This window comes from Eleginops maclovinus, chromosome 22, assembly GCF_036324505.1.
Source record: "Eleginops maclovinus isolate JMC-PN-2008 ecotype Puerto Natales chromosome 22, JC_Emac_rtc_rv5, whole genome shotgun sequence".
Lineage (NCBI taxonomy): Eukaryota > Metazoa > Chordata > Actinopteri > Perciformes > Eleginopidae > Eleginops > Eleginops maclovinus.
Genome location: NC_086370.1, coordinates 1,228,697 through 1,372,875, shown reverse-complemented (window position 1 = coordinate 1,372,875; position 144,179 = coordinate 1,228,697). Strand labels below are relative to the sequence as shown.

The 144,179-nt window shown below is 41.9% G+C and overlaps 5 protein-coding genes and 1 long non-coding RNA gene across 11 annotated transcripts; 1 reads left to right on the top strand and 5 right to left on the bottom strand.

The window, feature by feature from the left end:
- Positions 1 to 18,758: 18,758 nt before the first annotated feature.
- On the bottom strand, positions 18,759 to 26,190 carry LOC134859150 (AT-rich interactive domain-containing protein 1A-like). Its single transcript, XM_063875486.1, has 2 exons — positions 25,983 to 26,190; positions 18,759 to 19,145 (listed from the first exon to the last, which is right to left on the bottom strand). The coding sequence occupies exons 1-2, from the start codon at positions 26,088 to 26,090 to the stop codon at positions 18,759 to 18,761; spliced, it is 495 nt and encodes a 164-aa protein (XP_063731556.1). The 5' UTR covers positions 26,091 to 26,190.
- A 32,794-nt stretch (positions 26,191 to 58,984) lies between these two features.
- On the bottom strand, positions 58,985 to 70,128 carry hells (helicase, lymphoid specific). 2 transcript variants are annotated; one of them, XM_063874500.1, is made up of 23 exons: positions 70,058 to 70,128; positions 69,405 to 69,496; positions 69,100 to 69,218; positions 68,833 to 68,955; positions 68,702 to 68,743; positions 68,579 to 68,606; positions 68,357 to 68,415; positions 68,229 to 68,270; positions 67,849 to 68,076; positions 67,290 to 67,472; positions 67,034 to 67,171; positions 66,412 to 66,608; positions 64,776 to 64,869; positions 63,443 to 63,604; positions 62,756 to 62,898; positions 62,032 to 62,176; positions 61,506 to 61,589; positions 60,946 to 61,065; positions 60,731 to 60,847; positions 60,492 to 60,651; positions 60,242 to 60,338; positions 60,076 to 60,152; positions 58,985 to 59,564 (listed from the first exon to the last, which is right to left on the bottom strand). In XM_063874500.1, exons 2-23 carry the CDS (start codon positions 69,424 to 69,426, stop codon positions 59,476 to 59,478), a joined length of 2,469 nt encoding a protein of 822 aa, XP_063730570.1. In that variant the 5' UTR covers positions 69,427 to 69,496; positions 70,058 to 70,128; the 3' UTR covers positions 58,985 to 59,475. The 2 variants fall into 2 exon arrangements, with proteins under 2 accessions (XP_063730570.1, XP_063730569.1); XM_063874499.1 differs by lacking the exon at positions 70,058 to 70,128 and adding an exon at positions 69,766 to 70,036.
- A 7,939-nt stretch (positions 70,129 to 78,067) lies between these two features.
- On the top strand, positions 78,068 to 80,418 carry LOC134858575 (uncharacterized). Of its 3 annotated transcripts, XR_010164977.1 has the most exons (6): positions 78,068 to 78,131; positions 78,907 to 79,013; positions 79,114 to 79,155; positions 79,512 to 79,741; positions 79,920 to 79,995; positions 80,326 to 80,418. It is a non-coding gene; the product is annotated as an uncharacterized LOC134858575 (long non-coding RNA). The 3 variants fall into 3 exon arrangements; XR_010164976.1 differs by lacking the exon at positions 78,068 to 78,131 and having other exon boundaries at positions 78,725 to 79,013; XR_010164975.1 differs by lacking the exon at positions 78,068 to 78,131 and having other exon boundaries at positions 78,725 to 79,155; positions 79,523 to 79,741.
- Positions 80,419 to 82,554: 2,136 nt separating this feature from the next.
- On the bottom strand, positions 82,555 to 86,815 carry LOC134858564 (uncharacterized). The gene is made up of 5 exons (XM_063874537.1): positions 86,710 to 86,815; positions 86,412 to 86,457; positions 86,237 to 86,319; positions 84,127 to 84,237; positions 82,555 to 83,791 (listed from the first exon to the last, which is right to left on the bottom strand). Exons 1-5 carry the CDS (start codon positions 86,799 to 86,801, stop codon positions 83,500 to 83,502), a joined length of 624 nt encoding a protein of 207 aa, XP_063730607.1. The 5' UTR covers positions 86,802 to 86,815; the 3' UTR covers positions 82,555 to 83,499.
- Positions 86,816 to 89,599: 2,784 nt separating this feature from the next.
- Positions 89,600 to 103,386, bottom strand: LOC134858565 (ras-related protein ORAB-1-like). 3 transcript variants are annotated; one of them, XM_063874538.1, is made up of 6 exons: positions 103,000 to 103,361; positions 95,012 to 95,084; positions 93,765 to 93,860; positions 92,819 to 92,914; positions 91,739 to 91,870; positions 89,600 to 90,605 (listed from the first exon to the last, which is right to left on the bottom strand). In XM_063874538.1, the coding sequence occupies exons 1-6, from the start codon at positions 103,011 to 103,013 to the stop codon at positions 90,405 to 90,407; spliced, it is 612 nt and encodes a 203-aa protein (XP_063730608.1). In that variant the 5' UTR covers positions 103,014 to 103,361; the 3' UTR covers positions 89,600 to 90,404. The 3 variants fall into 3 exon arrangements, with proteins under 3 accessions (XP_063730608.1, XP_063730609.1, XP_063730610.1); XM_063874539.1 differs by lacking the exons at positions 89,600 to 90,605; positions 91,739 to 91,870 and adding an exon at positions 91,881 to 92,286 and having other exon boundaries at positions 92,819 to 92,939; positions 103,000 to 103,386; XM_063874540.1 differs by lacking the exons at positions 89,600 to 90,605; positions 91,739 to 91,870 and adding an exon at positions 91,893 to 92,286 and having other exon boundaries at positions 103,000 to 103,380.
- A 1,193-nt stretch (positions 103,387 to 104,579) lies between these two features.
- Positions 104,580 to 128,120, bottom strand: cep68 (centrosomal protein 68). Its single transcript, XM_063874512.1, has 9 exons — positions 128,117 to 128,120; positions 108,256 to 108,317; positions 107,963 to 108,163; positions 106,834 to 107,646; positions 105,821 to 105,944; positions 105,435 to 105,589; positions 105,224 to 105,346; positions 104,983 to 105,070; positions 104,580 to 104,896 (listed from the first exon to the last, which is right to left on the bottom strand). The coding sequence occupies exons 3-9, from the start codon at positions 108,149 to 108,151 to the stop codon at positions 104,733 to 104,735; spliced, it is 1,656 nt and encodes a 551-aa protein (XP_063730582.1). The 5' UTR covers positions 108,152 to 108,163; positions 108,256 to 108,317; positions 128,117 to 128,120; the 3' UTR covers positions 104,580 to 104,732.
- Positions 128,121 to 144,179: the final 16,059 nt, after the last annotated feature.

Genomic DNA, 144,179 nt, shown 5'->3' with positions numbered 1-144,179 from the left:
CACATTGACAACCACATTATTCTTTTTAAAACCAATTGTTGTATTTTTTTCATCTGACATTCACATAAAAGCAACACCTTACATGCCTTCTGCAAATGTTTGCAAAAAAAAGTTTTTCACCCTATGTTATGTACAACTTTGACATTTTGGATTGTTTTTTGCTGCTAGCCTTTGTTGTTACATTACCAAGAAGTAATGTTGGTTTTTCAATATAACATTTGGTGGCGTAGTTTAAAAAAAGGATATCATTTTGCCATCATCACATTCAGTTTGTGTTTCTGTTTTGTTTTGAGGGACCGTTATTAGTGTATCTTTCTTAATGGAAGAACATTAATGTTTAAAAAAGTCAGCTGTAACAATCTTAATGGAATGTTTCATATCATCCTTTTATGCTTTTATCATGTAAAATCGGGAAAAGGGTAGGGAAAATGCAGGTTTTCCTCTGGTGCTTTTTATTTTTAAGGTGATAAGTTGGAACACCTACACAGTTAGTCGCTCAGTGAAAAAAAAAATGTTAGATGTAACAGCAAATTCTGAACAGAAACAGAGTATTTTATGTTTTTCTATTTTCCCACTTTTAACAGCTGAGTAAATAAAGAAACTGAATGGGAAAATTGGTCAATTCTTCTTTTTTTTTTAACCAAGCAAAACATATTTTGTGTTAACATACCCTTAGTTTGTTCAGGGCACATTTTCTGGACATTTCTTTGTTCCTCTACAGAAAATTATAATATATTGCACTTTCAGGGTGACTTGGACCTAACACATTCAGCCAATTGGAACAGAAGAACACACCAGAATAGGGCTGTTTAGTAAGCAGGATTTGATGGACATATTCCTACACATATAAAATGCAATTCAATGTGGTAGTAATCCAAGTATTCAGAATATGTTACTCAGATTGACTAATGTAACGGAATACGTTACAAATTACATTTTTGGGCATGTATTCTGTATTCTGTAACGGAATACGTTTTGAAAGTATCCTTCCCAACACTGAGTAGAATTCATCTGTTAATAAGCCCAATTTCAATTTTGTCATTTAAAGTTGAAAACATTTTCTAACAAATCTTAGTTAATGAGAAAAAGTCTAATAACGTATAGATGACAAGCATCAAATAGACCCTTCATATTTCCCCTTATTTTAGGCAATCTGAGGCTTCTGTTTAAGGAATGAGCTGCCAACAGAATAAATGAAACCCTACGGAGAACTGTGATGTAGGCTGTTTTTTTCTTAAAGAATATTCAAGTATCAATCATAATGTATTTACATTTGACCCTCCCACTCTCGTTTTCACTTTATTGATTTTAGTCTGAAGTATATCTTGTAGCGATGTTTGTGAAGATGATGAAGAAGTCTCCGGAGACACCAGCTTGTATATAATAAGGTTTATTACAACAGCATAGTATCATACACCAACACGGGCGATGCCAATTGTGGAAGTCCCCCCAAAATCTCTTTGTGCATGCAATTTATAGGAGAAATGTGGGTGTGTGACAAAATGCGACGTTCTATAAGAATGTATACCCAAATAAGGTGAGATATACGTTTGTCTTTTTCTTACTCATCCCTGGAGGCCTTCTGACATATTCCAGAGGTTTGTTATACAACATCCTGTTGTACCACATCAATCTCTGCCCTATCTATGACCTCAGAGAGTAACTAACTGTATATGAACAGATTTAATACACCACATATTCCCCCCTTCAAGACTACACAGAGTCTTGAAACTAAAATAATTATCCATACATGACTACATTTATGATATAGGTAACAATTCCTCCACTACATGCTTTCTACAGCATAATACAGCATTTAACACTACTATAATTTTATGGATATAATCATTTTATGGAGTGGGGGAGCGAAAAACCTGTCCGGGCAGCCATCTTCCCAAGTTACCCTCAAACAATCTAGACAGGGAAATTCTCCCACGGCCCCTCTGCCTTAGGCGACCACACAAAGTACTCCAGACCTATCAAAAGGAGGAACTGTAATTATTTATAACAATATGTGTAGAATGTAACTTAAGCGAATACATATGGAAACCTCAGAAACCAAAATCAAAACGATGTCCAAATTCTGGCTGGTCGACCCATCGCACCTTCCAATGGACCTTTCCCTGCCTAGACCCAATTTCCCTAGGCGTTAAAGAAAAAGAAAACATCTGAGGTCCCAAAATATCTACTCAATACCAGATAACATCATTCCTCAAACAAAGATACAGAGACAATATTATGGACGTTTAAGTATAACTCATACAAATATATGTAAGAAAAAGACACAATAGTGGTTCACACTGCAGCTCCTCTGCAGCAGCGTTGACGACTCTCAGTGTAGGGTCGCTCATATGTCGAATCCGAACACTTTGTCACAACGTCCTTGTTCAGAATCCTTCAGTCCATTTTAATTGTCCATTCTGAGTGTCTGGATCCCTCTAGTGTAAATTCCCCCCTTGTCCTTATGGAAGGAAAGAAAAACAAAAACCAGTATCTTTGCAGAAAACAACAGATGCAAAGTAAAACATCAAACACTGATTATGATGTCAGATTCACAATATCATATTATTAGAGGTTATGATTTCCATATTCCCTCCTAAACCTAGAACCCCCAGTATAACTACCAAATGACAACACTCTAATAGATATAAATGTCATGAGTATATCAGAATCGGACGTTCAATATGGATATTTCTCCAGTAACTTCTCTTCTATCCACACTTCTGCCTCGTCGGCATCTATACTAGCCACCTGTAATAATGGCATCTGAGATGGATCACCAGGCATCACGACACCAAGCCATCTCAGTATCATAGCCTTTGCAAAGGTCAATGACAGTGTACAGAAACAAAACATCACACATAATGATATAAGCACTGCCACCATGACTTGAACCAATACTGCTCCATTCGACCCAGATCCGGGTCATTTCCAGTAATGTTTCTCCACTTTTGAATGGCTCTTGACACATAGGCCCTTGGATTTTCTTCTTGCCCCAGTGGTTCAATAAGAACATTGTCAGGGTGTACATTTGTTGGAAATGTATCTCTCAGTGCTCTCCACACTCAAGCTCTATTTGCCGAAAACAGCTCTGGATCGTTTACAGCAGTTCCCACATATCGGTTAAGTCCATCTCTCTGTAGAATCTCTTCCATAGCTGGAACCCCAAGAAGGTTGGCTAACAATCTCTTAATATCCCCCATGGCGAATTGTGTTCCCACCATGAGCTCATCCATCTTTGAAGTCGACGGATGTGCTCCATTTTGAAGAGTAGGCAACTTCTCCATTATATCTGACATATCCATATTCTGCCAAGGCTTGTACTCCAAATTCTGTCCACGAACTATTACAGGAAGCATCTTCTTAAGTATTCCTTTTCTTGGGCGAAGTGAATATCTTGCATTTGATTCTCGGGAATGTTTTCCTTGCAGCTCCTGCTTCTCCGTCCGCAGTTCTTCTATGCGGCATATCAACTTTCTTTTACGTTCTGATGTAGTGGCTAACTCCAAAGACACTATACTTTCGTCGATCATTTCTTCCATCTGTTTTATAACTTTCTTTCTGTCTTCCTTCCTTGTAGTACTGGATATTGTAGGATCAAATCCTACTGACGTCGAGGGACCCTCGCCCCCTGAATATTCATCGTTGTCTCCAATCTCACATTCACTAGATTCATCATCTCTCGAGTCCTCTTCTGTCTCTGTGTTATCTCCTCTCTTTTCCGCTTTAGCCAGCATCCGCGTGACTGCAGGGTCATATCCGCCCATAGCCTCTTCTTGATCACTCTGGTCATCATCCTCTGACTTTCTTCTCCTGATCCTCACTTTCCCCCCATTTTCCAAATTGGTCGTTTTCTTCTTACTTTTGGCAGTTGGATACATTCTTATACTTGTTTTCGCTCGTCCCATTTCTATTACTTGGTCATCTTCATCTCGGATGCGGTAACCACCCCTTTGGCTGATCACTGGGAGTTGGGGATAGATTTCCTCAATGTTCACCTCCTTCTTATAAGGTGGAGGGCTCTTGATTGGTTTCGTATGCGAAAAAGGTGTATTAATTTCCGCCGCCAGTTTTTGTATTTCTTTTGCATTTTTCCGAATTACTTGCGCGCTTCTATCATACTTTTAACCGTTTCTGTCCCTCGTTTTCAAACAACTGAAGAATGCCGAGCTCTATCTGTCTCTTTTCTTTACGTTGCCTCCCTTTCTTGCCCTTCTTTTGGTCAGTTTTGTAGGTAGAAACGAGCACCTGCATTGTTTTGATTACATCGAGGTTAAGCGTCCCTTCCACTGGCCATGGTTGTTCAATGTCAGGCCAACGTTTGTGCCATTTCTCAGACATCTTTTCAATACCCTTAATTAAAGGATTATTCTTCTGTACTACATCCCCAGGAGTAATTACATTTGGATTGGTAATTTTAATGTTCTTTTTCTTCATTTTGAAAAGTGTTTTACGTTCCCAAATCCTAAATTGACCCTATTGCTGAAACTTCTAAACTACTTAAAGCTATTTAAATCACTTCTCCCTCTGTTTTTATTTATTTTATTATTAATTTTTCCATAAATCATCCACTCAATTAAACCAATCAATCAATCAGTCAATCAAACCAATTAATCAATCAATCAAATCAATCAAACCAATGTTAGGTGTTGTCCACTCAATTCATTACTCGATTGTAATATAGTATTTCAATGGAAAAAGATATAAAAGAATGCCCCACTGTAAGGGACTGAACAGCTTATTCCCATAAAAACAAAGCCACCACAACAAAGCCACTGGTACTACAGTCCGAACCGACAACCAATAATCCACGCCCATGCGCTCCCAACAAAGTCAAGCTCCAAAACTTAACACTCTAATAAATATTTAAAATGCGTGTACTCAGTCCGTTGCCAAGCCTTATTCCAAACCAACTACAGCAGGTATACTCGTGAATGCAAATCCTGCAATTTATTAACCCCAATTTGGTTTAGAACTGTTTAAATACTCATATAATAAAATATATGAAAGTGCACCAAAGGCATATCAGTGATGGTAACTATAAATGAACACACTTGAATATAGTCAAAAAGCAGGTGAAAAGAGTTGTGGACAAGAACTGCACTGGCCTTAATTCAGACTGGATTAATGCTGCACCCTCTGTAGTCAGCAATCCCTAGTCCCTATCGTATCCTGGCCAGGTTTTCACGTCCTCTGCAGCCCCTCTCTGCGTTTCAGCTCCCCCACATACAGATGATAGGGACGAAAGAGGAGACCCCCCTTTCTCAACCAAACTCCAACAGAATAAAATAGAAAAAGAAATTGAAGTTGCAGGTCTCCTTTTGGCAAAGACAAACTCAATAGATAACCAGCATATATATTATAGCAGTATATTACTTCAAAAAGTTACTTTATAGTGCTGCATAGGCATATAAATGTCTCAAACGATCTCTTCATTTTTCTTCAAAATCGTAAATGTCTTTTCTGGGGGCTCATACACTTTAACCAATTTAAATATGTTCCCTTAACAGAGACTCATCATTTGTAGCAGATTCGAAAATGTCCCCCAGAAAGCTCATCAGTTTTAGCCAAATAAAAGTCCTCTGAGAAAAAGTTCATATATATATATATATACATATATTTTTTACTGTTTCAAAATGTCCTCTTCTTGGAGGCTCATATATTTTACTAGTGCGAAATCAAAACTTCTTCTTCAAAGAGGCTCATATGTTTTAACAGTACACAGAATCCTTTTCCTGGATTTTACTGACTCTCTTCTCTCCTCCGTATCTCTCCCTCAAATGTTGGGCTATTTTTAGCCCTTCACACACACAGATGCAGCAGAGCCCAGCTCCGTCCAGCACCCCATAAATTCAGCATTCTTCCAAACACACAGTAGGCATTCAATCCTAACTTTCACCAAGAGCTCTCATTCATACATTTCCCTAAAGCATGCTTTTCCTTGCCGCTCCTATTATCCCTTTATTTCTAAATGTCTGCTACCTTAATAGGTGTAAAATACTCAAATGACTAATCCCAACATTTGTTCGTCAACAAATGCCAAATAGAAACCAATGAATTTCTTATTCTACACCCAGTTCCCAGAACAGATCCAAAAAAATCAACCTAGTAACTTTTCAGGATTTTTAGGCCCATCTAACATCGCCTCTTCTGAGGGCTTCATCCAAATCTGCAGCTCCTTTTTCCTTTTCCTTTCATTTCCTTTATCCTTATTCCTTTCTATATTTTTTACCGTTGACCAATTGCCCTGGGCCCAGGGTTATCTACCTTACCTTCCAAATCTGCCTATCTTTCAAGTCAATTTTCACGCAGTGTCTACTTTACAAATGTCTTACCGTTAAGAAGCTGGGGGCCCATCTTCGTTAATCTTGCACCGTTATGTAGCTCCCTTTTTCGTTGCTAATTAGGCTTATTCTACCCTTTTGCTTTTAACTTCACATCCTTTACTTATACCTATATTCCTTCCCATTCCTGTTTCCCTATTTCTTTTACTTCTATACACTCCCCCCTATTGCGTCGTGCACTATGCAATAAATCCCCAATGTAGAACAGAGTCTCACTCCAACATCAACACAAACATGGCATATACCCACACATCAGTTCGCCCGGTGCGAGCCAGAGCAACACACACACATCCAACCCAACAAATGCTCACCGGACTGTGATGCCTTGGCAGGAGATGTGTTGTACAGTCGCCTAAAGATCGCAAGACGGCCAAGTTCGTGATGCCAAGTCTGAAGTATATCTTGTAGCGATGTTTGTGAAGATGATGAAGAAGTCTCCGGAGACACCAGCTTGTAAATAATAAGGTTTATTACAACAGCATAGTATCAGACACCAACACGGGCGATGCGGGGTTCCCAGAGCCACTTGTTAAATTGTTATTTGTTATTGTAAGCAGGGAGATTTTAAAACAAGCAGTGTTGGGCTTTTTAAACTGTGCTGCTGTGTTTTCTTTGTTTTATTATGATTTATTTGTGGGATTTTAAGCATAACAGATACACATTACACCGCATGCATGAAGCAGCATTAATACAAAGATTCATTCTGTAAAACAAGGTACAATCAAAGAAACCGTTTATCCCCAGCTCCAACCCCCCACCCTATCCCTCCGTTACAGAGAAGTATCAGTGAAATAGAGTATAATGGGTTTTGATACAGGTAATAGTAGTAGTGGTAGTCTAATATAGGCCATGCATGCCTTCACATATACATAGGCATACTTACATACAAGTCATGCATGCTCATATGCTCACAGAGACAAAAAAATAAAATAAAATCAAGAGAGAAAAAAATAAAATTATAATAAATAAATAAAACAAAAACAGCTACTGTGCTACAAGCTACTGTTTATAGGGGGGAATATAACTATTGTTTAGACATCAGGGTCAATGTCTATATGGAGAGACCGGACATGATCTAGGAAAGGTTGTCATGTTTTATAGAATTTCTGTTCTAAGAAACGAAGGGAGTATTTAATTTTTTCCAATCTCATAAAATTAAGTGCATCCTTTATCCATTGAGAGTGAGAGGGGGGGCAAGGGCTTTTCCACCGCAAGAGAATCGCACGCCTTGCTAGCAGTGTGAGAAAGGCAACAAGCTCAGTAAAATAGGACGGCAGTGAGAGGTCACTGGGTAGGACACCAAACGGGGCAAGCAATGGTGAAGGTTGAATGTTGGCAGATGTGATGGCTGAGAGGGAGTCAAAAACGCATGTCCAGAAGGGAACAAGGGTGGGGCAGAACCAGAACATGTGACTGAGATGGGCTGGTCCTTAGTGACACTTGTCACAGTTTGGATCAATGTCGGGGTAGATAAGAGCAAGCCTGCTTTTAGACCAGTGAACTCTATTAATCACTTTGCACTGTAAAACTCCATGGTGAGCACAGACAGACGACGAGTGGACCCAACTCAGGGCATGCTTCCAGGCAGCAGGACCTATATCCTCACCAAGCTCTGCAGACCAAGCAATGCCCAAAGCATCAGAGGTTGTTGTCTGGGTCTTGGGTTAACATCAAGTATGGCATCAGTGAGAGTAGGGAAAGAGAGGGCAGGGAAGCCAGGAAAATGTTTGCGAACAAAATCTTTGACTTGCAAGTATCTAAAGAAATGAGTGGGCTGCAAATTGAAAACCTGAGTGAGTTGGTCGAAAGAAGCAAATATGCCACTAATGTAAAGCTGTTTTATTGACACAATCCCTTGATCTTTCCAGATCAAAAAAGCCTTGTCAATAACGGAGTGAACAGAGGGTTATAGAATGTACTGGGGCCAAGACAGGTATTACCTGTAGCCTAAAGTGCCGCCTGAACTGATTCCAGATTCTAAGGCAGTTTTTCACTACAACACTACTGGAGTGTGCAGATGGTGATGAAGTTAAGGGAAGGCACAACAGGGAATTCAGAGAGGAGGTACTACATGAGGCTTCCTCAACCTGCAGCCATGATGAAGACTGGTTGTTGGTTTGGCGCCAGTGCAATATATTTCTAATGTTTGGAGCCCAATAATAAAGCAGGAAGTTGGGTAGAGCTAGACCGCCGAACTGTTTAGGTTTTTGTAGAATTAATTTTTTGATTCTAGACGTTCTGAATGGTAAGTTTGAGAGGGGATAGGCTGTGGCAGCCACATTAACTGGCATAAGTTCGCTTTTATGCAGATTTAATTTATAACCTGAGATATGCCCAAAGTCTTTCAACACAGTAAGTAAGGGGATAGATTTGTCAAGAAAGAAAGACCAAGAGGTCATCGGCGTACAGGGATACCTTATGATCTATGCTGCCTCTTGAGATGCCCTGTTACGTCTGGGGCACAATAAAATGATAGAACCCAAATGCACGACTCAACACAAAAAGAGTTTTCAAAAAAGGTTTTTTACTAGAGGTAATATTCCATAGTAACAAAAATTCTAAGCATACGCAAACTAGCATGGTGGCAACTCAAAACGATCTGGCACTGGGCACAGAGACAAACACAGCTTAAATATACAAGGTGAACACAGGTGTAAACAATAAGGGCGGGGCAGTTAATCAGGTCAAGGGGAGGGACAACCAAGGAGGGGAAATCAAGCGAGACACAACATGACCTGCATCTGACTGGACCTGAGGGCCACTGCTAGAAGTTCAATGGCAATGGCAAACAATAATGGAGTGGGCAGCCGTGTCAGGTACCACGTTTGAGGGAAAAATAATCAGAATAGTCATTATTTGTGCGGACACAAGCAAGAGGTGATGTATACAAAAGCTTAATCCATGAGATAAATGTATTGCCAAAGCCAAAACGTTTCGAGGTGCAAAACAGGTAGGGCCACTCCACACGGTCAAATGCCTTTTCAGCATCCATTGAAATGACCAGCTCAGGGTTGTCAGAGGTTGTTGGTGAATACAGAATATCAAACAGTCGCCTGATATTGTGAAAGGAATGTCTGTTCTTTACAAACCCTGTTTGGTCTGCGGCGATGATATTTGGAAGGACACACTCTAGACGTCTAGCCAGCATTTTAGCCAGTATTTTGACATCTGTACAAAGAAGAGAGATAGGTCGATAATTACTATAGGACAGAGGGTCTTTATCCTTTTTCAAGATAAGACAGATAGTAGCCTGACGTAGCGTGAGCGGGAGTGTGCCTCTTTTCAGCGATTCATTAAACATGTAGTGGGGACAGTGTATCTGCAAATGTTTTTAAAAATTCGGTAGGGAAACTGTCAGGGCCAGGGCATTTCCCATTCTGCATAAGCATTAATGCACTCCTAAGTTCGGTTATTGACTGCAGCTCTGCTATGTCCTTGGAGAGAGACACTTTCTTTTCCCTAGCAATCTTTGTTTTATAGGCGGAGTAAGATATTATTTCACTTCTTAAGTAAGCTTTACATGATTCCCATATAACTGCTGCAGATACATCTGGATTGGCATTAGTAGATATGAAAAGATCAATACGACTGTTAATTGTGCTAATAAAGTTGGTGTCAGAAAGTAACAGCAAATTAAAGCGCCAGGGAGAGCGGGAAAGAGCTCTGCCTGGGAAGGAGACATCCATGACCACGCATGATCTGAAATTACAATGGGATTGTAGGAATACGACGTCACAGAGGAGAGGAGCTTATTATCAATGAGAAAGAAATCTATTCGTGAGAACGTGCCATGGACAGGTGAGAAAAATGAGAACTGCTTGGTGCTAGGGTTAAAGAAGCGCCAAGTGTCTGAGACGGCATACTGTTCAATGAATAGCTGGATAACTTGAGAGGATTTAGATGGAACACAAGGCCTGCTAGATGAACGATCAAGCGAGGGGTCGAGACAGCAGTTGAAGTCACCACCAAGGATAAGCCGGTGAGAGTTTAGGTCAGGGAGAGAGAAAAAAAAGTTCTTTAAAAAGTTCTCGTTATCCCAATTTGGGCCATACACATTTGCCAACACCAGGTTATTGGCTCCAAGTTTGCCTGTAACAATTACAAAACGTCCGTTAGGGTCTGAAATGACAGTGGACATTGAGAAGGGGATTGATTTATGAATCAGAATAGCCGCCCCACTTGCCTTGCTTGAAAATGAGGAGTGATAAAGTTGCCCCACCCAACCTCTATGAAGTTTAACGTGATCTAATGGCTTAAGGTGAGTCTCTTGTAAAAAGGTTATTTTAGTGTTAAGGGTTTTAAGATGGTTAATCACTCTGTTGCGCTTAGCTGGAGAGTTCAGGCCTCTAACATTCCAACTAGTAAATCGAACAGCACCACTTGGTGCAGAGAAGGAGACCGCACTAGTCATCATATGATGGGATTGACTGTGTGAGTGGAAATGTTGCCTCTATGAGTGTCCCCGCCCATCGCCGCTCCCAGCTCAACGCCAAAGATGGGGAATAAAGCACTTGTCTGGGTCTAACATTGCGGATTACAGTAGCAGTAGCACAGATACAATAGAAAAATACAAATAAACGTACAGTAAAAGAAAGCTTACAAAACAGTGACAAAAACACACCACTCTCCCCCCATGCAACAAACCCCCCCCCCACCCCGAACCCCGTTGCAGCTGCAAGAAACTCACTGATCAGCATCTATTGATACTTCCTCAAATCTATCGCGCTGATCCCACAACTTAGTTAACTTCAAGGAAAACATTGAATCTTCAAAACCTCAAGAAAAACATCAACTAGTGCATTAGGCCTTAGATATTATTTGAACACATGTCTACTATTGAAACCCTATTGAAAATACGACTAAACAGTGGAACATGAATGTCTTACAATAGGCTACAGATAACGTTTCCGTAACGATAACGTCTACCCTGCAAACAACTTCAAATGGCTATAGCGTCACGTTTAGCTACAATCAAGGGCAAGCGTATAGCTAACGTTGATGTCAGAAAACAGGATTCAACTGGAAAGAGCACACCTTGCCTTCGCACATATTTAAGGCATTAACGATACCGTTTATTTTGCATAGGTTTGTATATGGGTTCACTGGCTTACACATTTTGGTTTGAATTCTGGACAAACTTGCCAGCCTCCGAAACAGACTGGATCCATTTCTTCTCGCCACTGGGGAGGGTGATACAGAGTTTGGCTGGATACAGGAGGGCTGGTTTATACCCGCGCTTGTAAAGTTCTGCTATGGAGTTTTTGTATTTCGCTCGTTGCTTCAGAATGTCCGGGCTGTAGTCTTCGTAGAATCGGATCTTGTGCTCCTTGTAGAACAGGTCAGCCCGTCTGCGAGCCTCACGGACGAGCAGGTCCTTAACTTGGAAGCGATGAAGGCGTATGATGACAGGCCGCGGCTTATCTACTGCAGCAGGCTTGGGTGCGAGGCTCCGGTGGGCACGACCGAGCTCAGGGGGTGAAGAGAGGACCTCCGTGCCAAAGACATCCACAAGTAGTTGGGAAAAGAACGCGGTTGGTCGTGACCCCTCAAGCGACTCAGGTAGGCCAATAACCCTGATGTTTTGGCACCTACTGTGTCCCTCCAGGTCGGCTAGCTTCGTTCTGAGCGACACGTTGTCTTGTTGGAGGGTAGCACATGCGTCCTCTAGTTTTTGGAGACGACCCTCCACCTCATTAGAGTTGTCTTCCAAAGAACTGATCCACTGCCCATGATCTGTAACAGTCGAGTGCAAGCCGTCCAGTGTGGTCTTAAATACCTCGAAAGATGACTTAAAATCTGCAGATGAAGTTTTCCTGTGCTCTTCTAACAGAGAGCCAAGTTCCCATAGCGTGACGCTAGCAAGCAAAGAAGATGCATCTTTATCTTGCTTGCCCTTTGTTTTAGACATAGTCAAGACGTAAGAAATAGTCGGTACAGTTAAACTAGTCTTTTGCGAACCTAAAAATCCTTAAAAGGAGAGGCTTAAAAGATAAACTAAACTAAAAGTCGTGGGAGTCTGCCTATGGGTCTACTCAGCACACCTCATACCGGAAGTCCCGTGCTGCTGTGTTTTAATCTATCTGAAGTCTTGGTGTGTTGGTTCCCCTCCCCATTGTCCTTTATCTTTAAGAGTCACGTGAGGGACAATAAGCTAACGTACTTAGCATACCTAGTTAGCATTACTCCTTTAACAGAAAGAATTCAGAGGAAGTAAAGTTTTTTAAATAAATAGTTAAATAAAGACACATCCTGTAACAACTGATAGAATACACAGTGATGATTGTTACAATGAACAGTTAATTTAGACTAAAGCACTCTATTTTTTAATAGGAAGTATAACGTAGAAAACCTTAGTAGAGGAGCAGATGAGGTCAACTTAAAGAAATTATACCGGAAGTAATGGTCAGAGAGGCTAAACCAGTCAGGAAGTAGCCTATAAAGACGGGGTCAGAGATAAAACAGCGCCCCTGCTGGAGGGATTAATATGTGTCTCCAGCACCATTTTAGAAATAAAATAGAACCCTCTGGTGGAGGTATTGAATAGTATACATCGAACATCCTAGGAACGAAATAGCACCCTCTGGTTGATATACTGGATTATTACAAATGAGAATTACAATAGCACACTCTAGTGGGCATATCGCAGAGTGTTAAAATGCAATACACATAAGACATATTGGTTAGATCAATACCTACACTAGTGTTTAATGATAGATATTGCACATGACACATACTTCGACGTACCTTTCCGAGAACCAGCACCTTATCGTGGTGGAGAGGTTTGTGTGCCCCGCTGAACCTGGGGGCTGTGTTGTCTTTGTGTTCCTGGTAGGGTCTCCCATGGCAAATTGGTCTCAGGTAAGGGGCCAGACTAAGATTGGTTCAAAAAGACCTCATGACAAACAAACTTGGAAGCGAGGATACCCGGCCCGGAGGAAGCCCGGGGTCCTCCTTCTATAGCCAGGCCCAGAAGGAGGACTCGTCAGCGAGCGTCTGGTGGCCGGGCTTGCCATGGAGCCCGGCCGGGCACAGCCCGAAAAAGCAACGTGGGCAACACCTCCGCTTCTCCGTCCCGCGGGCTCACCACCTACGGGAAACAACAATGGGGTCGGGTGCGCTGCCAGAAGGGTGGCAGTGAAAGCAGAGGGTCTCAACGGATTAGACTCAGGCGACAGAAGCTGGTTTTGGGGATGTGGAATGTCACCTCTCTGGGGGGGAAGGAGCCGGAGCTTGTGCGGGAGGTGGAGCGTTACCAGTTGGATCTGGTGGGGCTCACCTCTACGCACAGCGTTGGCTCTGGAACCTTACTTCTGGATAGGGGTTGGACTCTATTCTTCTCCAGTGTTGCCCAATGTGTGAGGCGCTGAGCGGGTGTGGGGATACTCACAAGCCCCCGGTTGAGTGCCGCTTTGTTGGAGTTTACCCCAGTGGAGGGTCGCCTCCCTACGCCTGCGGGTCATGGGGGGGAAAACTCTGACTGTTGTGTGTGCTTATGCACCAAACAGCAGTTCAGAGTATTCGGCCTTCTTGGAGACCCTGAAAGAAGTCCTATATGGGGCTCCTGAAGGGGACTCCTTAGTCTTGCTGGGAGACTTCAACGCACACGTGGGTAACGATGGAGACACTTGGAGGGGCGTGATTGGGAGGAACGGCCCCCCTGATCTGAACCGAAGTGGTGGTTTGTTACTGGACTTCTGTGCTAGTCATGGATTGGTCATAACAAACACCATGTTCGAACATAAGGATGCTCATAAGTGTACGTGGTACCAGAGCAGCCTAGGCAGAAGGTCAATGACCGACTTTGTTATCGTATCATCGGACCTGAGGCCGCATGTTTTGGACACTCGGGTAAAGAGAGGGGCGGAGTTGTCAACTGATTGTTATGTCTCGTCAAATCTGTTAGTTATATTTATTTATTATGTCTGTCATTTCATGTTTAATCTACTATTTATGTCATACCAAGTGAGGTGTATTCACGTCATGTCTAGTCAAGCCCCTGTGTTTCATGTTGTGTCTCGTTTTCCATTTCCTGTTTTATTTTGTACTTACCTTGTTTCTCATTGCAGGCCCTGTTACTTTCTGTCTTTGTGTGTTTTCCCGCCATTCTCAGCGTCTGCCCCGCCCCTGATTGTTGTCACCTGTTGCCCTCATGTTTCTGCCTCCCCTCCCCAGCTGTGGCTTGTGTCGTGATTAGTGTCTTTGTATTTATTCCTGCTTTCCCGTGTGTTCTCTGTCAGTTCGTTGTCGTCTTTCATGTATTTCAAGTCAAGCGTTTTTCATGTCTTGGATTTCCCTATCGTCTTCATGTGTTCAAGTCAAGTGTTTTTCATGCCCTGGATTTATCGTCTTCATGTGTTCAAGTCAAGTGTTTTTTATGTCCTGGATTTTTCCTAACTTCGTATTTATGTAAAACAGCTTTTGGAATAAAGCTCGCCTTTCGTTTGTACCCATACCTGCCTCCCTTTGTTGCTGCACTTGGGTTCTATTTCCCCAAACCCTGACACTGATCACCATCTGGTGGTGAGTTGGGTCGAGTGGCGGGGGAAGCCTCTGGACAGACCTGGTAAACCCAAACGTGTAGTGCAGGTGAACTGGGAACGTCTGGAGGAGTCCCAAGTCCAGGAGGCCTTCAACTCACACCTCCGGCGGAGCTTTTCAGGCATCCCTGTGGAGGCTGGGGACATTGAACCAGAGTGGGCAGTGTTCAAAGCCTCCATTGCTGAAGCTGCGGCGGGGAGCTGTGGTCTCAAGGTTTTAGGTGCCTCAAGGGGCGGTAACCCTTGAACCTCCTGGTGGACACCGGTGGTCAGGGAAGCCGTCCGACTGAAGAAGGAGGCCTTCCGGGATATGTTATCCCTGGGTACTCCTGACGAAGTTGCAAGGTTTTGACGGGCCCGAAGGGCAGCAGCCTCAGCCGTGGCCGAGGCAAAGCAGCGGGTGTGGGAGAAGTTCGGAGAAGCCATGGAGAAGGACTTTCGGTCGGCACCAAAGTTGTTCTGGAAAACCGTCCAACACCTCAGGAGGGGGAAGCAGGGAACCATCCAAGCTGTGTACAGTAAGGATGGGACGCTGTTGACCTCAACTGATAGTGTGTTAAGGCGGTGGAAGGAACACTTTGAGGAACTCCTGAATCCGACAACTCCGCCCTCTATGTCACATCTTGTGAGCCCAAATGGTGTTGTCATGTAAATTAACTGTGATGTTTCTCACACACAGAGGAGACTCAGGAGTCATCTGTCTGTAAGTGTTCTGAACTAATGTTGATGGCTACTAAAATAACGAAGGGAGACGTCCGTTCATTTCAGATGTTTACTAAAATAAAGAACTTAACATATTTACAGCGAGTGGTTGGCTTGAATTGTCAGCATCCTTAACAACATAAAACAATGGCCGCTGTACGACCTACAACACTGCGTATGTGACGTAACACGCACAATGTCCCATGGGTAATGAAGTCCATTTCAAGTCCATTTCCTAAGTATATCCCAACTTAAATGACCTAAAGTCCCTTTTTAATCTAATCCTATATCTGAAACATGAACTGTTATTCTTAACACTTACTTATAAATTGACTAACTTATTAAATGTTGCTTTTAACTAGCCTATTCCTTTTAAATCATCTGTTCTAAATAAATTCTCTTCCTAACAAATAAATTCACAACAGTAAGCATTAGGAAGAGAAGAGAAACAGTTTAAAGAACGGGAATTACTTATAAGAAAGTGCTGTTAAAAGAAGTTTAGCAATTTTTAATATGTAAAAGTGTTAACACTAGTAATTATGAAAATAAATACAGGAATGAATCATATGACTACACTTGAATCATTTACATCTTAGTGATCTGTTAATATGCTCTGCTGGGTTGTACAGGTTAAGTTACAGGGATTTTAACTTTTTGAAAAAGCATTGGAATGTTTTTATTGTAGAAGAAAAGAAAATGCCAGAAAACAGAGGCCGTACAAAGATAATGTGTGGGAATATGGTTTTTGGACGTGAATATTTAAATTATTGGAGAAAATAGTTCCTTTAAAGGAGTTAAGTCAAATGCATTTGAGAGATATATTATTAGAAGACATTAATTTAGTTGATTACAGTAGATGCCATTTAATACACAAGACAGAAGACATGTTTATTTGAAAAAGTGAAAATTAAGTGGATTTATTTAACCAGTGTGTTGAGCTTCATCGGGTAAAGTGAGCTGCAGCCTCTGCAATCTGGTGACAGACCCCCACTCTCCTGAGTAATGCGAAAGACCATCCCCCACGGAGATTTCCTAACTATTCAACAGAGAAGGAAGGCTACAGCAAGGCTGTTCCCAGAACTGCATCAGTCTGCATCTCCACCTGGGTCAGCTACAAGCATGCGTCATGCTGACTGACAGAGATCTACTCATCACCAGTCCCTCTGATAAGAGCACAGAGGTCCAAATCAACAAGGGTTGATTCAGAGCACAGATTCTGATGGACAATAATGAGACACATGAAAACGGGGTTCCCCCCCCCCCCCCCATGAAAGACGTCCAGTGACGGTGATTGAGCAGACTAATGCTGAAATGAAAATCAGTACAAGGAGAGAAGCTTGATGTGGAATGCAGGTCCAAAATGTCAAAGACTGTCAATAACCAGACACAGAGGAAGGGGAGAAAAGGTCAATAGGCAGAATGTGCGGAGGACGGGGGTCATCAAGCCAGAGGGCAGAGGTGGCAGGAAGGGGAGTTCGAATGGGTGAGTTTGTGCAAACATATTCACTCACACACACACATACGTGGAACACATTTAAAGAATTTGAATTGGCTTTTTAAATTTAAGATCAAATATCGAGTGTTTTATTACATAAGATTTTATGGATTGGTAAATGATCATTGAAAAGAGGCAGTTTATAAAGTGAATGAGTAAATAAATCTGAAACAAATTATTGGAAAAAGGGGGAAATTATAGAGATGAGCAAGATCCACTATACTTTTGGTAGAAACTGTTCAGGAGTCAGGAGAACAGGGTAGGAACATTTTAATCATGTTAACCTATTATTATTTCAGAGCCTTTATCAGGGGCGGCTCCAGAAAATTATTGTTGGGGGGGCAATGGGGGGGTCTGATTTTTTATAGGAGGTGCTAGTGAATTCTGACATAACGAACACCAAACACCACTGTTCCCGGGCTAATACACTACATTGAAATGCACGTTACTAAATGTTTATATACAACAAACACAAGCATATTTAATTACTTGTATTTAATGAATCAACAAACAAGCAAGCACAAGAATACAATTTAAATCCTAGCCACCACAGAGAACATCTGTGGATTTACTAGTGGAACAGAATTGTAGCAGTGTGTAGTGCAACACAGTATACTCTTACCACTGTCTCACTGAATCTTTTGTCTCACCTCTGATCTCCTCTTTACTATCTCTTCACTCCTGTGTTCCTCTCTTTTCCTCTCTAAACTCATCTTCACTATCTCTCCTCCTCTGTTCTCCTCTCCTTCACTCTCAACTTCTGTCTTCATCTCTTCTTCTCTCAACTCCTCTGTTCTCCTCTCCTTCACTCTCCACTGCTGTCTTCATCTCTTCTTCTCTCAATTCCTCTGTTCTCCTCTCCTTCACTCTCCACTTCTGTCTTCCTCTCTTCTTCTCTCAACTCCTCTGTTCTCCTCTCCTTCACTCTCCTTTCGTTTCCGGTGTGAGTGTGAGTGTGAGCGAGCGGTGGTGGGGTGAGTGGCGCGGAGTTTTGAATTGGTTTCTGTCCTTTTTTCGGGTTTTCCCTGGTTTCTCCGTCTGTTCTATGTGCATGGTCAGGTAAGCTTTATTAATATTTTACTGTGTTGGCCGAGCGATCAGTGGTTGTGTCAGGTAGTTTTCGGGAGGAATGGCGTCCCCCGAGACGCCGCCTCCGTCTATCCGGCAGGGAGTAAGGATAGTCCCGCCGGATAGTAGCGTTACTGTGGAGGAGGTTCTGTTGGCTGTCGGTGAGCAGGTAGGTCATGATAACTTATCGTTTGCGTCTAGAATGAACAAAGCAGTGGTTGTGTTCCTGAACGAGGAGCCCCGTGTGTATCAGCTGGTAGAGAGCGGAGTGTTTATCAGGGACTTATTCGTGCAGGTCTCCCCGCTGTCAGTTCCCTCCACGCGGATCACCGTGTCCGGTGTTCCGCCGTTCATACCGAACGAGTTGTTAGAGAGCGAGCTCCGTAGGTTTGGCAAGTTTGCCAGTGGATTTAAAACGGTGAGTTTGGGATGTAAGGATCCCAAACTGAAGCACGTACTGTCCCTGAGGCGGCAGGTGTTCATGTTCTTGGACTCGCCGACACAAACACTGGACGTGTCGTTCAGAGTGAAGCACGGTGACGGTTGTATATGGTGTACGCCAGCTCGGGACAGTTCAAGTGTTTTGAGTGTGGAGATGTGGACACAAACGCTTTACGTGTCCGCATAGACAGCAGGGGGCGGCTCACTCCGCTGACGCGGCGGGCGGCTCCGCTGAGTCCGCGGTCGGGTCCGCGGCTGGCGGCTCCGGAGTTGGGTCCGCGGCCGGCGGGTCCGGTGCTGGGTCCGCGGCCGGCGGGTCCGGTGCTGGGTCCGCTGCTGGCGGGTCCGGTGCTGGCGCCGCGGGCGCGGATGCGGATCCCGGTGCGGAGGGTGTGGAAGCCGGTGCCACTGGTTCACTTTCTGAGGAGGATCACTTGGATAGGGAGGAACAGAGTCGGCCTGACAAGCAACAGGCTTCTGTGACTGCAGAGAACCTGAGCAGTTCACAGTCTGCAGGCACTGAAGCAGCTTCCACAAGTTTTGTAGGCACAGATCCCACTGTAAACACCAATGAAGAACAGGGTATGTTAAATAGTCAGGCATCCTGTGAAGGAGAGGACATGGAGTATGACTCTGAGTCAGATACAGTATCCATAGGTGAAACTTCGATCAGAACACAGATCTCTATTCTTAGAGGAAATAAATCAATTTCTGGATGTAACATTTAAAAAGTCTATTAGATTAAATGACTACTTCGGTGATACTGAAAAGTTTATCAGATCTGTTGGCGTTCTGCAAAGACTGGTCGGTTTTGACCTCTTGGATGAGAAGAAACGTTTTCGCCTCAAAAAGCATATCACAACTTTGAGGAAAGCAAAAAAAGGCAAAACTGCTAAAAAGATTAAAAGTAAAATGATCATGTATCACACGGTGGTTTTCTCTTTTCAATTGTTTTCTGTTTTGTTCATCTTATCCGTTTCTTTTTCTCTGACCTCTATGGGGAGCCTCAAGATAGGATCTTTGAACATCAATGGTGGGAGAGACAGACAAAAAAGGGCATTAATTTCTGAAGTCGCTACTCAAAAAAGGGTTGATGTGTTGTTTTTGCAAGAGACACATACTAATCCAGCAGACGAGACAGATTGGGGTTTATGGTGGGATGGTTCGTGCACCTTTAGCCATGGCACCAACCTTAGGGCAGGGGTAGCTGTTCTGCTTAGGAAAAATGTCGATGTAACTGTACTATCATCTACTGAAGGGTGAAGGGCAGGCTGTTGATTGTAAGGGCAGAAATAGAGGGCTCTGTGGTCTGCTTTGTAAACATATATGCTCCAAATCAAGGCACAGATAGAGTGGTTTTTTTCACCCTGCTAAAAAACGAGGTAAGAAAGTACCATCAGGATCAATTTATCATTGGTGGGGATTTCAACTGCACGCTAGACTTCACTGTAGACAGGACAAGTGAAGAACCTCACCCACAGTCATCTCAGAGCCTTCACAGCATCATCACACACCTGGATCTGTTAGACACATGGAGGGTCAAACATCCACTAACCAGACAATACACATGGGTGAGGGTCGGCAATGGCAGGGTGAGTGCAGCTAGACTGGATAGGATTTACATCTCCAAAAGTCTCAGCTCCAGATTAGTCCACAGCAATATAAGTCCAGTTGGTTTCACTGATCACCACTTTGTCAGTATAGATTTGATCCTTTCACCAGGCGAAAGGGTTAAGTCCTACTGGTCTTTTAAACAACAGACTTCTGCAGGACCGTATTTTCTGTCAAAGTTTTGAGCGTTTTTGGCAGCAGTGGAAAACCAGGAAAGCGGATTTTGTTTCTTTGAAGCTGTGGTGGGAAGTTGGGAAGGCCCAAATTCGCGTTTTTTGCCAGCAGTATACCTCCCACTCGACTGCTAATATAAAGGCAGCAGTTCAGGAGCTTGAAATAAGTATTAGGAACATTGAAGAGGGGTTACATAGACATTCGGATCCCACCACGGGTCATCTGCTGCAGGAGAAGAGATTGGAGTTGAGCTTATTCCTGCAGGAGAGAGTAAAGGGAGCTCTTGTTAGGTCTCGTTTCCTCCAGCTAAAGGACATGGATGGCCCAAGCTCTTTCTTTTTTAATCTGGAGAGATCGGTGGCACAGAGGAAACAGATGACCTGCCTTAAGCTTCCTGGAGGCAGAGTGACCACCAGTCCGGGGGAGATGAGGACCCATGCAGTGAGTTTCTACGCTGACCTCTTTGGGGCAGAACAGTGCGGCATGGAGTGCCGCGAGGAGCTCCTGGAGGGGCTTCCTCAGCTCATCCCGGGTGAGAAAGCTGCTCTGGACTCTGAGCTGACCCTGGAGGAGTTGACAGTCGCTGTTAATCAGATGGCATCAGGACGGGCACCGGGAATTGATGGTCTCTCCACTGACTTTTACCAGCGGTTCTGGAATACTCTTGGACCTGATTTGCACAGTGTTTTATTGGAGTGTTTTAGAACAGGATCTCTTCCTGTCTCCTGTCAGCGAGCTGTGCTTTCCCTGCTTCCCAAGAAAGGAGACCTGGCCTTACTTAAAAACTGGAGGCCGGTTGCTCTCCTCTGCACGGACTATAAGGTGCTTTCCAGAGCCTTATCGAACAGACTCAAGGACATCCTGGGAATACTTGTACAGACAGACCAAAGCTATTGTGTTCCTGACAGGAAAATTATGGACAACATTTTCCTAATTCGTGATGTTATTGATGTGTGCAGATCCCAGAATGTGAATTTTGGTATTGTTGCTTTGGACCAGGAGAAAGCCTTTGATAGGGTGGATCACTGTTATTTATTTTCTGCACTCAGGGCTTTTGGCATTGGTGATGGTTTTCTGGCCTGGATTGGTTTATTGTATAATGGTGCTCAATGTATGGTGAAAATGGGGGCAGGGCTGAGTCGGCCAATCCCTGTGCAGCGAGGGATAAGACAGGGTTGTCCTCTCTCCGGTCAACTATATACCCTAGCTATTGAGCCCTTGCTGTGCATGTTGAGAGGTCGGCTCAGTGGTCTCTCACTGCCTGGGTCCTCTGATCTTGATCGTCCACTTACCGTTTCTGCTTACGCAGATGATGTTAATATTTTTGTCTCCAGCCAGGGGGATATTAAATGTTTGCAGGATACCCTGTCCCTGTACGAAAAGGCCTCATCTGCTCGGGTGAACTGGGCAAAGAGTGAGGCTTTGTTGGTGGGACAGTGGAGAGATCAGACAGTGCCCAGTCTGCCTGGAGGTCTTGAGTGGGGGAAGGAGGGCCTGAAGGTGTTGGGAGTATTTTTGGGCACTGAGGGGTTTCAGAACAAGAACTGGGAGGGAGTTAAGGAGAAAGTGTGCGCTCGGTTGTCTAAATGGAAATGGTTGCTACCCCAGTTGTCATATAGGGGAAGAGTTTTGGTTGCAAATAACTTGGTCGCCTCGACTCTTTGGCATAGACTTATTGCTCTGACACCACCGAGAGGCCTGATGGAGGACATTCAGCGAGTCATCCTGGACTTCTTCTGGTCTGGCCGGCACTGGATCCGAGCAGCAGCCCTCTACCTGCCTGTGGCTGAAGGGGGGCAGGGACTCATCAATATCCAGGCAAAAATAGCCTCTTTTAGACTCAGACTGCACAAAGACTGCTGTACAATTGTGGCCCAAGCTGGTTTGATACAGCTCGTTTGCTGCTGAAGAGAGCCGGGCGATTGGGCTACGACAAACAGCTTTTCCTTTTAAAATCTGAGGATGTGGACTTAACTGGACTGACACCTTTTTATAGTTCGGTATTACAGGCATGGCAGATTTTTAAGGCCACACGTACCAAAATGAGACTCCGGGCATGTGGCTGTTTGAGGAACCTTTGTTTTTTAATACTCTTATACAGACTCAAACACTGCAGTCTGCCAGCCTGCGAGCCTATTTTAGAGAGGCTGGCTGCACCAAACTGGGCCATCTGATGAAGATGACGGCAACATCGGTGGATATCTTGAGACAGAGAAGCAACATCACCTCCATCAGGGTCATCAACAGAGTGGTGGAGGAAGTCTGTGCTGCCCTGCCACAACCCCTGAGGGTTTTTGCACAAGACCACAATGTGTGTGACCAGTGGACCGAAGGGGAGGAGTATAGTTTCCCCTCTCTGTCTGTCACCCCCAGTTGTGGGGGAGTGGCAGGAGGGAGGTGGTCAGCTGCTGTCGCTCACAACCCCGCACCTGGAGAAGTTACAGGACGCAGGGAAGAAGGCAATATATCAGATCTGCTGCAAGGTTCTGAGCCTGCGCTCTTTGGCAGGGATGAAGGAGTCGAGGTGGACTGGTTTTTTTGGTCCAGATGTTTCCCCGAAGGGCAGCTGGCGGTCTCTGTACAAGCTGCCCGTTGAAAAACGGACAGCAGACCTCCAGTGGAGGATTGTACATGGAGCAATAGCTACGAACAGATACAGAGCGCACCTGGATCCAGAGTTGGGGGAGGAGTGCATCTTCTGTTCTCAGAACGAGACCCTTGAACACTTATTTATTCAGTGTCCTCGTTTGTCTGCTCTGTTTGAGCTGTTAGAAAGGTGGTTTCGGGTCTAGGGGAGATTTTTGCTTTTGATTTGTTTATTTTTGGCCCGAAGTACTGTGCAAAAAAGAAGGATGTACACTCATTGGTGAACTTTGTATCTGGCGTTGCTAAGTTGGCCATCTGGCTGACTCGCAGGAACCAGGCCCAGAGTGTTGGCAGTGTGGAGCCAGTGCTGGTCCTGAAGGGTCTGCTGAAGGCCAGACTGAGGGTGGAACATGCGTATTATCGGATGATGGACAATGTGCATGGTTTCGGTCATGTATGGGCTGTTGGGGGGGTTTTGTGCTCTGTGGGGGGGGACGGAGAGCTGAATGTAAGTTTCTGATTGGAGAAACAGGTTCTGTGTCTGGTTGACAGGTTTGCTTGTATTTATTTTTTTGTTTTTGTGTGGTTTTTGTTGCTCTTGAATGAAGATGTGATGGTGAGCTGTTGTCTCTTTTGCTATGGTGCAATAAAGGGACTTTAAAAACCAAAAACCTCTGTTCTCCTCTCCTTCACTCTCCACTGCTGTCTTCCTCTCTTCTGCTCTCAACTCCTCTCTCCTCCTCATCTGTTCTCCTCTCCTTCACTCTCCACTTCTGTCTTCTTCTCTCAACTCCTCTGTTCTCCTCTCCTTCACTCTCCACTTCTGTCTTCTTCTCTCAACTCCTCTGTTCTCCTCTCCTTCACTCTCCACTTCTGTCTTCTTCTCTCAACTCCTCTGTTCTCCTCTCCTTCACTCTCCACTGCTGTCTTCCTCTCTTCTGCTCTCAACTCCTCTCTCCTCCTCATCTGGACTCCACTGAAACTGCTGAAACAACCACACAGACAGACACACAGGCTAAATACTACACTTACAGTTGACATAATATGAGGCAAACAATAAGTACCGGTAACATTTTTAAAATCTGTCAAAAAAGAATTGTGTACTCACTGGTCACTCACAACAGAACGATCCGCCTGTTGTTGTGATTGGCTGCAAAGCGGTTAATCACTGCCTCGACATCAAGTGCTTTGGCCCTGCTTGAACTAATTGCCAGGACACCCAGATTGCTGGTACGAGCATCTCCGCTTTTGTTCCTCAGGTAGGTTTTCAAACGCCTTAAGCAGGAGAAGCTCCTCTCACATGAAGCTGATGTGACAGGCAGTGTCATAGAGATACAGACAAGCTTGAACAGGTCAACGAATGCATCCTTGTATGGCCTCAAAAGCACCAGCACATCATGGGTGGTGCTGACAACGTCCCCCCTTTGGTTTTTCCTCTCAATCAGTCTTTTTAACTGGTGAAGTTCTGCTGAGAGGTTTTCAATCAATACGCCATAATGTTCAGCCATGGGCAAAAGAGTATCTTTGTCCAAGAATGTCTCGTGTTTTGGGTTAAGAGCTGCTGCTCCTTTTAGAACGTGACAGCTGTCAGAGGAAAACCGCCTGTCCAATTCACTGATTAATCGATTGATTACAGGGAAATAGCAGTGGTTCTGATAGTCTTCTGAGGTTTCCAGCGGCTCTTTTGATCCTGTTTGGCTGTTCACCACAAAGTCCTGCAGGTGGTGGGGCTGTTTTTTTCTCCTTACCTGTGGGCGCTGCATGTCAATGCCAACTGTCTCACACATATCACTGGCACACTCCCAGATTTCAGTCCATGTTTCAGCATTGCGTTTGTCATTGAGGGTATCAACAACTGCAAAGACCAGATCAATGGCAGATGCCAGCTCCAAATCTGTGGCCTGTAGATGATCAGATAAGTTCTTTGTGAGCTTGAATATGCTCTCAAGCATACAGATGTGCACAACAAATTGTGCATCAATCAGTCCAATCAGTGATCTTGCTTCAGTAGCTCTATGAGCATTCGTCTGGTTGCTCACATCCACAAGAGTTGCTAAGAGAGCAGGGAGAGTTCTTTTTATTGCCCACAGTGTAGAATATTGGCAGGCCCACCTGGTATCTGATAGTCTTTTCAATTCCACTGTGCGTTTGGTGGGCTCAAGTTCTTGTTGCTTCTCCATGAACACCTTGTGAGTCACTGTCCCAGAAAAGAAGTTGTACAACATCTTGACCGTTGCAAAGCATTCTGCAACTGGTTTCACATTATGTACACAGTCAACTAAAACCAAGTTTAATCTGTGTGCATAGCAATGGATGTAAAGCGCATGTGGCACTTCTTGGCGAAACTTTTCCTGGACACCATTGTTGCACCCGGACATGACAGAGGCCCCATCATAGCACTGTGCAATGCATGCATGTTTGTCTATGCTACACTTAGCCAGTGTTTGTTTAACTGATTTGTGTAAAGACTCTGCATCCAGGCCCTCTGCAGAAATAAAGTCCAGAAACTCTTCATGAATCATATCATTGTTTAGATATCGCAGAGCAACAGATAGCTGCTCTTTTTGCTCACATCCTTTGTTTCATCCACCATTAAAGCAAAATGCTCTCCCAGCTTAACCTCGTTGCTCACTTGTTCCCTCACCATGCTGGCCATAACATCAATCAGCTCATCCTGGATATCATGATGCATATATTTGGCATTCCCAGGTCCACTGGGACAATTTCTTGAGACAATGGTGTCAAACTTTCCCAGCAGATTTAACAGTTCAATAAAATTACCTCTGTTTGTGGACTGCTGATCTTCCCTGTGCCCTCTCTGTGCAATTGTTTGACAAGCAGTAAACCGCAGTGATTCTATGACTGCTCTCATGTACTGCCTGTTTTCTTGTACTGTTTTCTCATGTCCAGCATCAAGTTTAGTCATAATCCTTGAACCATTTTTCATCCTTGCCTTAAACTCACACCAGCCTTCCATTGCTAGTTTATGAGAAACACTTGCATGGTGTTTTGTTAGTTTCTCACCTCCTTTCCTCCAGTTTCTGAAGCCAGCGTGGGTGAAGCTCTTTTCTGAGTGACCAGATGTCCGAGCATGGTGGGGAAAATGCCGACAGGCAAAACAGAAAGCAGCATCAACTGACACCGAGTATTCCAGCCACGCGTATTGTTTAAACCAAGACTGGCAAAAACTTCTTAAAGTTAGCTGGGAGCAAAATGCCCGACACGGGTAGGACTTCAGCTGAGGCTGCCTTGGTCCCTCTGCTGGGTCTTGGCTTAAATCCACAGGGCCAGGTTTCCCGCCACCCAAGATCGGAGCTACGGCTGTCGGTAAAGCTCTCCCTTCACTCCCCGAATCTTGCCCGACATTTTCAGGGATGTTATCGGCCTCCGAGTCTGATGCCGCCGCCTCCTGCGCCGCCTCCGCCGCCTCCTCTGCCGCCGCCCTCGCCCCCGCCGACTCCATTACCGCCGCTTCTTCATCCGCCTCTTCATCCTCACTGTCCATGTCCACTCTGTCCTCCTCCATCGTACTGTGCATCCGCAAATCACCGCCGCCACCACCATCATCCACTCTCATCCGCTTTCTGGAAATTAACGTTACAAAACGGTCCATTTTGCTCTGTCACTCGCTAATCTGCTCTGTCGTTAACTAGCCGCTATGCGTCAACCGCCACCAACATGAACGTCAAACGCACGTCTGCGTGCAAACTGCCAATCAAATCGCACTACACATACTAAAAAGATACAGACGCTTCTGTAATACGGACCACTACAGCAACGTTATAAACAATTGTTGTCGGACGGTTACCTATGATTGTTATGTCTCGGTGGTGTCTTAATTTTTCCTTTATTTGGATTATAGTTTGTAATGCTTATATGTTTCGAGGGCAGGGGGGGCAAATGGGGGGGCAAAGCCTTTGACTGGAGGGTCTTAAGACCCTGCTTGCCCCCCCCCAGCGCCGCCATTGGCCTTTATTGAGGTGTGACTTTGGTAAAGTTAAATTGTGGGAGTTTAGATCTACAGAAGGAGGGAGAGATTTAGTACACACTTGATCTCAGATATGATATTTAAATGAAACAAACTTGTCAGAGTGATAACTCCAACATTAGAGTACAGACCATGTAAAATATAATTAACCACGTGAATGGAAACCATTATTAAAGTCACTCCTATTTTAAAAATTCTTATTGATTGAAGGTGTAATTATAACATGTCAAAGCTCTCATAGTTTCACACATTACTTTCCCGATTAAAGACTTGAAATATTTTTCAAGAAGAGTAGAATTGATAATTAATAATGGAGGATATTAAGAGAATCGAGCAGAGTCATACAGATCCTAATAATGTTTTGATTTAAGATAGTGAATATGTGAAGAGTATTGGAAATTAGATCTATTAGATATTTTTGTATGAATTAGGTGGTGATAAAGATCCAGTGGGAGAAAAAGGAAGTGATGACTTAGTAATTACTTAATTTAACATGAGGGAAGCAGTTTTTGTTAATGTAATCTAAGTAAAGTATATTGAAGTAAGCAGGGACTGAGATTCTTTAGAAGGTTTCAGACAAGGTGCAACACCAGATGTGTGCAATATCTCAACAGTTTTGACATTATATATTGTGGGAATGAAGCTGACGCCTTAGAAGGTCAAAAGGCAGTGACCTACACATCTGGCATATGTTCATTGGACAGGTTAATATAAGTAGATTGGAATGTGCGTACTTCCGGGATGTCTCTCTACATAACCACGACATTGTCCTAATAGAATGATAAGACATATCTTAAAAATAGTAGTAATTAAAAGGAAACTTATGAGTCTTTTTGTAAATGAAGAATATGACGGAATAATTAAAGACTCTGCAGAGCATGAAGTGACCATAAGACTGAGACCAAATCACCTTTGACCTGGACTGACAGTGTTATTTCACAACAGCACTGTTGATGACTGACTCTGGGTTGAACCTGACCAGACCCGACTGTGTGAGTGAGAATGAATGTTTGCATCTGATCAATGCAATTGCATGAGTTTAGAGAGGAACCGAGACTAGCTGAGCATGTTCTGAACTAACACAAGCTAAATCCAGAGATTTTGTTTCTTCCAGGACTGATGGATGGAGAGAGACACTCTTTAACGGGAGAGTTTGATGTTTAAACAATAATGATTTGAAGGGTCTGAATAATGAGTGATGTGTTTTTTAACTTTTGCTTAACTGAAGTTCTTTTTCTTGACCAGGTTTTTGTTACACCTCTTTGTTAAGATGTGTGAAAAGGGGGAGAGGCAACATGTTTGCTCAAATTAAAATTCCATGATTAACAATTCCATGTTTTTTTAGAAATAATGATATTGTTTCCATTTTCTTTACATTTTTTACAGGAAAAGCAGAATCAGTTGCCGAGAGGCTTCTGACAGATACAATTCCAGAGTGGAACCAATGAAAGAAGTTCACCTGTGATAATGATATTGAATTTGTAAATGGGTTTTTTTTAACAGATATGATACCTTGGGTTAGTAAGTGTGGAGATAATGAGAATAGTTAAAGTTAAGCTAAACATATGATGTGATGAAACGTGAACTAAGTTAGTCAGCGCCCTTTCTCTAGTAGAGACTGAGAAGTATCAAAGGTTCAAATGTTTTGTTTGTCATATGCACAGCAGATACAGCGTATAGGTTGACAATGTAAATCTTATATCCCAGGCTCCTCCAGCTACTCGATATACATGGTCCAGGTAAGATGAATAAAATAGTGGAAAAGAAAGGGTACTGCTCAACTACAGACAGGTTGAGATTATGAGTATAAGGAGGGTGATAAACACAACAATAGTTTCACAGATGTAATCTAAGTTCCTAGGAAAAATGTGATGACATTATGTTGGAATTCTGAATTCATGTTCCAGCTCTCTAACTTCTAAACACTAACAGGTAGAAGCAGTTTTGTCTGGTGCTTAAGGAGGGATTTCTGCACACGATTCAGGCAGAGATTGACATGGGGTTGGTGAATGGAGTTTGGCACAAGAGAAAGCTGATACATCTAAAGAGGTTATGTGATTGGCAGGAAGGGAAGCCTTGGGTAATTGATTCTGATCCAGAAGTATATTTCATCCACACCTTTTCAGGAACAACAGCCAGGAAATTCATTGATTCTGGCTGCATCATGGTTTTACTGGGTCTTATTCTATCTACACAGTCAGTGTTTCCTTCTCCAGAAATGAGAGTAGTTGTTAACATATTGCATTTTGACTTAAATAGGGATTTTAAAATGTAGGAATAATTTAGATACTTATTGGAAATTCAAAGCTAATTGCAATATGTAACATAATTTACCGAAAGAAGTTGGAGTTTCATTTTGTTTGTAATTATGGCACAAGCCAATAACGTTTTGAAGTTACGTTAGACCATAAGGAGTTTTCAATGACAGGAACAAATGTTGCATAATAGATAATACTAGATGGGGGTTGGAAATGATGAGCATAACATTCATAATTTACTTATTTAGTGTTTTGAAACAGATAAGAAACATACAGGTTGTTTCAACGATCTACAGGATGGTTTGAATGAGTGCTCGAAGTATGTTGATTATGTGACTGGTTGGGATAAAAAGAAGAGAAAGCTTGCAGTTACAAACTTGGGTAAAAGAAAGTGTTATCTCCTGAGAAACATGAAATAAGAGAAACGGGTAAATGACAAAGTGTGTGTTTGGTACTGTGAAAGCATGAAATGGTATTGGATGATCTATTCAAAGCAAGGGGAGAAACAACTTCATTTCATCTAATATTAGGAGTTGAGGTTCCTGGAAAAGATCCTGTGGGTTCGGTTTTTATAGAAATAGCCCAAGCGGAGGTAGTCCCTGATCTTACCCCTGAAGAACCAGCAGATTCGAATTCTTCCCTGATTGCAGTCCCTAATACAGGAACAGCGCAGGCTTACTCACAGGATAATAATAGACTGGTGACATATTTGAGTACATCGACTGTGCAGAAGGTTAGAGCGGTGGAAACAGGGTATGAAGACACTAATGCATGGTTAGATTGGGTTGTATATTGGGTAGAACAAAGTAGGATGTCAAACTGTATGGCATGTGCTGCTGCAAGGCCCATTCTCGGTACTGTGCCTTTCCCTCTAAATGCTTACAACGACCCAAGAGGACAATTGTGCATGTATAAGCTCTATGAACAAAAATCCCCAGTAGGCTGTACTGATATTGCATTAATGTACCCCATCATAAAAGTAAACTATATTCCACCTGTTTTCACTCCCTATGAGGGACTTTATGATTGTATTGTGACGAACCACACGAAAGGCACTAATATGGGAACATTCGATGGTGAAATTCCACAACAGCAATAACCAGCCAGGGCCTTCATTCAGGAATTGCTGTGGCTAACATGCAATACCCCAGGGCAGAAAAAGCTTGCACAGCACCCCAAGACCAGCAGAATGAAAAGGTAAATTCCAGGAGGGAGTTTTATTTCTTCAGTTTATTTTGACTATATTGGGGTGCCCCGGGGAGATCCAGATGAGTTTAAAGCAAGAAATCAGATAACCGCAGGGTTTGAATCGATATTTCTCTGGCCTACAATCAAGAACAATGTTGAATGGACTAATTACATTTGCTATAACCAGCAAAATAGGGTGGCCTTAGATATGTTTTTGTCTAATAAAGGGGGTGTTTGCAGACTATTTGGAATCTTGTGCTGTATTTTCATCCCAAATAACACTTCCCCAGATGGATCATTAACCAGAGCGTTAAAAGGACTTACCGCCCTGATCATCAAGCTAGTAGACAATAGCGGAGAAGAGGACCCCTTTGTAGGAACGTTAGAAAGAATGTTTGGTAAATGTTAGACTCCGATAATGGGTGCAATGCTATCCATTGCAGGAATGGCTACAATCTTGGTACTATGTGGATGTTGTTGCGTTCCATGTATTCGCACTTTAGCGAACCCATTGATCACCCCGGTCCTCTCTAGTGAGCAAAATCAAGGTCAATTTCTCTTGAGAAAACAGTTACATTTGTTAATTGAGGAGCAGGATGATCCGATGTCTTATTCAGACCATGAGGAAGATGAGTTTGTCTAAAAGAAGTGCCTTATAATATCTTATTATTATATAAATGAAATGCTCTATAAACTACTCCTAGTATATGATTAATCACATATTACAACTTGGTATTATAGTAGAGTTGATTTCTGTTATGATTTACACACAGTTCATTTATTTTTTACATGATCATATTGAATAAATGCGTTTACACAGGACTAGAATCGAAAATGATTTGTTTACCTCATTAGAAGATATGAAAGGAGGGAATTGAAGGTTTTACGCATTTAGGAAATTGCTGCTATTTTTTTAGGTGCCATTCCAGGATTTCAACCACAAGTATTCAATAATAAAGGATTGTATGATCATGTATACATTTTAACGATACAATCCTGTATTATGAAATATTAAAATGAAGAACATATTGATTATAGTATAGTTTACACACCTTAAAACTGTGTAAGGAGGGATTGTTAGAAATAATCAATATATTGAAGCGGAACATTAAAAGATAATTCAATGTTTCTGGACGGATCATATTTGTCCAATTCTGGTAGTATTACCGGATGTTGTTTTTAGCCTCAGATAGCATATAGCTAATATTGTATTGTATATACGAGTGGAGGGAGAAGAACGCGTGGAGTTACATACTAAACTCACCGCCTCTACCTCTCACTCATTGATGCTGCAATAATACTATTGCGTGTTTAATAACTGATAAACCTCAGAAGGATTGCATAATAGAATATCGTAGGTGAGAGCTTCAGGACATCACTAGCAAGATGGCGACAGTGACGTCATAAGAGGACCCGCCCCCGACGACGTCAGCCTATAGAAGAGACCGGAGAACCCCATGTGACAAGCGGCCCAAAGGATCCAGCCCCCCCCGCTACCAACCAATGAGAGCACGAGGACACGTGTACCGGACTATTGAGCCACAGCTGTGAAACTTTTGTAAAACCTACTGCTGCATCCTTTTATTAAATACTCTTTTTAAAACTTATAAGAGGAGCTTCACTTCGTTTCTTTTAAATCTTTCAAAAGAACATTTCTTACACTAGCTAACGCTATTAGTTAGTTACGTTAGCTTTTGCTAATTCTTTACTTTAGTGCTGGCGTCATCAGTCATAATTTAACCCGCTTGCTTGCTTGTACCGTAGGAGTCCATAATCCTTCTGTCCTTACAAATTTCAGCTGACAAATGTAGAAGGAAGTGGAAATACCGGAAGGACAGATACAGGAGGGAAAGGAATGAGGAGAGAGAGAGGAAAAGGTCAGGGTCAACAGGAGGCAGTCGGAGGTGGAAGTACATGTCCATCCTCGGCTTCCTGGAGCCATACGTCCAGGATAGGGACACGGAGAGCAACTACAGGCAGGATGAGGGTGCCAATGTGGAGGCTCTCCTAGAGTCTCTAGTTACACCAGTAGAGGTAATGTAGCATACTACAGGTGCTGATCAATATGAAGGTGCTGAATGCTATTAGGTCTGTTTAAGAATTGTAAGGTTATTTTGTCAAAGGAATTGATTATTATTATTATTATTATTATTAATATTTTTATTATTATTATTATTATTATTATTATTATTATTATTATTAGCAATAGCAGTATACTACTAATAATAACTTTATGTTATTATTCATTATTTAAAAATGTCTGATTTGTCCCCCACAGACAGGAGATCGAAAGTATGCAACAGTCAGAGTCCCTGTCCCTGACCCAAACCCAGGCCACACAGCCTGGATCAGCCAGTGATGAGGACGAGACCACCTGTATCGAGTTTGAGTCAAGACCAAGACCTTAAAGTGTCGAGTCTGAGTCAAGACCAAGACTTTGGGATTTTGGGGTGGTCGAGACCAAGTCAAGACCGAGTGCTTCAGTGGCAGTGAACGGAGCATACCCCCCAGAGTCCTGTTAAATTTCTCAGTCCCTCCGTTCCCCATGGGGTGGTAGGCTGTAGTGTGTGACTTGGAGACACCCGATAGTTTAAGCAGTTCTGCGATGAGCTCACTCTCAAAGTTGGCTCCGTGATCTGTATGTATGCGCCCCGCAAACCCATACACACAGAAGACATTATCCCACAACTTCTTAGCAACTTGTTTTGCTTGTTGGTTTGTGCAGGGAAAGGCATGGGCTAACTTTGTGAAGTGATCTGTCAGGACAAGAACATCTACTGAACGCTGCTTGCTATCTTCCGCACTCCAGAAATCCAAACACACTAGTTCCATAGGAGCGGTGGTCCTGATACTTTCAAGCGGAGCTCTGGCAGAAGGATCCGGTGTCTTGGCCAGGATGCACCTCTGGCAGCACTTCACATAGTCCTTAATTAGGCCAGAAGAAGCGTTGTCTTGTCAGGTAAATCGTTCTTGCCTGCCCTTGATGTCCGGCCAAGTCATGTACACCACGCAAGGCCTTGTATACCAGACTTTGGGGCAAGACAAACTGACGCCTCTTCTGTTTGCTCAAGGGATCCTTGGTGACTCTATAGAGCACTCCATCAATGACATTAAGTCTCTCCCACTGCTTGATGAGTACCAGAGCACTTGTGTCCAGACCGTCTCTCTCCCGCCTTGAGGGTCTTCTCTGTCGACTCAGAAAAGGCATGACTTTTTGTTTGTCATATGCACAGCAGATACAGCGTATAGGTTGACAATGTAAATCTTATATCCCAGGCTCCTCCAGCTACTCGATATACATGGTCCAGGTAAGATGAATAAAATAGTGGAAAAGAAAGGGTACTGCTCAACTACAGACAGGTTGAGATTATGAGTATAAGGAGGGTGATAAACACAACAATAGTTTCACAGATGTAATCTAAGTTCCTAGGAAAAATGTGATGACATTATGTTGGAATTCTGAATTCATGTTCCAGCTCTCTAACTTCTAAACACTAACAGGTAGAAGCAGTTTTGTCTGGTGCTTAAGGAGGGATTTCTGCACACGATTCAGGCAGAGATTGACATGGGGTTGGTGAATGGAGTTTGGCACAAGAGAAAGCTGATACATCTAAAGAGGTTATGTGATTGGCAGGAAGGGAAGCCTTGGGTAATTGATTCTGATCCAGAAGTATATTTCATCCACACCTTTTCAGGAACAACAGCCAGGAAATTCATTGATTCTGGCTGCATCATGGTTTTACTGGGTCTTATTCTATCTACACAGTCAGTGTTTCCTTCTCCAGAAATGAGAGTAGTTGTTAACATATTGCATTTTGACTTAAATAGGGATTTTAAAATGTAGGAATAATTTAGATACTTATTGGAAATTCAAAGCTAATTGCAATATGTAACATAATTTACCGAAAGAAGTTGGAGTTTCATTTTGTTTGTAATTATGGCACAAGCCAATAACGTTTTGAAGTTACGTTAGACCATAAGGAGTTTTCAATGACAGGAACAAATGTTGCATAATAGATAATACTAGATGGGGGTTGGAAATGATGAGCATAACATTCATAATTTACTTATTTAGTGTTTTGAAACAGATAAGAAACATACAGGTTGTTTCAACGATCTACAGGATGGTTTGAATGAGTGCTCGAAGTATGTTGATTATGTGACTGGTTGGGATAAAAAGAAGAGAAAGCTTGCAGTTACAAACTTGGGTAAAAGAAAGTGTTATCTCCTGAGAAACATGAAATAAGAGAAACGGGTAAATGACAAAGTGTGTGTTTGGTACTGTGAAAGCATGAAATGGTATTGGATGATCTATTCAAAGCAAGGGGAGAAACAACTTCATTTCATCTAATATTAGGAGTTGAGGTTCCTGGAAAAGATCCTGTGGGTTCGGTTTTTATAGAAATAGCCCAAGCGGAGGTAGTCCTGATCTTACCCCTGAAGAACCAGCAGATTCGAATTCTTCCCTGATTGCAGTCCCTAATACAGGAACAGCGCAGGCTTACTCACAGGATAATAATAGACTGGTGACATATTTGAGTACATCGACTGTGCAGAAGGTTAGAGCGGTGGAAACAGGGTATGAAGACACTAATGCATGGTTAGATTGGGTTGTATATTGGGTAGAACAAAGTAGGTAGTATTACCGGATGTTGTTTTTAGCCTCAGATAGCATATAGCTAATATTGTATTGTATATACGAGTGGAGGGAGAAGAACGCGTGGAGTTACATACTAAACTCACCGCCTCTACCTCTCACTCATTGATGCTGCAATAATACTATTGCGTGTTTAATAACTGATAAACCTCAGAAGGATTGCATAATAGAATATCGTAGGTGAGAGCTTCAGGACATCACTAGCAAGATGGCGACAGTGACGTCATAAGAGGACCCGCCCCCGACGACGTCAGCCTATAGAAGAGACCGGAGAACCCCATGTGACAAGCGGCCCAAAGGATCCAGCCCCCCCGCTACCAACCAATGAGAGCACGAGGACACGTGTACCGGACTATTGAGCCACAGCTGTGAAACTTTTGTAAAACCTACTGCTGCATCCTTTTATTAAATACTCTTTTTAAAACTTATAAGAGGAGCTTCACTTCGTTTCTTTTAAATCTTTCAAAAGAACATTTCTTACACTAGCTAACGCTATTAGTTAGTTACGTTAGCTTTTGCTAATTCTTTACTTTAGTGCTGGCGTCATCAGTCATAATTTAACCCGCTTGCTTGCTTGTACCGTAGGAGTCCATAATCCTTCTGTCCTTACAAATTTCAGCTGACAAATGTAGAAGGAAGTGGAAAATACCGGAAGGACAGATACAGGAGGGAAAGGAATGAGGAGAGAGAGAGGAAAAGGTCAGGGTCAACAGGAGGCAGTCGGAGGTGGAAGTACATGTCCATCCTCGGCTTCCTGGAGCCATACGTCCAGGATAGGGACACGGAGAGCAACTACAGGCAGGATGAGGGTGCCAATGTGGAGGCTCTCCTAGAGTCTCTAGTTACACCAGTAGAGGTAATGTAGCATACTACAGGTGCTGATCAATATGAAGGTGCTGAATGCTATTAGGTCTGTTTAAGAATTGTAAGGTTATTTTGTCAAAGGAATTGATTATTATTATTATTATTATTATTAATATTTTTTATTATTATTATTATTATTATTATTATTATTATTATTAGCAATAGCAGTATACTACTAATAATAACTTTATGTTATTATTCATTATTTAAAAATGTCTGATTTGTCCCCCACAGACAGGAGATCGAAAGTATGCAACAGTCAGAGTCCCTGTCCCTGACCCAAACCCAGGCCACACAGCCTGGATCAGCCAGTGATGAGGACGAGACCACCTGTATCGAGTTTGAGTCAAGACCAAGACCTTAAAGTGTCGAGTCTGAGTCAAGACCAAGACTTTGGGATTTTGGGGTGGTCGAGACCAAGTCAAGACCGAGTGCTTCAGTGGCAGTGAACGGAGCATACCCCCCAGAGTCCTGTTAAATTTCTCAGTCCCTCCGTTCCCCATGGGGTGGTAGGCTGTAGTGTGTGACTTGGAGACACCCGATAGTTTAAGCAGTTCTGCGATGAGCTCACTCTCAAAGTTGGCTCCTTGATCTGTATGTATGCGCCCCGCAAACCCATACACACAGAAGACATTATCCCACAACTTCTTAGCAACTTGTTTTGCTTGTTGGTTTGTGCAGGGAAAGGCATGGGCTAACTTTGTGAAGTGATCTGTCAGGACAAGAACATCTACTGAACGCTGCTTGCTATCTTCCGCACTCCAGAAATCCAAACACACTAGTTCCATAGGAGCGGTGGTCCTGATACTTTCAAGCGGAGCTCTGGCAGAAGGATCCGGTGTCTTGGCCAGGATGCACCTCTGGCAGCACTTCACATAGTCCTTAATTAGGCCAGAAGAAGCGTTGTCTTGTCAGGTAAATCGTTCTTGCCTGCCCTTGATGTCCGGCCAAGTCATGTACACCACGCAAGGCCTTGTATACCAGACTTTGGGGCAAGACAAACTGACGCCTCTTCTGTTTGCTCAAGGGATCCTTGGTGACTCTATAGAGCACTCCATCAATGACATTAAGTCTCTCCCACTGCTTGATGAGTACCAGAGCACTTGTGTCCAGACCGTCTCTCTCCCGCCTTGAGGGTCTTCTCTGTCGACTCAGAAAAGGCATGACTCTAGAGATGGCGCCGAGGATGGCTGCCGTGTCTCGAGCTCCTCACCAACTCCACATCTTAGTGTTTTTATTGTTTTACTTTGTTGGTTGTTTTTAACTTTTTTTTGCAACATGCAAACCGCCCAAGCGAGCCCTATCATCCAATATGATAGAGAACAACTTTTACACATCAGGTCGCTGGTGGACAGCAATAATCCACGACGACCTGCAAACAATGGAGAGTCTCCGTGTTTACCTGCTGGAGCTCTACCTGTGGAGCGCAGGAGGAAGAGACCACGAGGTCCCGGGCCGGGGTCCTGGTCAGGCTGAGGAAACGTGAAAACAGGCCTCCTCTACCGAGTTTACTTCTGGCAAATGTCCAATCCCTGGATAATAAGCTGGACGAACTCCGTAGCAGGGTGGCATTTCAACGGGACATTAAGACCTGTAATGTTTTGGTTTTCACGGAGACTTGGCTCGACCCCACGATACCGGACGCCGCCATTGCTCCACACGGATTCTCCATTCATCGCCAGGACCGGACAATAAACTCAGGGAAGAGCAAGGGAGGAGGTGTCTGCTTCATGATTAACAACAACTGGTGCTCAGATGTGGAGATCATTTCTTCGGACTGTTCTCCCAGCCTAGAGCACATCATGATCGGATGCCGGCCTTTTTATCTGCCGAGGAGTTCACATCTGTTGTTCTAACAGCAGTGTATGTTCCGCCGCACGCTGACAACAACACAGCGCTGGAGGAGCTGTATGGGATTATCGACAGGACAGAGACTTCTCGGCCAGAGGCCGCATTTTATTGTGGCCGGGGATTTTAACAGAGCCAACATGAAGAAAGTCCTGCCGAAATACTATCAGCACGTCAGCTGCCCCACGCGCGGTGGAAATACACTGGACCATGTTTACACTCCTTTCCGGCATGGATATAAAGCCCTCCCCCGCCCCCCCTTTCGGCAAGTCAGACCACATATCTCTTCTTCTGCTCCCCGTTTACCGGCAGAGACTGAAGAGGGACCGACCTGTGACAAGGACAGTGCAGCGTTGGTCCGAGCAGTCTGACTCTGCTCTCCGCCACTGCTTTGGCATCACGGAGTGGTGTGTGTTTGAGGAGGACGATATAAACACACACACTGACGCGGTCATTTGCTACATCGGCAAATGCAACGATGACGTCGTGCCGCGGATTACTGTACGGACATTCCCAAATGAGAAGCCCTGGATAAACGGCGAGGTCCGAGCTAAACTTAAAGCACGGGCCATCGCGCACAGCGGCGGTGATTTGGATATACGGAATTCCAGGTAGCACCCGGACTATTAGCGGCAAGCAATCGGGAAAGGGTGGATCGAACTACAAGGCCCCAAACCCAAAATATGTGGTCTGGACTAAAAAATAACTACACAAAAGACAACGAATGGGCTGAGGAATGTCTCATCTCTCCCAAAAACGAACACATTTTATCCCCTTTGAAAAGCCCCCCGGCGTGGGGGCACAAAAGCCCCGATCCCTGCCCCCTGGTTTTAACCATGCAATGTGTGAGACTCAAAAGGTCAACCACACGGGGCCCGGGACCTGATGGCATCCCTTGGCCGTGCCTCAAGGTGTGTGCAGTTCAGCTGGCAGATGTGTTCACGAAAATTTCAATAGTCCCCTCTCCAGTCGAACCCCACATGTTTTAAAGATCCATCATTTCCCCTTCCCCAAAAAAAACAAAACCCATCTGCCTAAATACTACCGCCCATTGCACTCACCTCCATCATCAGAAGTCTTTGAGGGGGTTAGTCAAAATTTTTTATCACCTCCTCCCTCCCTGTTTTCATGGACCCCCTGCAGTTTGCCTCAGACAAACAGGCCACGGTGATTGCCATTCCCCCCCCTCACATTTTCCCTCTCCCACCGGGACCAAAAGGAAACCTTATGTAAAATGCTTTTCATTGCTACATTTCACATTCAACACCATTTGGGCCCTCCAACCATCTTTAACTCAGGGCCCTTTTGGCTCAACACGCCCTCTGTGACTGGACTGAGCTTTCCTAGGGCAACCCAGCAGTGCGATGGGGAACATCACATCCTCCACCTGACCCTCAACACCGACCCCCTCAGGGTTTGTGCTCAGCCCTCCCCTCCCCTTTTCCGCAGCGCTGCCCACCACCTCCACCCATCATAAAATTTTGCTACCACACGCCCGCATCGCCTGATCACAACCGCGAGACGGCGTACGAGAGGAGTCAAGCCCTACATCTTGGTGCCAGGAACAAAAACCCCATCTCAACGCACAAAAAAAAGGGACTGTTTGGGGGACACGGAAGGGGCAGAGAAAAAAAACCATCACCTTTCCGGGACTCCTGTGAGAGAGCACAGTTTTTCAGGTTCCTGGGGTAAACCAGTGAGACCTACAGGACACATCACACCGGGGGTCATATCCAAACCTCACAGCGCTCTTTTTTTCCCCCGCGGGCGCGAAGTTCAACAGGACTCCAGGATACCTGAACTTCTACGGGTTTCACCATCGAGAGTATCCTGCTGTGCATAAAACCCCGCCTGGTACATTTCCCGCCCTAAAACCGAAACTCTACAGGGGGTGGTGAAATGCTCACAACAACCACCGGGACGGACGCCATCCCAGGGGACCCCTACACCCAGCGGTGAAAGAAGCCGTAAAAAATATTAAAGGACCCCCTTTCACCCCAGAAAACAATCTTTGTCTGCTGCCGTCCGGCAACGGTACCCCCCCCAAAACCCACCCAAAGACCACCAGACTCAAGCCAGTTTTTATAACACCAATAAACTAAAAAAACCCGGGCTCTGTGAATGCAACTCACATCTGTTTATAGTACACACATACATATATATATAAAATTATCAAAATTTCTCCATCTATCTTTTTTAAGTACACAATCTATAAAATTATACATACCTGCCATATACATCTGCATACTTAATATATCATCTCCCCTACCCCTCATTCCACATGAAAAGTTTTTAAATACCTAATGTTTTCCAAAATTGTAATATTCACATCCAAATCTTTATTTGTTAATATTGAAAAAATTTTCTTTCTCTTTTTGCACTATTTTATTTTTTTATTGGCACCAGTATGTTGGTTGGAGGAGCCCCGCCCATAAATTTCATTGCCAACATTACGCTGTATCTGCTGTGCATATGACAAATAAAACCTTGAAACCTAAAACCCTCAAGCTTTTGGGCTTTTTGGGAGCTCTTCCGGGGAAAGGCGGGTAGCAACCCTGCCCTGGGGAACAAGGGTTAAAAGGGCTGGATAAACTCTGTCGCCCTGGACTCGCACTCACCCTGTCATAGAATAAAGGGACAGCTTTTACAATGTTGTTACCAGGGGCGGGGAAAAAGGGGACGGGTCACAGCCCCCTTTTTTGACCTCTCCGCCCTGAACGACCTTTAAAAGCAAAAAAAACCCTGAACTCCATTTTTCCTCCAATCACAATTCGGCAAGAATGCCATAGACCTTAACAAGTCAACGCCCAACTGTCGGCAAACGGTCCCGACTGAAGCATCAGCCACTACGTTTTTCCCTTTGCAATAAGTTTAAAACAAAAGTAAAAGGGAGGTTTTTTGCGACCCATGTTTTTTCGCAGGCTCGATTTTGGGCTTATCTTATTATGGGGAGTAATTTTTGTCCCCAAACTGTAAGGAAATGCCCCAGCCAAGGGCTAAAAATTTTGTACAACACCTCCACTCAACGCCAAAAACCAACCTATGGATAATTCTTCGAAATGCTCATTTTTTTTACTTGGGCGAAAGCTAGGGAGGGGCTTTACTTTAAAACCAGCTCACTTTTTACAAACACTGCCCAACCCGCCAAAACATCTTGACAGAATCAGGGACTTAAAACGGGATGTGAAAGGGACCACACAGTCCACCAATTTTTCTTTAAGACGTCAAAGGCGATTCACACTCTAGTCCATCACGTTTCAGTTTTCCTGAATTTTTCCTGCCTTCACATTCATTTTCACTTTCCCTCTCTTTTTTGTCCACAGCGAGCAAAGTGGTTTGGGCAAGGGAAAGGCAATTAGGATGAAGTCTGTAGAAAAACCATCCCAAAAGGATTTTATCCCCTTTAACGGGGGGGGGACATCCTCATTTTCCCCTGAGATCAGACTTCGAATAGGGAAGACTTCCATTTTGCGGATCCACGCCCCGCCCCATCTTGAAAAGACCCAAAACTTACAGCGACGCCGGGGACCTTCTAGACTCAACTTAGTTTTGTCTCGCAGGCTGGAAACACCTCCACCCCTGTGGCCCCCTTTTTCATGAGCAAAACAACAAGTCACCAAATAACAAATAACTCGAATTCTTTCCCCAAAATATACTCACATCATGCCATAAATGGGGCGGGACTTTGCACAGTCCCGCCATCCTGTTATACTCATGGAAGCCTAGCGGTTGGGGTAAGGGCTGTGTATTTTTTCCCCTTTTCACCAGGGGACTTTTGAGAAGGGGGGGAGTTAAGTCCACGGCTGAAAAGGGTTTCCCCCCAAGCACCAAGCAGTCTGACGATTAAAGGGGGGCGTCCTTGAGTTTTCTGGGGCTTCAACCCCCGGGGAAAATCGTGCAGACCTCAATTTTCCGTCCTTTTTTTCCATACCATCACCATGGTGAGCTCTCACTCACAGATTTCCAATGTCCCTGCTCTTCCATTCTGCAAACTTGACAGTTTCTGTATAGCAGGGGTACTCTCCCCAAGGGAAAAAGGGCGAGGGGCGATCCGAAAAGGGTCGAAAGCGTGGCCAAACCCCTTTTCCCCAAACCGCAGTCCTTTTCATGCTTGGAGAAGACATCTTTAACCCGGCTTGGGACAACTCTCCTTCCCTTTGGGGCTAGATACAAGGTTTGTATGCAATTTGAAAGGGGCCAACAGCCTCTTTCGAGACCTAAGGAAAGTTGGTGATGTGTTTGCCGGGGACACCTTGCCCAAACTAAGCCGGGAGGAGCTAAAACTTCTACAGCTAAGGCAGGGGGACCTCCCCATTTTCCCCAGTTCCCTTCGCGAATGGTCTATCAACTTTGGGACCTTCATGGGACCCCCCTTTCCCCCCACAGAGGTGTCACGATCCGGCAACCATGATGTTACGGGCAGGCCCGGATGGGGTCGGCTCAACTATCACTTGTTTCCGTGACATGGAGAACTTTTAGTAGCTTACCCAAAAAGGTTTTCTTGCTTTGCTAGGAAGTGACGACTGCTTCAGCTTGACGGGCCAATTTTTGTCGGGTACTCCTCACCCCTCCAAGGATTTTTTGCCTGGGGTCCAAGAACTTTTTCACACTCGGGGGAAGGGGAAAAAAAAACGAAAACGGAGATAACCCCAGTAATCATCACTTTTCTTCAACTTGCGCTGAGAAACTGTTCACTTTTGTGCCAAAAGGGGAATCATCTCCGGCCGGCACCACAAAACGGAACGATCACCTCCCCATACACCTTCAGTTAAACTTCGTACCATTTCGGTTTGTGAGTTTTCCTCCACACCCAACTAAAACCACTTCCTGAGCCCTCGTCTTGGTTTTTTGACAATACTTTTTTTACTCACATCTTTTCCACGCTTTTTCACTGAAATACAGGCCATGGGAAATAATCAACATTCCCTGCATCTGGGAAAAATTATTCACTTTACTGGGGCATGAATAGCTATCATAGGGTCAACTATACTGTTCGTCTATTATTGCACACCACCGGGGCTGCACCGCACAACTTTACATAAAACTTTCAAAAATTTACTGTCCTTCCCAGGGGGTTTTTTTTCCTCACCCACACTCCCCTCTCCAAAGCGGGCCATCATTTAAAGGGTGCTGCTCTCGAGGGGAATTGGGCCGGCCTCCCCCGGGAGTGTAACTCTGACAGTCCCCTTTTTGATATGACCCGGCTTTAAAAAAAACAACAAGGCCTCCCCCGGGATGTGCTAGAGTGGGGTGTTTCCCTAGACTTGCATACCTTGCATGTTTTCCTGGCAGACCGTGCTGCCTATCATTGGGGGTTTTTTAGCCTCGCGGCGTTCTAGCCAGCCCCGCTGTTCTGAGCAGTGTGCCAAGCAGCCAAACAAATCTTTAGGCAATTACCATCAAAATGAGGAGCAGATTGACATTTCCTCACCCGGACAGGGCAACACTGAAGGCTAGATAGACACCCTTCAGACAAGTGTTTTTAACATGTTGCCACAGTCTTTCTCGCTGGGCGGTTTTTGGGCTGGGTTCAGCTGTTTTTCATCATTTTTATTTGTAACGGTCAAAATCTCCTTATTTCACCAGCGCCACTTTCGGCGCTTTTAAAAGCAACCTGCGCCAGGGGGGATCTGGGCAAAATTTACAAACATCATGGTTTCTTCTCACGGGGATATCAATATGTCCCCATGTCGCTCAAGCCCTCCCCTGCTCAAAAAGCTTTTTTAAACATCCAGTCCGACAGGGGCCTTCCTGGCTACAGGGACCATGCTTTTGAAATCTAAAGGGGGATACCAACATGACACACCACCAAAAGCTGTTTTCATAGTCATTTTTAACTTTTGGGTTTCCCGGGGGCTTTAATACGGATGCTACGGGGCGTTATTTCACAATGTCTCTGGCTTTGCCCATTAACTATCAAAACCCTGATTTGCTCACTCCACTGTTGCCCCTTCCCATACGGGCCATGACTCCTCCCACTCATGCCCTGAAGGCTTTCACCCTCTCCTCCGTACACAGGGGGGCTCCTCACTCACTGCAAATAACTTTACACCAGTCAGGTAAGTGAGTCAAAGCGCGACTGGCCCCCCTAGTTCTGAACCCTGCTTTAAAGCCTTTATTTCCCTTTACTCTCCTTCCTTTTAAATGACTATATAGACTGCCCAAATTGCTGGGCGATGGGGGCGTAGATCATCAAAGCTGGGCCCCTCCTGTTTGGGATGGCCGAAAGGAAAAGGGAGGTCTGTCTAAGGACGGGGGGCTAGGGAGACGGGGGAGGTGATCTGGGAACCTCCCTTGCCCGGAAAAATAATGGGCGTGTAACGGCGCTGGCGACATCAGCGCCTGGACTGCAACGAAGAATTTCAGCTGTGCCCCCTCCCCAAAAAAGTTAAACACGGGGCACCCCTCCCCAAACCATGTGAGGGGCCTCACAAGTGCTGCTAAACAGTACACTTAAAATAAAAGTTTGCTAAAAAAAATCAAACTTCGCAAAAAACACCAACACAACACCAAAAAAATTTAAAGACCATTTGGATAAAAAAAATTAAATTTTTAAAAAACCCCCCTTTTTTTTTCCCCCCCCAAAACAAAGTTTAAAAAAGGAAATTAAAAAATTTTTTTAAAAAACTGTTTAAAAAAAAACAAAAAAAAACTTTTTAAGATTTTCCAAAAAATCTACAAAGAAGGGCCCCCCCATTTTTTTCCCCCCCAAAACCCCCTCCCCCAAGTCCTTCCCCCCCATAAAAAAAAAAAAAAAAAAAAAACTGTTTTTTTTTTTAAAAAGGAGGTCCCCAAATCAGTAGATTTACCCCCCCTTTTTTTTCCCCGGGGAAAATGAAGGGCCCCCCCTTCAAAAAAAAAACGGGGTTCCCCCTTTTTTGGTTGTAAAAACAAATTTTTCCGGAAACAAAAAAAAAAAAAGTTTGGGACAAAATAAAAATTTAATTAAATTGGGGGAAAAAAAATAAAAAATAAAACGGAGGGAAAAAAAAAAAATTTTTTTTAAAATTAATTTCATGTTTTTTTTATTTAAAACCCCCTGGGCTACCCAAAAATTGGGGAGGGGGCCCCTTTCGAGACGAGACCCCAAAAACAAGTCAAATTTTTTAAACCATGGGTCTAAAGGAAATTGGAAAAAAACCTTTTTCATACTTTAATTACTAAAATACTGTGGGGGGCCTACAGAATGTACAGGGGAGTTTTTAAAACACAAATTTTAGAATCATATCAAGAGAAGCAGGCCATTTCGAGTTATGGAGGAAATATATAGGGCTGAACGATTAATTGCATTTGCGATAATATCGCGATATGACAAAACGACATTTTCCAAGCGCAAAGGCTGCGATTTGACTGGTCATGTGATCTGGTCACGTGATTTGCGAGCGAACCAAGCGGAGCCGAGCGAAGCCGAGCAGGCAGGGAAAGAAGTCAACGCTGCGCTTGAACCTGTTGCACAATGGCCTCAGGCTCGTCAGAAGAGTGCACGGCTGGAAGTTTGGTACCAAAGAGGGGCGGCACGTCAGTTGTGTGGAATTATTTTGGCTTTAAAAAGGAAGATGCTGCGCAACGTCAGGTATTGTGCAGAACGTGCCTCGCTACTGTTGCTACCTCACGAGGTAACACTACAAACCTTTATCAACACTTTAAAAAAAACCACAAAGGTTTCAAGGTTTCAAGGTTTTATTTGTCATATGCACAGCAGATACAACGTATATGTTGGCAATGAAAATCTTATGTCCGATGCTCCTCCAACAACTCAACATACATGGTGCAAAAGATAAATAAAATAGTGCAAAAAGAGAGAAGAATATTTACAATAACAACAATAAAGATTTGAGGATGTGAAATATATACATATGTGGAATACATTGAAAGTATTTAAACACTTTACTCTGTGGAATGAGGAGGTATGGACAGATGCATATATTACGTATAACAGATGTATATGGCAGATATGTATAATATATAGATATGTGTACTATAAACAGATATGTATGGCAGATGTGTATAATATATATATATATATATATATATGTATGTGTGTACTATAAACAGATGTGAGTAGACATTCACACAGCTCAGGAGTTCAGCAGTCTTATAGCCTGTGGTATAAAACTGTCTCTGAGTCTGGTGGTCTTGGTCCGGATGCTGCGGTACCGTCTGCCAGACGGCAGCAGACAGAACAGATTGTTGCTGGGGTGATGGGGGTCCTTTAATATCCTACCAGCCTTCTTCCTACACTGCTGGGTGTAGAGGTCCTCCATGGATGGCAGCTCTGTCCTGGTGATGTGCTGAGCAGTTTTCACCACCCTCTGTAGAGTCTTACGGTTGAGGGCGGTGCAACTGCCATACCAGGCGGTGATGCAGCCAGTCAGGATACTCTCGATGGTGCACCTGTAGAAGTTGCAGAGTATCCTGGAGTCCATGTTGAACTTTCGCAGCCTGCGGAGGAAGAAGAGCCGCTGTCGAGCCATCTTGGATATGACCCTGGTGTGATGTGTCCATGTCAGGTCCTCACTGATGTTTACCCCCGAGGAACCTGAAGCTGCTGACTCTCTCCACAGGAGTCCCGTCGATGGTGATGGGTGTGTGTGCCTCTCTCTGCCTCTTCCTGTAGTCCACAATCAGCTCCTTTGTTTTGCTGACGTTGAGATGGAGGTTGTTGTCCTGGCACCAAGATGTCAGGGCTCTGACCTCCTCTCTGTACGCCGTCTCGTCGCCGTCTGTGATCAGGCCGATGACGGTCGTGTCGTCAGCAAACTTGATGATGGTGTTGGAGCTGTGTGTGGCCACGCAGTCGTGCGTGAACAGGGAGTAGAGGAGAGGGCTGAGCACACAACCCTGAGGGGCTCCGGTGTTGAGGGTCAAGGTGGAGGATGTGATGTTCCCCATCCGCACTGCCTGGGATCTGCCCGTCAGGAAGCTCATGATCCAGTCACAGAGGGCGCTGTTGAGCCCAAGGTCCCTGAGCTTAATGATGAGCTTGGAGGGCACAATGGTGTTGAATGCTGAACTGTAGTCAATGAACAGCATTCTCACATAAGTGTTCCTCTGTTCCAGGTGGGAGAGGGCAGTGTGGAGGGTGAGGGAGATGGCATCATCCGTGGACCTGTTTGCTCTGTAGGCAAACTGCAGGGGGTCCAGTGAGTCAGGGAGGGAGGAGGTGATAAAAGTTTTGACTAACCGCTCAAAGCACTTCATGATGATGGAGGTGAGTGCAACTGGGCGGTAGTCATTGAGGCAGATGGGTTTTGTCTTTTTGGGGACAGGGACAATGATGGACTCTTTAAAACATGTGGGGACTACAGACTGGAGCAGTGACCTATTGAAAATGTCTGTGAACACATCTGCCAGCTGAACTGCACACACCTTGAGAGCACGGCCAGGGATGCCATCAGGTCCAGGAGCCCTGTGTGCGTTGATCCTTTTCAGAGATCTACACACATCTGCACTGGTTAAAACCAGTGAGCAGGGATCCTGGGCCTTTTGTGCCTCCACAGCCGGGGGCTTCTCAAAGCGTGCATAAAATGTGTTCAGTTCATCTGGGAGAGATGCAGACACTTCCTCAGCACCACTCGTTGTCCTTTTGTAGTCTGTTATTGTTTTTAGTCCAGACCACATATTTCTGGCGTTGGAGCCCTTGTAGTTCGACTCCACCTTGTCCCTGTATTGTCTTTTCGCACTGCTAATAGCTCTCCGGAGTGCATACCTGGAATTCCTGTACTCATCCAAATCACCGCCGCTGTGCGCGATGGCCCGTGCTTTAAGTTTAGCTCGGACCTCGCCGTTTATCCAGGGCTTCTCATTTGGGAATGTCCGTACAGTAATCCGCGGCACGACGTCATCGATGCATTTGCCGATGTAGCAAATGACCGCGTCAGTGTGTGTGTTTATATCGTCCTCCTCAAACACACACCACTCCGTGATGCCAAAGCAGTGGCGGAGAGCAGAGTCAGACTGCTCGGACCAACGCTGCACTGTTCTTGTCACAGGTCGGTCCCTCTTCAGTCTCTGCCGGTAAACGGGGAGCAGAAGAAGAGATATGTGGTCTGACTTGCCGAAGGGGGGGCGGGGGAGGGCTTTATATCCATGCCGGAAAGGAGTGTAAACATGGTCCAGTGTATTTCCACCGCGCGTGGGGCAGCTGACGTGCTGATAGTATTTCGGCAGGACTTTCTTCATGTTGGCTCTGTTAAAATCCCCGGCCACAATAAATGCGGCATCTGGCCGAGAAGTCTCTGTCCTGTCGATAATCCCATACAGCTCCTCCAGCGCTGTGTTGTTGTCAGCGTGCGGCGGAACATACACTGCTGTTAGAACAACAGATGTGAACTCCCTCGGCAGATAAAAAGGCCGGCATCCGATCATGATGTGCTCTAGGCTGGGAGAACAGTCCGAAGAAATGATCTCCACATCTGAGCACCAGTTGTTGTTAATCATGAAGCAGACACCTCCTCCCTTGCTCTTCCCTGAGTTTATTGTCCGGTCCTGGCGATGAATGGAGAATCCGTGTGGAGCAATGGCGGCGTCCGGTATCGTGGGGTCGAGCCAAGTCTCCGTGAAAACCAAAACATTACAGGTCTTAATGTCCCGTTGAAATGCCACCCTGCTACGGAGTTCGTCCAGCTTATTATCCAGGGATTGGACATTTGCCAGAAGTAAACTCGGTAGAGGAGGCCTGTTTTCACGTTTCCTCAGCCTGACCAGGACCCCGGCCCGGGAACCTCGTGGTCTCTTCCTCCTGCGCTCCACAGGTAGAGCTCCAGCAGGTAAACACGGAGACTCTCCATTGTTTGCAGGTCGTCGTGGATTATTGCTGTCCACCAGCGACCTGATGTGTAAAAGTTGTTCTCTATCATATTGGATGATAGGGCTCGCTTGGGCGGTTTGCATGTTGCAAAAAAAGTTAAAAACAACCAACAAAGTAAAACAATAAAAACACTAAGATGTGGAGTTGTTGAGGAGCTCGAGACACGGCAGCCATCCTCGGCGCCATCTTACTACAAAGCCATGTATGATAGTTGCATGGCTAGAATGCCAACGACCAGTGCTACAACTTCAAGTACCAGCCGACAGGGATAGGTGACCTTGCTGTTTGAAGGTATTACTCCTTATGAACAGAATTCGAAACGGCACGCGGAAATAACGGAGTTCATAGCGAAAGACATGATGCCCATTAGTGTAGTGGCCAATCCTGGGTTTGCGGCTTTGGTGAGAACACTGCATAAGCGGTACAGAATGCCCTCACGCACACATTTTAGCCAGGTTGCCATACCGGAGCTATACAAAAAATGCAGACAGAGAGTTGCAGCCGAGCTGAAAACAGTGGAGTTTTTTGCGACAACAACTGATCTGTGGTCGAGCCGTACGTCGGAGCCATATCAGAGTCTAACGGTGCATTACATTGACGAAGACTTGAATCTCAAAGCTCGCTGCCTTCAAGCATCGAACTTCCCGGACAACCACACAGGGCAAAATATTGCAGCCGGCCTGAGAGAGGGGCTTGCCAGCTGGGATCTACAGGAAGAAAACCACATCTGCATAACGACGGACAACGCATCGAATATGGTGATGGCAGCACAGCTAAATGGATGGACCAGACTGCAGTGTTTTGGGCACCGATTACATCTTGCCATCGGTATGTAAATTATCATCATGACGTATGTCGGCATATGTGTGCGTGATTGTGTGAGCAGAGGAGAGACTGTGTGTGTGTGTGTGTGTGTGTGTGTGTGTGTGTGTGTGTGTGTGTGTGTGTGTGTGTGTGTGTGTGTGTGTGTGTGTGTGTGTGTGTGTGTGTGTGTGTGTGTAAATGTGAATTTAAGAGGTGGAGGGAGAGAATGTGAATGTGTGTATTTATTCCAAAGTTGATAACCTTAATCATACAAGTCAAATTGTATAATTTACACTGTTCTTATATTATTTTGTACACAGGATATGCACTCAAAGATGACAGAGTGTCAAGAGCATTAGGGCTGTGCAAGAAGGTGGTGGGGCACTTCTCTCACAGTTGGAAGAAGAAGGTGGCAATGACTGAAGCACAGAGGGAGCTCAAACTCCCTGAGCACAGCCTCATCACTGAATGCCCAACAAGATGGGGATCCAAAGAAATAATGGTTGCCAGGGTGCTAGAGCAGCTCAAAGCCATTTCTCAGGTATTGTCAGGTGACCGATATGCACGCTCCCTCATCCCATCCTGGTAGGATGTTCAGGTGTTGGAGTCTGTTCACAGTGCACTGCATCCTCTCCTGGACTTTACAGATGCTCTCTCTGGAGAGGAGTATGTGAGCATCTCCTACCTCAAACCAGCTCTTCACCTTCTGGCCACATCAGTCTTGGCTGAAGATCAAGAGGACACTGACCTGACTAGGTCAATCAAAACCAAGGTCCTGGCATACCTCAATGATAAGTACAGTGACCCCAGCATCCAAGAGCGTTTGGATGTTGCATCCTTCCTGGACCCCAGGTTCAAAACCCAATACATCACGCAGACAACATTCCCACTATTAAGACCCGACTCAAGACTGAAATGCTGGAATCAGCAAGGCGTGCATATAGCCAGGTTAGTAATAATTATGTATCTATGATATCAAAAACACACTTCATATTTATTTATTTGTAATCTAACTTCAATACTAATTGCTGTGTTTTTTTTTTTTTTTTTTCATCTGATAGGAGAAGAGGTCTCGTACTGAAACCACTCCGAGGCCTCAAGGTGCACAGCCCTCTGGCGAAAAGGAGAAGAAGTCTCTTGGCAGCTTCTTCAAGATTGCCGTGGCCTCTTCTGCTTCTCTTATGCAACTTGAAGATGTCGCTGAGGCAGAGTTAAACACTTACCTCATGACCCCTGCCATTGATGGAGAAGATGACCCCTTGGCCTGGTGGAAGAAAAAAAAATCTGTGAGGTCCTGAGAACGACACAGAACAATCTTTCTGGCTGACTGCCATACTCATTTTGCACTTTAGTATGTTGTGTGCTGCTGTTACTGAGTGAATATCACATTTCCATTAGTGTTCAAAACGTTTTTTTCCCTTCTTTTAATAAGAACATTCACTAGTTTATTTTGTGTTGATTGGGAGTTTGATTTACCTAAAAGATGTTCAAGTTCCTGCACTTTAGTATGTGTGATGTTACTGACTGGAGATTGTGGTGTATTAAATCTGTTCATACATACAGCTAGTTAAATCGGTTCACAATACAGCTAGTTACTCTCCGAGGTCATGAAGAGTGCAGAGAAGACGTTGTTCAGGGGCCAGATGGTGGGCTGTCGGATGTTGTATAATAACCTCCGAAGTACGTTAGGAAGCCAAGATGAACGGACACATGTCACTTAGTGAGGCATACATTGTTATTGATTACTTCCCGTGAGCACACACACTTTGGATGTTCACATACATGTTTCTCCTATAAATTGCATGCACAAAGACAGTTCGGAGGGACTTCCACAATTGGCTCTGGGAACCTCGCATCGCCCGTGTTGGTGTATGATACTATGCTGTTGTAATAAACCTTATTAAAGCTGGTGTCTCCGGTGACTTCTTCTTCATCTTCACAAATATCGCTACAAGATATACTTCAGAATTGGCGTCACGAACTTGGCCGTCTTGCGATCTTCAGGCGACTCTACAACACATCTCCTGCCAAGGCATCACAGTCCGGTGAGCATTTGTTGGGTTGGATGTGATGTGTTGCTCTGGCTCGCACCGGGCGAAATGATGTGTGGGTATATGCCATGTTTGTGTTGATGTTGGAGTGAGACTCCGTTCTAAATTGGGGATTTATTGCGTAGTGCACAACGCAATAGGGGGGAGTGTATTGAAGTAAAAGAAATAGGGAAACAGGAATGGGAAGGAATATAGGTATAAGTAAAGGATGTGAAGTTAAAAGCAAAAGGGTAGAATAAGCCTAATTAGTAACGAAAAAGGGAGCTACATAACAGTGCAAGATTAACGAAGATGGGCCCCCAGCTTCTTAACGGTAAGACATTTGTAAAGTAGACACTGTGTGAAAATTGACTTTGAAAGATAGTCATATTTGGAAGGTAAGGTAGATAACCCTGGGCCCAGGGCAATTGGTCAACGGTAAAAATATAGAAAGGAATAAGGATAAAGGAAATAAAAGGAAAAGGAAAAAGGAGCCGCGGATTTGGATGAAGCCCTCAGAAGAGGCGATGTTAGATGGGCCTAAAAATCCTGAAAAGTTACTAGGTTGATTTTTTGGGTCTGTTCTGGGAACTGGGTGTAGAATAAGAAAATTCATTGGTTTCTATTTGGCATTTGTTGACGAACAAATGTTGGGATTAGTCATTTGAGTATTTTACACCTATTAAGGTAGCAGACATTTAGAAATAAAGGGATAATAGGAGCGGCAAGGAAAAGCATGCTATAGGGAAATGTATGAATGAGCGCTCTTGGTGAAAGTTAGGATTGACTGCCTACTGTGTGTTTGGAAGAATGCTGAATTTATGGGGTGCTGGACGGAGCTGGGCTCTGCTGCATCTGTGTGTGTGAAGGGCTAAAAATAGCCCAACATTTGAGGGAGAGATACGGAGGAGAGAAGAGAGTCAGTAAAATCCAGGAAAAGGATTCTGTGTACTGTTAAAACATATGAGCCTCTTTGAAGAAGATGTTTTGACGTCGCACTAGTAAAAGATATGAGCCTCCAAGAAGAGGACATTTTGAAACAGTAAAAAATATATGTAAATATATATATGAACTTTTTCTCAGAGGACTTTTATTTGGCTAAAACTGATGAGCTTTCTGGGGAACATTTTCGAATCTGCTACAAATGATGAGTCTCTGTTAAGGGAACATTTTTAAACTGGTTAAAGTGTATGAGCCCCCAGAAAAGACGTTCATGATTTTGAAGAAAAATGAAGAGATCGTTTGAGATATTTATATGCCTATGCAGCACTATAAAGTAACTTTTTGAAGTAATATACAGATGCTGGTTATCTATTGAGTTTGTCTTTGCCAAACGGAGACCTGCAACTTCAATTTCTTGTTTCTATTTTATTCTGTTTGAGTTTGGTTGAGAAAGGGGGGTCTCCTCCTTCCTCCCCATCATCTGTATGTGGGGAAGCTGAAACGCAGAGAGGGGCTGCAGAGGACGTGAAAACCTGGCCAGGATACGATAGGGACTGAGGATTGCTGACTACAGAGGGTGCAGCATTAATCCAGTCTGAATCCAGGCCAGTGCAGTTCTTATCCACAGCTCTTCTATACCTGCTTTTTGACTATATTCAAGTGTGTTCATTTACAGTTAAACATCACTGATATGCCTTTGGTGTACTTTCATATATTTTATTATATGAGTATTTAAACACTTCTAAACTGAATTGGGGTTAATAAATTGCAGGATTTGCATTCACGAGTATACCTGCTGTAGTTGGTTTGGAATAAGGCTTGGCAACAGACTGAGTACACGCATTTTAAATATTTATTAGAGTGTTAAGTTTTGGAGCTTGACTTTGTTGGGAGCGCATGGGCGTGGATTATTGGTTGTCGGTTCGGACTGTGGTACCAGTGTCTTTGTTGTGGTGGCTTTGTTTTTATGGAAATAAGCTGTTCAGTCCCTTACAGTGGGTCATTCTTTTATATCTTTTTCCATTGAAATATTATATTACAATCGAGTAATGAATTGAGTGCACAACACCTACCACTGATTGATTGGTTGATTGAATTTGTCGATTGATTGATTGATTTGATTGATCGATTGATTAGTTAGTTGATTAATTGATTGATTTTGTCGATTGATTGATTGATTTGGTAGATTGATTTGGTGGATTGATTGATTTGATTGATTGATTTGGTTGATTGATTAATTGGTTTGATTGGTGGATTGATTGATTGATTGATTGATTAATTAATTGATTGCTTGATTTGGTAGATTGATTGATTGATTGATTGGTTTAATCGAGTGGATGATTTATGGAAAAATTAATAATAAAATAAATAAACAGAGAGGGAGAAGTGATTTAAATAGCTTTAAGTAGTTTAGAAGTTTCAGCAATAGGGTCAATTTAGGATTTGGGAACGTAAAACACTTGTCAAAATGAAGAAAAAGAACATTAAAACTACCAATCCAAATGTAATTACTCCTGGGGATGTAGTACAGAAGAATAATCCTTTAATTAAGGGTATTGAAAAGAGGTCCGAGAAATGGCACAAACGTTGGCCTGATATTGAACAACCATGGCCAGTGGAAGGGACGCTTAACATTGATGTAATCAATACAATGCAAGTGCTCGTTTCTACCTACAAAACTGACCAAAAGCAGGTAAAGAAAGGGAGAGAAGATTTGGAAACATTAACTTTCAATATGTCCCTGCAGAACCAGGGTGTTTGGAGCGTAAAAAATCAGAGATTCCACAGGACTGTGAAACTGCCCCAGAAGGTTCTGGAGATCCAGTTAGACAAAAGAATACAAGACCAGTTCGAAGTAAAGTCAAACCCAGACGCTACGAAGAAGAAGGCTGAAGTAACGAGGGGGATAGAGTCTGGTGTGGACAGTAGTAAGGAGACTTTTGGAGTTGGAGAACAGATGAGAGAGGAGAATGATGTTGATTCATCTGTGACAGCTCAGGAGGTTAGTCTAGATCTGGAAGAGGAGTTTGCTGATTTCAATAGGTTACTAGAAGATAGGACTGATCAATATCATACAGTATAAAAGAGAGACGCGACATGGAAAGCATATGGATTCGATTCTTCAGTGTTACAAATGAAAGATAAGTGGGCAAGTAGGAACTTATGGTTCCAGCAGTTGACTCATTCCATAAGATCGGTTAGAGGATTTAATTGTCCATGTGTGGTAAGAGTTCCTCCACCAGGCACATGGTTTTCAATTTTAGAGACAGTGCCTCAACCTTTAACTGCTAAATGTCAATCTTATGCCTTATCGTGGTTGTTGTATAAGCAGTACTCAGGAACAGATATGGTGATGGCATTGTCAAGGAATTTATTTTGGCCCAGATCAGATTGTTTTTGGTTCAGAGATTTACCTTACATGGATCTGCTTGCTCAGCTGGAAAATAGGTTAACAACGGTCCCTGAGGCAATGGAGGTAAACCCTGGGAGGGCCAGCGCCTGTTTTTGTTCAAACAAAACTTATGATGGACCAGGCATGTTTATGGGAATATCTGACTGCGATGAGTATTTGATGACCTTGGAAAGGCGTGACCGTACGGTTAGCAATGAACAGTATGAGGTGAAATTCTATGTCCTACACCGTGAACAGCATAGGACGGTGCTGGTGAAGGATCAGCTCTGGCCTGGTAATGTGACTATAGGACATTTCAAAGACCTTTGGTGGGTCTGCGGCGAGAAGGCATATATATTTCTGCCGTATGGGTGGACAGGATGTTGTTACATGGCAACATTGAAACTTCCATATGAGATCTTTTCTATGCAAAAGGAGGGAATACATGATAGGAATCAATCTAATAGTCTCTCCAAAGGTAGAAAGAAAAGGGAGTGGGCACAATTTCATAATTTGGAATCCTACCATTGGAGGATCAGTATAGGAGAAAAATGGGGTATAGGTCTACTTCCATGGTATGGGGTGACATTTTTGGCGGATCACTAGATAATATCACTTATACCTTGCAGGGGTTTGCTAATGAAACCATAAGGGGATTTGACTTCTTATCCAATACTCAAAAGAGCCATAGGTTGACATTGTTAAAGCATGATATGGCGCTGGACTATACTTTGGCCAAACAAGGTGGCCTATGTGTGGCGTTGAATTTAACCGGAGACGCTTGTTACACTTTAATTCCAGATAGTTCGGAAAATATAACTAGTGTGATAGACGCATTGAAGCATATAAGGGATGCGTTTGGCCCATCACAAGGAGCAGGATGGTCTGCAAATGCTTGGTTGCAAGACAAATTCTGACCGCTAGGAGCAGTATTGATCCAAGTCATAGTGGCAGTTCTCATATCATTATGTGGGATGTTTTGTTTCTGTACGCTGTTATTGACCTTCGCAAAGGCTATGATACTGAGATGGGTTGGTGTTGTAATGCCTGGTGATCCATCTCAGATGCCATTATTACAGGTGGCTAGTATAGATGTCGACGAGGCAGAAGTGTGGATAGAAGGAAAGGTACTGGAGAAATATCCATATTGAACGTCCGATTTTGATATACTCATGACATTTATATCTATTAGAGTGTTGTCATGTGGTAGTTATACTGGGGGATTTAGGTTTAGGGGAATATGGAATTCATAACCTCTAATAATATGATATCGTGAATCTGACATTATCATCAGTGTTTGATGTTTTACTTTGCATCTGTTGTTTTCTGCAAAGATACTGGTTTTTGTTTTTCTTTCCTTCCATACGGACAAGGGGGGAATTTACACTGGAGGGATCCAGACACTTGAAATGTACAATTAAAATGGACTGAAGGATTCTGAACAAGGACGTTGTGACAAAGGGTTCGGATTCGACATATGAGCGGCCCTACACTGAGAGTCGTCAACGCTGCTGCAGAGGAGCTGCAGTGTGAACCACTATTGTGTCTTTTTCTTACATATATTTGTATGAGTTATACTTAAACGTCCATAATATTGTCTCTGTATCTTTGTTTGAGGAATGATGTTATCTGATATTGAGTAGTATATTGGGACCTCAGATGTTTTCTTTTTCTTTAACGCCTAGGGAAATTGGGTCTAGGCAGGGAAAGGTCCATTGGAAGGTGCGATGGGTCGACCAGCCAGAATTTGGACAGTGTTTTGATTTTAGTTTCTGAGGTTCCATATGTATGTTTGCTTAAGTTATATTCTACACATATTGTTATAAATAATTAGATTTCCTCCTTTTGATGGGTCTGGAGTACTTTGTGTGGTCGCCTAAGACAGAGGGGCCGTGGGAGAATTTCCTGTCTAGATTGTTTGAGGGTAACTTGGGAAGATGGCTGTCGGACGGGTTTTTCGCTCCCCCACTCCATAAAATTATTATATCCATAAAATTATAGTATAAGTTAAAGTTGTGCTGTAGAAAGCATGTAGTGGAGGAATTGTTACCTATATCAAAATTGTAGTCATGTCTGGTTTATTGTTTTAGTTTCGAGACTCTGTGTCGTCTCGAAGGGGGGAATATGTGGTGTATTAAATCTGTTCATACATACAGCTAGTTACTCTCTGAGGTCATGAAAAGTGCAGAGAAGACATTGTTCAGGGGCCAGATGGTGGGCAATCGGATGTTGTATAATAACCTCCGAAGTACGTTAGGAAGCCAAGATGAACGGACACATGTCACTTAGTGAGGCATACATTGTTATTGATTACTTCCCGTGAGCACACACACTTTGGATGTTCACATACATGTTTCTCCTATAAATTGCATGCACAAAGACTGTTCGGGGGGACTTCCACAATTGGCTCTGGGAACCTGGTATTGCCCGTGTTGGGGTATGATACAATGCTGTTGTAATAAACCTTATTATATACAAGCTGGTGTCTCCGGAGACTTCTTCATCATCTTCACAAAACATCGCTACAAAATATACTTCAAGATCAGTAATCTTTATTTTTTTATATTTATATCTGACTGTATATTTTATTCATTTATTTATAGACTGTCCTGTTCAGACAGTGTTTAAGAAGTGCAGTCCACATGTTTACATCATGTTTCATGAAACGTGAAAAGTTAGACATGTTTAAGAGGTAAAGCCACAGATTTGTTTCCTTTATTGTTGTAATCTGTGCTTTAAATACATCTGATATCGTTTATGAAACAGATTGATTTATTGCTTGTGTTTGTTGAAAAATACATGAGAAGAAGAAAAAATAATCGCATATTAAATCGCAATTGCAATATTGAGGGAAAAATATCGCAATTACATTATTTTCCAAAATTTTTCAGCCCTAGAAATATATAACTCGTGCCATTTTCAGCTCAGCAAAGTACCATGACCTAGTAACTGTAACGTTAACTGTGGTTAAAAATATTTTAAAAAATACCTGTTGTAATGTTACTTAGCTTCAATGCAAATAATAACTAGCAAAGGACCCCACTACACCCTGTCCTTACTGCAAGTTCGCCAAGATGCATTGTGGTTGCGCACATTGAAAAGATCTGATCTTTGTTCCCAATTGAAAGGTTTTCTGTGTTGCTAAGCTGTGTTGTGCCTTGCTCAGCTAACATTAACGTTAGCTAGCTGTTCAGTTCCATCAATGGCATCCGTTGCAAAGCTTAGCTACATAACTTACAAAAGAAACACATTTCCTGAGATACATATAAACCACCAGTAAATGCAGGTTGTACTTTAAATTTGAGAGAAAAAAAATCACAGCTAGGACTTTGCTCGGTAGAACAAAAGTAATAGCGTATTTTAGCCCTTTAGTTCTAATGTTGTTCAATCCAGGCTTCTTTTCTATAATTTTTGTGGTTTGAGGAAGCAAATTTGATGACACTGATGCTCACTCATCTTGGCGTATATATAAATACATATTTATTTCTCTCTATCTATTTCTATATAGATATATAGATATAATAGTTAAAGAAATTAATGAGTATAGCAATAATATATATAATATCCGCAAATTCTGAGCAAAAGTGCACCATAAACCTGACAGCGAAATCAGAACCGCGAATATCCCATATCATAGCAACCAAAACGCCGGTGTTGGGCGCTTTCAGAATAAGGCTGGCGTTTAAACGCCTTGGTGGACACACAGCCTTAGTTTCAGTGAAGGGGAATCTTATGTCATAAAAGCTCCTGTAGGTGTAACAATATGTCTTAGCGGAAAATTGCAAACACTTGTGAAAAGTATATAAAAGTACACATTTGTGGATTTTTATTACATTTAAAACAAGTAGTTATGATTGGACAAGTAACATAAACTTAACACAAGTAAGGATATTTGTGCTTAGTATATTAATCCTTTGATGTAACAATGCTTCTTGGCAATTTATAATCTTTGTGCAATTTTTATGTGGATTTCTTTTTCCCCTTTATATAAAACGTTTAACGCTTATGTGCTTATTGAAAAATATTTTGTGGATAGATATTAACAGACAAATCCCAAACTATATTTTATAAATCCTTCTGCATGCATTTATTGGATTTGATACTCATCTGACCGCATAGCGATAGTTAAAGCGCAATTGCCAAGACGTAAATGTAACTTCATCTCGGAAATGGTACAGCAAAATTCTACCGGGAAAGAGGTGCTTTGAGACGAAAATTATATTCGGCTGAAAAAAAAACAACAAAAAAAGGCAAATAATGTTTTCTTTTATTTTTTAAAAGGCACATGTGTTGTTAACCTACAGGAAAGTGCTTTGATTAAAACATTGTTAAAGATCTGTTATGATTGGCCAAAACAAAATACAGGACTAGACCAACAGCTTTGTCTTGTGAAAAAGATGCACAGACCTTATGAACAGTTGTACTGCTTTTAACAAAAGTAAGTTTCTTCTGATATTGTTGATGAACTGCACGCAAAAATAGCACAACTGTACCTTTTCTTTTTCCTCTTTTCACATGCAAATGGTCAAAAGTCATTGGCAGTCATCAAAATCCCAAATGAGAGTTATTAAAGGGTAGTGGTTTACAAAAAAGGCCACGAGTGAAGACTATCAAGGCGGTAAAAAAGGAAAACAATACACGATACAATGTCTGCAGATAGTAGTCTTAGGAAGGGACGGCGGTTGAGAGCCATCTAGGCGCAGCTTTAGTTTTTTTTTTTCTACTTGCAGGTGTTCTCAGATCAAAGGGATCTCTGAGGAGTTTTCAGTACCCATCACTCTGAACACTCCCACCTTCTCTTTCTTCATGCTCCCCTTCCCTTTGTCTGAAAGTACAGAGAACATCTTTACTTCAGCTCACTAGAAAAATAGTGGCTAAGACAGTCAATTAAAGGACAATGCAATTAACATGACACATTTAAAAAGGTTCACGTCACCCTTCTCAGCAACATTAAAGTCTTTACACATGGCTGCTAAGAAACACCACATCAGGTCTTCTTTTGAAACTGATCAGCACAAACAAAAGTTGGCAGTACTAATTTTTCCACTACATAGTGCGGCACAGCTCTCCCCGCCAGACAGTCTGTATTTACTAATTATTGACAATTTTCAATGTAGTTGTGAGTGTAAGATAATAGATTTAACATTTTATCATATTGTTCATCTTAGTGTAGTCTAACCCTAACAGCAGTTTGATATATTCAACTTATAATTGAACCTTGTGCCTACAGAAGTGTTTTGCACGATCATATAGTAATATCACTGTACAAGTTGTACACGTTATCTTCTGAAATACCTAAGATTTAGTGGAACCGATGTAGTGGTGTTTCGCCTTACCCAGCATGTCGCTGCGATCCAGTAGAAGCTCCAGGTCCTTGTTGCTGATCACCTCCCCCCTCGATGCTTTCACCTTCCTGATCAAAGGGGGACAGACAAACGTTACTCTACACTGTTGAGAGCTCTTGTTTCTCCTTCACATCATCTTAACATTGGAGTGTCTTACTTCTCCGTGCCTCTGGCTCTGAGGAGCTCCCTCAGTTCATCCAGATCAATGCAGCCCTTACTCTGGTTCAGCTCCGCCTTCGCACCTTTGAACTTATCTGCAGAGAAGAAACATCATTAAAGTGGACATTCATACATTTCAGAACTCAGTGCAGTGCTTGCAGTTACAGTATGTGCAGTATATGCAGCAATAGGAATGTACTGCTGCAGTGCCCAAGATGTGGGCAGCACATGAAGGTCAAGCCACTCACTCTTGTGAATGACCATCTGCTCCAGCTTCCTCTTGGCTGAGGCCTTCTCCAGGATCTTCTCATCGATGGTGTTGGCCGTCACCAGCCGGTACACCAATACTGGTTTGGTTTGTCCGATTCTGTGGCAGCGGTCCTGGGCCTGAAGGTCAGCCTGAGGGTTCTGAGAGGGGATGGAAGCATCAGCACACACCAACACTCACACACGTGTTAAGGAGAAATGGACATCATTCTGCACCCACCCAGTCACTGTCGAAGATAATAACAGTGTCAGCAGTGGTCAGGTTGATCCCAAGTCCTCCCGCTCTGGTGCTCAGCAGGAACAGAAATACCCCTGGATCTTTGGAGAACTTGGTCATCTGGGGAGAAAAGGGTCGGATATATAGTAATGACAGAAACACCATCCCTATTAGCTGAATATAAATGCTAAACAATACAAAGAGCATTTTACACTCACATTTTCATCTCTTTCAGAGTATGACATATTGCCATCAAGCCGGCTGTACTGGTATCCCCGCAGATAGCAGTAATCCATCAAAAGATCCAAGATGGACGTCATCTGACTGAAAATCAGAACCTGGAGGCACACAATCAATCAATCCCATGTACCACATAAAAAACACATGTGGGGTTGGGCGATATATAGAACATACACTATTTACCACGGCTTGTTTTACACACACACCTTTTTTTTCTTCAATGAAAGGGCGTTGGGGGACTCGCACCACCAGTCGTTTTATTGACTATTTATGAACTACTCAAAGTTTGTTTATTTTCACTATTTATATTTATATTTAAGGCTAGAATATTGACATCCCTTGGAAGTGATGCTGAACTTAACGTAAATGGCATCTTTTCTTTTGTACCAGGAGCATAAACACAGACTGCAGCTGTGAACTTCATGAATATATGCGGCACATGTTCGACAAAAGGTATTATTTGTGGTAGATATGGTCATTAGTTAATCTGAAGCACTTAATTAATGTTCCACTGTGTACTGGTGTCCTCCTGCTTCACCTTATGTCCCCGTGTCTTCAATGCAGGCAGCAGTCTGTCCAGTATGAGGAACTTCCCGGAACTCTGCACCAGTTGCTCGTCGATCTGCAGCAGAATAGAATAGGAGGATGAAACCCTCTTTATTAGTTACATACATGCAAACAGCACAGCACACAGTAAAATTGGTCCTCTGCATTTAACCCATCCTAGTTCTAGGAGCAGTGGGCAGCTATTGTGCAGCACCCAGGGGGCAATGGGGAAGGGGGATTGGAGGTGTCCGGTGCCTTGCTCAAGGGCACCACAGGCTAGGCATAGGAGGTGAACTCCGGGTAGCAGTCCACTTTCCATATTTCAAGTCTGTTCGGGGACTTGAACCAGCGACCCTACGATTCCAAGTCCAAGCCCCTACTGACTGAGCCATTGCTGGACAAATGTGAAGCATGCACAGTATGTGAAGTAACATCAGTAATATCCCTGATAATACATTCTGTTTGTTTATAAATAACAGTCTGTCAGTTCCTTTGGTAGTACTCCAACGTAACATTACCTTGAACTGCTGTGTGGCGGGGTCCAGGGGATACTCCACCAGGTAAGGGTGGTTACAGCATTTCTTTAGCAGCATAAGAATGTTCTGCACCTTCAGGTTGATCAGCGTATCGTGCGAGCTTTGGACCTCCGGCACTGGAACGGAACTGGAGGAGAGGAGAGGGTTAGACTGTGACCCTCAGCCTGCTCTGTAGTTCATGAAATCAGAAAGTGTTACTGCAGTAACTTTGAGGATTGCGAGCAGAAACAAGCCTCGAATGGAGAAAGAACCGTTCAGCTCCAAAGCCCCGCCAGGCGGTTCTCGCCACAATCCCACAGTTAGAGATACTGTCCATGTGAAGTTACTATCGCAGTACGTTGTGACACCACTCAAAGGCCAAGCATACAGCCGATGCAGAGTTGGGTTATACAAATATGGTAGTGTATGTAGCATAAGATGAAGTATGAAATAAAAACTGTAGGCTTAGTTTGTGGCTACAGCTACAGGCTGATTACCTTAAATGAAATGCATCTTTGTTGCAATAACAATAAACAGTTTGTATTAAGCAATCTATTTGTCCACTTCCATCTTGATAAGAGCTTTAAAAACCTGAAAAAAAAGATCCCATTAACAAACAGAAAATAATTGTTATATTATAGATCAACGGAAATAAGTGACACCACAAAAAGGTAAGAAATCGGATATATTTTTATTATAATCCCGCGAGTGTCTCGGCAGTGCTTACCAATGCTCCAGCTCCTTGCGGATCATTTCCAGATATTTCTCCAGGTCATGAGGTGTGCATCCATCCTCTTCTTGATAGTCTACTACTTTCCGACAGATACGCCTTGGCCTGCCACTTTTAGCCAGGATGACAGGAGCCTCCACCTGCACGCATACACCCAGAGAGCAGACATAACTGGTTACTAACCATGCACACATTTATAACGCATTTTTGTAAAAAGACCTGGTCATATTAACGCACGGTGTCGAAAGGCTGTGAACATGTGTGACGTAAAAGTCCGCTTTTTTTGTTTCTGTGTCTTTTCTGGCTGTTCACAAGTAAATTTATACAGCCCAATTAGTACAAGCTTCGGAACATCTCCAATATTCCATATATCATCCAACCCTATACACAACAAACGGTGACGGAGGTCTGGCTCCGGGAAACTCAATATTAGTAAGGCCATTGCCTTCAGTGAACATATCCCTAATTTGCTGCGAACTAGAACCCTCCTGTGGACAGCGTGCAAATTGTTTTTAAACTATTTAACCAACAATTTTCAGCACTATTAAGTGTAATACTAGTATGCAATTAGCTTTGCCAACCGGGTTCTTAATAGTTGTTTTTCTATAAAAATAAGCCAGACTTGTATACGCCAGCCCACAGTAGCTTTGGGGACTGAACACAGACTAATACACTTGCACACACCTTTTCCTGGCCCAGCAATTTGACAATGGTTTTGTTGACCACAGCGGTATAAAAGGCTTCCTGTTTGTCCGTCAGAGGAGCGTAAACAAGGATCTCCTTCTTAGGTGGAACATCCAGCGTCACGTCGGACTTCAGCCTCCTCAACAGGAACGGAGTCAGAATCTGAAACAAGGGTAAACCTTTAGAAAGCTCACAAACCCTATACCAAGTGTATCATCTATCAATCTGAATGCAGAAAAATGCAACGATAAGTAATGGGATGGATCTTATATCAGAGAATAATGAATGATTGTGTCTTGAGGACAGGAAAGAATCAGAACAACCATAATGTTTGTGCTTTACTCCTCATGTTGCTCGCTCCACATTACGGCTTGATGCACTTTATCATTGTTAGAGATGCCGATGTTTAGAATAAAAATGTTGCCGATGTTTTACTATGTAACCTGTAAGAGTACTGTTACATAATGACCATTACTACAGCCTATCCCTTTAAGAGAGAGAGTGGGTGATACATGTGGCGCGTGCATGTGTAGGGCGAGGGAGAAGTTGAGCGAGTGTAGGCAGACCCACAGTCACAGTTCTTATCCTTCAAAATGATGCCGACTTCAGATTTTCTCCGTCAGATTTTAAAACCACGACGCTAACGCAACTTCTCCCGGTCACCGTGCAAAACATAAATAGCGGCGACTGCCATCTGTGCATGTCGCCTTATTTACCGGTGGTGGTATATAAGAGCTAACAATGCCGATGTATCGACGCATCCCTATTCTTTGCGTTTAGATAGTTAACCTCGAAAAGTAGGCTGGTCCTCACTAGAAACTCAAGATTTAAGAAAATATCCATACACTTGAGTATAGCCATATCATGCTCTGATTGGATAAAATTGTAATTATTTTCTCAGATTTTATGCAAATGGAGGTCCAGTTGTTGAACTATGATGGTTTTCCTTAAAATGAAAATAGAAAAAGGCAATCAACGTCTTTGCTTACAGAATGTAAACATTAATGGTGACCCGTGCATGATGGTACGTATGGTATTGGCAGATTGCGGTTAAAACACAGCCCTTTCAGCAACATTTGTATTCATGAAGATCCTCTGCAGGACGATGTTTCTCTGCTCAACAGAACAGATCCCAGCGCTGTTTAACACTGGTAATCTGTCAATTAAATACTTTTTCACAATAACATAATAACAAATTACAGAGGATGTATACATGCAGAGCAGTTTAACACCAGCTCTATTAAATGTAACAACCCACTAATGAATACATTAGTGCAAGTGTAATAGTCTTCCATTGGTTATAGTTAGTGTAGGCATGGTTTGGAGGACTCACCTGGTGCAACATGCTCAGGATATTCTGCTCGCGCTCAGTAGCCACCACGGTCTCTGCTTCACCAATGGAGTCGATGTCAAACCATGACTCGAAGCTGCAGAGCAAAGTCAACAAGAGGTTAACCTGACAAATCACTTCCAAATGAACAACAGCAGAACTTTGACTCTGAGGCCGATGTAAGCTCTATTTTCTCTAAGAGGATACCGATCATTTCCGTGGGAGAAATGTTACACAACGTGAAAACTTTGGCTGTAGTGTTGCTGCCGAGTCAGGCAGTGTGTCTCTGTGCTCAGATTGAAATACAAACTCTTAATTCAAAGGAAGTGTTATGAAGTGCAGAGAGACAGTTCGTGTTATTTTAGAAACACTTTTTTTTCCTGGCGCAAGAGGGGGATAATTAACAACAAAATTAGCAAAGGCCAAATTGTTATTCTAATATTGGTATCGACCTTCAGAAAATTGCATGCAGTGCATCGCTCATTAGTTTGGATGATGTATGTATGCCAGCGCTGCCATCACTTGATGCATACATGTGTAAATGGAAAGCACTTTCAGTGGCCAGCAGTCCATTTACCATCTAACAAGAAGTCAGAATTCTGCTGCAGGCCGTTTTTAGCCTCCATGGCTCTTAATGAAGTGTGACAAGTGTCAAAGTATTATCCAGCAGCACTGTTGGATCGATGAAGCAACATTTGACTTAGAGTAGGGCTGCACGATTATGGACAAAATGATAATCACGATTATTTTAATCAATATTGAGATCACGATTAATTATCACGATTATTTGTTAAATTTTAACCAAAACATTTTTTATTGACACATCATTATTACTGCTTTCACATCCAGGTGTTACATTCCTGCTAATGTACACATTTGTGCATCAAAATAAAATAGGTCTATATCTCGTCCACTACTGCGTTTTCGTTTTAAAACGAAAACGTGACCATTCACGCATACTGGGCATGCGCGTGCTGGTTGCAGTTGCAGCATTATAAAATGCAGAATTTACCTGCACAACAACTGCTACCACAGACAACAAGGTAAACAGTGCTTTTACTTCGTTATCCATGTTTACCACTGGTAGTCAAGGCTGATCCGACCCGATACCCAGCTGATCCGACCCGATACCCAGCTGATTTGAATTTTTCCGGGTAAGGAAGGGTCACATGGTAGGAGCGTGACGAATCAGAGAAGGATACTCGTGATCGATAAGACCCAATCAGAAAGCGCTCATGGGTGCCTACGTTAGCGTTTCCAAAAGTCTGCGTTTCTGCCTGTCCACACTAACCAGCAGCCCCGGGGCCAGCAGCGTTTCCAAAAGCCTCCGTTATAAAACGAAAACCCAGTATTGTGTATTGTATTGTATACAAGGCTTGTTTTCTCCATCACTCGCTAGAAGCGCTAGACTGGCTTTGGAAAAAAACGTTGATACTGAGCGTTCTATGAACTGAAGCACATATTTAAAATATTTTGATCGTGGGAAGCCAAAATCGTGATCGTGATTAAAATTCGATTAATTATGCAGCCCTAACTTAGAGACTTCTTTCAGAGTCCTACTCAATTTGTCTACAGAAGTCAGCAACATTAAATCAAATCCAGGAACATGGTGAAGAGTTCTTTAATGCACATACTGTACCTCTTGAGGTCGTCAAAGACCTCTGGCAGCAGGAAGTTGAGAAGCGACCAGAGCTCAGCCAGGTTGTTCTGCAGTGGCGTGCCGGTCAGCAGCAGCTTGTTGTCCGTAGGTAGCAGCTTCAATTCCCGCACCAGCCGACAGTTGAGGTTTTTGATCCTGTGGCCTTCATCCACTATCAGGTACTTCCACTGGAAGCGCTGCAGCAGAACAGACATGGCTTCTTATACAATGCTCAAGAGAAGCAGAATACCAAGAGCCTAAGTGCGTTTTCGGAGGGGCAATCGGCCTCTCAATGTAATAGTTTAGTAAATGTAACAATTCTATCGCAAATACATGTTGTGAAACAAGTATACTGCTGCCACGCCCCCCCAATTCAAAAAGCTTGTTTTAATTGAGCAGCAGTCCCAAATATACACACAACGAGAAGTATGGTTGCAGCTTAAATGTAGATCTATGGAAAAATGATTTGGTGCTTGTTGTTAATGCATTCAATATTGTTTTGTTCAATGAACTTTTCAAGCAGGGAGAACAAAACTATGACTATAATATTTTTGCACATCTTGTCCCTATAAAACATGCATGACTGTCAAATGTAATAAGCATTTATTCACAGCAATCCCACCTGTAGGTGTTTTCTATCTATCATGGCAATCTCAAAGGAGGTGACGACCACAGGACAAATACTAAGGGTCCCCTGGGGCCTGCGGATCTGCTTTAGCAGCTGGGCCCTTCCTGGCCCGTGGAAAAGCAGCACAGACACCTGGCAAACACATTGACAGTAAACTACAGCACTTATTAACATACATCCTGTCAAACCTACCATCAGGGTTAGTTGCAATTCAATTTCATATTTCACTTGTGTTTTACGTGTCTCCTACCTCTGGAGTGAATCGCCTGAATTCGTTGATCCAGTTGGGAAGAGTGGAGAGAGGGGCCACCACAAGGAAGGGGCCTGTCACTTTTTTTTCTATCATCATGGCAATGTGAGCGATGCATTGGATGGTCTTCCCCAGTCCCATCTCATCTGCAAGGATCCCGTTAATGCCGTTTTCCCACAGCATCTGATGGAGGGAGCATAATGAATAGCTTAATTATACTATAATATGAGGCTGTACAGAGGTACGGGGTCAGTATGCTACGTGTCCTAAAATGCATCTTGGTTTTGTTACTAATAATAGACTACCAACTTTCCCAAGAAAGAAATTGATTGATGCAGAAAGCAATTTATGGGGAAAAAACGTTACACAGACAAGCCGAAATGTATTCTTTGCTACGAATGCCCAAAGAATATCCTTTATGGCACTTGGTATGCTAAGCTTAGTCACTGCGATAAAAAGACGAGTCTCATTCTCATCCAAGCGCGTGACTCGCTTTATCACAACCAATCGGAAAGGTCTTACGTACTAACTGGAAAAAAAAAACATCTCAACAACTCACCCTGAGCCACTCGATGCCTTCGATCTGGTAAGACCTCATGACCCCCCCGATCAAGAGCTGTGGCTGCTGGGCAGGAACCGGCTGGCCATTCACTTTCCTGTGAGGATCCATTAGATGCTGGGCATTGTCCCGCACCCTCTCAGACAGACGGTTCTTGATGTCCTGGTTTGAGTCACTTATCATCTCAATATCCTCCGCTTGTAGTTTCTTCTGGGCCTGAATCTTGTCCTGTTATCACATGTTTGGTTAACACATGCATGTCCGGATCTGATGTATTCAATGAATCTGGGTTTTTTTTCTACATCAAATTCTACACTTTATGGATCACTAAAATATCTTGACAGGAGCAGAAAAAAGTAAAATCAATAAGCCACTATTACCGCTTCCTCCACTTTTGTTTTCTTAGCTTGCGACATGATTTCCTGGAGGGCAAAAATGAAGCATAACCATTGAGAGCAGATCAGTAAATGAGAAATGTGCAGAGGAGACAAGTGGAATAAGAACTTACTTCTTTTGAAATAACATCTGCTATTTTGTAGTCTTCATCCCTCCTCCTCTTCTTTTTATCTTATTCAATAGAACATTTTGTCAAACACACGTGCATTCATATGTATGCATATCTGAATTTCAAGTTTATAAAACGATATCAAATAAACTGTCAAATTGTTAAGATCAGTATTTATTGGAAAACAATCATTTATGTAAAAGTACATATCAAAGAACCACTCACCTTTCTCAGGTTCTGCACCGTTTGTGTTCTGCATTTAAAAAGACAAATCTCTATGAATAAGATTAGAAACGTTTTTTTTTTTATTCTAAACTTAAATATTTTTCAGGAAAATTTCCCTTTTACCTTCTTGGCCCTCTTATCAGTTTTCTCCTTCCTGACATTTTCCTGCAATGAGTTAACATTAGAGCAGTGAAAGAGAGTGACGCAAACACAATTACTGCAGGAGTCTAACATGTGCCGTTCACACAGCGCACCTCATTCTGCTGCTGCTCCATTTTAGTCAGCAGGAATTTAGAGTAGATGTTGCTTTTCTGAAGCAAATGCTGCAGTCTCTTGAAGCGCACGTCATGAGGATTCGTCTCCCGTGATACCCGGGCCTTTTGAAGAAATCATCATACATTAATGAGTTTGAATAGCAGTTCTTCACTGTACCTTTCTATGATCATCACCAAATTTGATTGTTCTTCTACAAACACATTTAACACAGCTAAAGTTGTTTGTTAAGGAAATAAACAACACACCTCTTCCATCATCTTCTTTTCCTTCTTCTCCCCCTCCTCCATCAGCTGCTTCTCCTCTTCCTCCATTTCTTTTGTGATGGCAACTTCAGAAGTCATATTCTCATATTTCACATTGACATCTACAAAGTAAGAGCAGTGATAATGAGCACATTTCAGGAAAAATACCATATCTTTGCAAAGTTGATCAACTTTCATTAGTTCCTGCATCACTTGTCGACTTTCAAGCAGTTGGTCTAAATTGTATCAGGTCAACAAAAGGAAAGAAAGCCCTTTGGGGCCAAAGATGTGGCTCCCTTGTGACTGACCGTTTGCAGCTCCAGTCTCCATTGCTGTGCCCAGCGGCTCCTCGGGCTCATCAGGTTTGGGGCAGTGAGGGGACCCACTTCGGCTTTCTTCCCTTGGGAACAGGAAGAACACCTCAAAACTCAGGCAGCTCTTAGAAGAGTGTAGACCTCCACAGTCAGTGAGCACAATATGATAAAGAGCTGCATACAACACGACAACTTTCAGCCCCAACAAAGGAGAAACTGATGCCCCCGAATGCTTTCAGTGTTCAGAGCTTCGTGCAGGACAGGAAGACCCTGCATGGTCACACTGATGCATTGTTTAACACATAATTCCTTCACACAACAACATGTTACACTGACAGACATGAAGTACACTTACCCGCTCATGTTTCCACCAGCGAAGCACACGTTTAATAGGTACCGTAAAAAAACGGACGTAATATGATTTGCTCTACTCAAATTGAGTAACTTGTTACTACTTACACAACAATACTATGGTGTCAGATAAAGCTGGCTATAAATGTGGTGTCCGGGAGTACAATGCCGCAGTTATCAATAAAGAAATGTTATCTTCGGTTTGTCAGACTTGTAAGGCCCCTCTGCCTAAATATCAGCGCGTGTCACAAAAACGGAAAGCATCCATAAACAAGCAACTACAATCCGGTCAGTACCTTTCACAATAAAACTTCTTACGTCAGCTTTACGAGGGAGAGCTCGAACGGTAGACAGGTTTATCTTTTACTTGCTATTATTACTTCCGCCATTTTCTTCAGCAGTGTCACACACTTTTGTACTTTTATTACAGGCGGGGCTTCTGTATTTCGCGCCATGTAGGACGAGACTACCTCTTGTCAAATAGGGTGGTGTGTGATTAAAGTGTAGATATTGCAGTATTTAAGACGTAAATAACATGATTGCAGGATTGGATAAAGCCAGTGATAAACTTTTATAAACTAAGAGTGAAGTCATATTTACAGGTTACATAGAATTCCATGCACAACGAGAAATATTAACTAGACAACAACCCCTCTGACCGGAAATATGTACCAGCCCTAATCTGATATTTCCCGCAAAGGGCGGTTGCCGGCCATTGTTTGTTACCTTTATAGTCTTTTTTCATTCAAGGAACTTGAAATATATGAACATCACACACATACACACACACACACACTATATATATATATGTAATTGTTCCTCATGTAAATTACATACATTCCAAGAATAGTCTATATCAATTTTATAGATTGTAATAGTCACAGTATGTAAAAAATGTTATGAAACGTCCTTAAATGTATTATTAAACAATTGCTTTCTTTGCAATTTATTTCAGATAATAATAATAATATGTTAGTAATTGTCCATCAGCGTTAAAATATTGTTAACCAGTTTAATACTCTTTTCAACATGTTTTTTATAAGTTTCACTTACAAAGAAATGTATAATTGTACATTTAAATGCAAATGTATTTATATCTTTTATATGATGAACATTTCTGGATTTTCTTTTTGATATCCTGTTTCTCACTGTTAAAATAAAGTATATGTAGTGGGGTGCTTGTGAATGCTGCTCAAGACCTGACCCCTCCCCCAACCTCTCCCCTAATTTGAGCAGGGTATAAAATGCACCTGCTAGCTGGTTTCCTTTCTTTCCTTTGGCTCTGCTTTCATAGTCGATGGAACAGGTAGGCTGTCTCTCTCCACATATGCATAAATTAGTGTCAGTTACTGCTAGCATTTGTTGCTCACTTGCTGTTTCCTTGCAGTTTTGTCCTGCATTCCTCCTTTTGTGAGTAGAGCCAGAAATAAATTGTTGTGGTAGATCATTAACCTTTTTTTGAACTATTGCTTTTAGGTTCACCTGCTGCTGTTTTATTTATCCCCTTTAACCTTTTTCGTTTATACTGTTTTGTTTATCCCCTTTAACCTTTTGGCTTATACTGTTTTGTTTATGCCATTTTTGCTTGTATTGTTTGGGTTGTTTTGTCTTTATAATTGTTTTAGCTTCAGTTATTTTGTGTTTAACCACCTGGAATCATTTTTATTTGTTAACCTTGTTTCTTTTGCTTTTAGTCAGCGACGCGAAACAATTTTGAAAGTGGGGATGCAATGAAAAAAGAGCATGTTTTAGGGCTCTCTTCTACAGTGATCGCTTCATTGCGGTCTGAACACCATGCTTATCTTTTATCCTCTGAAGATTCCTTTGCTGCATCTATGATAATCTGATAAAACGTTGAGATTAATCCAGCAGCTCCTTAATGATTCAGAACTGTCTTTTCCAAAGATTTTAGTGAGGGAGGATTTACAGAGTTCTGTGTCTTTTGTTATGAAGCTTCTTATTTGAAGGTACTTGAAAAAATGTTTAGGCTCAATGCTAAACTTTTGCTTGATCTCAGTAAATCTTAAAAGATTATCATTCTCATACAGATCTGAAATCTTACTGATACCTCTGCCTGCCCATAACTTAAAACCAAGGTCTTTAGTACCTGGCGTGAAGTTTCTGTTCCCTCAGATAGGTGAGAATTGGAATAGTGGGGCATTTTCCCCAAGATAACTTAACACCTCGTGCCATACTATCAGTGTATTTCTGACAAAGGGGTTCGCGGTGTGCTTTTTCAGAGTGGCTAAAGTTGCAGAGTAAAGGTAGAGGTGTAAGGGGATTTTATAAGTAGTGGTTTCCTCCATCTTTATCCAGTACAGCGGTGACTGACGTTCAAACCAATATGAGGCTGCTCTTAGTTGGGCAGCCTTATAATATCCCTGTAGGAAAGGGAGTTTTAACCCGCCTCTGTCATACGGTAACTACAACAGGGTCATGCGTAGTCTTGAACGTCTACCGTTCCAAATAAAATTACAAAAAAGTTTTTTCATTTTAACAAAAAAATTAACAGGGAGAGCAAGTGGGATGGATTGGAAAAGGTACAGGAACTTAGGAAGAATATTCATCTTCAGAACATTAATACGTCCTATCATAGAAAGTGGCAAATATTTCCATCTGTTAATAGATTCTTCTGACTCAATTATCGGGTTATTGTTAGCTGGTATAATGGACTCTATCGTAGGTGTGATTTTAACTCCAAGATATGTAAAGCTGTCTGTAATTTTCCTAAAAGGAGTACTTAGTGGTGGATTCAGTCTCTCAGACTTTTTCAGAAAGAGAATTGTAGATTTAGATGCATTAACTTTGTAACCTGAGAAGCTGCCATATGTTCCTCTTAAAGTTAATAAAACGGATATAGATTGTTTTAAGTCTATCAAAAAAATAACTACATCATCTGCAAACAATCCTATTTTGGTCTCAATATTATTCATTTTGATACCAGTTATTTGAGTGTTGTTTCTAATCGCAATCACTAAAGGTTCAATGGCCATAACTAAAAGAAGAGGAGACAAAGGACATCCCAGTCTTGTACCTCTGGAAAGAGAGAACTGTTTGGATACCATATAGTTGGTCATCACTGAAGCCGTTGAGTCATGGTACAAGATTTGAATCCACTTGAGAAAATAGCTGCCTATTCCAAAACGGTTTAACTCCTCAAATAGGTATTCATGCTCGACCCTATCAAAGGCTTTTTCCGCATCGAGTCCTATCACAGCCATATCAGGTGTTTCTTTCTTGGCATGTATAATATTTATTAACCTATGAATATTGTGAGAGCCCTGTCTTCCTTCAATAAAACCATTTTGATTTAGTGCAATAATAGCTGGTAAGTGTTTTTCTAACCTTCTGGCAAGAACTTTGGCTATTATTTTCGCATCATTGTTAATCAAAGAGATAGGACGGTAGGATTCACACTTCGTGGGGGGCTTCCCGGTTTTAATATTAAAGTTATAAGTGCGTTCCGCAATGATGGCGGCAGCCCCCCCTCTCGTGATTCTTCGCACATGTTCAGTAAAGGAATCAACAGCATGTGTTTGAAGTTTTTGTAGATTTCAATAGGAATACCATCCGGTCCTGGTGCTTTCCCTCCCTTCATACTGTATATGGCGTCTGACAGTTCAGATGCACCAATTGTTACAAGTTCCTTTAAGTAAAAGTTCCTTTTACGCGCTCTCTGTCAGGACTGGTATTTCTATCTGATCTAGGAAGCTGTGGATTTTACGAGATGCAGCCGGACTTTCTGACATATACAATTTAGAATAGAATGCCTGGAAAGAACTATTAATGTCTTGTGGATTAGTAATTGTTGTCCCCTCCTCTGACTTAATTTCTAAAATCTTTTTTTGAGCTTTCATTCTGCATTGATTTTAAACGCCAGGCCAAAAGCTTCTCTGCCTTCTCTCCTTGGTCGTAGAACGTTTGTTTCAGTTTTATTATGCTATTTAATGCCTTATTTGAGGACAACTCATTATACCGTGCTCTTAGAATGGCCAGTCTCTGTCTAGTTTTGGTTGTATCATTAAGGTTAATTTCTATCTCAAGTTCCTTAATATCTTGTTCCAACTCAAACAGTATGAGTTTCTGTTTATTAGAGATACTGCTTGTATAACTGATCATTTGCCGTAGTGTATAGGCCTTAAACGCCTCTCACCTCGTAGACACTGATGTTTGAGTAGTGTTCACTATAAAGTAAACATCAATATTGGTTCCAACAAATTTTAAGAACTCCTTATCATGTAGCTATCGTGGGCTTAATCGCCACACAGTAGGACCCTTTGTAGCTGCCTTTACAGTGTAATTAACTAGTAGTAGCGCATGATCTGAAATGACAATACTTGTATACACTGAGTCATACACATTGGCTATCATAGGCTTAGAAATGAGGAAGTAGTCTATGCGGCAATAAGAGTTATGGGTAGTAGAATGACATGAATATTCCCGTCTGGAAGGATTCCTATTTCTCCAGATATCACAAAGATTTAACTCGCTCATAAAGTGTTGTATTACCTTCCTACTCTGCATATGTGAGGTGTCCACAGCTGATGACTTATTCAGTTTAGGATTAAGGGTACAGTTGAAGTCTCCTGCCACACAGATGTGGCCATGTAATGTTGACAAAGTTAGAAACAGGCTGTTATAAAACTGTGCATCATCACTGTTAGGACCATATAGACATACTAAATGAATGTCTTTTAGTAAAGAGCCCTGGATGATTACAAATCTGCTTGCATTGTCTTGTATGGTATTATAAACCGTTAATGGAACAGAAGAGTGTACCAGTATGGCCACCCCTCTGGCTTGAGAGGAGAATGAGGCAGATGACTTGACCCTGCCACCTTCTCTTTAATGGAATATATTCACTGGAAAGTAAATGAGTTTCTTGAATAAAAGCTATCTGTGTTTTAAGCTGCTTCAACCTAGACATTACTTGCTTTAATTTCACCAACTTCCTAAGACTCCTAACGTTCCATGAAATTATATTTATTTTAGTATGACCACTCATGATGAAGACAGTGAACTAAGCTTATGCAACCACCTTATTAACCATGCCTTATAATAACGTAACAAGTGTGCCTTCAGAACAAACAAATACAACAGGAAACAATAACAAGGGCCTCTCCGAAACGAGGCAACAACTAAGCCTAGGCTAAACCCTGTGCGACTAAACACGCACATCCACCCTCCCTCCCAATTCCCGAATCCCGATTACACCAAAGTCGGATCCTCTTGAGGAGCAGTAAGCAACCAGTAGCTGGTATTATGAAAGGGAAAAAAAATACAAGAAAGAAAAGTGTCGGGGCTTGTTCCGACGATACGCATATTTATATTATGGATGGAAAATACAATGTTCATTTGTGACCCTGTATAGTTAGTCTGTCATTAGTAGCCTGAGAGGACAAATAACGTCTAACCTCCAAGCTCGTAGTGTACTTTAAAGCTTACCAGGACAGTTTCAACGATCAACATCGGGCTACTTTCAGTCAGTCAGTGGCGGCTGGTGGAGTTTTCTCCAGGGGGGGCTATAACTCCAAAATGTATATATATTAAAAAAAAAGCATGCATACATGTACTAAGGTATCAAACGAGTGTGTTTACATAAATGAAAACAACAAAAACAACATTATAGATAGATAGAAGTGCAAAGAGAAACAAGTGCGATATATAGAGTATGTACAGTATATGCAGTTAAGAGTGATTATGTAAAGATAAGGGCAGTATAAAGAGGTGGGAATAATTGGCATAGTATAAACAGATGTAGTATGAACAAATATACAGATGTGCTATATTACTATACAGAGGTCCAATATACATATATAATAAATATCTATCTATCTCTCTATCTATCTCTATATATTTAAATAATATATAACATGGACAATACACATACTTTATGACAGAAGGCTGTGACGTCAGCCCCGCCGCCAAATCCAGCTGCATTCAGCTCAGGGCGCAGGAGAGGTGCGCCCCAACAGCGTCTTATCTCTTGTATTGAAGAGGAGCTACTGCGCATTTACAACTTTTAACGAGAGTCTATGGGCAAAGATTCCTGCGCCCCAGGGCGGAAATACGTCACCAATCAGACAATGTCAACGAACGAAACAACTTTACTCATCATTAACTATGAAATATTTATATTGCACATCTAAAAACATATATACATATATTTCGAAATATTTTTATTTTATTATTTCATTTTTATTTCATTTTTTTTATGTCTTATTCAAGGAAATGTGGTGAGAGGTGAGTGGTGGGGCGGCGCCATAGCGCCCTCTATTGGCCAGCCGCCACTGGTCAGAGTTCTCTGAAAGGCCTAGGTGCTGCGTTTCAGCTGATGACTTTTTCTGCACGTCCTGATTGGTGTTCACCTTCTTCATCTTTTGGATGAATTCCTCAGCGTGTGATGGGGAAGTGAAGTAATGCTAGCTATTGTCGTGTATAATTCGCAGTTTTGCCGGGAACATAAGTCCATATTCCTTACGCATTTGGCGCAGACTCTGTTTCACCCCATCGAAAAGTTTCCGTTGTCTTTGGACTTCAGTGGAAAGATCCGTGAAAAACATCGCTACCCTCAACAGTGATATCGCCTTTCAGACGTGCTGCTTTCATTACTCGATCTCTGTCTCTGTCAGGAATCTCACCAAAAGAATCCGTGGTGGAGCTCTATCCGAAGTTTTGATCCTAAAATTGAGCCTTGCGCGACTCCACATGTATGGAAGTTTTTCTGTGCCATCAGAGTTTGAATATGAATTTCTAATTCTGAAGTTTTTCTGCATCAAAATTAGACGTTGAATTTTTTAAAAACCATCAAATTTCTAGCACCGGGTTTTTTTTTCGCCACTTATTTTTTTCAATGTTAAAATAAATTCAGTGTTAAAAAAATCAATGTCTAAAATATACGACGGAGTATTAGGGCCACATATGAAGAAAAAAAATATTTTTGCCGTGACGAGATTAAAGTCGACACGGCGACTTTAAAGTCGACATGTTGACTTTAAAGTCGACACGGCGACTTTAAAGTCAACACGTCGACTTTAAAGTCGAAATGTCGAGAATAAAGTTGAAATGTCATGTCGACTTTAATCTCGACGTGTCGAGATAAAACTCGAAATGTCGAGAATAAAGTTGAAATTAGTTGGGAGACATAGCAACCGCTCCCACAGGTCCTGCACTGAATCCGAAATGGCTTGTGTAGATCATTTGGTGAAATTATACTTCCGAATTGGATTTAACAATAAAGAGATCCTCGCTGTTTTAGCGCAGAACCACAGTGTGGTGATTAGTGTAAGAACCATGCGTGACTCAAACTGCACCTGTGGAGCGGTTGCTTTCTCTCTGAATAGTTTTCAGTGTCAATTGACATAAAATCGAGATTATTCTCGACATGTCGAGATTAAACTCGACATAATATTTCAACTTTATTCTCGACATTTCGAGTTTAATGTCGACATGTTGACTTTAAAGTCGCCGTGTCGACTTTAAAGTCGCCATGTCGACTTTAATCTCGTCACGGCAAAAATATTTTTTTTCTTCATATGTGGCCCTAATACTCCGTCGTATTTTTACGACGGAGTATTAGGGCCACATATGAAGAAAAAAAATATTTTTGCCGTGACGAGATTAAAGTCGGCACGGCGACTTTAAAGTCAACATGTCGACATTAAACTCGAAATGTCGAGAATAAAGTTGAAATATTATGTCGAGTTTAATCTCGACATGTCGAGAATAATCTCGATTTTATGTCAATTGACACTGAAAACTATTCAGAGAGAAAGCAACCGCTCCACAGGTGCAGTTTGAGTCACGCATGGTTCTTACACTAATCACCACACTGTGGTTCTGCGCTAAAACAGCGAGGATCTCTTTATTGTTAAATCCAATTCGGAAGTATAATTTGACCAAATGATCTACACAAGCCATTTCGGATTCAGTGCAGGACCTGTGGGAGTGGTTGCTATGTCTCCCAACTAATTTCAACTATAATCTCGACATTTCGAGTTTAATGTCGACATGTTGACTTTAAAGTCGCCGTGTCGACTTTAAAGTCGCCGTGTCGACTTTAAAGTCGCCGTGTCGAGATTAAAGTCGCCATGTCGACTTTAATCTCGACACGGCAAAAATATTTTTTTTCTTCATATGTGGCCCTAATACTCCGTCGTACTAAAATATTCAGTTTTTCAAAATTCGACATGTAAAAAAAATTCAACATCTCAAAAAATTCAGTGTGAAAAGAACCAGACTCAACATCCGGGTAACCAGGGAGAAGCAATCGATCCCTGTCTCAATTCAAGTTACGCACCATTGGTCATGTGACACCAACACAGGTAGGACAGATCAGCCATGTCTACCAACGCGGGAGATGATGCTTCGGTGAGTGAGTTTACTTTATTTGCCATTTATAATCGTAAAATTGAGTAATAGATATTACTCAAGACGTTGCACATTAACCGGATTTATTGAATAATATCTACACTTAACTTTTAATGAGGTGGCGCCGCATTCGTGAAAACTGCGTTAGTAACTAGTTAACGGTATGTGAGCATGGTTTACTCTTGGTTGAGGCAGCGAGTATGACGACTGACAGTGCATTCAACCGTGACAGTGTTAACCTGTGACAGCATATCGTGGTTGCTGTAAGTCAGTGATGGCAGCTGTTGACAAACAGCTACAAGCAACAAATGTTGCTTGTAATGTATGAAACAAACCAGTCTATAACCACCACTCCTCCTATTAAGCTGGCCTACTCTTACTGCTTTACCTGTATATGGCCCAGCCTGCTCACCAGGTATCCGGAGCTGCGATCACCAGGGCTTCCTGCAGTGGCCCAATTTGTTATAGGTTTTTATTTGTATTTTATGTTTGTACCGTTGAGAGTTGAAGAGAGATTAAAGGCACAGTCAAGCATGTTGAATAATCCTATATCTGATTTTCTTTGCCTGTAGAAAAAGATTATTTGGTTGTATAACTTGTATAACATTTTTGTATAATCCATACAGAGGAGGCATACATTAAGTGTCCTCTTTTTTGGAAATCAAAATATGGTCACCCTAATTAATGTCCAGTAACATTAGCTGTTAAAACATAATCTTTGTGCTGCTGGTTTGTAATACCCTTCTTACTATTTCTGTGTTGTTTGTGATGACAGGGCAGTCATGGTGATAATATTTTGCGATCAGCCCACCGCTTAGTTCAATTACTCAGTTCGTCTGGTCAAGGTGCAGCCAGTGGTGGCATCACAAATCAACATAACAGGTTTAGTATTAAACTTTAATTCATGTACATATGGCTTATTTTATTTATACATTGTAGATGTATTGATGATTAATACATGTTCTTGGATACAATCCTGCAGAGAACAGAGACAGACAGAATCACTTCAAACGGAAATGACCAGGTGAAGAGAACTTTGTTTATTCTGAATGAAGCCCTATGTATACACATTTTACACGCTGTTGATTTGTACAGGCAAAATCAAACTAATGATAGTATTGTGTTGAATGCTCTGTTTCCTACCAATATTGCAGACCTTTAAATCTAAGTTAGTAAACCCTGGAAGAAAGCATCTGATGTTTTGTGTCCATCTATATTATATCTATCTCTATATCTGTTTCATTCATTCAAGGCTAATGTTACATTTGTTTATGAAATGAAAAAATAAATATTGATAATAATAAAGGTGCTCTTCTAATGTAATTACAAAAAACAGATGAGGTTGTAGTTCATGTTTTTTTTCTTTTTTTTTTTCTATAGGTCCTTTCCAGGTATTTTCACCAGGGGCAGAGGGAAGAGGCGCTTTCCCACAGCAAGTCCTGTTCCTGCCAAGAGATCTAAACCATTGGATGTGGTTTTCTATTTGTTGCCAAAGCAATGTGAAAAAACCCCAAAAGAGCAGGAGCAATTAGTCCATATGCGTGCAGGACTGGGCCGTAGGACTGGGCCGTAGGACTGCTCGTTTAGATGAAAGCACAACACATGAAGAGGTGATAACATGCAATTAGTTATTTGGGCTAGTTGTAATGTATATTGTATTCAGGCTGTGAAGTTACAATGGTTTGCTAGTTTGTAATGCAGTTTCATTTATGCTATATCTGATTTGAATGATGAGTTTTGACACTCTTTTTGGAGAAGATGACACTTGTATCCATTTTTTCCTTACAGTTATGTGATGCCCTCAAAGTTTTATTCCCAAAATTGGGAACAGTTACTGGTGGATGGCTGCTATACAAATCTTCAGGTGGGCCAACATAAGTTTGTGTGTTTGTGTTATTTGTTCTAATTAGCAATGGTCTTTGTTTTACATACTGTGCAGTTGTAACACAAATAATTGTATGAGGGTAGGGCAGGAAAAGAGGTGATGCATGAAAGCAATGTAATTGAGGAAGAGCAAGCAGCAATGCCTGGACCATCCAGAAGTTCTGCAGCTGTTGAAGATGGTAGGTGCTGTTTAGGCTTAGCAGTGGTATAGGGAAGGATACACTGTTTGAATGTTAAATAATTTGTTGCTATCTTTACAGTCAAGCATAGATAATGAAACAACCACATTTCTATTTTGTATTCACATTAGGCTGGTTAACTGTCAGTGACCCCACCAAGGCCATATCTCAGTGTGCTGAAAGTTTCCGACGTATTCATGAAGCAAAGAGTCCCTTACTTCTCAGCATGGACATTAAGAGAAAGGCCCTGCTGAGCAGGACATGGCACTTGTCTCCTTCTATAAGCGACCTAATGTGGAGTGGGGACGACCCCTGAATTGTAGACTTGAAGTTAGCTCCAGTTACAAGTTGCAGTTGTCCAGAACTAACTTAAGTATTTACTTTATTCTGTCAAACTTTACATTGTGTTACAGGAGATACTGCTATTGGACATGGTGTAACTAGGTTCTTTTTCTCCACATGCATGGAGAAGCTGAGGTCAGGCTTTTGCATACATTTTGGTATGTATGTAATGGAATACCCCCAAATGCAAACTGTATTACCATATTTTTTACTTTTCTGTCCAGAAAGGTTTATGGTATTTTGATAGGTTTGCTTTATCCTGAATGTTCAAAGGTTTCTTCTAAATGTAAAATGCCTGTATTGATGATATCTAGGGTTCACCATCCATCACAAAACTGAAATGCATTTTCAGTATTCACTATTCACTCTCACATTGATCTTTGTACTCTGGAAAGAGGCCTATTACTTTTCTTTGTTGTTCTTAATTCATATTCATAAGTTATACACAGCTTTTTGAAGGAGAGCCTGGCCATTTAGTTCCCTCAGCCTCTCACTTTCTCGTGGAAAGTGACATGTTCATGGTGGCGGGTAGAATGATAGGCCACTCCTTTCTTCATGGAGCCCCATGCCTGCAGGGACTCAGCCCTGCTGTTAATCATGTCTTGCTTGGTGGCAGTCCCGAAACTGCAACAGTGACACTTGAGGACTGTCCAGATCTGGACATTAGAGAAACCATCAGGCTTGTATGTTTGATTAAAAAAGGTTTTTCTTTCAGTAATATGTTATGTACAATGTGGCACCCTTTTATTGTGTCCATTGTCCTTTATGAATGACATTTATGTGACTTATTGTCTTGAAGCTTGAGGGGGATCCACACTGTCAGATAAGGATAAACAAAGTGTCCAGGACTTGGCCTATGCGTGGGACCTCCCTTCCCTAACTGACAACAGGAGGTGGCTTTTTGAAAAGCTATTGATACACGCAGTGAGTGAAAGATTGAGAAATGTGTCGGGAAAAAAAAGTTACTATTCATGTTTTTTAATATTATTTTTTTATCTTGTGGGTTATGTTTGGGTTATAAATGCACATTGATAAGGTTTTATAAAAAATGGTCAGACAAAATTAAAATGCTGCACTTTTTCCTGATTAATGATTCCAAAGTTTAGTGGGTGGTCTGCAGGACAGCAGTATGATTATTTCCTCATTCACCAGTGGAATGCAGCGTAATAATTGTATTAAAATAGAATTCTTATTTTTATATTTTACCCTTCAAGCTTGCTTTTAGATAAAGGAATTTTATGGGTTCTATTCTCTCTGTCTTATTACTACTAAAAGGTAATAGGACGTGTCACGAGGCAAATTAAGCAGCTGAGACGAGGTATTAAAGAAACCCCTATGTGGACACTGGTGACCCAAAGACCTGACACAGTGGCCTTGCTTTTTCCTAAAGACACTTCGGTGAATGTCAGCGCTGAGGTTAATTTGAATTACTCTGGTCTTGTAGCGTTGCATTCATAGTAAATATTATGGTTCATACCTGGTCGGCATCTATTACTGTCTGCAATAGAATCAAAAATAATCTCAAATTGTCTCAAGGGTTTGACTAATCTTCTATTCAATGTAAACTGTTAGTGCCATAGTTGGCTATTTATCCTGATGACTAATCATCCATTTGAATCTACTCCATAGCAATACCAACTGAATTGACCAAACTGGTCAAATTTTGGACCGGATGGGAGGTCCTACCACTAAGTCTCTCTCTGGAAGTCGTTGAGGGAAGATACCTCACAGCCTCCACCTGCTTTGAGACCTTGCGCATCCCAGGGCTTTACAAGGACTACACGTCTTTTAAACATGACATCCTGGCATGTATTTGCTCTTGCCATACAGGATTTGGTGGTAAATGTAGATGTTTTTATGCTTGTTAGCTTTCAAGTGTTCAGATCCATCTGACAGTATGGAATTGTTGTATTTTGTAGAACTGTAACTTAAACTGTAACCCACAGATTTCACACCATGCCATACTCTGGTTTGACACATCTGATGTTGAAAATACAGTTTTTAAGAGGTGGATTTACACATTCCATTTTCACAATGCTACATAGTTGAAATTTATTAAGATCGTTTAGTAAAATGTTGATGTTTTTCTTATTAGCAGTCAAGTGTTCAGATTCATCTGACAGTATGGAGTTATTGTATTTGTAGAACTGAAACTCACATATTTCAGACCATGTATTGGGAGACACAGTTGAAATTTCTTTGTATATCAAAACATCTCAAGCTCAGTTTTCATAGAAAAATGTGGCATGTTACGTTACATGCAGGTTATGATTGGCAGCTTAATGTATTCCTTGTAACAATCTGCAGGAGTTTAAAGTGCACTTAACTGTACTTTTCACTGATGGAACTGAAAGGAACGAAAGTCTGCAAAAACATTAAATGACGACGATGAAGTGGAAGAGGAAAAAGCTGCAGGTCCGTGGCTGGTCTTAAACTGGACTGAGCTGAGAGAAAGCCTGCAGAGCACAGTCCCATAGATCCAAAAGATCCTCTGCCGATGTTCACTTGTTACAGCGCAGGAAAGCATAGAGATTTGTGAACACTCAAAAGTGATCTGTTTCATTTTGAAAAGTCAGCTTTTTGAAAACCAACATGGCTCAGTTCAAAATTTTGTTTCAAAACAAAACTCCTCATCTCTTCCCCGTACACATAACTCAAAACTTAAGTCTATCTGATCAGTTCTTTTCAGAGATCAAGAAATTGCTGTAAATCTCACTGCCATTGGACTGGGATGCAGCTCTTGGCTGAACTGCAGCTCTTAAAGCTGTCAGTTGTCCATCGGTCAGTGGGCATGCTGTGTGTGGAACGACGACACTGAAGTGGACATCACAAAGAAGTCCACTGTTTTCCCACTCAATGTCAGGAATATCAATGCCCTACAAATGGAGAGCACTTTAAAATACTATGTGTTCTTAGCTTCAAATTCAACAGCTTAAACATGAAAACCAAATGATTCATTCAAATCACATATTTGTACGTGCCTCTGCGTTATCTGGTCCTTGAACTGGGTAATGTCTGCGACTCAGCTCCCACAGCTGGTTGGGGGTCATGTTGCTCTCTGTTCTGAGCGGATGGTTGTCCCAACCATTCTGGAATGTATCCAAGTCATCCTGCAGGCGTGGGAGGAAAACAAAGTGGCAGCAGAAGAGGTGTGTTTGATTGCCGATGGTGAGGAAGCCCTCTTCTTCAAGGTAGTGCAGGACATCATAGATGCAATGAACAGCTGTCCACAGGTCTCTCCACAGCCGCTCAATCCTTCATTTTAATTCAAAAAAATAATATTTACAAATGTATTTATTTTTCAAATCCAAAATTAGTGCACAACAATTAAAATGTAAATACCCAACCTATTTAATAGCTAAAACTCTGCCTTTGAATTTCTTTTTTATTTTGTATTTATGCATAACCAACTATATTTGGAATTAGATCTTGTTTCATACATACTGCATGTTATTACACCTTATGCAAATGTGACAAATAATAGTACATCATGGTCCTCTTACTAGCAGCTGTATGCGCACATAGTACCACTACATGGTATCAGTGAGGGGGCAACTTCCAATTAGCAGTATCTATTCTATTGAACAAACCGTTGGTTGTGAACACTCTTGCCAGATATAAAGCTGCTCCTTCCAGTGCCACGGACTGTAAACATGAAGCGTGCAACGTCCACGTTTTCCACGCCTTGATCTCCACGTACCCTAAAGGAGACACAAAACCCTTTCAAAGATCATATGAAAAGTTGGTTACAGTTAATTGCTAGTTAATACAAATGTACATTGAGAGTGGTTGAAGCATCTGGGAGTAAAATTCTGAAAATAAAATGTAAAACATTTTTAATCATTCCATTTCCCCATTCCCAATCTCTCTAACTAAAAGGTAGGAAACAGGGATAATACATATAGGCTTTATGTAGCCACATACAGTGGTATGCAAAAGTGTGGGCACCCCTTAGGAAAACCACTGCATCAGTTTGTCACTTGCTGAGCTTTTGAAGCAGCAACTTCATTTTAACATATGTTATACCTTATGGTAACAGAAACATCTCAGTAGTGAAATAACTTTTATTGGTCAAACAGAAACATGTTTATGTGCATTCAAACAAAAATAGGCATGTGCATAAATTTGGGCACCCCTAAGAAATAATTCCATTAATATTTAGTATTGCCTCCTTTTGCTGCAATAACGGCCTGTAGACGCCTCCTGTAGCCACAGACAAGTCCCTTAAGCCTGGCAGGTGGTATTTTGGCCCATTCTTCCACACAAAACGTCTCCAGTTCAGTCAGGTTTCTTGGCCTCCGTGCATGGACAGCCTTCTTCAAATAAATCCATACATTTTCAATGATGTTAAGGTCTGGGGACTGGGATGGCCATTCCAGAACATTGTACCTGTGCTTCTGCATGAATTCCTTGGTGGATTTTGATCGGTGCTTAGGATCATTGTCCTGCTGAAAAATCCAACCCCGGCGTAGCTTCAACTTTGTGACTGACTCTAGAACATTCTTGTCAAGAATCTCCTGGTACTGTAAGGAATTCATGTGGCCCTCAACTTTAACAAGTTTTCCAGTACCTGTGCTAGCCACACAGCCCCATAACATGATAGATCCTCCACCAAATTTTACAGTGGGCAACAAGTTCTTTTCATTGAATGCAGTGTGTTTTTTTCGCCATGCATACCTGTTCATGTTATGACCAAATAACTCAATCTTGGTCTCATCTGACCACAGTATTTTGTTCCAAAATGCTTCTGGCTTGTCCAGATGTGCTTTTGCATACCTCATGCGACTCTTCTTGTGATTAACACTCAGGAAAGGCTTTTTGCACATCACCCTTCCAATGAGCTCTTCCTGGTGCAAAGTATGCTGGATTGTGGAACGGTGAACAACTACACCATCAGCAGCCAGATGTTGTTGTAGTTCTCTGGAGGTGGTCTGTGGCTTCTCTGTGACCATTTTCACCATCCTTCGCCTGTGCCTTTCCCCTATTTTTGTCGGCCTACCACATCTTTCCTTCACACGGACTGTTCCTGTGGCCTTCCATTTCACAACTACGTTTCTGACTGTGGAGACAGACAGTTTAAACCTGTCAGATAATTTTTTGTACCCTTCTCCTAATTTATAATGTTGGATTATCTTAGCTTTCAGGTCAGTGGAGAGTTGTTTTGAGGTCCCCATCTTGCCACTCCCTAAGAAAGAACCTAGGCCAGGCACAGCCAGCTATTACCTATGTTAAATAGCCTTTTTCATGATTGGTTCCACCTGTCTTTGTAATTGAAGGTCTAATGAGCTAATCAAAGCAATTTTGTGCAGCAACCTGTCAGCTATAAATCCGTACAGGTGTTGAAATGAATGCTATTTATAAGGGTGCCCAAACTTTTGCACATCCCATTTTTTGCATTTTATTTTATTATAATAAAACTATGTAATGCTACCCTAAGAATTTTGGTCTGGAAAACACTAAAACGTCTACATCTTTGTAGGAAAACAAATGTTGTTGCTGTGATCTTCTATTATAAAGGAAAAGCAAATTGTCATGAAATCTCAGAGGGGTGCCCAAACTTTTGCATACCACTGTAAGTGTAATGAACAATGCTTATCTTTGACCTGGAATTTTTCCCACCATACAACTCATCTCCCAGACATAGCTATACTGTCGCTACTGTTATAGTGTAAAATCTCCTAGTTTATAATATTCATTCACCTGAGAGGAACACCAAACTTGTCGACAGATTCCTGGAAGAATGCCAGGGCCATGTTGTTTGAGGCTGCACCAAGATACATTATCTGCAGCACAAATACAATTACATGTCTATTAGGCACTGAAGTATTTAATAATTATAGAAATATGTGTACTTTGTCCGAACAATTGTGCTAACCTTGCGAGAAAACCCATCAATGCCTCCAAAGACAACAATGTTGTAGCTGAAAGATTGAAAAATGAATTTGTCAACTGAACATCCTGCAAGTAAAACAAAAAAGAAGTTCAACACACAGTTGCTGAATGTCATTCACAAGGTGTGCGTCATTTTACAGTAAGAGGTTAGCTGTTACGGTGCATATACAGTAACATAGAAGCAGTATAAAAATATGTGGACACTGATAACAACTTAATACTTTAAAAACACACTTTAAACTAATACATTTTGTCAAAAAGATTGCTTAATATGAATTTACCGAATCAATTTATGGTTCGTATCAATGTGCATCAAAGACTGGGGTCCTGGTACTGAGTAGGTCCGTCTAGCTACACACCCTACATGGAGCATTCGTTTTATGACACTAATTGTGTCAACACGGTGCATGGATGCTCTGACACGGTTATACTGCACCCTCAGTTCTCTGGCTTGCAGGAGGGCCTTCATCCTGAGATATCCAGAGTTAGGCTGCCTAGATTTAATCTCTCTCACACACTCATCTAACTCTTCATCTGTCATAGGGCTGTAGAGTGCCTTTACTGAGAGATCAGACTCAGCCATGCGTCGGTATACTGTACGTCTGGACACCCCCAAGAGTTAAGCAATACACGGAACAGACAAATTAAGTTCCAGAAGTTTGCTAAGGTAGTCTGAGTCACCCAGCTGGTCCTTGCTCAAACTGCACAACTGCAATGTGTTGCTCCCTTTTGTGTTTTTCCAAGTTGATGAGACTGTGTAGCTGTGTCAGTGCATCTAAAATAGCTGGACAAACAGTTACTTGACTGGACACAGCATTTAAAAACACAAGTTCTTGTGTGCAAGTGAACTCTAAGAAGTCCAGGTCCAGAGGCATGCGTCCCAGAATATGTTCTAATCGAGAGCGAAGTCTTTCTAAAAGATGATTAAGCAGTTGTTCCTGGGAGAGAAAACAAACAAAATAGAAAATTAACAATAGAAAAGCAAATCCATGACTGTAACACGATGTTTGCAAAGTGCAATTTTGTGATAACAACTGCTTCATCAGATACTTTATAAGTTCAAAAACCGATGCCTGCATGACAATGATTGCACAATAACTCCTGTTATACCATAGCGTGAAAGAGACGATCAGTTATGAAAGGAGAGACCCTGCTGCCACCATCCGATCCTCCCTCGCTCACGTCCTAAGGACAGAGTAAAGTCTCCTGGACATATGTGTATTCTGTTCTTTGAGCTCTTCCTTTCTTCATTTATAGTATGGGAAAATATGGAAAATGGGATATTTGTGCAGCTTCTGGTGAGCAGGCTGGGCCATATACAGGTAAAGCAGTAAGAGTAGGCCAGCTTAATAGGAGGAGTGGTGGTTATAGACTGGTTTGTTTCATACATTACAAGCAACATCTGTTGCTTGTAGCTGTTTGTCAACAGCTGCCATCACTGACTTACAGTCGTCATACTCGCTGCCTCAACCAAGAGTAAACCATGCTCACATACCGTTAACTAGTTACTAACGCAGTTTTCACGAATGCGGCGCCACCTCATTAAAAGTTAAGTGTAGATATTATTCAATAAATCCAGTTAATGTGCAACGTCTTGAGTAATATCGATTACTCAATTTTACGAACATAAATGGCAAATAAAGTAAACTCACTCACCGAAGCACCATCTCCCGCGTTGGTAGACATGGCTGATCTGTCCTACCTGTGTTGGTGTCACATGACCAATGGTGCGTAACTTGATTGGCTTCCGTTGGATGAATTGAGACAGGGATCGATTGCTTCTCCCTGGTTACCCGGATGTTGAGTCTGGTTCTTTTTACACTGAATTTTTTGATGTTGAATTTTTTTATACTGAATTTTTTGAGATGTTGAATTTTTTTTACATGTCGAATTTTGAAAAACTGAATATTTTGGACATTGAATTTTTTAACACTGAATTTATTTTAACATTGAAAAAAAAGAGAGGCGAAAAAAAACCCGGTGCTAGAAATTTGATGGTTTTTAAAATTCAACGTTTAATTTTGATGCAAAAAAACTTCAGTATTAGAAATTGATATTCAAACTCTGATGGCACAGAAAAACTTCCATACACATGTTATTGGAAGTTTGTCAGATTTTGCTTTGCCCAACTCTACATATTGCAGTTTATTCTTCAGATAACTCTTAACCCACTCATTAGCTCGGCCCCTAATGCCATGATGTTCTAGTTTTTTTAGGAGGATATTATGATTAACTGTATCAAAAGCTTTCTTGAGGTTAATAAATATTACAGTTGTAATAAAAATAAATATTTATTACAGCTGTAATATTTATTAACCTCAAAGGATATATCTATCTATCTATTCCGCTATCCCTCTGTTTCAGCCCTGTTTTCGAAAGTGCTGATTCTGTGACTGTCACTTTAAGTTTGAGCTGAGCTGAAGCTGAGCAAGCGGTCCGTGCATTAAAGTGGATTGATGACAGGCCTTTTATATCGTTGAGTTGTGTATTGAAGAGTTTATCACTGTAGTAGTCTATTTAGGTTTCTGTAAAACTAGAATCTGGAGCAATGTGTGTGTGTCGAAGCAGTTATCTTTTTGAGGATTTTCATTTACGAAATCTAGGTCTTTAGCTTGTTCACCAAAAGCCATTTGGACTTTTTGGGATTGAGTGGTTCATACTGAGTTTCCGTGCTAAATACATAGTGTAATGAGTCATCATATAAAAATGTATGGAAGAAACAGATGAAAAACAATCAGAAGATAAAAGAGATAACTAAACATAATTATTTTATTTTCGTTTGGTTGATATAAACGTGGTCCCATCCATCCTATCCAGTGGTTCCCAACCAGTGCCGTAGAATCTCACTTAATAAAGGACTCATCTGTTTAATGTTCGTCATATATAAGTCTGAATCTTCTATAAATAATCTGGATAGCAGTAGCTTGAACCTAAAACTTGCATAGAAATGTAGTTCAAGGTAGAATATTTGACTTAAGCTGTGAATGATGCTTTAGAGAAAAGTTGGTTTTCAGAAGTCGGACCACTATGAGCTTAAAATTCTCATGCGTGTCCACAAAAACAAATCCATGGCCATGTTATGGTGACCTGGCCCTGATTTAAAGACAAATTACAGAAGTGTTTCACATTGTTCTTCATGCAGGAAACACTATTCCAGGAGTTCCTTTCAAATGTAATTAATTTCATTTGCCTTTATTATGAAACCAAGAGAACATTGTATTTTATATATGCCTACGGCCATTTGCAAACAGACCCTGTGTAATTGGCAAAATATATGCCAAAAGAATTTAGAATAATTCAAAACTGTTTTTCTACACACCTCACCAAAAATAGCAGACAGGTCCTCATATTTCATACAGTCTGGTAGTACAATATTTATTTCACTTGAAGAGTTAAAGGTTGAGCTACAAACTTCAAGTTGTCTTTAGCCACAAAATGTAAGATTTAATAATGCAACGAACATTACAGAACTGGCAAATCAGATCAAATACATATTTATACAGACACTCGTATGTATATATGTAGACACGCACACTGCTGCACTAGACTGCAGATGGTGGACAGAGACGCAGTGGACTGAAGGACACAGCAACATAATCATCGAAAAAAAGAGAAACTTATCGAAGTGATTCATTACCAACAGTAGGAGGAATGCAGATAAACACACTGTTCTCATAAGCCTGCATTCAGGGGGCCTACAAAAAAAAGTAGTCTCTGAGCGGGGGGGGGGGGTAGTGATCAATAACAGGACAGTGTGACAGTAAGAACGATGCTTTATTTATTTTTGGTAGTGAGGCTATACTATGTACAGTACAAATATGGAAACTTCCTCTTGTTCTGCTCACAGAGACATGTCAATCGTCCCTGTCCTGTCTATTGGGGGAGGGACACAGTGGAGTTTGAGGGCATGGCAGACAGTCTGACAGGCCTGCAGATAAAGGAGGACAAGGGGGGAGAAGTGCAAGTGGTTTCTCTCTCAGCAGCATCCTCCTGACGATGGTTTGACCGAAGTTCCGGGGGTAAGCTTTTCGTTGGGCTTGTCCCCTCCTCCAGCTGTGGCCCCAGGGCCCATCCTCTTCTTTATTTCGGCAGCCATGGTCATGAAGGCCTGCTCCACATTGGTGGCGTTCTTGGCGCTTGTTTCCAAAAAGGGGATGCCCAGAGAGTCTGCAAACTCCTGCACACAGCAGAGGAGCACATATTGTGGATAGACATTAGGCTCTTCACTTACTGTATTATTTCATTAGTGAACAGTAATAACACATTGAAACACTACATGACCCTCCATGATAGCAAAAACAGGTAGGAAAACCTAAGCTTTAGCCTATAGTTCACCCTGAGGTGCATTCTGATTTCAATGACATGTTGTGTGTTGCTAAAAGTCCTGTACTATGTATTTGCATACAGTGGCAAGGAAAAAGTAAGTGAACCCTTTGGAATAACCTTTATTAATGTATACAATTGTTCTAAAATATGGTCTAATCCTCACCTAAACTACAATAATCAACAAACACAATCTGCTTTTTACTAATACCACACAAATGATTATACTGTTCTTGTCTATATTGAAAAAATCATTCAAACATTCAGAGTGTAGGTTGGGAAAAATATGTGAACTCCTAGACTTAGAAGTGTGTGTGTGTGTGTGTGTGTGTGTGTGTGTGTGTGTGTGTGTGTGTGTGTGTGTGTATGTGTATGTGTGTGTGTGTGTGTGTGTGTGTTCATGACTCATTTGTGCATAAAACAAGGAAATTCCAAAGGGTTCCCATACTTTTCCTTGCCACTGTATGTATGTTTGGCTGTAGTAGAGAGCCGTGTGTACCTCCAAACCCTCTGTCCCTCTTCTAGGCTCACTTAAAGGCCTCCTATTATGCTATATTTGAACAATATATTGTAGGGCAATATCTATACAAAACATGTCCGAAGTGTTTTGCTCAAAATACCAAACAGAACCCCCATTGCAGCATGCCTTACCCCCCTCTATTTCAGCCCTGTTCCTGAAGTGCTGATTCCGTGACTGTCGCTTTAAATGAACTAGCTGCCTCTGACCACGCCCCTTTGAGTGCCATGATCTCTCCTCTGAATAGAGTTTTCTACCGGGAGAAACTCAGCAAAACGCTGCCGTGATTAAACGCCATATTATGTTCAAACCAAATCCAGCATTATTTCTGAAACACTTTTCAGTGTTTACCACTAGAACAGAGACATTATATGTATTATATACACAACAACTCTAAGTGTCACACACACACACATACGCGAGGGGATTTAGCTCGCGACTGTATATGGGGACACTGGGTGAAGCTTTACCTTGGCTGTTGTGTAGTCCACAACCTTCTTTGTCGTCAGGTCACACTTGTTCCCAACCAATAGCTTGTTGACATTTTCACTGGCATAGCGATCGATCTCCTGCAGCCACTGTTTGACGTTGTTGAAGGACTCCTAATAATAATAATACATTTTTATTTATAGAGCGCTTTTCTAAAAACTTAAGACACTTTACAGAGGTACAATTCATGAAAAACATAATTCAAACAACACACTTAATACATTTAAAACATGCCATTAAATTACAGATTAAAAGCAGTTTTGAAAAAGGAGAGATTTTAACGTGGTGAGGTCGGGGCAGTCAAGGATGTTTTTTGGGAGTGGGTTCCAGAGGGAGGGGCAGGTCCCGATCTTGGTCCTATAAGGAAGTGAGAAGAGGTTGGCGTCTGAGGAGTTGAGGCTGCGGGAAGGAGTGTGGAGTTGGAGCAGGTCTGTGAGGTAGGAGTGGGGGCCTGTTGATGGAGGGCTTTGTAGGTGAGGAGAAGGATCTTGATGTGGATGCGTTGTGGGACGGGGAGCCAGAGGAGGTTCTGCAGGACAGGGGTGATGTGGTCACGGGAGCGGTGTGGGTGAGGAACAGGGATCAGTTCAACTTTAGAACTGAGCAACTAGACGTGGCAGGACTGTTTGTGGCTCTATAGGCCACCACAGGGCTGCATGTGTGAACAGTAATAACGAACCCCCCCATAGAGGGCCTTTGTGCAGATTGAGGAGAGGATCAATGATTTGAGGGAAGTGAACAGAAGCTTCATTCTCATATAGAAAGACCAAGACACTTCATTTATCCCATCAGGAAAATGTAGCTTTTCACTCTGTTAGTTATATATGCATTTCACACGGTCATTGTACAGGGTTCCTAAGAGACCCCCCAACATGAGGAAGGGTGGGTTTGCGTTTACGTGCATTAGATATCATCAATGGGGTAGGTTAATAGTAGGACGTTCAAACATTAGTAAACTAGGACGCTTCCACTTTGCATGGCAGATATGTGGTGGCTAATACTGAAATTCATACATGGATCTAAATGGATAGAGTAGACGTACGAGGAGCTGAGGTACTGACCTGGTCTGTGACATCGTACACTACGATGATCCCATGAGCCCCTCTGTAGTAGCTGGAGGTGATGGTGCGAAACCTCTCCTGACCCGCCGTGTCCCACTTTAAAAGGAAAACATGAGTACAGCTTTGACAGGTGACAAAGACAAAAGCAATACAATTATTATCACGACACAGCATTTTAAAGTTGTTTATATTTATATTTATCATCTCATCGGTCACACAGATTCAAGTATTCAAGTGCTTCTTAACAGTCATATTATTTTTAGAGGCTCTCTGCTGCTCCTGGCACATTAAGCTCCTCCACTGAAAGCCCTGATAGTAACACAACGTAGCATTTATAGTTCATCTCATTGATTCACTCCCTACAAAAACACCTGCACATACAGACTGTGCTGTTGCTCACTAGAACACTTAATGTGGATCATCTAATGCCCATGTCCTCCTGTTGTAAAGAATGTAACAAGCTATTTTAGAAATTGTGTTGGTAATTCACCCCATTCACACAGAGCAGTACTTTAGCTCTAAGGAGCTACCTTTCCCACGCATTCATACACCATTGGCCATGCCATCGGGGTTAAGTATCTTGCCCAACAATACATTGACAAGGTGACTCCTCAGGCTGGGATCGAACCCACAACCTTCTGGTTGAAAGACAACCGCAGCCACAGTCGCCCAAATGAAATAAACAATTTATCTGAGCTGTTTTTAATAACTGTTTTTTCTTCTTGAGGCTGGGAGCTACAAACATGGCTAACATCATTAAGTATTGAGAAATTGACTTATACATTGTGTTTTTGGTCTTCATATGTGGTTGTTGACAATATTAAAAGAAAAAATGAAGGCAGAATTAACCTTCAATTTTGTACATGTGTGCAAAAGTGAACAATGATTCTCATCTCCGAGTGACTCACGGAAGAACACAGTGAAGAGTAATCAGCAGGATACTTACAATCTGAAGTTTAATAGTCTTTCCATCTAGTTCTATGGTTCGTATTTTGAAGTCCACACCAATAGTGCTAATGTAACTCTCCGTGTACGTGTCATCCTGCAGAGAAACAGTCGGAGTTAGATGGTATATACTCATACACACATACGATTTCAACATTTGTGGAATATGCAAAGATTAATGGACACTACTTAAAGGACATGATAAATGAATGCGTACCGACTATTCAGTGATTATTAACAGCTGGCAACTCCACCCCCACCCCAACTACTCTCTGTATTTTAATAATTATGTTTAATTTGGTTTGAAATGAAATAATTGTTTTCCTTGTTTTCAGATTTATTTATTGATGTATTTGAATAATCCAAGAAGTATGGATCTTTTTGTTTACAGTAAATTGTTGTAAAGGGGTGATAAGTGATCATGAAATAATAAACAATAAAATCATGTTGTTGAAATGGAAATAATGCATTTCAATTTTTTCTGCATAGGCTCAGCTCTGCCTGGTGTGTGTGTCCACCCAAATCAGAAGTATTTAATAAATATTGCAAGTGATATCGCCATGGCAATACTCAACAATGTTATCGCACGTTGCATGTTTTTCTGATATCATGTAGGCCCAACACACACACACACACACACACACACACACACACACACACACACACACACACACACACACACACACACACACACACACACACACACACACACACACACACACACACACACACACACACACACACACACACACACACACACACACACACACACACACACACAGTGTGGATAACATGAAGGAGCAGCATGATACACAGTGCATTAACTACTTAGGGGCAAGTTGATGTTTTAATTTGCACATGTAGTAATCACATCAATAACTGTGTGTCTTAACTCGATGAGAATCACAGTGAAACCCACAGCGTATAGGATTGGGAGACCACTAGAGTTATCACAGTTTAAGAAGACTGCAATGCAACATGGAAAACTTGAGAGTTCTCCATCCCTATGTATTATGAAGATATGACAGTTTCAGGTAATTATACAAAGATGAAGACATAGTTATGAATATAACATACAGCCTCCTTCAACACACTGGCCTATGAGATGGCTTTTTTATATATTGATGTCAAACTGAAAGCAGCTTTCAACAGTAGCATATAGTCACTGCATATTTTAAAATACTGTAAGACTGAATCCAGCTTAAGGAAAATGCATTTAATAAAAACAAACTGTTTGTGGAAACTTACTGCAAATCGGAGAAGAAGGCAAGACTTTCCAACACCAGAGTCACCAATCAGGAGCAGCTTAAATAAATAGTCACTGCGTGGGAAAGGTAAAAAAGAACTTTAGCCAGAGGATATTCAGAAATTTGAGTGAGCAAAAGATTTCCAAGGAGTTTGAAACTAAAAACACAGAATATTGTGAAATGTTGATGCAAGATACAAATCAGGATTTTCCTTATGATTTAAAAGCACTTCAAAATAACCATACCAAATGAACAATAAAATACGGCAACATATTTGGGTGTCATTAACAGACCTCAGCTCCTCCTGGACACACCACACTTGATACAAATACAATCTGATATCACAGCAAAAACTGGACAATTAGGAGCGTTTGGAATAATATGACAGAACATGGAACACTCAATTTAATTATAAACTAAGGAAATATTTGGACTGCAAGGCATTGGAAGAAACTTTTCTCTTGATAATCAGATCAGGGGCCTCATTTATAAAGCTTTGCATAGGATTCACGTGAAAAGATGGCTTGCGTACGAACAAAGGAAGTGAATACGCACAAAATATTATGATTTATAAAACACTGCGCACGCATGTCCCATGTCCTATGTTTCCCTTCATAAATCACAGTCAACTTGAAATGCAGCGCAGCTTTTGCGGGCTTCACGTAACCCCCATATTTGCCTATAAATACTCAAAGAAACGCCCCGTATTAAAATTCAGAAATATAATATTCATTTAGACTGTCTGCCTGATGACAATCGCAGGAAATGCCGACAGAACAGCTAAAAACCCATTTCACACCGAGTAAGATTTTGGTTACTGTTGGGGAGGTGCAGACAAGTGAATCATATCGTTTGGTGAACACAGTTTGAAGATAACAAAGAGTTGTACAATGTTGAGCACTCTGAACATCGTGTTGTGTTTTTGTGTGAACTCAGGAGTATGAAACAGGCATTTGTTTAATCATTTCAAAATTGGCTTTTGTCAATTTTTGCAAATGAATTATTAATATCTGATGCACGAGGTAATATTTAGATTTATGGTATTATTTTTCCATGTTTCTCTCCATTCTTGCCAATGGTGTCACAGTTTCTCATTCCTCCTGTTTCTGTGTATGCATTTTTTATAGATCACAAAGATTCATGCCACGATTATAAATGAGGCCCCAGGACTGGACCAAAATCTCCCCTGAAATCAGTTCTTGGTTCACATATTCAGGTTCAAGCCTTGCTGAGCAGTACTGTAAACTATTTAGTCGAGTTGCCTCTGAGTGAATTTCAGTTTCCTCTAGTAAACAGTGATGCAGTAATTATATAGGGCTGTTGTAGTGAAAAGTAAGAAGGAACAAAAGCAGTAATGCCCCTCCTAGCAATAACAGTTTACCTTCTTGTGTTATTATTTTCTTACCTTTAAAATAAAACGGAATCTGAGGAATATTAGGAGAGATATCATAGTGGACTACATTGAACTACTTTAAACGACTGCCATAGTTAGCCTGGGATCACACATGCTCTTCAGCATTAGTGTCAGTGCATCGTTTCGCTGGGTGTAATCCTGCAGTGAAAGGAAACATTGAAGACATTAAACCCTGCTGAGCTCAGGGGCCTCATTTATAAAATTGGCGTATGCCAATTTCTAAGCAATCTTTGCGATTTATACAAAACAAACTTGACGGTAAATGTGCAGTCCTCCACGCACACTCTGACCCATGCATACGCACAAAAACGGGAGAGATGAGAAACTGCGAGACCGCTGGCTGAAGGAAGAATGGAGGGAAACGTGAAATAATAACAAATCGTGAGTGCACACAAAAACATAAATTTGAGAAACAAATAAATACGGATGTTATTAATAACCCCCCCTCAAATATGTTCTGTTACATGTTATGAAATGTATTCTCATAAATGATGCGTTACGTTTAAACTGACCCCGTTTTGGTTACGAGTGCATGGTTTTACTATATAGAGTAATTGTTTGAAAATGCGGCATTTCCTGCGATCGGCATCACGTAGTCAGTCTAAACGAATATTCATATGGGGCGTTTTTTTGACTATTTATAAGCAAACATGGGCGTTATGTAGGGTTGGGTATCGTTTGAAATTTATCAATTCCGATTCTGATTCTGCTTATTGATTCCGGTTCTTATCGATTCCCCGTTTCGATTCCAAAATGGTAAAAAAAGAGGTCAAATGTTTAGATAACAAAAATATCTTTATTCTTTTAAGCGTGAACTGAAAATTTCACAAACTAAACAGTATATACTAAATGCATATAATACAAATGTGGACAACACAATGGAAAGCAGAAGCGGTTGAACCATTTATGGATAATAATGTTTTGAGCTGCATGTTGTGTGTTTATAGGAAACCTACTGACATAAATCATACAAGTCACATTCGAGAAAAATAAAAGTCCGTCCGAGCAGCAATAGGGGCCAAATGCTAGAACTAAAGTGCATTCAGTGCACAGCACCTAGCTGCCTGCAACCAAATAAACAAAGTCAATAAAACAGAGGGTATGTTAAAGATGTATGCAACTCAACAGTTCTTGTTAAGAAAAATCAGCATATCAGCCTTTTCTGGTAGTATGCGTGATCTTTCTGGGCAAATAGTGTCTCCGGCAGTGGAGAAAACCCTCTCGGGTTGAGGAAGCCTGCACACACAAATATGAAAAGGCCACCTCTGATAGCAAAGGATATATACCAGGCAGGAATCAACTCATTGGTTAAGCTCTCTCTGGAGGGAGGCGTGTACTTCGGATTTAGGGCCTTGGTCATTTCCCTGCAAAAAACGATTCAACATAACAGTATCTGTTATTGTACAAGTACCCTACAATCCCACAAAATTTTTTTTAACCTTGCATACCTAAACGAGGGAGATTCGACCACAGAGAAGGGATGAAGCTCTTTTACTACAAATGCCGTTACCGCTCTGTGACACTCCTCCGTTTTTTCTTTGGTCAGCTTTCCTTTTAATGCTAAAGAGAACGGTGTGTCGCGGTCAGCTCTACCTGTCTCTACTGGACATAGCGGGGTGCTACTAGTGCTAGCTGTTGATAGCATACTTGGGCTCGGAGACCGCAAGACATCAAAGACGGTACATTCTTTGATATCGATGCCGTGCTGTCTTAAATGTTTGCTCAAATTCGAAGTGCAACCTGACGAACAGCTAATTAACTTCCCACAGGCATTGCACTGTGGCTTGTCGTTGTCTTTTTGAGCGTAGTGAAGCCACACTTTGGAGCGCTTACCGCGTTCCATCTTTGATAGTGTTGCTGTGACTGGGCCATGCTGCATGCTGGTATCTAAACAAATCACACGTTGCGTTGATGCATGACGTAGTCACGTTAAGTATACAGGTCCTGTCAGATAACCTAGGTCCGTGCATATATGTAGCCTTTCTTTGTAATACTAACGGGTTACCGCGTTTAAGAACCGTTAAGCAGAACCAAAATTATATTTTTTTTATGGGTACCCGGTACCCAGCATTTTGTTATAGGTTCTCATTTGGAACCGAGTTTCGGTACCCAACCCTAGCGTTATGTGAACTCCATAAAAGCTGCGCCGCATTTCGAGTTGATTGTGACTTATAAAGGGAAACTGGTGTAGGACGTGCGTGCACAGTGTTTTATAAATCGGAATATTTTTGTGAGTATTTACTTGCTTTGTCCTACGTACGCCACCTACCCACCTGAATCATACGCAAAGCTTTAGAAATTAGGCCCCAGGGCTTTTCTCAGAAAGAAGTGCAGGAAGCCATCTGATGATTAGTCTGGACATGAAGTCAGAGTGGAGACACATGTTGTAGCCTACCTCTACCACCCAAAGCTCAGATGATTATACGCTTAATACTTATTATTATTGGAACAACAAATTCACTTGAACTTTGATCACAGAAACCTAGTTCCCGTTTTGAAGCCTGGGCCAGACCTCTTGCCCCCCAAAGTCCGAGCCCCTAAGGTTGGACTTTGCCAACAAGATGAGGATGGAAAGAGTAGGATGGGACACCACACTTGTGTACAGCGGGACGCCACACTTTAAGACGGCAAAGAAGCCCTAGTTTGTGCTACTATAAACATTTAGTTTACAATTCCTTATTGAATCAGAAAACCAAAATATCAACCATTAGTTGTTCGCAGAGAGCCCCAAACTCCTCATATCTGTTCAGAAACCGGAGAAAAGTTATACATGTACAAACCACTGATTCTCTCGGACATGGCGAATACAGTTACTGCTTTATTTACGTCTGTTGACTTTGTTGTGAGTGTGGACAGAGCAGCTACTAAGTTAGCTTATCTGGACCGATCTCCATTCAGAAATCCCGCATTTTAAAACAGTTTAGCCTGCTGTCTTGTCTGCACACTTGTCAAAGCCTTAATTCTTGGCTTTTGCTATTCGGTATCAGTATGTTGTTATTGCTGCAATTATTATAAAACGTGTAGTACAATTAAATCCCAGCAAAATATGTTAATATTGCTGTACTTAGTATCTACAATAGCATTTAAATGATGCGAGTAAACGCAACTGACAGCCTCGGTGAAACTGGAGCGATTACAGCGATGAGATTAGAGCAAATATTGTGTATCTGCCAGTGTTCAGCCTTTTTCTGTTTCTTCCTTTTCTTACTGATCATCTGCACCACATGTAGGCCTGTCGCAATCATCAATTAATCGTACGATAAATTAATATGAGCTCCATAATTTTGCCGGCCTCGATAAGTCCCATTTGCATACTTGTTTGTTTTCCTCATGTCTCTCACGTGGACCCTCTTATCAGTCACTCTGTCCCTGTGTGGGGAGGCGGGGCCCCGCCTCTTGCGCATACCACAAAGTGCAGCATGGCAGCCCCGTGAGGAGTAGCAAGCCAGAGAAAACACTAGTTGAGATTTGGAGGAATAAAAACAAAGATGGAATTGGTTTCATCAAGCAGAACACGACAGCTGCAGTGTGGGAGCACATCGGATTCAAACCGTGGTGAACCACTTAACCTAAACGAGCCATTTGTTGTAAAACAGTAGCGCCAATATAACAAACATGCATCTGCACCTAAAGCATAATCATCCGATGCAGTTTTCCCAGCTGGGAAAAAAACTACAACTGAAGCTACAGAGTCTCAGTCTTCCCGACAGTCCACAATCACTGGGGCATTTAGTCGTCTTTTTGTTTACAAAGGTCCTAACTGGACTGGCAGTTTTTAGCCTGTTAAGGAATGTATCAGTCTTTAAGTCTGAGCCTAATGTTTAATATTTATTGGTGCAATTTTGTCTACAGAGACGTGATAATCCATTTTATTTAATGTTTCAGTTGTGTGTGGTTGTTATTTGAGTGCTTTTTTTTCTTATCAGCAACAGGGTCTATTTTATATATTGTTTTTGGTTGTGTGTGTTTTTTATTCAAGTGCAATTTTTGCTAACAGAATTTATTTATTTTGGATATTTAAAATGTCTTCTTATTCCAATGTTAAATATTCTTTAGAAATAAAAGTGCACTGATCTTTGAAAGGGTGTACTTGCATTATTATGCCATTATGTTATAATAGTTGAAAAATGTTCTCAAAACGACAATATTATTGTTTATCGCACTTATTTCTGGGACAATTTATCGTCCAGCAAAATGTGTTGTCGTGACAGGCCTAACCACATCACTTCTAAAAAGTCCAAGAGAAACAGTGCCATGGTGAAATAATAAATAAGACTCTTTTTTTCTTTCATTTTCAAGGACATCTCCTGCATGTTATGACTCAAGGTATGAGTCCTGAGCAAGCCCATGCACATCTTGAGTTGAAGTAAAGCAGAATTTGCAGCGTCCTGGTATGAACAGGATGCTAGTGTCCTGGTTACAAGTAATTGGCTATTACCAATAATAGCATTAAACTAACACTCAAAGCATGTAGTCAAAGTAGTAATAGTAGGAACTGGCACTTGGCAGTGAACCTAATAAATTGCACCATGAGTAAAGGACAATCAGTACGTACCACTTCATTATTATTGATTTTACCTTTGTTTAGTTGGGGGAGGTCCAATGAGAGCAATACTCTGTTTTTTGGATGGCATTTGCACAGTTGCACATTCCCGCTACCACAGAGCAGCTCCACGTGAGCCTCCTGGGTATGAGCCTTGTTCAAGGGCACTTTAGTAGAACATGGTAGTCTGAGTATTATCCTGCCACCAGGACTGTCTCAGTTTCTCGCCATCTCATTCTAATGCAGTCCAGTAAAGTCCAACAGAACTCTTACATTCATACCAAAAACATATTTGAACTAGCCTAAAAGTCAACTTTTCCTATCTTGCTAAATACAAAATGTGTATCTAACTTCAAACCCACCAATTACAATTCACACTCTTCAACTCTATTCTATATGACCTCCACTTTTACAGAAACATCCAAAGCATGCCATAGATGAAAAGTTCTTGTAGGCAAATAATGCTTATTTGGCCATTTTCAACTATAAGTCGAAGAGGGAACAAAAATAAATCTCTATGCGAGTTGTCGCGTCAGCAGGAGGATCCCTTACACTTCATAGGGAGCCTGTGCCTGTGTATTATTATCACTCAAAAAAAAATATTATTTGTGTTACCTTTTGAGTCACATGTTCATAAACTGTGTGTTTGGTGATGTAAGTAATGTTATACTGTGTTGAGGGAAAAAAATGAACAAAATGTTCAGTGTGTGTTTTTGCTGCTTGTTCCGACACATTAAGAATCCTTACTCTCTTCTGCAGTTTGCATTGTCACCAACAGGCTTCTTTCTGGGCTGTGACACGTATGGGATTTGAATGTGTTAAATTTAACATATCAAAGGCTCATGATTACAGTTTTATAATGTATTTTATTTTTAGCAAAAATGACTGATGTTACTCATTACAATGTTTCTAAGCCCCGGATCTTTAACAATAAAATATGTTAATAATTATAATATATCGTAAACATGCTACGACTAGTTGACTAATAACTATAACTGATGACTACTGGTCGACTAGGAAAGTCAAGGGAAGCCCTATGTAAGTATCTAATTAACGCAAATATACAAAAGCAAAGTTATGGGATAAAGATGCCTCTTTTTTATTTGGACAGTGAGACTCTCATTGAGTGAGGTCTTGGACCTTGCCTTGGAGAAGTCTACTCTTTACCAAGGAAGTTAAACATTAATACAAGATCAAGCAGTCGACATAGGAGAATGGGGATCAAATACGAGCAGAAAAAAAATAACTATAATGTTTGTAGACTTAATGGTAGTACTGTGTAACATCTTGCCAAAGAAGGAAAAACGACTCTATTTCAACATCCAAACCCAAAGACAGCTAAATAAGTGATTGCTCAACTGAGCTGTGGTGAAATCCAGGCTGTCCTATAGCATGTGACCTACACATGACTGAGAGCTGCCTCAGCACAGAGCACATGACTTTCACTGAGTCATGATCAGCACAGAAACACTTACCTTACTACTTCAAATGGCTACCAGCCACTCAATATATTACAATTATCATGTTGACTAGTAAGGGAAGAATTTCCGAGCCACTTGCACATTTTACCAGCATTTGGCTTGTTCCTAATGCTGTGCCCTGCTGGGCGTAAACAGCAGATGACTGCTGCAGCTGTAAGTTAACGTGTAGCAGCAGGAAACTCAAGTGACACACACATACCATTACAACCATCGCCAAAAGGTAATTTCCACTAGGCTAGGGTACATTCAATCAGCATGTTCTAGCAAGGTGATGTCACTGTCAATAGTCTCTTTAATATCTATTTCACTTGAATGTCCTGTAAACTGAACGTTACACATATCTATCCACTGATCAATTTTAACATCAACATCCCACCATATTCCATAGCCATGTTCAAAGTATCTCAGACTGGCAGAAGTAGATATGAAGGCTAATGTCAGCTGATCTTAGCCGCTAACTTAGTTCAGCTGCTAATATGAAGTTATTTTTGCACGCTAGTTTGTTATCGCAGAGGTAAGCTCTCACACAGTGTTCTCAGTCTGATACTTACTATTCGGGATTCATTGTGGACGCGGTGTATAGTGTCTCCCTGTCTGCCGTGAAACAGCTAGCTCACACTGCTCAAGAAACACAGCCGGCTAGTTGTTTCTCGTTAAAACTCCAAAATGGCTGCACCTCCAAACAGGAAACGGCTACCATCAGCTAGCTGGTGAGCCGAGTACGAACTATCACAGATCCTTCAGGTGGTTTTACGGTGCCGTGGGGGACTGGGACCGTTAACACGGCATACAGCTGTACAGCTAACGGTAACCAACTGTCTGTCTCTCTAACAACCGGTGTGTCGTTACCGCAACAGAACTGTCACCGGGAGGGATTACGTCATTAGTGAAACGTGGCAAAGAGCAGTCCGCTAGTGCCTGCGGTGTCTGAACACAACTTCCGGTCAAACCCTTCAGCATAAAGCAAGAGACAACACTGTTATTTCCATTTCCGGTCCTTCAATTTGCATCCCGTTCCCTGCAGGCGTCACTTCCCTGTTCATTACATCCCAGAGGATGTATGTTTATGGACACTAGCATTAGTCTTTTCATTATTGAACATACATTACCACAATAAATGTGATCAACGAAATAGTTGTTCTAATGAATAACATATTATTGTCAGTATTATTGTAATAGCTGCCATCAGTGTAACTCATTTAATATCTATTATTTCATTAGGAATTCACAATTTTTAGTGTTTAAATAAAGGACTTGAGTCCTGCCCATTGGGGCAGATGTGTTTGAATAAATATTTTGAGATTAACAGTTTTTAAAAAAACACATAGAACACAGATACACGCTACCAATGTAACCATTCAAATTGTTTGACAGTGTTTTGAGTAGCGACATTAAAGCACAAAAGTTGTTACCCTTCATAACTGTAAGAGCCATTTCAACGAAGTTTGGATTCAATTCGTCACAATGTTATCTTATTCACTGTGTGCCATAGGGTGTCGCTGTACTATTAGCTAGGACACAGGTATTTAATGTGTGTGTTGTCACAGGAGTGGCAGTGTCTGACCCCGGAATGGCAAATGGTAGCTTTTGCTCTTGCCACTAAAACATATCAAGGGAGTTACATCTTTCTGCTTTGACTGTTATTGTTGATTTATTCACAATTTGCGCTTACGTAAGTTACAATCTTCTTCTGTCCTGCCTGGTGGATCATTTGTCAATACTGTGAGCACCACAAACTAAATCCAATTTATATTGTGGTGGAGGCTGTGTTCCTGGAAAGAACAGAGCGTTTGACGTGATCATTTAACATTAGAACACACAGGACTGAAAAGACTGACAACAGACCATGTGGCTGTGTGAAATGTTGGACTAGCTGATAATAAAACATAAGGAAGTCATTGATCAGACATACAGCTTGGTTTCTCCAAAACTGAAAATCAGTGCCGACTTAGCAGTAATTAGGTGTTAGAAAGTGTTACTTTGAATTAGTCAACACCAGATAGATTGCATGATGTTATTTTGTCTTTGAATGATGATTCAATCAAAAAACAGTTTGAAAATGTCAATCACATTTACATTACAAGAGACATATCATTACCATGGTGGAAGTCAATATGATTAAGAAAAAACATAATAGAATATTTCTTTAATGTTATATCATTCAATGTGATCAGTTGGGTTTAAACACAACATTTTTTTATTTACCAAGCGGTTACATAAGATGCCAACATGTTCAAATGAGAGCTTATAAGTAAATTAGATACAAAAATAAGTGCAACAAATCTTATGACAGAGAGGAGGCAGCCTCCTCTACTTTGATCTGAGTGTTCTGCTGGTTCTGATGGCTAAGGCTGTCCATGGCAGATAGGATAGAGCAGAGGAGTAGCTGTGTGCGGCTCTCAAGAGCTCCACAGTGGCTCTTTATCAGCTGCAGGGTTTCTTTTAAAACTGGAAACAGAAAGACTTAGTGAGTAATGAAATGCTGAAAGGGAGTGAGAGTTCAGAGTGTGCATGGTACCAGCTGACAGACTGACATGGAGACATGTTGTCGATGCAGCGAAGGAGGAGCTGACCGCTGTGCAGCACGCTGGAGGTCGCAGACTGCTGGACACTCACTGCTCTCTGAAACACACACACACACACACACACACACACACACACACACCCCATGTGAGCCCAGCAGAAAGGGCTCCTGGCAGTCAGAGAGCACTTTCTTCCCCACAATGTGCCAAGCAATGCAGACAGCCACTGTAGTGCACTGTGGAGCAGGCTCACCTGGTACTCAGCCAGAGAGGACTTGACACCGGCAATATCCACAGTGGACACAGTCTGCAGCTCCTTCTGCTCTGACACTTCATGCAGCTGCTTGATGAGCTGCTCCAGCTGCCAGCAGAAGACCTGAAACATAAAAAACACTGAATCCAAACACCAAGGCAATATTTTCAGGAATACTGCAGTGGCACTCTTAAACAGCCAGTGTCTCTACCTGGATCTGATGCATCAGGGAGTCACTGGGATCCTCCTGCTTCTCCTGGCTGCCAGGCAGCCCCCTGACACTGGATGGACAGGCTCCCCCACCCCCCCTTGCAGGCTCTACCCAGGCTCCAGAAGGGCTCCTCACTTTAGAGTCCCTGTGGTCAGCTGCTCATGGACATGATTTTGGGGTAGAGACAGAAATGTCAGAGATAAACTGGATTCAATCTTTCAAGGGATCACACCAGCAGCTCGGACAACTTGTGTCAGGGATGTTAGTTGTGGTGGGGTAGTTCAGATCTAAACTTTATTTAGATCTAAACTTTACTTAGATCTGAACTACCGAGAGAGACAGAAAGACAGACAGACAGAAAGACAAACAGATAGACAGCAGACTACCTGCGGCTCGCTTCTCCTCTTCTTGTGTGTACTGCTGCACTTCCTGTGTATCGGGCGGGGTGACGGGGGAGAAGTTGGAGCCCCCCCACTGCACAGACTCCCAGCTGGCGGTGACCTCCCTCACCTTCACACACAAGCAAAACATTTAATCTTTAGCTGATAAATGTAGATTCAAGCTGATTAGATCAGATTTAGATTAATCAACATTAAATCTGTAAAATAGTAAACAGTTGGTATCTGATCCAAGAATTAGTAGCCGTGTTAGCTCTAATGTAATGAGAGTTTCGTGCGGCTCAATTGTTTTTCCCCAGGTCTATTTAAAACTCAATGTTTGCCAATGTTACCATAGCCTAAATATTAGTCGGCCAGAAAGACCAATTATAACATCCTGCAGTGTCTAAATAGAGTGCAGAGTGAGACCTTTAAAAGAACATTTGTCAGCCATGTTCAGAGGCCTTAACAAATCTTTACCCTTCAGTCATCCATGATGTCTGTATTTTTTGCTGTTGCAATATAGGACTGTTGTTACATTTTTATACTCTTACTATATATATATTTTTATTTATTTATTTTTAAAATGTGTTTTTAGCTCATCTTTATAAGTTTCAAATGACTTGCAAATTAGTCACTATTTTATATCTACTTGCACTACTTCTTTTGTTCAATTGTTTAGGTCTTATACAACCCACATTTATTTTTTATTGTATTCTATAAACAACTGAACACTTTTCTCTGTGTTGGAATTCAACAGACATTGGACGAGCTACTATACATGTAGAGATAAAGATGTAAGAAAAATGTGGAGTGGTCTCTTCATTTTTTCCGGAGCTGTATATATTGTTGCCTTGCTGGAGGACCTGGGACTTCAGAGTTTCATTGCCATACCTACACTGCAGCTACTGTGCATATGGCAATAGAGCGTTTGAATCTTGAAAATAACACAGATGGTCAGCATTGTGAGGAAGCAGCTGGTTGAACCAGATGCAGGTCAGTGATCTCAGAGTGTGTCCCACCTGTCGGGGCAGCAGCTGCAGACCCTCCAACTGCTCTGGAAGAGGACAGAAGTCCTCGTCCAGCTCCTCAAATGCACACCTGGACAGTGCACATTGCTGATTGGGACTGCAGTACAAGTCTGCAAGGGAGAGCAATGTACCGGAGGCTTTGAGCCCCTGTAAGCTAGGAGACCTGTACCCTCCACTGAGAGACAGACTGGAAGAACTACATAGGAGGTCCTGCTCTATGCCTGAGTCCTGCGGATTGAGAGTGTGTTCCTGGAGCTTGGGGGTATCCCCCTCACAGAGCGGCTGTACCGCTCTCAGAGGGTAGCTGTAGTCCAGCAGCGCTTGGTACTCCCTGTTAGGGTCCCAGCTCACGGTCTGCCTGTCCGGAGATGGAGGCAGAGCTTGGGGGATTGCACAGGCCCAGTACTCCGCCTGAAAGGGAGACACAGGATATCCTCCAGAAGGGCTCAGTTTGTCCCCCCCCCAATTCATCCTGGACTCCCTTGAGCGAGGGCTGTATGTAGGATGCAAGACGGCGGAGGTCAGCTGCGGGCGCACAGGTGGGTTCAGTCTCTGGACTTCCAGGTTGGATCTGGAGAGGCTCAGCTGAGTGGATCTGCTGCCAGGGGGAGGTGACTGCCGGTCCCTGAGTTCTGAAACAACCAGGGGTGAGGCAAGGTCTCTCCTCCAGAGTGAGGGAGGGGACATGTCCCTATAAGATCGGCTGAAGCTGTTTGGGCTCAGCTTCTCCTTCACTCTGGTGCAGGACGTCCTGTCAGTGAGCTGCTGCTGGTCTTCAGTTCTGCTGACAGCCAGCGGGTTCTCCTAAAGGCACAGACAGTCGTCATCTGTATAGCTGTATTCACACTGATTACACTTTTTCACTGGCTTTGCCTCACAGTGAGTCCACAATGTCATCATTCATTAGAGAAGGTAAAATGTCTCATATTAACACAAAACAATAAGACAATATTACAACAAATTTTGGCCACTGAATAAAATCATAACAAGCAAGAGAAGTTTTAGGTATGATTTTTAGACCTATACAGGAGATCACATTTCATTTATAGTCCTCATAATAAGCATAAGTCTTTGGTTAGATGCAGCTTCGCTTAAGGGATAGATGAAATGTCTACTACACCTGGTCTGTGTGCTTCTTTAGGATGGACGGATGTTGTTGTGCAGAGAACAGAGGCGTGCTCTTGACATACTGTCTGTCTGCCGCCACTGCAACACGTGTTTGTTGTGAAGAAGGTCTGGAGCATCTTCTGCTCTGTTCACACTCTGGGAGAAGCACCCCCCATCTCTGGCTGCACCCCTTAGCTTCCATTGGAGAGAGGAACTGTAGGAAGGTCCTGTCAACTTAGGGAATAAAACAACCTAAATCATTAAAAAAAGTTTGGATGTGTTTATTTTTGAGTTTCAAGTGCGCACCTTGAAGGAACAGCTGGTTTGTGTCCGTGTGTCATGTTGCAGGGTGGAGCCCCACAGGAGCCCTGTGAATCAGGAGAGGAGATGTCAGCATGTTTACACAGGTCTATAACTTAGATACACCCCACAGCCAACATTTCTCATTGATTTATCAATAAGAGAGTATTGAAAGACAACATGCTTTTATTGTTGTCAAATCCACATTACTTTGAAGATTAACATGTAACTGGACAACAGAAACAGAACTCATTAGAATATGTGACTAATGTCTTTTATGGTTCATTTTCTGGTTCATTAGTCAAATATCCTAATAAGTTCTGTTAATAGTCAAAGTAATGTGGATTTGACAACAATAAAAGCATGGCGACCCTTCATTCTCCACCTCTCTGCTTATGCATGTGTAAGGGCTAATATGACACAGTTACTTAAATATAGTTAAGTCTGATCATAGAATGTAAAGGACCAAACACTATATAAAAAAAGAGGAAGGTAATAGAACAGGAATCTGTACTACAGTGGCTGCATTCACTCTGGATTAAGCACAAAGAGCAGCCAACTGAGTCTTCTTCCTGTAACCTTAAACTTTTTGTCTTTGGAAAGTTTTCTATCTCCATAACATAAATACAGTATGCACATTTTTCATAAACAATTCTGTATATATGTTAGGGCGTTATGCCAAAGTTCCATGAAATCAGACAAGCCCCATAGGAGGAAGATAGCAGCTTAGATATTTCTACCTTTTTGTAATCATTTGGTTAACCATGAGCCTCAGGATTTTGCTCATTTCCGACATGTTATAACAGTAAAGACAGACAAACTTAACCTAAAAAAACCCAATAATCTCTAATAACTAGGCCTGTAAATAGGACAACAGAAAATACCACTTAAAAATATAATAGCAACTTAAAAGGTGTTAACTCAACCTTCCGACCTGCCACAATGACAAAATAAAGAACATATTCTGTAGTGTGGTTCGGCTAAACTACATGGGAAAACAATGGGTAATTAAAGGTCCCCTATTATGCTACTTTTTAGGTCCATATATGTATTTTGTTGCTCCACTATGACATGTTTACATGCTTCAATGTTGAAAAGGCGCTTTATTTTCCTCACACTGCCTGTGCATAAATGACCACTTTTCACTCCGTCTGAAAACGCTCTGAGGAGCCCATGCCCCCACCTTTGCAAAAGTGCACTCTGCTCTGATTGGTTAGCTGGTCACTCTGTTGTGATTGGTCAACCGCTTAGAGATTTGTCAAGTGTCCCTCCCCTGAATAAAACTGTGAAAAAAATGGCATCGCTTGTTGTGCCGTACCAGTTTATTACTGTTAGGGAATATTTTGTGTAAACTTGTAAATCTTTAGCTCATTTGCATCTCTTCTCTCTGTCCTCCTCTGACCTGGCTCTACGGCCCTGCAGGTGCTGTTATCTTCATTAAGGAGGGGCAGCCTGGGCTTCCGAAGCCTTGTTCTTCCCACAGTGGGTACAAAATTAAGCTCACCTAAGATTGGCTGTATTGTTTAGGGACAGCTAGCGCCAGTTTATCTGGACACAGATGCTCCGGCAAACACCTTATCTGTGACCTAGATGACGGTTTAAGTCAAACGTATTGTCTGAGCTTGTTTAGTCTGGCGTTTGAAGAAGGTTGATTATCCATTTGGAACTAGTTAAAACCTCTTCCTATTGTCGAGATCTTCCGAATTGGTTTGGCGACCGCTGTGGCAACTCGTGTCTACAGTAAATGTCTTGTCAATTCTCCGGCCGTAACTCCAATAAATAAATAAACCCAACAGTGTTTTGCCATCAGGTTCCTGCTCTCCAGTGTCTCTCTGAGTTTCGTCTCCATTGCTTCAGAAGTTTCCACCACAATTACAAATAAATAATGATGGATTATCAGTAATCATTTCAAAGTGACACAAAGACATCGGATTAACCTTCAGCAGCGTTTGTATGCCCTTGAACACAACTTTTGATCACAAACAGCAAAGGTAAGATGTGTTTAGTTATGGCTCTGTAAAGTGAAGCAGTTTTCTTGCTCTTTCTTGGCTGCTAGTTCAGTGAGTTTTGGTCGTACAGTGATGAGACGTATACTAATGGAATCTGTGGAATGTGATGATATGTGGTTTGTGCAGATAGCATAAAGTAAAAAAATCGCCGTAGCTCACTCTGTGTTATGTAGTGTTAGCTCATTTTCGTTCAGTGCTGATTTAGACCATTGGTGTTGGAATTATGTTTTGTTTTGGTAAAAATGGTTCATATGGTCTGGTCGCTGAGTTTCTTCCCGTTAAGTGGGTATCCCACATCAATAGGTTGTTAAATGTTAACATGCCCTGAGATGCTGTTTTTTACAAGTTGCTGCATCTGGGCTTAAGACGCGTTGTGAATGAAAAACCATCACAGTATTTCTGCACAATTTAGGTAAAGTTAGTGTGCATACAGCCTAAAAGCTTGGTAGCGTAGCGTTGATAGTGTTAGAAATAATCAATATATTAGAGCGGAACTTTAAAAGATAATTCACTGTTTCTGGACGGATCATATTTGTCCATTTCCGGTAGTATTACAGGATGTTGTTTTTAGCCTCAGATAGCATAAAGCTAATATTGTTTTGTATATATGAGTAGAGGGAGAAGGACCAGTGGAGTTGCATACTAAACACACCGCCTCTACCTCTCACTCATTGATGCTGCAATGATACAGTTGCCTGTTTAATAACTGATAAACCTCCTAAGAATTGCATAATAGACTATCGTAGATGACAGCTCCAGGACTTCGCTAACAAGATGGCGACGGTGACGTCATAAGAGGACCCGCCCCCGACGACGTCAGCCTATAGAGGAGGATCCAGCCCCCAACCAACCAACCAACCAACCAATGAGAGCACGACAGCGGGGCGCGTCTGATTTTGAAGTTGTTTATTGTATGGTCGGAAAGGGGTGGTTCTATAAAACATGTTAGGATTGTGAAATCGAGCTCTCTTTTGTTCCGGACCGCCAGACAGTAACTACTGATGAGCTCCACTCAGTCAGTGGCCTGTGGACGCGTGTCCCGGGCTATTGAGCCACAGCTGTGAAACTTACGTAAAACCTACTACTGCATCCTTTTATTAAACACTCCTTTTATAACTTTTAAGGGAGTTTTGCTTTCTTTATTTTAAACCGCCTCCTGGGCTTCAAATAAAAGCGAACATTTCTTACAATAGCTTTAGCTTGCAACTTTGCCAAGGCAAGCAGTGTGCAAATACAGTGAAATGTCGAGAACAGAACCATCATTTGGGTTTTTCCTCCAGGGGAATAATGGTAAAAATAAACGCAAGCCACTTGTTCTTCACATCTTCTTCCTTAGGTATGGCAAACAAATAAAGTTTTGGTTTGCAGCGAAAGAGGCAGCTTCTCCTCGCCATTTTCAGGCTCCTCTGCTCGGGTCGGCTTTACGGAGCAGCTCGCACTGCTATGGGCTTATTCATTTCCGTATCACGGTGAGGTCAGTGTGATATGGAACTGAACCAGGAAGTAAAGAAAGGAATCCAATCGAAGCGTTTCAGGCAGGGGGGAGGGATATGGGAGAGAATCTCGCTCTGGCCTGAACTTTGGGATTTTAGCTTTTGCAGACCTATTACATGCACACACACATAACATGTTAAAAGGTTGAATGGTTTTCCCACTTTCTTCACCAGGTGCAGTTTTGTTGCCATGTTGCTGAAGGTGCAATATCACAGTGTAAAGAAGTACATCAAATTGCACACAGGTTTTACACATTTGGAATTCATCAGTGAAGGTAGCCTAAGATATATATTGTCATAATATAGCTGTCTATATGTGTTGTAATATTTCAGACACGTTTTAATGTTAAAAGCATGATGATTAGTCCTTCATTCTGTGCTGTTTAAGGCTTCAGGTGACTTTATCTGGTTACACTTGCTCCTTCCTCAGTCAAAATCAAGTTTGGGCTTCCTGATGCAGCTCAACTTGACATTTTTGATGACACCAACACAGCAGTAGATGAAGATATTCTTCTTGAGCTGTTGGAGGCCCATCCAGACTTATGCCTGACAGTACGTGAACGGATTTCAGATGAAGGTAGGTGTCATCATAAAATCTTTAAAATAAATTTGGGCTCGTTAGTGCAGCTGACCTTGACCTTTCCTTGTGAAATGGGTAAGACAAGGTTGGGTTATACGGTACTTATTTGATGTGACGTCTATCACTACATACTATACAATTATTGTAATAATTCAAGCTACCAACTGGATTGATGAATCATCTGAATAAAGTACCATTGGGTTACCTAAAAATCTTATATTAAAATTTAAGTTAATCAAAAGGTCTCTTGTAAAGGTTTATCTCCTTTAGCTCATTCAACACCATCCTCCTCGGATTCACTCGGATCTTCCCTCACGGGTACCATGTCACTTTCTTCAAGTGACAGTGACCTAAGAGAACAGGGCATTCCTACAGGCCGAAGTAGATCCAGCAGAGAAGACATGGACAGTTCTGTGTCAGAGACTGCAAAAGAGGTAATTGAGAGTCTCGAGATAACGTAATTTATATTGTCACACAAAATTTAAATTATCACTTATCAAAGCATGTGCTTCCAGACTCACTCCAAAGAAAATGTTATTGATTTGCCCTCTCCCAGATTTGTTAGTTTTCGCATCACTGCTGGTTTTTGACATCCCTCTGGACTTTTACCCTTACTGTGCGTTCAAACCACGCTACAAAAGCTGTAACATAGCTAAAAACTCTTTTTGAAAATGTACTTTGTCTCATGTCACTCAAAGCGCTCAAACATGAAGCATTTGAATGCATGTACTGTACATGTCCTAAACTGCGCCATATCTAATCTGCATAAAGTTGAGCAGTTTTCAACTGATATAGAAATAGAAAATGAATAACCACTGTCGTTCTTGTTGCGTTTGCGTCTCTTGGTCTGAATGCATAGTTAGTCTATACAAACATGTTGTGGTAGGCCTATGTATTTGTTCCAACGACTTAAACTGATGCACAGAATTGAACACTTAAAACTTTTCTTCCTTTTATGTGAGTAGGTGGTAGAAACAGCCTTGCTTAGGAAGCCCGGAGGAGAGGATGTTCTTGAAGAGTGCAAGTCAGAAAATTCACTGAGGCACCGTACCCGGAGAAAGCTTGTCAACATATTGGCGAGTGATATGATTGAAAGACATGGGTAAGATTTGAAAATGTTAATGGAAAGAATTGAAAGGAAGGGCCACACTCGTATACTGATATATTGTGGCTTTTGTCTTGTACTATAGAGGTAAAACTTACTTGAAACTAGTTATGAGTGAAAGATTGACTGCTGTCTTTGCTCTATAGAAGGATTCCTTCCCCTACGCAGGAGAAGTATGCCCTGGGAGTTATCAGACTATTTCCCTCACTGAAGGATCCCATTTCTCCAAAAGGCTATGTAAGTTTTACAATTCTATTTCGTCTCATTTTGTTTTTGATATTGACTTTAGTGTCATAGAACCACAATGGAAACAGTGTATGTTAAACTTGTTCAAGATACAAAACAACCATCATAGCTATAAGGTCCTGGTTGGAAAATACTGGATATTGTACATTCATTTGACAATAGAAAATCTATTACTTAAGTTATTTTGTTTCCACATGCTGAATCTGTTCTTGCTCGAAGATCTTTTGTGATGTTCATTTATTCATTTCGATGTAACAGGAGCATTTCTATGATGGGGAAAAAGGCACTGGATTTTTAGCGTGGCGTCTCAAGACCATGTCCAGGAATACAGAAAAACGGCCAGCTAAGGAAACCTCAGTGCCTCAAGAACAAGGGCCAAAGCGCCGAAGATCCGGGACCACACTGCCTCAGCAGCTTGATGGAGATGCCTGCAGGGAGGCTATTTCATTTCTTGTTCATTCTCCTGACGAAGCAAGTGTATTTCTGAAGATGAAGATGACATTCCAACATCGCAAAGACCTAGTGCATGACCCACAATGAACTGCAGATATCTTCAAAACATTTCCACGCTTCTTAGATGTCAAAGGATTAGTGAGTTGCACATTTCTATCATTTTAAACTGTAGCCTTTAATCTCCAGTGTTATGCTCAGTTAGACGTCAGCATGAAGTCCGCAGTAACTCTAATTGATCTACCTGGCCTGCTGACTATATTCTATCTTCAAAGATCTTTGTTCTGATTTACAGTGGTTTCAGAAAGTTCTGAATAGCATACCATGTATCGATATGATCAAAATCACTTGCAACATGAGGTCTATACTGAGCACTGGCCTGATATGCCTGTGTATGATCAATAGGTGAGTCAAGACTTCCTGCTGCTGTTTGGTGCTGAAACAGCCTCCAAGATGCTTGAGAAGTGGGACACGTCATTCAAGCCCAAGGTCATCAAAGAGGCCAAAGAGCTGACTCAGTCAACTGAGCTGGGCCGACTTCTAAAAGCTGCTGAGAAACACGATGCAAATGGTAAGCTTTACGGCATACTTGGTTGACATTAAAAATAGCTTGTTTCATCTGTTCCTATTAGAAGTTAATATCTGCCTTGCTATTCTCCTGATAGACTGGGACCGTGACATGGCTTCTCTGCTGCTGCTTCTCCATCTATTGCCACCCACAGCTGGACGGAAGAGGAGAACCAAAATAAGTCCTAGTGTTGCAGTGGACAAAATGGTGCACTTTCACAAGGTACAGTGGGGCAAAAAAGTATTTAGCCAGCCACCAATTGTGCAAGTTCTCCCATTTAAAAAGATGAGAGAGGCCTGTAATTTTCATCATAGGTATACCTCAACTATGAGAGATAGAATGAGAAAAAAAAATCCAGGAAATCACATTGTAGGATTTTTAAAGAATTTATTTTCAAATGATTGTGGAAAATAAGTATTTGGTCAATAACAAAAGTTCATCTCAATACTTTGTTATATACCCTTTGTTGGCAATGACAGAGGTCAAACGTTTTCTGTAAGTCTTCACAAGGTTTCCACACACTGTTGCTGGTATTTTGGCCCATTCCTCCATGCAGATCTCCTCTAAAGCAGTGATGTTTTGGGGCTGTCGCTGGGCAAAACAGACTTTCAACTCCCTCCAAAGATTTTCTATGGGGTTGAGATCTGGAGACTGGCTAGGCCACTCCAGGACCTTGAAATGCTTCTTACGAAGCCACTCCTTCGTTGCCCTGGCGGTGTGTTTGGGATCATTGTCATGCTGAAAGACCCAGCCACGCTTCATCTTCAGTGCCCTTGCTGATGGAAGGAGGTTTTCACTCAAAATCTCATGATACATGGCCCCATTCATTCTTTCCTTTACACGGATCAGTCGTCCTGGTCCCTTTGCAGAAAAACAGCCCCAAAGCATGATGTTTCCACCCCCATGCTTCACAGTAGGTATGGTGTTCTTTGGATGCAACTCTGCATTCTTTCTCCTCCAAACACGACGAGTTGAGTTTTTACCAAAAAGTTCTATTTTGGTTTCATCTGACCATATGACATTCTCCCAGTCCTCTTCTGGATCATCCAAATGCCCTCTAGCAAACTTCAGACGGGCCTGGACATGTACTGGCTTAAGCAGGGGGACACGTCTGGAACTGCAGGATTTAAGTCCCTGGCGGCGTAGTGTGTTACTGATGGTAGCCTCTGTTACTTTGGTCCCAGCTCTCTGCAGGTCATTCACTAGGTCCCCCCGTGTGGTTCTGGGATTTTTGCTCACCGTTCTTGTGATCATTTTGACCCCACGGGGTGAGATCTTGCGTGGAGCCCCAGATGGAGGGAGATCAGTGGTCTTGTATGTCTTCCATTTTCTAATAATTGCTCCCACAGTTGATTTCTTCACACCAAGATGCTTACCTATTGCAGATTCAGTTTTCCCAGCCTGGTGCAGGTCTACAATTTTGTCTCTGGTCTCCTTTGACAGCTCTTTGGTCTTGGCCATAGTGGAGTTTGGAGTATGACTGTTTGAGGTTGTGGACAGGTGTCTTTTATACTGATAACGAGTTCAGAAAGGTGCCATTAATACAGGTAACGGGTGGAGGACAGAGGAGCCTCTTAAAGAAGAAGTTACAGGTCTGTGAGAGCCAGAAATCTTGCTTGTTTGTAGGTGACCAAATACTTATTTTACCGAGGAATTTACCAATTAATTCATTAAAAATCAGTCAATGTGATTTTCTGGATTTTTTTTTCTCATTCTGTCTCTCATAGTTGAGGTATACCTATGATGAAAATTACAGGCCTCTCTCATCTTTTTAAATGGGAGAACTTGCACAATTGGTGGCTGACTAAATACTCTGTTGCCCCACTGTATAGTACATGTGACATGTTCTTAAATCCCACAATACACTTTGTTCTGCTGTATGCATTTCATTGCTCTTACTCTCCAGTTGCTGCTTTTGAGCTTGTTCTTTCCAAATGAATGATTAAATGCAGGCAAATTATTTTGGGGGGAATGACCTTTCAGTAAGGAACATCAACCCAAGGGGGCAGAAATTGAAGCGTCACTTTAAGGTGCTCATGTTTATTTCATTTGTTTCTAGTCATGCTGCAGTATTGATGAACACCTGCAAGAAAGAGAGGGTAAACAACCATACATCCTCGCTGTTGGCCGAACCCGGAATAGGATTGAAATCTTCTATATCGCCGTTGACAAACAGCTCATCCCCTGCCAAGCCACCGGCTCACTGAGTGCCTTTGATGAACTGTTTGAATCCCACTATGTGTTCAACCTGTCTTATGATGAGTCCCTGGTCCAGCTCTACACTTTCCTGCAGACGACAATCTCGGAGTCATTTCAGGCGGATTTTGACAGTGTACAAGATGATACTACAGAAGTTGCTGGAACAAGTGTCATGCAGAACCCAGAAGCTGGGAGTTTTGAAAACAGTGAATCAGGTCAAGGGATCAAACACAATACTAACAATATTTGTTCTAGAATGGTTGCTAAACATCATGGTAGTGGTATAGCAAGAAGTGTAGTGTCAGGAATTGTCAGTGATTTGGAAGAACTTGCTGGTGGACTACATTCTCAAGTTAAGTAAAAAAGTACTGTCTGTTGTGCCTATAGATAATCCTGTAAGATCGACATTGGAAAAAGTTTTTGATCATTTTGAAAACCCATTTGAGAGCTATAATAATGAAACTAATAGGAACAAGTATTTCACTGATAAATGGGGGATTGTGGAGCCAGTGGAAAAATGTTTAGGAGTTTGTTATGTTACAAGGCGAAACAAAAATACAGGTACTTATGATCAAGTCCCAGTGAAAGACAGTTTTGTTTATGTTCCCATTTTGGAAACGATCAAATTTATCTGTCGCAATTCCTATATTTGTGAACTGCTTGCTAAACCATGTGTATCAAAAGAAGACAGCTATGAAGACTTTTGTGATGGAAGTTACTTTAAGTCACATCCATTGTTTTCAAAACAACAGACGACTTTACCAATTCAGCTTTATTACGATGACTTCGAGACTGCTAATCCACTGGGTTCTAAACGTGGTGTTCACAAAATTGGTGCTCTTTATTTTGTCCTTAGAAATCTCCCTCCAAAATTAAATTCTGCATTGATGAACATTCATTTGGTGGCATTGTTTCATGCAGAAGATGTGAAAAAATATGGCTTTGATCTTATTTTACAGCCTCTGATTAATGACATTAAAATATTGGAGAGTCATTGCATTGATTTGCCATTCTCATCTGAAAAGATACATGGCACTATATGTCAGATTACTGGGGACAACTTGGGGATGCATGGAATTATGGGTTTTGTAGAGTCTTTCAGTGGACGTTACTTCTGTCGTTTATGTTTGATAGAAAAAGATGATGCTCAGATGGTTTACAATGGGGATGACCCAAAGATTTTTGAAATGCACTGCAGTGAGTAGCAGTCAGATCAACAAAAGCTGCATGTGTTTGGTTTAAAGAAGAATTCCTCACTGAACAACTTACATTATTTCATGTTTGTGAGAATTTTTCCATGAATATCATGCATAATATTCTCAAGGGGGTGGCCCATTTTGAGATCAAATTACTGTTGGGAGTATCTTTCAGAAAATATTTTGTCAAAAAAAGGAATTTTGTCACAAATCTATTTTTTTGATTATGGCTACTTAGAGCGGAAAAATCGTCCGACAAGGGTAAATCTGGAAAGTAGTGGCAACAATATAGGACTCAACTCCATACAAACTCTTTGTCTATTAAGGAACCTTACTTTATTTTTTGGTGATGCTGTGCCAGAAGGAAATCAAAATGGGACCTTGCTATTGCTTTTACTACAAATAGTGAGCATTGTATTCTCTCCGTCTGTTACACAAGGCATGACTGTGCTTTTAAAACATTTAATAATGGAACATCATGACTTGTTCATACAGTTGTATCCGGGTAGAAATCTAATTCCAAAACATCATTTTATGATACATTATCCAGCTTGTATCAGAAAAATTGGACCCTTAATACATATGTGGAGTATGAGATTCGAGGCCAAACATAGGGTATTCTCTTAAAAACTTCAAGAACATCACAGTGTCACTTGCCAGAAAACATCAGATTGCCATAGCTTACAATTGGGAGACTTGTCCTATAAAGCATGTTGAGTATGGACCCTTAAAATCATTTGATGTCACCGATGAGGAATATAGTCAAATAATCGCCTAATCCATGTCTGCTGTAGCAGAAGACACCTTTTCTACTAACTGGGTTACGATCAGTGGGGTAGAGTACAGGGCTGGACTCGTGATTTGTTGTGGCACTGAACATGAAATGCCTGTGTTTTGCAGAATAGAAAAGGTACTTTTGGTCAATAGTGTGATCTACGTCATAGTTAACAAACTTGTGGTCGAACATTTCAATGAGCATTTTCATGCATATTATGTTATTGAAACTGATGAAAAAGATATTATTAAAGAAGACAGTCTTGAAATGTATACGCCCTTTGATCTACAAAATGCATATGGTGTTGATGGCATGTACATTGTTCCATTATTTTGTTTGTAAATGTTCAAATTGTCCATGGTGCTTGGATTTGGCTTGCATTTATTCTTTATTAAAAAATGATGAATTGATCATTTGTTCATGCTTTGTTTCTTGTATGTGAGGTTATTCAAGAAGCATTTTCAGAACAGTGAATATAATACAATTGTTCTAAATGCACTGTAATGTCATTAGTTAGATAGCAAATCATATAAATCAACACATTAAGATTAAGAGAGCAACAAAATGTAGAGTTAAAATACACTTTACAGTGTCATGAAATAACACCGCATGAAATCAACACACTTAAGGGTAAGGAAATAACACTATTAAGAGTGAAAATGACACTTAAGTGTGTCATAAACTAACACTGTGAATGTTATGGATTAACACCCATAGTAATAATAGTCAACACAATCCAGTGTGAAAATGAACACTTCAATGTGTCAAAACATAACACTATGAGTGTCATTTTTTAACACTTCAATGTAGTTAAAATATTAACACTTTCCAAAGTGATGATTTAACTCCGAAAAAGAGTGGATTATATAAACTCGAAGAAAGTGTTGAATTTAACATTATGGGAGTTGAAATAACACTGAGGATTTTGCTGTGCAGGCGCCATTTTAACTACAACAACAATGGGGAGCGTGAGCACTACCCCAAGACTCAGCCCGGTCCCTAACTCGGTGATATCTCGAATTCAAGAGCCGTTTGACAGAAGAAGTTTGACGGACAAACTTCAGGTGAAAGAGCTGGGCCCAGATCAACCTGATATTGTCATCAAACAGCAGCAGGCTAGTGACAAAGGGAAGCCGTATATGCGAGGCTTCTCTCGTAGCTGGTACACAAGAAAGGCTTGGCTAGCGGGATGCAGTCATGCTAATGCCTTATTTTGCTTTCCTTGCTTGATTTTTAAAACAACTTGGGGGACAGATGTAGCATGGACAACAACTGGAGTGAGGGATATGAAGCACCTGTCTGAGAAAGTGAGGAAGCATGAGAACACCAGGGCACACATGGACAATTCTATGAAGCTAGCCATGGTAGGCACAGTGAACATTGCTATGCAGCTGGACGACGGCCACAGGATTGCCGTGAGGAAATACAATGAGGAGGGGGATAAAAACCGGCATATTTTTGGCAAAATAATCGATTGTGTCAAGTTTAGTGGTGCTTTTGAGTTGGCTTTGCGTGGGCATAACGACACAGAATCTTCAGTCAACCCTGGTAATTTCAGGGGATTGGTGGATTTAGTTTCCTCCCTGGACACTGCTGGAGGAGCACTTGAAGACTGCCACCGTGTTTAAAGGCACAAAGACGGTTCAAAACGAGCCGTTGGACAGCATGTTGTCGGTGCTGAGGGATTACATTCTGCAGGAGGTAAACAGCGCTGATTTTATCGCCATTCAAGTCGACGAGACGATGGACGTATCCACCTACTGCCCGCTGGTGCTTGTGCTACGCTACATCGACGCTAAAAGTGTACTACAAGAGCGGTTTTTCGAGTTCATTACTATCCAGAACTCGACTGCTGACACAATCGCTACAGCGCTTCTCGAGAGGCTAAGCACCATACTCCCAAATGGACAAAAGGCCAAAGTTATCGCCCAAGCTCACGAAGGGGCTTCTGTTATGAGGGAGCCACTGGCGGAATGCAGCGTAAGGTAATGCCAGTGTACGGGAATGCACACTACGTGCACTGCTATGCGCATCAGCTGAACCTAATAATGCAGCAGGCAACATCACACATCCCCAGGATCTGCACTTTCTTTTCAGACATTGGTGGATTTTCTGCCTTCTTCTCCAGGTCACCCAAGCGAACCGCAGTGCTCGACCAAGTGGCGCACAGACTCCCCAGAGCTTCTACAACACGGTGGAACTTCCAGTCTCACAGTACGAACAAAAGGATGACCAGGACCTCCTGAAGTGTTTCCAGAGCATCAGGGAAGACTCTGTGAACTTTGATCCTGCAACTGTCAGTGAGGCTGGGGGCTTTGTGAGGATGCTTGAAGACGAGGCTTTCTGTTTTTGGCCGGAATTGTTCCACAGGATCATGCCACACGTGGACATGCTATTCAACCAGCTGCAGAAGAGCAACATCGACGCCGTCCTTCATTAAAGTTCACAGACAGTATGCAAACAATCAGGTAAATAATTATATTTTGGCTGACAAAGCTTTTAGAAAAAATCAGTTCCTCACTTCCAACAGTCTAAATGTGCCATCAAAGTGAATGAATGTCATGCATCACATCAGATTTATATTTGTTTTAGTATTTAAAAAGGAAAGAGAAGAGACTCTCAGATTTAGATAATAATGCAGGTAAAGTAGTTAGTAAACACAGTTTGTAGTAACAGGGTTGTATCAGGTGTCCACCAGGCCTAGTTCTTATTGATTCAAGGTTAATTTAGACGTAGTTGTTATTCATACTATACACAGGACGAGTGCACATCAGAATGAAATGATATTGCATCTGGCTCATGAGTGTTATATAAATACGTTTTGTTTTTTAACTGACAAAAGTAAAAAATAAATGGTTTGAAGTTAATTATATACATATACTTTAAACAACAATGAGTATATTGCACACAATGAATATAATTGCACATTAATAAGTTTGATGGCAAGTTAGCAACCTAAACTTTATCTTTTGGACCAGGGCCTCCATTTCCTCTCTGAGTGCATCTGAGCAGCCGCAGGAGCCCATCAAGAGACGGAGGATGCTGGGAGCAGGAGAACAACAGAGGCTGGCTACAGAGGTAAGTTGTGATATGGCAGTGTTTGCCCTAGAATATTTTTCAGTGATGGTGGTATGTAGCCAAAATAAAACCTAAACCGACACTGCACACAGGGTAGCATATTGCCACAATGGTGGAATGATGCAGCAGGCAGTCTGCAATGTATATGTTGGCATTCATATTTTTGTAGATTCCAGGTTTGTCAGAGCAGTTACAAAAAGGATAAGGCATCCTCACATGTAACAGAACATATGTGGTTAATTTATTAAAATGCCACTCTAAACCTGGCTTTTTTGTGGAAACCAATAGAGAGTTAAAGATCAGGAGATGGAAACATGCTGTGAAGTACAATTAGGAGTAATGCTGTTAAAACCTTAGTAGTCATATACTTGACTTGGAAATAGGCATTTGTTCAGCATCACTTTCACAGCTTTATTGCAATTTCAGATAATGATATATCTTTTACAGGTTTGTGATACCATCCTGATGCACACCAAGGAGCGGTTCTCCTTCACCCAGCACCTCATCAGCGCAACACTGTTGCATGGAGAGATGTTCCCACAACACAGTGTGAAGTTCCCTGAAGCAGCACTTGAAACGACAGTGCACACATACCCCATACAAGCAAGGCCAAGCTCAAAACGGAACTGTCCCTCATTTATGATAACAGTGAGTTCAATGCTTGCAGTGGTGCAGTGTCTCTGTACCAGTTTTTCATGGAGAACAACCTTCAGAGCACTTTCACAGAGACTGTCAGTCTTCTCAGGATCCTCGTCACCACACCCATGACAACAGCTGAATCTGAGAGGTGCTTCTCTACTTTGAAGAGGATCAAGACCTTCCTGAGAAACACCATGACACAGGATCGCCTCAATGCTCTGTTTATGCTCTCCATGGAGAAGAAACTTGTCAGGGACATTCCTGAATTTAATGAGAAGGTCATTGAGAGGTTTGCCACACAGAAGGAGAGAAGAGCAAAATTCCTCTACAAAATAAACTGTAAAAAAATCATGCACGTTTTCTCACCAGTATGGCTAATGCCATTGTTTTTAAGTTGTTGTACATAGTGCTCAGTCTCAAATGCTTAAATTGTTTATGGAGGCATTAAAATGTAAGACTGTTAAATTAACACTGAAAAGTCGCATTAAGTCATACTGGGATGTTTGCTTAAATTGATTGCATGTGGCACAGTCCTACCTAGAAGAAAGTCACCAGCCGCCACTGTGCAGCACATAGCTTGACATGTTCTTTCTTCAGTGTTTACCACTAGATAAACACCATTATATGTATTATATAACAACTCTTAAGTCCCTCCTACAGACATCCTGCTGAATACACACCCACACAGCTGGTGGGGGAATCAGCTTGCCGACTGTATATGGGGGACGATAGGTTGGGACGTTGCCAGGAGTTAGAAGAAGAAGAAGAAGAAGAAGTAAAGAAGAAGATGGACCTTTATTAATCCCCCGAAGGGGAAATTCAGTTTTCCACTCTGTTTTTTTCACACTCGCACACACAGTTGTATATTCACCTACAATTCACACACAGATATACAAGTGGATAACAAGCTGGATGCACATGCAACGAGAGGATCCAGAACGGAGAGGCAGCCAGTCTAGCCAGCACCAGCGAGCAGTTGGGGGTTCGGTGCCTTGCTCAAGGGCACCTCGGCAGTGGTTTATTACGTCATAAGGACAGCAAATCTGGATCAGCTCGTTTGTACCCTGGTTTTTAGCGATGTGGGTAAGGAGGAAAAGAGAAAGGGTTGTATTTTCTGACACTTTGTGAGTCTACACCGGGGACACATTTATGTACAACAGATATCCAAAAGTGCATTTTGCACAAGTTGGGACCTTTAAACTAGTGGAGGTAAGGGTGCCGTTTAATGGTTTGCGCTGTGTGGCCATGACAAGCACCATGTGGTCCCCGAGACTGACAGTGTGAAACTGAATTCAGTTTTCTGCTTTGTTCCTGATATCTCTATAATACATTTTATCCATATAATCACACTGTTATCTATGACAAATATTATTCAAAACCATTAGCATGTGACTGCTGTTTGCTTAACACTGCCATTGAAAAATCACCCTCAATTATCATTTACCTGCACCACAAATGCAAATAAAACATCTGTAACTAATTAATTGAGGAACAAACCCCAAAAAGTTTTTGAGATACCTTTACATGAACTAGAACAAATCACCATCATGCGAGCCGACCACGCCAACACTACTAACCAATATACATAGCAGAGAGGAAGTTCTACACATCAGGAACTGTGTGGACAGCAGCCTATCACTGAGACCGGCATACAATGTGGAATCACCGTAGTGAGGCAGGAGGAAGACAAAGTGGGGATACCGGCCTCCACTACCAAATATTTTTCTGGCAGATATCCAGTCACTGGATAACAAGCTGGATAACTCAGAAGCAGGACGGCTTTTCAACAGGACTTTAGGAACTGTAACGTTATGGTTTTCACAGAGACTTGGCTTGACCCCTATATCCCGGACTCCGCCATTGTCCTCCAAGGATTTTCAATTTTTCGCAGGACTACACTGACACAGGGAAAAGTAAGGGAGATGTGTGCTTTATGTTGAACAATAACTGGTGCTTGGATCTGCAGACTATTTCTATAGATTGTACTCCTCAATTAGACCTGTTCCATTTGCCAAGGGAATTGTCATTGGTTGTGCTGAAAGCAGTGCATGTTCCATCATCGCTGACAACCACCCAGCGCTGGACCAGCTGTATGGTGCTATCAGAGACTTCATGGCCAGAGGCAGCTTTTATAGTGGCAAGGGACTTTAATACCGCCAACATGAAGGAAGTCCTGCCAAAATACTACCAGCACATCAGCTGCCTGACACGCGGTGAAAACATACTGGACCATGATATTCCTCTTTCCAACATGGATATAAAGCTCTCCCTTGCCCTCATATCTCACTTCTGCTGCTGCCTGCTTACAGGCAGAAACTCAAACAGGGCAGGCCGGGGACACCAGTATACAGCACTGGAGTGAGCAGTCAGACACCGCTCTGCAGCTCTGCTTTGAAACTATGCAAACCCACCATTACGAGTGGTGTGTGTTTGAGGTAGACAACATCAACACACAGACGCGTTCATTTGCTACATTGGTAAATGCATCGATGACGTAGTACCGAGATTACTGTACAAACATTCCCCAAATCAGAAGCCCAGGATGAATGACGAGGTCCGAGCCGTGCTGAAGGCACAGACTATCGCGCACAGAGGTGGAGATTTGGACGAATGTAGGAAGTCATGGTACGCGCTCAGGAGAGCTATTAGCAGTGCAAAGACACACTATAAAGAGAAAGTGTTGACTGACTTCAGAGGCTCTGATGCCAAGAACATGTGGGCGGGGCTAAGGACAATGACTGAGTACAAAGGGGTAGCGGGTGATGCTGGGAGACTGTCTGTGTGTGCGTCTCTCCCAGATGAGCTGAATGCTTTTTATGCACGTTTTGAGAGCAGCCAGGCTGTGGAGGTACAGAAGGCCCAGGAGCCCTGGCCTTTGGTAAAAAACAATCTTCAGAGGCTGAAGCAATATTTGCATCAGCTGAACCAATACTCTCTAAAGGCACTGAGGGAGCTCAGGATGCTGGCAGATGCAATGGAGGACAATGTCCAATGACTTTTGAGGACCAGGTCAGGCCAGAGAGGACACCCCGACCTTGACCTGCAGTGAAGGGAAGGGCAAACAACATCCTCCACTACCTCAAAAGCCACACCAATGTCCGCTTCATAAGATAAGATAAGATGCACTTCATTAATCCCAAACTGGGAAATGTTTTAGAGTAGAGTAGGATACAAATAAACAGTTCTGAAATATAAACATCTCAAAATAGAAATGCGCTTCCTGCTGGATACACTGGACTTTCTCAAGGCTTCTGAACCTACAGTTTTCAGCAGGATAATCTGACTCAGGTAGAAACATATTTTTTGTATACACTCAAAGTCCACTTTATTGTCAAAGTTTCCACATGTGTTATACATACAGAACATTGAAATACCGTTTCTAGCAGTCCCACAGTGCAAATATAAACGAGAACATATAACATAAAAAGATAAATGTATGTGCTTAACAGTATATGTCTAACAAGGTAATAATGCTGATATCATCTACTAAGGGAGGTAGTGCAGTACATTGAGGCCTGCCTCATTAGCCTCAGAGCTGTGTCTGGAGCAGCAAGGGAATATGTTGGTTGATGCACTGAATGGCACCTATAGAGGGCTAGAGCTCAACAACACCACCACAGACACACTGGCTACAGACAGGAAGGGATTTACTGGTTAGTGAATAATAAATAATGAAAAACCCAGACTGTTTTGTAAAGTTAGTTTTGACAATTGAAACATGGGTGCTGACATGCTTGCCAAACATATTGAGAGTCGTCTGGGAGACCTGCTGTCTAATGAGAGCATTGTATTTGGCCGAAATTGGACATCTCAGATGTGTCCAAAGAAGCCTTTGTCCTCCATGGACTAGCACATATTGAGTCTCTGTGCCACCATTACCAAAGCATCCTGGTGCGTAAGGGGACCACAGTCACTGAGGTGTTGGGAGAATACTGGCTGTATAAAATCTTGGGAACAATGCTCAAAGGGGCCCTCAGAGAGATTCTCCTAGAAATACTCCAGAAAGATATGAAGAGCTAAATTGTTTGTTATATTTCTATTGAATTTAGCTTACTCGCTGCTATGGCAGTAACACCTAATCATTATATTTGACAGATGATCTACAGATAAAGTTCAAGACAAAAAAAGCCCAGATCTTCCTCACAATGGCTGTCAGTACCGCAGTATGTGCGAGAGGCTTCTCTTGCATGAGGAGAGTGAAGAGCGATTGGATGTCTTCACTGTCGACCCAAAATCTCACCCATCTCATGTTCCTAACCATTGAAGGGCCTAGTCTGGATACCTTTGATGCTAAGAGAGCTGTTTTGCAGTGGTGGTCGAGGTCAAGAGTCAGAAGCCCAGGATTTACAGACTGGTCATCAGGAGGAAGGCAAATTCAACCAACCGAAGAGGAAAATGAGGAAGAACTGATTAATGTTGTGGAACGGGGAGTAGTGTAGTTTGTTCATTTTGTTCATTATTAGAATCAATTTTTTGACGAATGCTCCTGGGCCAGTGATTACAATAGTGGGGCCAGTGACATTAAAAATCTACTGGCCTGGAGGGCCTGATCACGGTTAGACAAGACGGTGTACTTAAAGGAGGTCAGAACCCTGATATCTTGGTTCCAGGATAACAACCTCCATCTAAACTTCAGCAAAACCAAGGAGCTGATTTCGCAGAGCGAGGAACACGGCCCCATTACCATTTACTGTGACCGGCCGCGTCACAGCCTGGTGCGGCAGTTGCACCGCCTCTACAGAGGGTGGTGGAAACTGCACATCACCAGGACGGAGCTGCCATCCATGGAGAACCTCTACTCCCAGCGACTCAGGAAGAAAGCCCACACGATTATCAAAGACCCAGTTTCATTCCAAACACAATAAGAGAATTCTATTTAAGTATATCATATTCCATTTACGTGTATATAGACTCTTCTTGCACTATTTCTATATTTATTTTTATTTACTTGCACATCTTTGCAACATTCTCTTGCACTATTTTATTTCTATTCTGTTATTTATTTCACTATTTGTATTTGTTTTATGTCGTATATATAATATGTTGCATTGTTGGAGGAGCCATGTTTTTTTTTTTTTTTTTTCTGAAAGCACATTCAAGTATTATCCATAAAGGATCTACATTTGATTGATGTTGCTTATAACTTAACTTATGTGACACAGAGCTCATGTTTTCGGGGGATCTCGTGTCAGTTTCAGGGGGTCTCGGATCCCCCGAGTCCCCCCGTAGTTCGGACACTGATTTCACCCTTACACACAAAAATACAGAATCTGTTTATTAAATATGCACAGTTTTGTCCTATGTTTAGGTATGGAGATAGCAAAAAAAAAAAAAAACCTGTTGCACGTAAGCTTAATCAAGCACCGTAGTCAATTTAGCTGTAACTGTTGAAGAACAACTTGAAAACATTTCTTTCTGCATGTGCAGGGGACAGTACTCTTATTCTAAATTATAGCTACTTAATTCTATTGGCTTTTATTTGAAATATTAAAATTAATCTGGTATCAAACTAACAACACCTGGACCTACAGCACTGTGTGTAGAGAGCCGAAATCCCTCCCTTCCCGGTGGACCACCATGAGACCTTAGCTGTGTCTCAATTCAACGGCCGCATCCTTTGGAGGCTGCATTCGTAGACCGCTTGCGTCACTTCCCCCGAGAGAAGGCTGTCCCAATAAAAAAAAGAACACAAGAATGATCCAAATGCGGCCGACAAATGCGGCCCACTTTTCCCGGATTTAGAGGATACATCTGATGTATCCTCCGCGGTCTACCATATCCCAGGATGCGATGCGCACTGGTGACAAGTGACCTTTATTCAAATGAAATAGCAGTCAGGTCTCTGCAGCAGCAAAGTGGATTTAAAAGCAGCAGTAAGCGGAGGAATCACTAATGAATGTGAATAAAAAATAAACAACTTGATAAACACACTTCTGCTGATATTTGTTTTACTGCTGCTGGTGTTAAAGGCCTACTGACGTGCAGCACTACACACCTAGCAGTCTAATAGTACATATACAACTGAATAACATTTCACATTTCAACATATCATTGCAACCCATCATCATCGCGGTCGAATTAACGGAGTAATTAATCGTTTAAAATTGCGATTTCCATTATCAGAAAGCTCACTGACGCTTTCATCGTGTTCAGCAGAAACAGACACATTTTCGCTGAAATCACTCTCACTAGTACTGCTAGCCATGGTTCAACACCGGTAGTTACACTCGTGACGTCACGCGAAAGTCGTCTGCTAGGCCTACTTCTGGTACAGGCAGACTGTTTTGAGAAGGTCCTTGCACGCTGATAAAAATTGGTTATTCTTGTCAATTATTCTGCTTGTACGTGCTCCCTAAAAATACAAGAATTTCACCAAACGATCAAGTAATATACATAGAACTGAACTGTTATCCCCATATCCCCATATTTTCTATTTTATCCCCCATCTGTTTAGTGCAGGGCTTGGTGTCGCCCCAATTTTTATCAGAGCGCCTATACAGGCAGGTATGTTGTCTACAACCTCTCTCTGCCTGTATAGAGGATATTTAGGATCACACCCTGAAGGCCAAGCTCCAAAACGCAAGTGCATCCTTTATTTTCATTCAAATTCATTAATTTCACGTTCATGTTTTGTGCAAAGGTTCGGTCTGGTGTGTGCTTATAGTCTGTACTCTTGAATTTGCCATAGCATACTCACTCTAAATACTTACTTTTAGAACATATTTTTGCTTAACTTATAGGGGTGGGCAGTTCAAAATGATCATTATTGTAGCATAATGTTATCCATTATTTTTGTATTTCTATTTTCAAATTTCTAACATTAGATTGCTGATGGGACAAACGTCGAAGGGTCCAGAGAGGCAGTGGAGGAGGCCACAGAGGAGCTCTCGCTCTTGGGCTCCTTGCAATATGTCCAAAACCTGAGACAGAGGGATGAGCTCCTGGCGGCCGCCCTTCACCATTAGCTATGTCGATGGACGCAAGGTGGAAGCCCTCCAACAGTAAGTATAGCAGTTCATCATTTTAATTACTTCTGGCTGACTGACACCAAGAGCTAGATGGAAATAAAATATTTAACACTATGAGGTTGAGGACTTTTTCAAGATTCATTATCTGGCCCGTATATACGCGCGTTTTTCGAAAAAACGGGCAAAACTAACGGGCGAATAGTGGCACAGTTGGCTTTCCATACACGGTCCCATGATCACCTGCCAGACCTGAGGAGGAAACCATGGCAACAAGCAGCCACACAAACACAAAGCAAGTAGACGACCGGAAACAACACATCACTGCTGGCTTTGTGATGGCAAGGACAGTAAAATCTGCAACAAGAAGTGATCAAGCCCATAGTAAAACGGTGCATGCATATCGACATGAAGCAATTAAACACGTGCTTCCGTTGAGTTAAAGTATTCTGACGGTGTTTCAGCCGGAGCACACAGAGTAAAGCCTCGGTGTGTGTGAAAACTCACCAAATCCAGTTGTATCGGCAGCTCAGCTGGGAGCGGACAGTTGTTGAAGACTCACCATCTTTACTTCAACTCCTCTCCCATCTTTCTCTCCGCACTGCGGTCTGTCAGTGCCTGATCCGTTTCCCACCCCCCCGGCTGCACATGTGCGAAAATAGCAAACTGTTTCCAAGCGCCAATATCAAGCAATACACTCTATATACAGACCGTTTCTGTGAACTACCAGCTGTTTCCGGTTAGGTAAACTAACTGGCTGCCGTCAAGTACCGTAAAAAGTAGACGTGCGTGCTACAAATCTGGCAGGAAAACGTTGAGTTTCCGCGTACGTCATTACGCGCATGTGCAGCCGGGGGGGAACGGACAGTAACAGTTATATATAGGGCTAGATGTCTCGTCCGCCTTGCTGGCCAACGGAGTCGAACGTCCGCACATGGCGGCCGTCTTACCACAGTTGAAATCCCCACCCTGTACAGAGATGTATTTATGACACTGCATACTTATGAATAATTGAGGTCTTGAGATGAAGAACCATACAAATCCATATTTCCGATTTTGAATACAAATATTTTTACACATATAAAATGGTAGTAAACCAGTCTGACTAAAGCTGACTGCATCCCTGACCTTAAAGTATAATCAGTGTGAGGTTTAGGATCCTTCAAATTACTTTTAGGACACTAAACCTTCTTGAATTAATTCACAACATTAACATGCAGACCATGCAAAAAAAAGAGGATTGGAAAGGACACATTTGCAGTCAGCAAACACATTGGAGCAAGATAGTATCATATGAATAATATATAATACGTAGGCCTACCGCTTTATGAACTTGACGCAGACAGAAAAGAGCATCTCAGGAACTTGGTGCAGACAGGACAGACCATCTTACAGGACAGAGCATCTTATGAACTTGATGCAGACAGGAGGACAGAGCATCTGAACTCGATGCAGAAGATAGTAGATAAACAAGAGAACAGAGCATCTATTGAACTTATATCATGCACTTGAGGGATGCACTGAAACCGGTAGAGTTTTACCTTAGATAATAATTTGTAAATGGACTACTTGTATACATCCAACGAAGAATAAAACAAACCCTTATTTTCTAAATCAGCAGTCTCCTTCTGATAATTTCATTATAATTAAGAATTTGTACTGGATATTGGCGACTACAAATGGTGTCAGTGCATCACTAATTGAACAGTCACTATTTTAAAAGACCTCTTTGTTCGGTAAAGGGGTTTGCCATCCTCCATCTTCAAAGTGAGCAAGTACTCCCTGGCTTTTATCAAGAACTCCCTGGTGCTTGTCCAATTCCTAGAACCAAGGGGGGCTTTGAACCAGTGGCGGCTGGTGGAGTTTTCTCCAGGGGGGGCTATAACTCCAAAATGTATATATAAAAAAAAAAGCATGCATACATGTACTAAGGTATCAAACGAGTGTATTTACATAAATGAAAACAACAAAAACAACATTATAGATAGATAGATAGAAGTGCAAAGAGAAACAAGTGCGATATATAGAGTATGTACAGTATATGCACTTAAGAGTGATTATGTAAAGATAAGGGCAGTATAAAGAGGTGGGAATAATTGGCATAGTATAAACAGATGTAGTATGAACAAATATACAGATGTGCTATTTTACTATACAGATGGCCAATATACATATATAATAAATATCTATCTATCTCTATATCTATCTCTAGATATATCTCTATATCTATATATTTAAATAATATATATCATATATAACATGGATAATACACATACTTTATGACAGAAGGCTGTGACGCCAGCCCCACCGCCAAATCCAGCTGCATTCAGCTCCGGGCGCAGGAGAGGTGCGCCCCAACATCGTCCTATCTCTTGTATTGAAGAGGAGCTACTGCGCATGTACAACTTTTAACGAGAGTCTATTCGCCCTATTCACCTGGCGGCCATTTTGAAACTCGAACGAGGCTGAGGGGTACACAAACCCGGAAGTTTGACTCCGACGCATACGATCTATGGAAGATTCAGCAGCACCAGCAATGGAAACTCCAGTGTGGACCACCAACCTTTCTTGTTTGCCAGAATTAACAATTCAAAATGTGGAGCAGTGGGCCAGTATCGACTGCTCCACACACACACACACACATACACTGAGTGTGCAGTGAACCTTCCTCAACCCTGGATACACTGCTCCAAGAACTGAGCAACTCTTATCTTATGAATGTTAATACTTAGCTTACCTTATCACTTACCTGATAGTTATACTGTCATTATACTATCATTGTCAACAAGCAATAGCAACATGCACCTAGCGCTGTCTGGCTTTGCTAATTTGAAACAAGATAATACTGTATTTGATCAATGAGGCTTATGTGATATTACATCAACTAGAGATAACATGTTAATGAGATAAAATCAACATGTTATTTTCAGTCAGACAGGGAAAGGTACATCGTTGATAAAACTCATAATGAACATTTAGCAAGCTGGTTTAAACTGTGGCACTGCTCTGCGAACTGAGCAGTTTGCCCACTTAGCACTATGATACCTGTATGTTGTACGGTGACTAATTTTTCCGCACCGAGGGAAAAGACCTAGCCTTCACAAATATGTGTGTTGGGCTCCTATTAACTGTCGATTAAATACATGTTAAGTTTTAAATAAAATCAAACATAGTACACTCAACAACTCCATATCACAGCTAAGCTTACTACCCCTAGCTGCTACACGCTAGCAGAAACTGAGGTAAATTAGCGCCCATTCTTACCTTCAATGTCGTGGATAAAACCTTCGATCCAGTTACTGTATCCTTTAATTAACACCGCCCGGGGGATGTTGCAGTCGGTACTGGCCCACTGCTCCACATTTTGAATTGTTAATTCTGGCAAACAAGAAAGGTTGGTGGTCCACACTGGAGTTTCCATTGCTGGTGCTGCTGAATCTTCCATAGATCGTATGCGTCGGAGTCAAACTTCCGGGTTTGTGTACCCCTCAGCCTCGTTCGAGTTTCAAAATGGCCGCCAGGTGAATAAGGCGAATGGGCAAAGATTCCTGCGCCCCAGGGCGGAAATACGTCACCAATCACACAATGTCAAAGAACGAAACAACTTTACTCATAATTAACTATGAAATATTTATCTTGCACATCTAACAAAATATATACATATATTTCGAAATATTTTTATTTTATTATTTCATTTTTATTTCATTTTTTTTATGTCTTATTCAAGGAAATGTGGTGAGAGGTGAGTGGTGGGGCGGCGCCCTAGCGCCCTCTATTGGCCAGCCGCCACTGCTTTGAACCCTAAACCTAAACAAAACAGCATATTTTTAAGATATTGTATAGGCTTCTCCACTTATAAGGCAAAAATACGTTTTGTGGCTCTGGACCACCTCATCATCTGGACCATATTATTTGAGTACCACCTCAAATTATATTTCGCTATTCGACTAACACCTTCATAGACCTTTTTGGGTACCACCAAGAAAAAAGGATTTAATATAACAAACCATGTGATGCTCTCATTAGTTTGTGACAATCGACAAATACACACAACATCAGGCATAAAGTCCTTTGGCAGGTGGTCTTCCGCTCTTCTAGAAGTGGTTGTGCTTCTTGTTGCTTCTGACTAAAATAAACATAAGTAAAGACGTTTTTGAGTGTCTAAAATGTGCTGTAGTAAACAACACATTATATAACTTGCAGAAACAAAAAACTAAAGTGTGACATTTTTTTTTTTTTTTTAACTTCTTTTTATTCCATTTTCACATCAGTCATGCAGTGCATCAAAACAAAATCTTATATGACAAAGTTGAAAAACATATAAAAAGGTCATACAGTCATACAAGGTGGAGATACAACACAATAGGGGTCCAGTTATTGAGGAATGTTTCTGACTTAAGATGTAAAACTGCAGTGGTATATTCCATGTGATAAACCTCTTGGACTCTATCCCTCCATTGATCTATTGTGGGGGGCTGTGGCTTCAACCAGGAGGCCGTTATGACTATATTTGCAATTAGCAGAAGTGTCCTTAACAATTTTGTGTGGCTATCTTCCAGGAAGTCCTCAGGTACTATGCCCAATACAAAATGCATTAGTTCCATCGGCAGGTCTATAGACAAGCACTGCTTTATTTCTCTTTGTATGTTTTTCCAATATTCCAATACTTTTGGGCAATCCCAGAATATATGTGTGTGGTCCCCTGGTAAGCCACAACCCCTCCAACACTCAGGCGAAGCACTACTCCACCTTGATATAGCAAGTGGTGTTCTAAAATACCTCATTCTCAGCTTCCAGCCATATTCCCTCCAACTGGGGCTATTTGTGACTTTATGACCCTGTTCAAATGAAGTTTCCCACTGTGTGTCAGATATTATTGCATTCATCTCCAATTCCCACTTTTCTTTAATATCCAAATTATTCTCTCCCAGATCCTCTTGTAGTGCCTTATATAAATATGATATATATGTTTTTGTCACTGTTCCCTGTATGGTTGAAATGAAAATATGCTCTATTTTAGATGGTGGGGAACAAAGCTTTTCCCATTCTTTATGTTTCTTTAGATAGTCCCTTATTTGTAAGAACCTAAAAAAGTCTTCATTTGCTAAATTCCACTTTTCTTTAATTTGTTCAAATGCCTTTAATACAGTTCCCTCAAATAGCTGTTCCAAGACTTCTAATCCCTTATCTCTCCATCTTTCAAAACCCCTATCTAGTCTTGCTGGAATGAATTCTATATTATTAGCTATGCTTATGGCTCTAGATATGGTCAAAGGTGATTGTATTTTTTTTCTTACAGTAGACCATACCCTCAGAGTATTTTTAACCCATATGTTTGTGAGCTTTTTTACCCTTTCTGTTAAGGAATGGGAGTGAGTTCATTGGAACATCTAGACATTCAGACTGTTCCATTCCTACCCAAACAGTATCCCTTTCTTGAGATACCCAGGAAACAATGGATCTTAATTGGGCTGCCCAGTAATATTGCTTCAGATTAGGTAAATTCAGGCCTCCGTTGATTTTTGTACATAGTAATCTTCTGAGTTTAAGTCTAGCGGGTTTGCTTTGCCATATGAATTTAGAAAAAACATTTTTCTATAGTGGTGAAGGTAGCTGAGGGGACAAGAACAGGCAAAGATTGGAAAAGGAAAAGCAGTCTGGGGAGAATGTTCATTTGAATAGTGTCCACTCTTCCCATCAAAGAAAGTGGTAATAATTCCTATTTTATAAGATCTGCTTTTATACATTTCATCAACTTCCCATAATTGGCTGTGAACAATTTTGATAGATCTGTAGTTAAAATTATTCCAAGGTATCTGAATCTTTGTGACCAGCGAAAGTGAAGTCGTCCTGTTAGTTGTATAGGCCACTGTCCCTTTAACATCATAGCCTCAGACAAATCTGATTTCCAGAGAGTTCACCGTACTCGTTAAGAGTGTTCATTAGAGCAGGTACAGAAATAGTAGGGTCACTCACATAAGTCAAAATGTCATCCGCATATTTTATGTTCTGTATTTCCCATTTCCATTATCCCTTTTATTTTCTCATTTTGTCTTATGGATGCCGCCAAGGGCTCAATGTTTATCGCAAAAAGTAAGGGACTAAGACAATCTCCCTGCCTCACTCCTCGCTGCAGGTCGAAAAACTCTGAGCAGCATCCATTCACTCTGACTCTTGCTTTAGGCTGTTTATAAATAGTTGTTACCCACCTTATACATTCTGAATGAAAGCCCATCCCAGACAATGTTTTAAACAAAAACTCCCATTTCACAGTGTCGAAAGCCTTCTGTGCATCAAAGCTTATAAGCATTGACGTCTGTTTTTTTTTCTTTGCACAGGTAATTATGTTTAAGGTTCTCCTTATATTATTAGCACCCTGTCTGCATGGAATAAACCCTGTTTGGTCTGGCTTAATAAGGGATCCAATATGTCTCTGAACTCTTTGCGCTAAGATGCTTGTTAACAATTTCTGGTCATTACATAACAGGCTAATGGGTCTATATCCTTCACAAAGTGTTGGATCTTTTCCTTCCTTCTGTATCACAGATATGATGGCCTGTGACCAGGTCTCAGGAGGGTTGCCCTCAGAGAGAGCATATCTAAACACTTCAGTTAACACTGGCGCTACGTCATTAATGAAGCACTTATAAAATTCTCCAGGGAGGCCGTCAACTCCTGGGGATTTGCTATTTTTTAATCTCTTTATTGCATTTCTAATTTCTGCATCTGTTACAGGTGATATCATTTGTGATGACGCTTCCTCTGATAGTGTGGGGAGCTTTACATTTTTAAGGAAAGTGTTGGTGTTATAAGTTGTCATTTGTGACCTGGGTTCCTTATACAAATTGTGATAGAATGTTGCAAATGCCTCTACCACTTCTTTGGGGTGTGATACTGTTTTACCATTTGTTGGATGGACTACTTTGGCGACCGTTCGGTTAGCCTGGGCTTTGCGGAGTTGAAAAGCTAAAAGACGGCTAGCTCTGTTTCCACTCTCATAATACCTTTGTTTAGTCAACCTTAGAGCTCCTTCTGCCTTCAGTAATAGCAGTTTATCTAAGGCTTTTCTTGCTTCTTTAAGTTCAGTAATAACATTGCTTGAGCCTGCACCCTTGTGTTGCTTCTCTAATGACTTTATTTTGTTTTCTAGCCCCAGCTGTTCCTCCAGTCGCATTCGTTTCAGTTTGGATGAGACCTGTATGATTTTCCCTCTCATAACTACTTTTGCTCCCTCCCATAGTATTGTAGGATTGACTTCTCCATTATCATTTATCTCAAGATATTCTTTAAAATGTTGCCTCAGCTCCCTAACAATTTCAGTGTTATTCAGTATAGATACATTCATTCTCCAATAACTTGAAAAATTATTGCGTTCTTAAGTGAAGTGTCAACATGACTGGAGCATGGTCACTTATGGTTATAGGTTCAATATGACAATCAATTACCTTATACATATATTGTGGGGGAATACAGAAAAAGTCAATTCTAGAATAACTACCATGGACATTGGAGAAGAAACTGAAGTCTTTCCCCTTGGGGTTTTTAACTCTCCATGGGTCTACAAGACCCAATTCAGAAATAAAATTATTTAACATACAGTGGGGAGAGCAAGTATTTCATACACTGCCAATTTTGCAGGTTTTCCCACTTACAAAGCATGCAGAGGTCTGTAATTTTTATCATAGGTACACTTCAACTGTGAGTGACGGAATGTAAAACAAAAATCCAGAAAATCACATTGTATGACTTTTAAGTAATTAATTTGCATTTTACTGCATGACATAAGTATTTGATACATCAGAAAAACAGAACTTAATATTTGGTACAGAAACCTTTGTTTGGAATTACAGAGATCAGATGTTTCCTGTAGTTCTTGACCAGGTTTGCACACACTCCAGCAGGGATTTTGGCCCACTCCTCCATGCAGATTTTCTCCAGATCCTTCAGGTTTCGGGGCTGTCACTGGGCAATACGGACTTTCAGCTCCCTCCAAAGATTTTCTATGGGCTTCAAGTCTGGAGACTGGCTAGGCCACTCCAGGACCTTGAGATGCTTCTTACGGAGCCACTCCTTAGTTGCCCTGGTTGTGTGTTTCGGGTCGTTGTCATGCTGGAAGACCCAGCCACGACCCATCTTCAATGCTCTTACTGAGGGAAGGAGGTTGTTCGCCAAGATCTCGCGATACATGGCCACATCCATCCACCCCTCAATACGGTGCAGTCGTCCTGTCCCCTTTGCATAAAAGCATCCCCAAAGAATGATGTTTCCACCTCCATGCTTCACGGTTGGGATGGTGTTCTTGGGGTTGTACTCATCCTTGTTCTTCCTCCAAAAACGGCGAGTGGAGTTTAGACCAACAAGCTCTATTTTTGTCTCATCAGACCACATGACCTTCTTCCATTCCCCCTCTGGATCATCCAGATAGTCATTGGCAAACTTCAGACGGGCCAGGACATGCGCTGGCTTGAGCAGGGGGGCCTTGTGTGCGCTGCAGGATTTTAATCCATGACGGCGTAGTGTGTTACTCATGGTTTTCTTTGAGACTGTAGTCCCAGCTCTCTTCAGGTCATTGACCAGGTCCTGCCGTGTAGTTCTGGGCTGATCCCTCACCTTCCTCATGATCATTGATGCCCCACGAGGTGAGATCTCGCATGGAGCCCCAGACTGACGGAGATTGGCCGTCATCTTGAACTTCTTCCATTTTCTAATTATTGCGCCAACAGTTGTTGCCTTCTCACCGAGCTGCTTGCCTATTGTCCTGTAGCCCATCCCAGCCTTGTGCAGGTCTACAATTTTATCCCTGATGTCCTTACACAGCTCTCTGGTCTTGGCCATTGTGGAGAGGTTGGAGTCTGTTGGATTGAGTATGTGGACAGGTCTCTTTTATACAGGTAACAAGTTCAAACAGGTGCAGTTAATACAAGTAATGAGTGGAGAACAGGAGGGCTTCTTAAAGAAAAGCTAACAGGTCTGTGAGAGCCGGAATTCTTACTGGTTGGTAGGTGATCAAATACTTACGTCATGCAATAAAATGCAAATTAATTATTTAAAAATCATACAATGGGATTTTCTGGATTTTTGTTTTACATTCCGTCACTCACAGTTGAAGAGTACCTATGATAAAAATTACAGACTCCTACATGCTTTGTAAGTGGGAAAACCTGCAAAATTGGCAGTGTATTAAGTACTTGTTCTCCCCACTGTATGTGTCTTAGGGCTTGGAGGTCCCCTTTTCCATTGGTGTCCTATCCATCTTTCCATCTTGTACTGCATTAAAGTCTCCTCCTATTATCAACATTCCTTTGGAATTATCTGTTATAGTATTTGCCAGCTCTTTGAAAAAACTTGGGTCATGCTCATATTTAGAATCGAGAATTCAAGTTCTCCCACAGTTCCCACTACCATCACAAATCTTCCTAATTTGTCCTGTACCACCTTTTCAGTATTGAAAGCCACAGTTCTGTTTATTAAAATGGCCACCCCTCTTTTCTTCCCATGTGAAGCACTATATACTAGGCTAACCCATTCCCTTCTTAATTTCTTATGTTCATTTTCATTTAAGTGAGACTCTTGTAACGCAGCATTTGAACAATGTGTTTTTTTCAGCTGATTGAATATTTTTTTCCGCTTTATGGGATGATTTAAACCATGGACATTATAGCTGACTATATTTAACTTATTCATATAGACGACTGTACCCCTTGTTACTTTTTAAAATAAACACCCTTTCTTCTATATAAACATGATGCACCTTATATGACTGCACAGATAAACCGTTGACATTTATAAACAAACAATGTAAAGAACAATAACACACAATCAACAGGAAGAAAGAACTGACTTCCAAAAAACCGACTGATTTAAAACACATCAGTCTCCACAGGGACGGAGAGTTGTGACCGGTCTCTCCGGGTGTGTGCACTATGTGAGAGAGGCTATACGCAAGTCCAACGTCTTTGCTATGGCCTGTAGGCTGCAGGATCGCCCAAAAGTAGGAAATAAGAGTTGTTCTGTAAAAGTTCAGTGAGAAGAGTTTCCCGTCCATCACGTTCAACATGGATACCCAGGCCCTTGAAGGTTTCAGCTGCGTCTCCGGGGGTTGCGAAGGTCTTCACGCCGGAGTTAAAATGGATTTTCAACTTTGCTGGGAACGGCGATTGTGTTTTAATATTCTTCTCTTTCAGTTGCTTTATTATGTCCCTTACTTGTTTGCGTTTCTTCTGGGTGTCCGTAGTGTAATCTTGGTCGAAGAAAATGTTCTGATCTTTATATGTGACTCCTCCACGGTGTTTCCATGCTACTTGAATTACCATCTCCTTAACCCTGTAGTCCAGAAATCGGACGATAATGGACCGGGGTGGTTTCTTCGGGTCTTTGGGCTTCATGGTCAGAGAACGATGTGCTCTCTCGATGTTCAAGTTCAAGTCCTCAGGCAACGCAAGTGATGTTCGAATAAGGTTGCTTATGAAATCCAACATGTTGTTGTCATTTCCTTCGTCCTCTTTCACTCCGTAGATGCATAGGTTGTTCCTTCTCGCCCTTGATTCAAGATCCTCGCACTTGGCAGTCACGCTAGCTTCTCGGTGGAGCAGATAGCGGAGGGCTCTTTCATTTCACTGATTTTTTTCCTCCGTGTCAACCAGTCTCTCTTCATAGTCTGTCATTCGTTGTTCAAGTTGTGTTGTCCTGTCCGCCACCTCACTAAGAGTAGTTTCTACCCTCGTTAAGGATTCTTTGGTTTCCTTAGAAGCTTCAGTGTGCTCTTTCCTTAATGTGCGTAGCTCGGTTAGCACCGCCGCCATGCTAGCATCGTCGCTTAGCCCAGAATCAGTTTGTTGGTCTTTAGTCGTCTTTGGTGGTTTAGTGGTCTTCTTTTCCGATTCTTTTCGAGTGTTCGACATAATGATTACTTGGTATGACTGTTTTTAATTAAAAAGGAAAATGAAATTACGTTTTGGCTAGTTTTTAAAAGACTCTCCTCAGGAGCTTTGAAGTCAGGCTGTTGCCTTGGTCATGATGTCGCCGGAAGTCCTAAAGTGTGACATTTAATCACATATTTATATTGATATATCAATCTTATATACCTTAAACTATTGTTGGTCAATGATACACATACCCTTTGAAGATGAGCTGGAAAGTTGAAAATGGTTGGCACAACACCATCTTTAAGCCGGACAGTCTGCCCGGTCCTGTCAAAGTCCTTGCTCCTGAAGCGCTCACTGCAGAGCAGTGCCCTGTCAGAGGCAGCAAAACCGTCCCTTCTTAGGGCAACTTCCCACTTCCTCCTCCTCCTCTCTCCGGTTTTGGGAAACCTTAAAAAAATAAGAAATGTACCAAGATATATAAATTATTGTCAACATTTTCAATCTGTATTGCCATTTACATTAAGAGTAAGGTCACAAATAACACCTAAATGATCATATTTTTGGGGTAATTGTATGTATGTATGTATGTATGTATGTATGTATGTATGTATGTATGTATGTATGTATGTATGTATGTATGTATGTATGTATGTATGTATGTATGTATGTATGTATGTATGTATGTATGGAAATCATGTGCAACTTAAGTTATATTGAAAAGAAAGACCAATTCTACCTCTCCCATCGATGTAAAATTACTCGGTAGCTAGTAGCCTAGCCGTGATACACAACTAAGCTGCACGATTAAGTCATTTTTCGAAGAGAAAAGCAGCTATTTCAACATGTTCAAGCATCCAGATTTCTAACCACGTTAATAACGTTTGTAAGAAACCAAACTGTTTGTAAATCCGTCAAGATTTCAGCGAGATAAGAGTATTAGCGTATGTGCAGATCACTGACCAGATCAGGTTACCTCAGGTTCTACAGATCACGCCAGAAACTTGCCTGTGGTAAGATGGCCGACCTGTGGTGACGTTCTACACTGTAAAGGACCCAGTATACCTGCCGTTCTTGTCCGTGTGCACGGTGGCGCGTGCCAAAAAAACGTTATTTCCGCTGGCGTGTGGCGCGTTGGGGTTGTTTCGCGAGGGCGTGCACCTCCTTGGATTTATAACTTGGCGCGCGCGGCGCAGCTACCTACAAGCATGGATGACCAGGAAGCACGACTCTGCCAGCAGGTTCGTCTGTACAGACACCTTTATGACCCTTCAATGCGGGAGAAGGATTCTCAGATGGCCATGAACTCATGAAAAGAGATCTCAGGGACTTTTCGCGAAAGATGAAGCTTTTTGTAAAAAGCTGTGGAGGAACCTCCGCGATTAACATTTGTCTCAAAATGAACCAAGTCTAATGAACTAGACTGGTCATAGCAACCACATCATCTACATTTCTGTTCAGATATGTTTCCTTAGGAAAAACTGTTTTGAGACAGGAATAGATAGATGAGTCAATTTATTGTACATAAGCTATTTAAATACACCTTTATGTGAAACTATGTGCCCCATCCCCAAACACCTTGAACACCGTATGAGAAAAATGATCCATATTGAAATCCGAGTCAAGCCTAAATTTCACTTAAACAACCAGTAGTGATCCACAAAGTATTAAGACCAGTTTAGTTAGCTAACAAACTTAAATGCAACATTTCCTCCTCATCGGCTGTCTGCACGGCTGTCATTGCCTCCATTGAGTTACCTCTAATTCTCGCTACTCCAGCGGTGTAGACTGTATTTTTCTCAGCAGCGATGCCTATCGTTCAGGAGAAGACTGCAGTCAGTCGAGAGCGCCCCGCGTACCAGTAATATGGGTATGTCGCTGTGTTGACGTCACAGTTGGCGAACGCAATCACCGATCCGGCAGGTATACTGGAGCCTCAACACATTTAGCCTTTATATCTATGCTGACAGTCCCCATTGAGACACGCTGCATTCGAAGACCGCTTGCGTCACTTCCCCGAGAAGGCTGTCCCAAAACAAAAAAAAAAGACAAGACTCCTCCGAATGCGGCCGACAAATGCGGCCCTTTTCCCAGATTAAGAGGATACATCTGATGTATCCTCTGCGGTCTACCATATCCCAGGATGCAATGTGCACTGGTGACGAGGGACCTTTATAGCCTCCTTGCACGGTAACCGTAAATTCTACTTCCGCTGTTACTTGTATGCGCGTCTAAACTTCCGGTCGAACACTTCCGTGTTATGATAGCGTTTGACAGCTGGATACCGGTAACCGGCTTTTACTATTTAGAAGTGTACAATGAGTGTGTTCACAATAAAAGAAAGACGACTGACCTTTCAAAGGGTGGGGACATCGGCACTGCACTGTTGTGTACCTCAGTGTACGAATTCTTCGAGGTACAATAAGCTACTTTCCTTCCATTCATTTCCCGTTGACCCGGCGGTACGGGCCGAGTGGCTGAGGAGAATCCGAAGGGATAATTTCAGTCCGACGAAACATTCAAAGGTCTGCAGTAGGCACTTTAAAAGCACAGATTTTGTCGTGACAGCCGGGGGACTAAGAAAACTCCAAAAGGGATCAGTCCCTGTTCTGTTTTCTTGGAACGGGTTTGAGCTATCGGCACCTAGACCGAGTGTTTGGGAGAGGCGCCCGCGGCCAGATGTGGAGAGTCCCGATGTCTCTGACAACGAGATGGAAATCGCGGCTGTAGCTACTGACCACGACTACTCGGTGTTGCCACAAACGGTGATACGAGCAAGTGACTTGGTTGAGGACAACGAAGCCTTGCGTCGGAGGATTTTGGACATTGAACATTGAAAAGTCGAGCAAAGACCACGTTAAATTATAAAAGTAAGTAAAGCTATTACCACAGTAATATCACTATGTAAGCGCTAATGTTAGCTATGTAGCTACAATAATATTGTGCCATAGTTACAACTTACCTTCATAATTGTCGATATAACTGGATAGGTACATTTTGTATCCCTTATCACGTTTGCTCTTCGGTGTAGAACTGCCCATCCGAACAAGTCGGTGGACATTTGGGATGGAAATGTTTGGGAGATCCTGCAGGCATCTAGTGTAGAAACTCGCCATGTTTGACGTTCACCGATATCACACCGGAAGTTTAGAAGCGCATACAGTAACAGCGGAAGTAGAATTTACGGTTACCGTGCAAGGAGGCTATTCAAATGATGCAGCAGCAGAGTGGATTTAAAAGCAGCAGCAAGCGGAGGAATAACTAATGAATGTGAATACAAATAAACAACTTGATAAAACACTTCTGCTGATAGTTGTTTTACTGCTGCTGGTGTAAAATGACATGATGGAGTTCCTCTGTGTTAGTGATGGAAGTTCTCATAATAGAAGACATGAAGCTGCAGAGGGATGGTGGATATATTCTTACCTCTACTTTGACATTAGATGAAAAACATTTTTAATAGTAATTGTTTAATACATGGTTTATTTCATTTACTCAGGTTTGAACCAGTATTTACAACATGAAGTAACAGCGGAATAATAGGATATCTCTAGGTCATTAAACAGTCTTACATTGTGTTTTAATTATGTGTACAAAAGCCCATCGATTCATATTATTTTGGTAATGTGTAAGTTGTGCTATTGTTATTTTGGTCAGGCAGTTAATTGGCCACCTATGGCTGAGCACTATAAAGCTGAGGTTTCATTAGGACCTCTTCCTTTTCTGGCATCTTCAGGAGTGGGATCGAAGTCCAGCTGTTGCAGG

Bases quoted from the DNA above. Each gene is read 5' to 3' on its own strand.
- LOC134859150 (XM_063875486.1), bottom strand. From the start codon at position 26,090: ATGCTGCTTTCTGTTTTGCCTGTCGGCATTTTCCCCACCATGCTCGGA. The intron at 19,146-25,982 runs GTGAGAAACTAA...TGGTGTTTACAG, and splicing joins CAGAAACTGGAGGAAAGGAG to TGGGATCTGTGCCTACAAAA.
- hells (XM_063874499.1), bottom strand. The intron at 68,956-69,099 runs GTGTGTTGTTTA...TTTCTTCAAAAG, and splicing joins AAAAGAAGATGATGGAAGAG to GCCCGGGTATCACGGGAGAC. The intron at 67,172-67,289 runs GTAGGAGACACG...TGTGTTTGCCAG, and splicing joins TCAGGCGATTCACTCCAGAG to GTGTCTGTGCTGCTTTTCCA.
- LOC134858564 (XM_063874537.1), bottom strand. From the start codon at position 86,801: ATGCTCCATGTAGGGTGTGTAGCTAGACGGACCTACTCAGTACCAGGA. The intron at 86,458-86,709 runs GTAAATTCATAT...TCAATCTTTCAG, and splicing joins ACGAACCATAAATTGATTCG to CTACAACATTGTTGTCTTTG. The intron at 84,238-86,236 runs GTGAATGAATAT...TGTCTCCTTTAG, and splicing joins AAGTTTGGTGTTCCTCTCAG to GGTACGTGGAGATCAAGGCG.
- LOC134858565 (XM_063874538.1), bottom strand. The intron at 93,861-95,011 runs GTAAGTTTCCAC...GTTTCTCTGCAG, and splicing joins GCCTTCTTCTCCGATTTGCA to GATGACACGTACACGGAGAG. The intron at 92,915-93,764 runs GTAAGTATCCTG...TTCCTTTTAAAG, and splicing joins AGACTATTAAACTTCAGATT to TGGGACACGGCGGGTCAGGA.
- cep68 (XM_063874512.1), bottom strand. From the start codon at position 108,151: ATGGAAGCTAAGGGGTGCAGCCAGAGATGGGGGGTGCTTCTCCCAGAG. The intron at 107,647-107,962 runs GTGTAGTAGACA...CTGTGCCTTTAG, and splicing joins TAAAGAAGCACACAGACCAG to GAGAACCCGCTGGCTGTCAG. The intron at 105,945-106,833 runs GTGGGACACACT...TTGTGTGTGAAG, and splicing joins TGCAGCTGCTGCCCCGACAG to GTGAGGGAGGTCACCGCCAG.